We start from the raw sequence: 144,179 nt of genomic DNA on the forward strand, positions 1-144,179 counted from the left end.
AACTTCTGTGTTGTTGAGACTTCATGTGAAACGTTGCTATTATATTTTCCCTGTGAATAAAACCTATTTACTTTTATTCTGTACTACTGAGATTTCATGAAAAGGTCATTCCTAAAACCACCCCAGTTAATAGTGCCCAGTAGGCCTGCCTCCTTCCAGGAGTCTCAAGTGTCGGCAGCTGTGACAGTGGGTAGTAACAGCTCATATATTCAAGATAACTATTGCTATCAACACTCTTAAAATGTGTATCAGTCTGTATTTTTGTATTCTGATTAAAAATTGTATTATTTATCACAAGATCAAGGAATTCTATCTTGTTCGTTCTAAAGGTATGTTTAGAATTTTAGATTATAAGTGTTAATGTTTAAAAATTCCATGAACATATCACATTGTCTCTCATATCCACTCCATTTTATCAATATATCATCAATATATTGTTTGAATAATAGTATATTTTCTCTATTATTACCTATTATAGTGTTACTCTTCCATTCACCCATATAAATATTAGCTAAACTAGAGGCACAAAAAGTGCCCATAACATTCTTACAAGTTTGGATAATCCAATTATCTAGAAATATGAAATAGTTATATTTTAATACAAATTGTAGACAGTCACAAATAAACTGTGTTATATTAATGGTCATATTAGGAACCTTCTGTAATTGTATGACCTCTATGCCTCTGTCATTGGGGATCAATGTTTATAAAGACTGCACATCAACAGTGCACCAGCAATAATTCTCCTGCCACTGTATTTCATTAATAATTTGTAGTATGTGCGTGGAATCTTGGACATTAACATCCAGCTTTAATACATATTTCTTGATCAATTTATACACATACTCCTACATTTTAGATGTCAATGAACCTATTGCAGCTATAATGGTCCTCCCAGCAGGATTGGTGAAATTTTTATGAATCTTGGATATGTAGAATGTTGCGATATTAGAATGTTTATTATATAGATAGTTGTATTCCTCTTTTGTATTGGTTTTTTTCATAACATTTCAACCACAGTTCATTTAATTACCTTTGAAAAACAGGTGTAGGATTTTTGTCTATTTTTTTATAGGAGCTGGCATCATTCAATAATTTCCAGGCTTCCTGTATATACTGTAGTATTCCCTGTTCATTACAACAATGCTGCCACCTTTGTCTGCATTTTTAATTATTATTTCCTTGTTGACTGCTAAGTTTTTTAATGCCTCCGGTCCTTTTTTATTTTTTATTTTATATATATTTTTAGAGTAGTATCCAAAGCATCAATGTTTGTTTTGACCATTTGTGAGAATAAATCTATGTAAAGGACTTTAGATGCTAAAAGATAGAATGTACTTGTTGGTTTTAGGCCTGAAGCCGTACATTATTACATCATGATTTCATAAACAATCCAGTTTCAGGGTTAATATTCTTACATACAAATTGAAATTAATACATAAATTGAATTTGTTCACATTACATGAAGGAGCATATGAAAGTCCTTTTTCATTATTCATTGTTCTATGGATGTAAGCTCAACTTTAGATATATTAAAAATACCAGCATTATCTTCAACTACTGAAGGCTCTTAATTTTTGGAGCTCTTCTTAGCAGCTCTATTGCCTTGTGGTTGCCCCTTCTTCTTTTTATTCCTGTTGGGGTGGGATTGGAATTCCCTTTGTATCAAAAACTGTTGTGAAGTCTTTGGCCTAAAAAAACATTTGGCAAGATAGACTCATCAGTGATCGAATTCAGTTTCTTAAATCTATTGGTATGGATAAAGCTCTTTGGTTTCTGTTTATTAGGGTATATACTCCTTTTTTGGTGGATTTCCCATTTTTGAGAGTCATTATTTTTTCTTCCAACTGGGTTAACCACCTTCTCATACCAAGTATGATTTATTTTTTCACATGGAGCTACCTGTCTCTGAATATCACTTTTTACTCTCCTGTAAATATTAGCATGTTTATGCTTGGTCCCCAATCTTATCTTGATTTGGTGCTTGGTGCCAGAACCTAACCTGATCTTTTTGATAATCCATTTTATGTCTATTACATTCCACAGTTTTGTGTCTATGACTTTTTTTTCTATACTTGTAACCTCTTTTTTCTAGCTCAGTGGTACCTAAGGCAAAATGATCTGTATTTTTGACCATTTCTAGTTGACTGTCTAAAATGTGTAATTTTTTTCCCTACTGCTTTTAGGACTTCTTTTTTTAAAATTATAATAATTTCATAATATCCATAGAGCACTCATCTAAAATTCTATACTACACTTTCATGGTTTATCATTCTCATGACCCAGTGTTTCCCAGCCTCGGTCCTCAAGGCACACTAACAGTCCTGGTTTTAACGATATCCATGGTTGAGCACAGATGGTTAAATCAAAATAACTGAGGTACTAATTAAGTCACCTGTGCTTAAGTATGGTTATCCTTCAAACCTGGACTGTTAGTGTGCCTTGAGGACCATGGTTGGGAACCCCTGTCATGACCCATAGTAGGATTTTTATTAAATCTGAGGCCCCGTGGTATTCTCGACTTTTGAGATAGTTTTCTAGCCCCATTATGTCCCACCATGTTTTAGTTTCCTTAATAAGTAGTCTTTTTAGGAGATTGAACTGATCAGTGTTAATCCCATTAATTGGTGAGTTATTAGGTATGGTATCATTATTCTCATCAAACATTCTAGCACATTGTTGTGCCCTCTTATACTTAAGGTCACTATGACCGAACATTTTAACCACATAGTACAAACAATGTATTACTATATATCAATATAAGCAATAAAAATAATAAAATTACAGCCAATAATCAATAGTAGCAACTGTTATTTGGAATCCTTAGATAGATAACAGTATATAAGTAATAAATACTAGTGTGCTTATGTAACAGGCTTATCCACTAATATTTTAACAACCGGCTTTTTCCAAAGTCCAAACAGCAATTCCCAGTCTCACTACTGTAAGAATATGTGCACTCAGGTCCAAGGGATAATTATGTACCACAGGGCTGTAGAAATCTATTTAAAAAAAAGCACAAATGGGGGTGCTCTATCCTACATGAATCATTTTATTAATTTAAATATTAGATAAAATCATCCAGGACCTTCAGGACATTACTTCTACCATATTAAAAAGCAATATGGACTGAATAGCACATGGCTAAATACTGCACCACATAGGCAACATTGCAACCTCTCCAGCTGTCTCCATAAAGATCTTCATACTGGACACCCGACTTACACTGACAAAGGCGGTGCGCTGGTGCTGGAGCCATGAGCTGGTGGACCTAACAGCATTATGAGCATCTAACAAACCATGCCCTACTGCATTTTGTAATCAACTTAATCAGAGGGCTGGCTTGAGGGACGTTCAGAGCTCACTATTACTGCACCAGCAACCAATCCCTGCATGGCTCCACATTATCAATTGTATGTACAGTATATACACACACATTTACAGTGGATATAAATATATTACAGATGTGCACATACCCCTGTGTTTTGTTTCTAAATCTTGGTTGTGTCTTGGTTTTGGTAACACCAAAACATGGTGTGGCGTATTGAGAATAGATGTAGGAGGACACAAGCAACATCATCCTCCTGAATTTGATCAACTTCTTCTTGTGCAACATATTAAACATGCAATAGTGTCAGACAAATATCCCCCTCATTCTATAGCACTTCAACAGTAGGATTCTTAATTTCTATGTTGTCATCATTACTTTTACTGCAACTCATCGTTACATTTTCAGAGGGTTCAGAAATGGTGGAAGGAGGATTCTCTAGGATTACAGAATCAGAGAAGTCACACTTACATAAAGCACTTGTGGACACCCTTAGACTCTCCTCAGGGATGTGTGAAATTTGTGAACACACAGTTTGTTCTTCAACATTAATGTTCTTTTTGTGCACTAAACAAAAAATATATTATGTCATGTTATTTCAAACGTAGGTGCAACTGTATATACTGGTGGCTATCACCAACCACTATAAAGAACATACACAATCAAAATTAAATAGGTCTACTCTCAATTAGGGTCAAATCAATTGATTTCAGGTTTATTAAAGACACAAGCTCCAGGTTTCCAATACTTTCATGCATCCATTATATCTTCTTGTACGTAGACCTCTAAAAGTGGGTAACAGGATATTCTTGCTTGCACTTACTCCTCCAAACATATACACATAAAATAAAAAAGAGCTCCTGATAGAGTAAAACTGTTTTAATAACTATAAAACTGATAAAATCAACTGTTAAGTGATTCAGGGGTCTATTTACTAAGCTGTGTTAGGAGATAAAGTGAATGGTGATACTGTACTAGCCAATCAGCTCCTAACTGCCATTTTTCAAACACAGCATGTGACATAGCAGTCAGGAGCTGATTGGCTGGTACTTTATCACCATTCACTTTATCTCCTAACACAGCTTAGTAAATAGACCCTTAAGAATGCATACCAAATATAAAGAGTAAAAAGTTCGTCTCAGATGTACAGATACAAGCTCTCCCCAGTAATACAGGGTCCAGCCATGTATTTCTTGGAACTTCCAGATGATAAGTCCTGGTAATACAGTATGCTGCTACTTTACCATCTCACCAATGTGTTTAATCTTAGATCAGTCTTTATCAAGTTATAATGGATGGTGGTCATACTCCATATTTAACCCTCCTTTTGGCCAATCAAACCATTTTGGAGATGGTGTTTATAAAAACCATGTTCCATTTTTTTCCATTTATCCACAGAAAACAATCCATATATATTCTAAATACCGACTATAAAAAATCAGTATCTCCCTACTGAAATATCACCTACTGAAACCTTGTACAATGATTGCAAAGCCTCCTAATGTACATATCACACTCACTTTGTATAAACAGTTTGAACATTATTAAACTCCATTTTCTCATTACCAAATTATTATTAAATCACCATTGTCCCTGCTCCTAGAACTCATTCACTGGTGTTAGGAAATCCTTCCATTAGCAGATTCCTCATAGTTTCCTACCACCACTCTGGTGTGCATTCCACGCTGAAACGCACATACCCAGACCTGGAAGTGGCCGTTGTGTTGTGTAGTGCTCATCCACAGTGCAACGCACAGCTATTTTGGTAGAGGTGGGCGTTACACTCTGGAATACAGAGCTGACCTACATTTAGAAGGGGAAAACAGGGTCCTCTGTCTTATTATCACCTGCTTCATCATTTTGGGATACAGGGACAAATGTAATTATTGATGCATTCTTTTTTTTTACCCTAATGGGAGTATGCATAAAAATGTGGATGTTACTGAACTAGTGGATGAAGATTTTGAAAGTGAGATGAACAAACTAGAAAAAGTATTTCTGAAAGAATGTAAAATATGGTGGGAAACTATAACTCTTGAAAGATATATAGCAGACCAAATGATCTATAGAAGTTTAAAAGTTAAGAGACAATCAACCTCTAACACGGAAATGAATTTAAAAAGGGAGTGGAAAGAAATATTAGATGTATGTTCATTATCCCTTATAATTCTGATTGGAAAAGAAATAAGGAGGAGATATTCAGAACTCACCACACAAATTCAACTTTTCATAGAGTTAGAAGAATGTTGTGTATTAGAAAAGTAATTAGAATGAAACATTGTACATAAAGTGAAAGTGCTCATTCTTAGAAAACAAAAAAAATATGACAGATAAGAGAGAATTAAATGAAATAGATGATTCTCATACAGAAAAAGATTATATAAATAGCATATTAGAAAGTGAAGGTGGTGCCATTACAACCCCATAGATAAAAGTCACCCCATCCTATCAACACTCCGTAGGCAAAATAACTATGGATTTTGGAAAGTTGGAACCAGAAAGATTTCAATAAAGATAGAAGGGAATATATTTCCATTGCTTTTGAAATTTGATTAGGACTTCATAATCATACCCCACATAAATACAGTTTTGAACCTCAAGGTACTCGTGCCCAATATGAGAATAGATACGGTATACTCAATATAGATATAAATTGGAACCCCATGGTATTTCCACTCAAAATAGATTTGAAGTATTACAAGGAGAGGAATATATTTGAGGTATTACAAAGAAAGAATTTTTTAGGAAAGAACTGGCAAAAAAAGAATGATGGAAGTAAGTATAATGACATGTAACATCAAGAAAAAAGAGGAGGGATAGAAATCAAGGAAATGGAAATTATATAGAAACTAGTAGCATTATAAAAAGCCAAATCAAAGAAATTTAATCTTAGCTCGCATATATAGAATAAAGAAGAGACTTTGGTTCTAAAAAAAGGATTAAAATTGGTTCCAAAATACAAATTAATTAAGTAAATGTATTCTGAGAGACAGATTAATTGTTACTTTTGATATATATATATATATATATATATATATATATATATTTTATTTTATTTTATTTTTATTTTTTTTAATTTGTGAGTAGGTATCTTTTTTTTTAATCTGAGTGTCCTTTGACTTTCAATAGATTCTTATTTTCTACAAATATAATTTTGCTGTCTTTCAAGTATCACATATTGTCAGATTGCTCTGGCATTTATAGAATCTTTTTGATTTTACCAGTAGGTCAAGTTACACTGAGAGTATTGTCAATATCTGGATTAATTTCTCTCACTCAGTGTGATAACAATATAGGACTTTGTTTGTCCTTTCTCCTCTATGTTTTTCTGGTAGAAGTGTTCTGTAGGTCTAAACAATTACTTAATAAATTGTAATGTAATAGACCTTGTAATATGCTGTGATGTTTTGTGTGCCCCACTTTAGTAGCACTTGTCACACCTATCTGTGGGTTTCTGTGTATGTATCTGTTTGTTCTCTGGGAGCACCACGACTATTTATATACTCTCTGGTATCTTCATAAGGTGATAGATATAATACCCTTTACCAGTGCTAGGACCACACCCCCCCCCTTGTACATAATTTTTTTTTACACCAGAAAAAAAAACCTTTTTTTTACTTATTATTTTTGGGGTGCAGCTGACAGGGACACGACCACACCAAGTAAGTACAGAAATATACGCTGCCTCTCAGAAACACACTCTAGTAGAAAGAATACTGTATAATTTAAATTGAATTATAAAGCACTGCAGATTTGTGTTGACAAATTTTTTTACGGTGCTGCTGATGGGGCACAACCACACAGGGAAGTAAAGTAATATACACTTCCTTTCAGAATCACACACTCTACTAGAAAGAATATTATTTAAATTGAGTTATAAAACATTGCAGATTTTTTTACACCAGAAAAAAAAAGTATTTTTTTGCACTTATTATATTTTGGGGTGCATTTGACGGGGACACAACCGCCCCTGTAAGTACAGCAATGTATGCATACTTTGATTTAAATTGAGTTATAAATTACTGCAAATATTTATAAAATAATGCAGATCTGTAGATTTTTCTTAGACAGTTTACTTAGACACAACTCGGTTCTATTTTTTACACATATAATATTGAAATCAAACTGTCTCTTCCCTCATTTACAAGTGACAACATAACTATATATCATATCTAATATACAATAGAGAGACAGGCATCAGGCACATATACCTATAGATATCATTATATACTTGTATATGTATATACCTATACATCTAGACAGGGCCACCATCAGAGGAGGACAGCCAGGCCCTAAAGTCCAAGGCTCAGTAGAAAGGGGGCCCGGGTGGCAGCAGATTGGATAAGCACCGTCCGCATTTTGAAAGTGGCGCCAGCCATGAGCCAAGCTTAGCTTGCGGACCGGCAGCCAGTCAGGAGCTCCTGATTGGCTGCTGGTCCACGAGCTAAATTGCGGTGGCATCAAATTGGAAATGTCACTCACTGTTACCCAGGCCTCTCTCTCTGTACGTGTGAGTGCAAGTGTCAGAGGCGTGATCAACATTGACAGTCGCCCCGTTTGTAGCGAGCCCCGGAACGAGTGATTTTCTCACTAAGAGATTCTGCTAAGTTTGTTACACTTGTAAATCAAGTTCTTTGTTCACTTCACCTGGACCAAAGGGTTGTCAACATCCTGCAATTGGATCACTACATCTTGGTAACCATACTTGATCCTATGTTTAAGTTATATGTAATATCTTTCTTTCCAACTGATACAGATCTTAAGAGCTGCAAAGCATTCCTTGCAAGCAAGATATCAGCTCAAGTGGCACATGACATGACAACATTTCCTGCTTGTTTCTCCTGCAAGTGCTGCTGCCAGGAAAAAACTGACCTTTTCCAAGAGACCCACTAGGGATGATGATGAGTCAACTCAGCGCACCAGAATGAAGCACCATTATGACATCTTGTCAGGCTTAAAAGAATTGCACACAATTATTGACACCTCTACTGTGACTCAATCTTTTACAGTAAGCATCAAAAGAATGGTGGAGGATTATTTTAATAACAATGTACAAATTGGCATGTGACACTGTCCCATTGATTATTGGGAAGAAAAAAAGCAATTTGGAGTCACCTGTACAAACTATCTTTGCTTTAAGTAAGATGCCCACCCTCCAGTATGTTCTCGGAAAGAGTGTTTAGCACATCTAGAAATCTTTCAAGCCACTGGCGTAGGAGGCTACTTCCTAAATATGTTGAAAAGCTGAAATTCATAAAAATTAACTAAAAAATACTATGAGAAAGTACAAAGTACAGAAACTCCTGTAATGGTGGATTCTAGTGGAGATGAACTAATATTGTGTTATGATATTAACACTGATAAAGGTGAGGATGAACCATTATCATTGGTTTGATAAACTATGCATTTCCTTTTTAATATATAACATAAGGGTGGGTGGTGCTGAATTCCATTGTGCACCACTTTTCACTATGGGCTTTGCCCACCTTTTGATTCTACATAACATTTAACTAGCACCTTCTAGAAGATAATAGCTAGAATCTGATTGGTTGCTATGGGCAACATCTCTTTTAAAACTCACTTTTAAAAACTCTCACTTTAGTAAATTTACCCCTAATAGCCAGTTACTCCATCTTCAGTTACCTGTACTGGCCTCTGAGAAGTGTTTTGGTAACATATATTTTTTTCCACTAGGCTTTTGCTTTTAGACTTTTAGCTCTTGATTAACATTCTAAAGGGTCATATAGTTTATTAAATTGCCAACCTGTCTGCCACTGCTGTGATTTTATATTTCATCGATGTGCCTATTTTTTTTAAACTGGCATGTGTTTGTGCCACTGCTCTATCGCTTACTTTAGCCAGCCAGCTAGCTGCAGTCTTTGGTCAGTATTGGTGAAAACAATGTTATGAGTTCTGTAGTAATCAGAATTCACTGGACATGAATGTTGTTGATGTTAATAATACTGTGGTAACAAAAACAGGCACATATTACATGATTTTCACTGTTTTAATCAATTTGAAAGAAATTCATATAAAAGACCGTAGCACTTGAGGGTAGTTTTGCCCAAACCAAAACCTTTAAGGGTGGTTTTGGCAAAATAAAACAAAAACTTGGGGTCCACACACATCTCTGCTATATGTACAGGATGCACACAGTCCCTCATAACACCTGGGGTCCAGGATCACTAGTTTATCAGATTCTATTTGCTTCACATGAGAGTTACTGTTACTGAGCTTTTTTGTTCCACAACCCAAACTATGTGTTTTAAAATTCAGCTCACACAGCAGTCATTCTGCAAGAGCACACACAACACAACAGGTATGACAGTACAGTACGTATATGTATTCATATTGTGTTTAAATTATAGGTACAGTTCACAGAGGGGGAACTTTATTCCCATGTCCACTCTTTAAATTATATATCCAGGGGGAGGAAGAGGGAAATATTATAGGTAGATGGGAGGATGAACATATGGGTATAAGAAGGACAGGGAGGAGGAATATTGGAAATGGGAGGAACATGGGGATATAGGATGAACATAGAGAAGAACATGGTGAGATGGGAGGAACAGGGGGAGAACATGAGGAGATGGGAGGATTATGGTGAAGGACTGGGGGAGATGGAAGAAACAGATGTAAGAACTTTTGAGAGACAGGAGGAACAAGAACGGGGAGATTGAAGGGAAGGGGAAGAACAGTAGGAGATCGGAGGAAAAGGTGAAGAATAAGGGGGAAATGGAGAAACAGGGGTAATAATAACAGGGGGGAGACATGATGAACAGGGAGAGAAAGTACAGAAAGAAAGGAAGAACTTCTCCACACAACACCTAGTAACCCAATGAATGACAGGTCCAAAATTATTATAACAATTTATATCATAAACTGTGTGTGTGTATTTCCTTATTATCTTAACAAACCTGATAATTAATTTGTATCCAACTTCTACTCCCCATAACTCTACATCATTAGAAGGAAAAATTGGCAATTAGAGCAGGGGGACACATGTGTAATGCAATATGCATGACCAGAGACAGAGAGGAGAAAGGGACCTTCTGTGGCATATTTATGAACTGATAGTGTAGAGATCAGAGAAAGTTGCTACAGTGGGCCGTACACAGGGAATTAATGAAATTTATCATACCAAAAGCATGAAGAGTAAGCCTTAGGGTCTATGCATTGGATATTTAATAAACAGTTGATTTTTATAGAGAGCATCAGGCTCCCATAATTATACCAGCAATATGAAACTGTGTTGATGCAGTCATGACAGACATTACCCTCATTTTCCGTTAACTTGCATGTGAAAGAGCCCCAATATTATGTTTAACTCAGAGTCCAGGAAAGTGAAGAGTCTAAGATATCCCTATGTGCACTGCGCAGAAGGTAGGTGCACTGTATCAAACTGAACCTGAAGACTGATTCACTTAAAAGACACTGAAAAACTCATTTAATAACATTTAATTTAGGTTCAAAATATGTACTGAAGTCCCCACTAGAATAAATTGCCTAACTTTGAGACAACTATGCTTCATTATATGATAGGTGATATGTTTTTGCATTATGTGGACTGTTTTCCCTCCCCCTTCCTTTCTCATCTGCATCCCCTCCTGCCCTTAGGGCAAAACATGCAGACATGACCGTGATTGCATCCATCTCTAAATCAGACACTTATTTTGTTATTGTTAAAAAAAAAAAATACAAAATGAAATATAAATTGCATAACTTTAACTAGACTGATAAAAGCCAATAGCCCAAAGCTTGTTGTGGCTCACCTAGATACAGAATGCTAGTTATACAATTCTTCTGAGTTAAACAAAAATAGTGATTCCCCCTCGCGCTGTAACGAAGCTGCTACTATTTCAAATAGGTGTTATCAGTACCTATTATAGTCACAATACAATACAAGCAAATAGAAACGAGCTCTTCAATATTGGATTATTATATATACTTATGATTGGTATTGTCCGTAATTCTTCTTAATTCTTATCTCTTTCTCTGATGTTCTCAAATAGATTTTTTCTCCATATATGAAAAGAAGAAATAATAGAGAACAGGAAAAGCTAATAGTGTAGTATTTCTGTGATCTTAAAAGTCCATATATAAAGTCACAAAAATGATCCCTTCCACATATAGAGAATGGGGTTTAGTGTTGATCTATTGATAGCAGGTCACCCACAAGTGCAAATTCAGCATAGGACGCTCACAATAAAGCTTACATCCACTGGTGTCTACTATACATATAAAGGTTTCTTTATACTTATTTCCTTTGTGTACCCATTTATGGTAATCAATAGCGTTATCACACCACGTATAAATCCAAACAATCAAACGTGCTTACATGTATGCTTACACGTATACTGTAGTGGGTCCTCATATAACGGTTTCTTTTGTGAAGGAGATACTTTCCAATCCAAAAAATTATAATGGCAACTTCTTATAAAAAGTATCGTTTTATTAGTATATCCAAAATAAAATCTTCTTAGTATTTTTTATCCACATATATGGGCAACATGCACATTCCTGATGTTAATACCACTAGGGAAGTAAACACATAAAATATATATATATATATAAATATATATATAAAACAAAATAAACCCGGGTATTCTTACCCAAGTGATGAGGTGATGGCTGAATGCTCCAATGGTGGATAGATAAGATAGCACCACACCAAAGCGTTTCGACTAACAAGTCTTTTTCAAGGCAGTGGTGTTCATTCCAAATAAGCTGATATTTATCCTAAGTTAGATCCCGCCCCTCTCTCCTGGGCAGATTTGATTAAAAATCCTAGTTCTAACATCAAAAGCTTCATCCCTATTATGTAAACTTCTAATTTGTATACAATCATAAAAATGTCTATGAAATTCATAAACGAATGGTATAAAATGTAAAATTTTGACATTGTTATAATTTATGTCCACTTCCGGTTTCGAGTGACGGATTTATTGTCCAATCACGCTCCCCCATCCCCAATCAGCAATAGGGAACAGCACTTTTGTCCTCTAGTGTCTAGACTGGAGTGTCCTGCCTGCGTGTCATCACCAAGGCGTCACTAGGGTGCGACTTCCGGAAATCTGTATGCGTGTCACCACTTTCAGATATTAATATGCATGTCAGCGCTATATTTTTACATGGAATGTGGGTTCCGGGTTGCGTCACCAGTGAGAATCTGGGACAGGGAATATTCCCCCTCGCATTATTTAACCCGGAATTTTCTGTATAACACTACATCTGCTTTTTATAAGCAAACTCAGTGATGTGTGAAACATATATTTAAATAAGTAAAATACCCCTGGTATAATGGGTATATAGGGGCAATGGTCTCCCAATATTATTGCACATAAAAATAAATATATAAAACAAAATTCATTATTCACAAAAACCACTTAATTTCAAACTCTGCATTTAAACCATATGGGACTAGCGTTTTCACATCATGTATATATTTCATTTCACATTGAGCTAAAGCAACACTGGAAATTTTCTTACGCCAATTCCCCACCACTCTCTTAATACCAATAACTTGTTTGATGGAATCTACAGAACATGCATGTATTTCTTTAAAATGGTTCGACAGATAGTGTTTGTCATATCCATTTTTAATGTTTCTGGCATGTTCAGCCCATCTCTCTCGGAGGGTCCTTGATATTTTACCTATATACTGGAGGTTGCAACTGCATTCTATTAAATAAATGCAGTTTTTACTGTTGCAAGTCATAAAATCTGTGACTTTAAATTTAGAACCATTTGAGTTTGAGGTAAATTCATCAACCTTTCTAGGGGTATTCTTATGTGCTTTGCACATTGGGCAATCCCCACATCTTTGAAAACCTGTGGTTTTAATGCGGTTTATTCTTCTCTCGGGAATGGAACTTTTCACCAGACGATTCTTTAAATTGTCCGCACGCCTATAGACGAAACTTGGTTTGTCAGGAATTGTTGTCTTTAAAATAGGATCCTTTGTGAGGATATGCCAATATTTATTAAAAACTTTTTTAATTTCCCTAAATTGTCCACTAAATTTAGTAATGAACGGAATTTTTTGTTTAGTATCTACATTTTTCTTCTCCTTATATACTAGAAGGTCTTTTCTGTTTACATCCTTCATTTCTTCAATTTTCTTATCAATAATATTGATATCATATCCCTTTTCTAAGAAATTAACTTTCATATCCTTCGCCTGTTTTTCAAAGACTTCCAATTTGGAGCAGTTCCGTCTTATTCTTTGGATTTGGCTTTTTGGGACACTTTTTAACCATACTGGATGGTGATTGCTGGAAACCGGTATATAATTATTATTATCAGTGGGTTTAATATAATTTTTAGTTTCTATTTGATCTTTACTGATATATATACTTAAGTCTAGAAAATGGACCTCCATCTGACTAATTTCATAGGTGAGGATAATATTATATGTGTTCATATTCATGATTTCACAAAATTGATGTAATTCCAACTCATTTCCATGCCAAATAAATAATACATCGTCTATGTAGCACATCCATTTTTTTATGTATTTCAGATAGATGTTGTTATTCCAAATGTGTCTTTCCTCCCACAGACCCATGAACATGTTGGCATATGCTGGAGCAAATCTCGTGCCCATTGCTGTTTCTTTGATTTGTTGGTAAAATCTATCTTTATACCAAAAAAAGTTATTCTTTAATATAAAATGAATTGCCTCCTCTAGGAACTTTATTTTATTTTCTTCCATCCCTCCTTGTTCTAAATAATATTTAACAGCTTCCAAACCTATTTCATGTTCAATTATGGAATATAGGGACCCAACATCTGCTGTAACTAGGAAATCCCCTTCTTCCCAATTGATATCTTTAAGGTTGCTGATCACATTGATAGTATCCTTTAAGTAGGATTTAATTTTTATCACTTCTGGTTGCAGATGAAAATCTACATATTCTGATAAGTTTGCTGTTATTGATTCCGTGCCTGCCACAATTGGACGACCCGGTGGATTTTTTATGTCTTTATGTATTTTCGGCAGGATGTAAAATACTGGAATGGAGGGATTAGTATATATAATAAATTTAGCTTCTTTTTCATTTAAAATTTCTAAATCCAAATATTTCTTTATCATTTGGTTAAGTTCTTTTTCTATACGTGCACTCGGATCTCCTCTTAATAGTTGGTACGTATTTCTATCGTTTAATTGTTTGAGTACTTCTTTCTCATAACTGCTGTTATCCATAACTACCACGCCTCCTCCCTTATCCGCGGGTTTAATGATGATGTTCTCATTATCCTCCAAAGTTTTAAGTGCTTCCCTTTCATTTTTCACAAGTTGGATTTGTTGTCCCATACCGGTTTGATTTTATCTAAATCTGTACAAACCAATTTATTAAAAGTCTCTATAAAACAACCTTTTGCATATACAGGATTGAAGGTAGATTTTGGTTTAAAGGTGCAGCGAATATCTGAGCTTCCTTCTCTCTGAGTGAGGAAGTATCTTTTTAATGTGAGGTTTCTTATATATTTTTGAACATCCACATAAGTGCCAAATTTGTTGATTCTACTGTTTGGTGTGTATTTTAATCCTTTATTTAATATACACATCTCTTCCTTTGTTAATACATGTGAACTCAAATTGAATACTCTATTGTCTTGTTTGGGTATAGTAGTAGGAGGGTTAGGATTTACATGTTTTTTCTTATTTTTGCCTTTCCCTCTCTTTCCTCTTTGTTTTCTCTTATAATGGATTACCTTCTGTAGCTCTTCCTTCGACTCCATCCTAAAAAATGTTCTTTTGATAAAACATCAAATATATTTTTATGTGAGAATGGCGTAATTGGATTTGAATTTTCTCTTGTCCATTCGTCTTTTATAGATAATAATCTCTTGACGTACCAAATTTGCTTCTTTTTTGTCTCTTCTCATCATTTCTGCTATTATGATATGTATTATTTCTATAGGGAGTCCGATTATATTGTTTTCTATTCTATTTCTATTCTATTGTATGCTCTACCTTCTTGTCTATTAGTTTGAAATCCCCAGATTTAATTTTGTCCTCTAATTTTGCATAAATTCGATGATTTATGTGGAGTTCGTCTTAATCTTTGAGTTTTCTTATTATCCATGGGAGTTTCTACCCTGATTGGGCTGCTTTAAAAATCCGTGCAGCTACAACTTTCCTGATCAAAAGAAGTGTTTTCATTCCATTTTTCATTATTTAATAAATTTGCCCTATCTCTAACATATTTCTTCTGTTTTTTACTTATAATATCCTTTTCCTTTAATTTAATCCTATATTCCATATCTTTTTCCAAGGCTAACCAATCCTCTCTTTTCCTCAATGGTTCTATTTCATTGGTTAGTTGATTTATTTCTTCTTCTATTTCTTTAAGACTTCTTCTACGTTCTTTCACTATAAGATTAATTAATGAAAGCTAACAACTATCTAGGATTTGTTGCCACTCTAAATGAAATTCTTCTGACTCAAATTTATTCGACGGTTCTTTTTTAATGATTAAGCCTTTGGGTATTAGTTGGTCTGCAATATACCTTTCCAGAGTGGCTATTTCCCACCATAATCGACTCTCTTGTGATTATACTCTCTCTAGATTAAATGCTATTTCTTTTAAACTTTTCTCTATTACAACAGACTGTGTTTCATTGTCTGTAAATTTAAAAAGATTTTCTAATATGTCTTTTCTCTTCTCTCTATAACCCAACATACTGCTGCAATGGGGAATACAGATAACTTATATGCAATAGGTCAAACAAAAATAGTGATTCCCCCTCGCACTGTATCAAAGCTGCTGCTATTTCAAATAGGTGTTATCAGTACCTATTATAGTCACAATACAAAACAAGCAAATAGAAACGAGCGCTTCAATATTGGATTAATATATATACTTATGATTGGTATTGTCCGTAATTCTTCTTAATTCTTATCTCTTTCTCTGATGTTCTCAAATAGATTTTTTCTCCATATATGAAAAGAAGAAATAATAGAGAACAGGAAAAGCTAATAGTGTAGTATTTCTGTGATCTTAAAAGTCCATATATAAAGTCACAAAAATGATCCCTTCCACATATAGAGAATGGGGTTTAGTGTTGATCTATTGATAGCAGGTCACCCACAAGTGCAAATTCAGCATAGGACGCTCACAATAAAGCTTACATCCACTGGTGTCTACTATACATATAAAGGTTTCTTTATACTTCTTTCCTTTGTGTACCCATTTATGGTAATCAATAGCGTTATCACACCACGTATAAATCCAAACAATCAAACGTGCTTACACGTATGCTTACACGTATACTGTAGAGGGTCCTCATATAACGGTTTCTTTTGTGAAGGAGATACTTTCCAATCCAAAAAATTATAATGGCAACTTCTTATAAAAAGTATCTTTTTATTAGTATATCCAAAATAAAATCTTCTTAGTATTTTTTATCCACATATATGGGCAACATGCACATTCCTGATGTTAATACCACTAGGGAAGTAAACACATAAAAAAAATATATATATATATAAAACAAAATAAACCCAGGTATTCTTACCCAAGTGATGAGGTAATGGCTGAATGCTCCAATGGTGGATAGATAAGATAGCACCACACCAACGCGTTTCAACTAACAAGTCTTTTTCAAGGCAGTGGTGTTCATTCCAAATAAGCTGATATTTATCCTAAGTTAGATCCCGCCCCTCTCTCCTGGGCAGATTTGATTAAAAATCCTAGTTCTAACATCAAAAGCTTCATCCCTATTATGTCAACTTCTAATGTGTATACAATCATAAAAATGTCTATGAAATTCATAAACGAATAGTTTAAAATTTAAAATTTTGACATTGTTATAATTTATGTCCACTTACGGTTTCGAGTGATGGATTTATTGTCCAATCACGCTCCCCCATCCCCAATCGGCGCTAGGGAACAGCACTTTTGTCCTCTAGTGTCTAGACTGGAGAGTCCTGCCTGCGTGTCATCACCAAGGCGTCACTAGGGTGCGACTTCCGGAAATCTGTATGCGTGTCACCACTAAATCTATATGCGTGTCACCACTAAGCCATCATTAATGCGCCACTTTCAGATATTAATATGCGTGTCAGCGCTATATTTTAAATGGAATGTGGGTTCCGGGTTGCGTCACCAGAGAGAATCTGGGACAGGGAATATTCCCCCCCACATTATTTAACCCGGAATTTTCTGTATAACACTACATCTGCTTTTTATAAGCAAACTCAGTGATGTGTGGAACATTTATTTAAATAAGTAAATTACCCCTGGTATAATGGGTATATAGGGGCAATGGTCTCCCAATATTATTGCACATAAAAATAAATATATAAAACAAAATTCATTATTCACAAAAACCACTTAATTTCAAACTCTGCATTTAAACCATATGGGACTAGCGTTTTCACATCATGTATATATTTCATTTCACATTGAGCTAAAGCAACACTGGAATTTTTCTTACGCCAATTCCCCACCACTCTCTTAATACCAATAACTTGTTTGATGGAATCTACAGAACATGCATGTATTTCTTTAAAATGGTTCGACAGATAGTGTTTGTCATATCCATTTTTAATGTTTCTGGCATGTTCAGCCCATCTCTCTCGGAGGGTCCTTGATGTTTTACCTATATACTGGAGGTTACAACTGCATTCTATTAAATAAATGCAGTTTTTACTGTTGCAAGTCATAAAATCTGTGACTTTAAATTTAGAACCATTTGAGTTTGAGGTAAATTCATCAACCTTTCTAGGGGTATTCTTATGTGCTTTGCACGTTGGGCAATCCCCACATCTTTGAAAACCTGTGGTTTTAATGCGGTTTATTCTTCTCTCGGGAATGGAACTTTTCACCAAACGATTCTTTAAATTGTCCGCACGCCTATAGACGAAACTTGGTTTGTCAGGAATTATTGTCTTTAAAACAGGATCCTTTGTGAGGATATGCCAATATTTATTAAAAACTTTTTCAATTTCCCTAAATTGTCCACTAAATTTAGTAATGAACGGAATTTTTTGTTTAGTATCTACATTTTTCTTCTCCTTATATACTAGAAGGTCTTTTCTGTTTACATCCTTCATTTCTTCAATTTTCTTATCAATAATATTGATATCATATCCCTTTTCTAAGAAATTAACTTTCATATCCTTCGCCTGTTTTTCAAAGACTTCCAATTTGGAGCAGTTCCGTCTTATTCTTTGGATTTGGCTTTTTGGGACACTTTTTAACCATACTGGATGGTGATTGCTGGAAACCGGTATATAATTATTATTATCAGTGGGTTTAATATAATTTTTAGTTTCTATTTGATCTTTACTGATATATATACTTAAGTCTAGAAAATGGACCTCCATCTGACTAATTTCATAGGTGAGGATAATATTATATGTGCTCATATTCATGATTTCTCAAAATTGATGTAATTCCAACTCATTTCCATGCCAAATAAATAATACATCGTCTATGTAGCACATCCATTTTTTTATGTATTTCAGATAGATGTTGTTATTCCAAATGTGTCTTTCCTCCCACAGACCCATGAACATGTTGGCATATGCTGGAGCAAATCTCGTGCCCATTGCTGTTCCTTTGATTTGTTGGTAAAATCTATCTTTATACCAAAAAAAGTTATTCTTTAATATAAAATGAATTGCCTCCTCTAGGAACTTTATTTTATTTTCTTCCATCCCTCCTTGTTCTAAATAATATTTAACAGCTTCCAAACCTATTTCATGTTCAATTATGGAATATAGGGACCCAACATCTGCCATAACTAGGAAATCCCCTTCTTCCCAATTTATATCTTTAAGGTTGCTGATCACATTGATAGTATCCTTTAAGTAGGATTTAATTTTTATCACTTCTGGTTGCAGATGAAAATCTACATATTCTGATAAGTTTGCTGTTATTGATTCCGTGCCTGCCACAATTGGACGACCCGGTGGATTTTTTATGTCTTTATGTATTTTCATCAGGATGTAAAATACTGGAATGGAGGGATTAGTAGGTATAATAAATATAGCTTCTTTTTTATTTAAAATTTCTAAATCTAAAGCTTTTGATGTTAGAACTAGGATTTTTAATCAAATCTTCCCAAGAGAGAGGGGCGGGATCTAACTTAGGATAAATATCACTGCCTTGAAAAAGACTTGCTAGTCGAAACGCGTTGGTGTGGTGCTATCTTATCTATCCACCATTGGAGCATTCAGCCATTACCTCATCACTTGGGTAAGAATACCCGGGTTTATTTTGTTTTATATATATATATATATTTTTTTTTTTATGTGTTTACTTCCCTAGTGGTATTAACATCAGGAATGTGCACGTTGCCCATATATGTGGATAAAAAATACTAAGAAGATTTTATTTTGGATATACTAATAAAACAACACTTTTTATAAGAAGTTGCCATTATCATTTTTTGGATTGGAAAGTATCTACTTCACAAAAGAAAGCGTTATATGAGGACCCACTACAGTATACGTGTAAGCATATGTGTAAGCACGTTTGATTGTTTGGATTTATACGTGGTGTGATAACGCTATTGATTACCATAAATGGGTACACAAAGGAAAGAAGTATAAAGAAACCTTTATATGTATAGTAGACACCAGTGGATATAAGCTTTATTGTGAGTGTCCTATGCTGAATTTGCACTTGTGGGTGACCTGCTATCAATAGATCAACACTAAACCCCATTCTCTATATGTGGAAGGGATAATTTTTGTGACTTTATATAAGGACTTTTAAGATCACAGAAATACTACACTATTAGCTTTTCCTGCTCTCTATTATTTCTTGTTTTCATATATGGAGAAAAAATCTATTTGAGAACATCAGAGAAAGAGATAAGAATTAAGAAGAATTACGGACAATACCAATCATAAGTATATATATTAATCCAATATTGAAGCGCTCATTTCTATTTGCTTGTATTGTCTTCTTCTGAGTTGTTGGATTACTCCTTAATAATAAGACACCTATTTCTAGATATTTATTTTTATTAAAAATTGTGGTTAAATAAATAGTTCAAAGTTTTATATTTAAGCTTAGTGTATAAAAACACTTCCTAATCATATTTAGTCAGTTTTAAGAATTCTCTCTAATACAATGGAATCACTCTCACCTGTGCACGCAGGGGGGGGGTTTCTGAGGCCCAGAGATCGCACCCTCCATTTGCCAGGCACCCGAGAGTGTGTTACCAGCAGGCACCCGGCTCCTTCTCTCCTTTCTCCCCCTAGCGCCAGCAATACTCCTGAGCTCTGGCTTCCAGGTCCCGCAGTGCACTATGGGAGTGATGTCATGACATCACTCCCATAGTTCTGAGGAGTGGGCGCCGGGGACGGACAGCAGCAGGCACTGGAGCGGGGTTTAAGGTAAGTATTGGGATTTTTTGTGTGTATGTGTGCGCGGGGAGTGCTTACTACTGGTGGCCTCTTATGGGGCCACTACAGCGGCCTTACTACTGAGAGCATCATATGGGGGCACTACAGGGTCCTTATTACTGGGGGCTCTATTAGGAGCACTACAACTGGGGGCACTACAGGTGCCTTTACTACTGGGGGCACTTCAAGGGGCATTTCTACTGGGGCACTGCAGGGAGCATTACTTGTAGGGGCACTGTAAGGGCATTACTACTGGGGGCACTGCAGGGGGCATTACTACTGGGGGCATAACTTTTAGGGGCATTATTACAAGGGGGCTTTGTTACGAGGGGCATTACTGTAGGGTGCATAATTACTACTTGGGGCACTGCATAAGGGGCACCATTACAGTGGGCATTGCATAAGGGGCACAATTACAGTTGGAATCTGACCTCATTCAGAGCCGCTCACAAAATGCGAGCACTTGCTCTGAATGAGGGTGGCCACATCCATTTTGGAGCCAGCCTCCTGGCCGCTCGCTAGGCTGTGGGTTACCACCCACAGCTTTAGCGAGTGGCCAGGATGATGGTTGCGATGGTCGAGACCATCGTGACCATCGGGGCTTGCGAGGTGACCCTTGCGGTAGGGTCTCCTCTACCACAAGCCCCAGAGAGCTTCCGGCTCTAACAGAGCTGGAAGCTCTCCCACTGACATCACTGGTGATGACAGTGGGGCAGCCCACAAATGGCAGGCATTTACATGGGAACACCTCCGTTTGTGAATCCACCCCCCCACCACTCCTACAAAATGGAGCAAGCTGTCAATCACCATCGACAGCCGCCCCTTTTTTAGTGAGCTCCGGAATGAGAGAATTTCTCTCTCGCTCTGGGGCTTGCAGTGTGGCTGCTGCGCATGCGCAGAGGCCAACATCGAGCTGCTTGCGAGTGCTAAGGCACTTGCGAGCGGGTCTGAATGAGACCCTTAGTGTTTTAGGGAAGGGGGCTGTGTGTACAGGTTCATTCTGGTTTGTCATTGGTTCTTTAACCAATTATTTGAAAACCCCCCTTTCAAAATCCTGCGTTTGCCACTGACTCTGCTAGTATATTAGCTATCCAACTGTTAAGACAACAGTTGGATGAAAATATAATTGAATTAATGTCTTTATAATTATCTAATGATATCTTAGTATAAAAATGTATCTTCTGTATCATGCAGTTTGTAAGCCTTAAAGAATATACAGTAAATAAATAATATATGAAGGTATAAAAATGAAATCTTTTGAATTATTATTCTATGAAAAATATTACATATATTTTTAATCAGGTTAAAAACCATCTAATTAATAAATCATCTGCAAATTTTAATTTAGGACCGATAGTATTATATTCCCAGAAACCTGTTTACATAACTTGCTGAAAACTTGGTGTCCATGACTGTAAGTAATACTGAAATGAATAAACTGAATGACTGAAATTGAATGACCGAAATTCTTAGAACTCTTAAGATCTGGCAGATTAATCAAAGATTTTAGAAAAAGTTGGGTCAGTAAAAGCAGACTTGTATATAACAACAAGTACGACAATGTAAAATGAGTTGAATTTTGACTAAATTTAACAACAAAACACTGATGATTTATATTCAACTGTATGTAAGAATTAAGCCATGTAACTTTATGGACAAAATACCTAGTAGGGATGTTTCAACTAGGGATGAGCTGTTCAGTTCTACCCGGCTATGTTCGGATCTGAAAAATGGCATCTTATTAACTATTCGGCTCTCACGTGTTTTGCATAGCCAATACAATAAATCTGAAATTGCACTAATGTGGAGAAAAGAACCGAGTAGAACCGAAATGCACATCTCTAGTATCAAGCACTAAAATAAAGTAAGTGGCAATATCACCCAGAATTCTCATTAATCTGATATTTCATAAGTGGGGGATGTACAGTTTATTGTAGAGAGCAGGCTTTTACACTTAGATGTGTATAATATGCAGTAATTATGTTTTTCTTTTTAATTTTATAGCAATAAACATCAACTGTCATATATTTATCTACAGTTCAATGATTTACAAATAGATACTAACAGTGTCAGATCTTCACAGCTTTCCTTTGACATATACATTTATAAGTATGAGTACAGTTCCTAGCATAATAATAACCGTTATTCACCAATGCACAGTGTCCTGACATCACCTTCAGCTGGATCCTGTGTAGAAGATATAAGATGAAAGTTGATATCACATTACAATGATTTGGAGGATTCAGCAATCAGTGGGTATGGTATGACTAGTCGATATTCAGAATGTCGACACCACAATGTCAACCGGTTCTCAATGTTGACAGTTAGAATGTTGACATTGGATTTTAGGTTGTCAATCAATATGTCAACATTCAAAGAGTTTGGCATGGTTAAAATGTCTATATATTCATGTAGACATTTAACATGTCGACATCAGAAAGTCAAGAGATTGTATAATTTTTATGCTTATTTTAGCCTAAGGGGCATATTCAATCAGCCGTGAAAAGTACAGAACTTTTAGCATGGTGAGGTTTTTGCCATCATTGCTGGTTTTACCAGCGGAAAAGTATCGCGTGCGTCCCCGCTTTTCGCCCTATTCAATTCCAAAGGATGCAAAAACAGGACCCAGTGAAACTCAAAGCGAAAGTGCTGTCAGATTTGGGGAAATAAGCCTGACACCCCCCAAAAGATGCACTAACATTGGGAATCACTATAGATAACTCCGAATAGCCCTAATGAAGGTATTTGGGGTACTTAAATGCTCTCAATAGCTACTAATTAGCATCTTTGAACAAGTGGTGAAGAATAGCTGTTAGCAGTTTTTTTGGTGAAAATAAGAAGTCCCAGCAAATTTTGGGTACAAGAAAATGGGTGCTAGCATATTTCAAAGTTGCTAAAGTGAAGTTTTAAAAAACGTAAAAAATACACCTTCTGCAAGCACCTGCAATTTTAAAAACACCTGGGGTAAACTTGGGGACCCCCCTGGAGTCGATTTCGCCAGTTTTTAAGGTTGTCCCCCAACTTTGTACTTTCTCAAATTCATTTTTTGGGGTGTTCTTAAGTTTTTTTAAAACTTTTTTTGACAGTTTACCTTTTGGGGGGCTGTCCCAAGGCTGCAGGGGGGTTCCCGCAAGTTTGCACCCCTAAACACCATTTTTGCACTTTTTGTTGCATGTTTTAATAGGCAAACCTTTTCCGCTGATTCCATGGGGAGACTTTCCACAATGGCGAAAAGTCTCCAAAATTGAATACGGGAATACGTTTTTGCCTGGCGAAATGACGTCACTGGTGAAAAGTTTTCAGCGAAAACGGCTTTTCGTGGCTAATTGAATATGCCCCTAAATCTAACCTCTAACCCTAACCCTAAAAATCAGCAAAAACGTTCAATGTCAACATTATGAACAAGTCAACATTATACCAATGTCAACCTTATTGAATGCTGTCATGTTGGTTGCTGACTATGGCCCGTATTCAATTAGAGACGAAAAGCCGAGATCTGCGAAAAGTTCTTGGCTTTTCGCATGGAGAAAACTTTTCACCTTCTTCAATACCTATCCTTGTGTATCAATGCCTATTTCCCTATAGATTGTAAGCTTGTGAGCAGGTCCTTCCTACCTATATATCTGTCTGTTATTACCCAGTTTTGTTCTATTAATGTTTACAAATGTAAAGCGCAACAGAATATGCTGAGCTATATAAGAAACTGTAAATAAATAAATAATAAATTCCAGCCGCTTTTCGCCTAGGCGGAAAGTCAATGTACTGTATTAGGCGAAAAAGATTTGCCTCTGAATAGCAGGAGAAAAGAAGTGCAAACTCATAAGGTGAAAGCGTGGGGAAACCACTCAGAACCCTTGTGAGAGCCCCCAAAAGGATAACTGTTGAAAAAATCATGAAAAAAAACTTAAGAACACCCCAAAAAAGTACTTTTATTTTGGGGGTGAAAAAATGCAAAGTGGGGGTACAAGCATATAAAGTAGCGAAGTAGCCTTCTTTGGAGTCTGCAAGTATGGCACTGGTATTTTTAGGATTGCAGGAGCATGCAACAGGTGCATTTTTCAAGGTTTTTAAAACTTCACTTTAGAGACTTCAAAACATACTTGTACTCATTTTTATGTACCCCAAATTTGGAAGGACTACTTATTTTCACAAAAAAAATAATGCTAAATACCGTTCTTCACCTCTTTTGCGAAGACGCTAATAGCAGCCAATTTGCACAACTGAAGTACCGTAAATAGCTTTATTAGGGCTATTTGTATACATCTATATTGCTCAGATTGGTTTCCACACTTCTGACAGCACTTTCTGCCTGTTTCACATTCGCTGGGTGCCGTTTTCGCCTGGTTTGGAATTGAATAAGGTAATAAGTGGGGGCACGCACGAAAAGTTTTCACATGTAAAACACGCGATGTTGGCGGAAAGTATAACAGAAAAAACTTTTTAGCAGAGGCGAAACTAATTGAATACCCCCCTTAAAGTCCATGATGTAATTCTGTCGACTTTTGACATTCCGGTATTGACATTCTGAATGTTGACCCTCTGAATGTCAACATTTGGACCAGATACTGCAATCAGTAACTATAAGACAATAACATACTGGCTTTACACTCATAGATGTTCTGATTAGAGATGAACGAATGGTTTTGGCACAGATATCAATGAAATATGATGTTTTGCCATGTTCTGAGAACCAAACTTTGTGGGAAGATCCGGCCCAAAACTGAACCGATCATCTCTAGTTCTGCTACGTGAACTGGACAAAAGGTCAACATTATAACAAGATTATGTACAACATCAGGGCCACTTACAGGCTGGTGTTATAGCGCTGGTCATTCACCCATCTCCATCCATCTCCTTCAGGGTAAAGCCCGATCCAAAACATGTCGTCTGTGTGTTGTGTGACGATTCTGTGTATAAATCCCTGTAACAAAGAGTCAGCCATGAGTATTATTACAAATGTTCACTATTGCACTGAAATGTAACTAAAAATAATATGAGCTAAAACAGTTTAAAAAATAAAAAATAAAAGTACAGTCTGTACCTGCTGCCCCATGCCCTCTATGACTAGTAGGTGTCCTCCCATCATCTCACACTGCTCCTGGCTCTCACTCCATGTCCTACGTGTAGCATGTGAGTAGTAATAACAGTTGTCTATGTACCTCACCCAGTTATCAGGACACAGCGCACACCCTGTAATACAATTTTAAAAACAATACAACTCAACCAGTATAATATACCTACAGCTTTACCAGTAAAACATACTCTCTCAGTAATCATTTTGCACTGTAAATTACCTTCAAGTGCTTCCACACATTAACCAAGATATCCCGGAAGATCTGTATGATATTATCACATAGCACTAACGGAACTTGCCATATGGATCACTAAACAACGAAGGGCCTGATTCAGTGTTGGATGCTATTGCACTCATCTGCATTCACACAAGTAAAATGTATTTGTGAAAATATGCTAATACCTGTTAACAGACTCCACGCATGAAATAGGTTGCTCACCCACCTTCCCTACAGAATCTGTATTGTGTGCAGCAGGGCCGTAACTAGGGTAGTGTGACCTGTTCACAGGGCACCGCAGGTCAGGGGGCGCTGTTTGGGTATGTCAATTTTTCTGTTTACCATCATTCTCACTTGTAGCTTCCTCTTCTTTTATCCCCAGCATCTCCTGGCCTCCCCTATCTCTTCCCTGGCCCTTCCACATGAGGTCATTGTCCTGTTTCAGGTGCACTCTCTTATATACCTATTTAAAAAATGGAGGGGGGCACCAATGCTCTCTCTGTCACAGGGCACCAAAAAGTCTAGTTACAGCTCTGGTGTGCAGATCCTCCGGGGGTTGAGAACACACCACCATTGATGCAACATCAGATGCACATCGACTACTCAAGTAGGTCCTGGGCTGCACAGATTCTGGATCAATTATTTCACTGAAGCTATCCTCTGAGACTGTGGTTCTGTAATTAGGACACAGCTGCGAGCACAAACACACCCCAGGAACTCCCATAACACGCCCACTGACCAGCCTCTTTTTGTGAACACTTTTGGCCAACCCCTGACTCCACCCAGGAAAGCCCCTGGATTGCAGTCGTCTGTTCAGACCCTATTGACAGTGCAAATGCAATCTCAAACTTTAGTGTGCATGTGCACAGTAGCAAAAAAAATCTCAACAGTGTGAATATTGGCATATGGTACCTCTCCGAATTCATACCCTATGTAGACACTTCGGTGGGATGTAGTAGGGTCTGAGAATTTTTGCGAGTACAAACTAATGCTTTCTCACACATTTTGAAGGTGCGAGTTTGTCCCTAAACTTGCAAATGTAATAGGGTGCGAGTTTGACTAGCAGGCAAGTGTGTGTTATCTCGCACCTTGTAAAGTGTTTTTCATTATAAGCTGCAAGTTACACAGAATCCTTTACAGATCATTGAGATTCGTGAAGGCTCCTGTCTGCAAAAAGCTGGTGAAATGTTAAAGTAAAATAAAAAAATTATGGGACCCTCCCCCCCTTAAAGCACAACCAGCACCAGGCTTTTTTTAGTCATTCCTGTAAGTGAGTTCCACCATATTTTCAGTAGCGTAAGGCTCAGTGAGCCAGTACTGTTTGTGGAAATTGGGGGGACAAAATGAGGAGTGGTCCCCTGTAATGGCACCAACCCCAGAGTCTTTCTAGTGGGGGTGTAATGCCACAGCAGTGGGACCCACTTCACAGGCCAAAGCATTAGCAACCCACGCTGCTCAGTCCAGGCTGAGGATCAATGAGGAGGGGGGACCCACCCAATAAAGGGATTCCTCCTCTCCAGGGCACCCCAGGCTTGGGCTTATACAGTAGCCTGGGGCTATCCGTGGCAGCCCTGTACAGTGGGTGCCAGATTGATTGTGTACAAAATAGAATAAATAATATTATCCTTTACAGGAGAACTAGAGGTCTCAGCAAGAATCCCCCACATGCAGGTACTTGAAGAACCACAAGTAACAGCATGCGGGGCATTATGGTCCAGCTGTTACCTCTAGTTCACCTGAAAAATACATTTTAATAAAAGACAGGACACACACCAAAGGTTTTATTATTTTATTACACATACACTCACTTATTCACTCACTCGCACTACATACTTCCCTTGTCCATACAGCCAGTCAGTCCCCTTGTCCAGTAGAATCCCGATGGGGACATGTGAAAAAAAACATACTCACCTACCCCTTGTATTATGTTCTCTTTTTTCCATGTAGCCACGGTCTTCTGAAAATAAATAATTGAAAAAACATGGACCCAAGCACAGAGTACCATCCTTCACGAATGCCGGTTCAGCCATGGCATTTCACATAGAAATGCATTGACTGAACATGCATTGGGTGAGAGAGGTTAGCCTCTGCCTCTCTCAGTCAATGAGCAGTTCCCATCTTTGACTTCAATGGTGGGAATGCACTTTAGTAACCTAGCGGTTCCCACATAATTTTTTTCCCTATTTTTAACATTTTAGAAGCTTTTTTTAACATAGAAGCATACATGGATCTCACTGATCTGTGCATGACTCTGTGTAACTCGCACCTGCTAAAGCTATGGGCCTGATTCAGCAAGGATCATTAATGCGATCATGGCTGTGATTCCGCATACTGGGCGGCTGCGAAAGTATGCTAATGTTTGCATTCGCAAAGCTGTTGCGCAGGCAGCATAAAGACACCCATTTCCCTTAGTTCACATCCGTAATACCTTGCAATCCAGCCAAAACATCGGTAACATCAAAGTACATTGCACAATTATAGCAGGTCTGACTGTACTTATAAATTGCTAACTTCTCGGCACGCAGTGAGTACTCAAGCTACATATGCCATTGTAGTGGCTAATTTATACACTCCTATGGAAAGGCATTCAAACGGAGAGGCCTGCGTTTCTCCAACCACCTCCACCCGTCACCACCCCCAAATACTCACTGTCTGTCACTCACTCTGCGATGGCTTTCCGTGCTCAGCTTAATTGCAGTGCTATCGCAGTTCACTGTTCGCACACGCACACTGCGATGCATACACATGCGCAGTAGGCAACAATCAGTTGACTGCTTTCGCTTTTGCATTAGCGATCTTTGCTGAATAAGGCCCTATACTCGCTAGCATGAACCAGGTCTATTTTTTTTTAGTTTTATGTAAGTAATATTATGCAAGTTAAAAACTTGCACTTTATTACATTGGCCGAGCTTTATGTTTTACATGGGAAAACAACTGGATGTGAGTTTCGGTATTATGAGTTGCTGGAGTGGGAGAAACCTGCAAAATTGTATGTTCTCGCACCTTATTACATAGGGTGATTTCTAAAAATGTGTGAACATAAGAATATACTCGCACATTTCCAATACTTGGATCCTCTTACATTTAGCTGCATATCCCTGTTATCTCACACCTTTGTCCTGTTATCATCCTATCTTGAAATTGTACTAGGATCTGCACCTTTTGATTATCTGTATATATATATATATATATTATATATATACATATACATATATACAGATGTGTCCCTGCTCATGTAGCCGTAATACACCATGCAGCGCAATATGCCTGTCATGAGTGAGTCATCAGGTTCCATGCAGCTTTGCTAGTGTCGGGAATCTTTTTGTGCTAAAAAACAGCCATGAGGCGCTGTTTGACGCAACTGAAGCAAAGATGAGTGAGGGCACATCTCTGTATATTAGAGATATGAGAGGTTTTAGTTTTGGATCTGAGTTATTTTAAAAAAATTATAAAACTGATAAAATCACATAATTTGGGCCTGTTTTTGTTCCTACAGTAATATCAACCTCAATAACATTAATTTCCAGTCATTTCCAGTCAATTTTGACCACCTTACATCTATTGTTTTCACCGATATTGGCCAAAGGCTGCAGCAAGCTGGCTAGCTAAACTAAGCAATAGAGCAGCTGCACAAATGCCCAGCAGTTTAAAAAAATATAGGACATCAATCACCAATGCCCCAAACAGCACATAATGGAAAGGAAAGGGTGGAAGATTGTCCTTGGGCCCTCCCACTCATCCTTATGTTGTATATTAAAAAGGACATGCACAGTTTAACAAACCAATCACTTTAGCGACATGGACTGCCACTTTTGTGAATAAAGTGGTTGGATTGGTTGGCACCCACAAAACAAGCTACCAAATGGGCTTAAGGCATCTAACAGTATTGTTAATGATTTCTAGAGTGGCAAGATTACATCTTTATCATCCTCACACTCATCAGTGTTAACATCATCATCGCACAATATTAACTCATCCCCGTTGACTTCCACCATTACAGAAGTATATGTACTTTTACGTAAATGTCAGGAAAGGTCTTCCTCATGGAATTTGAAGACAATTTTTATGAACATCATCTTTTCCACATTTTGAGGAAGTAGCCTCCTACGTTGATCGCTCACAAAGTTCATGGCTGTGCTGAAAACTCTTTCCGCGTACATACTAGAGGGTGGGCAGTTTACGTACACCAAAGCAACTTTGTACAAGGCTCTCCAGATTGCCTTTTTTTCCTCCCAGTAGTGAAAAGGACTGTATGACATGCTTAATTGTACACTATCATTAAAATAATCCTCCACCATTCTGTGGATGGTTACCATATCAGATTGAGTCACGGTAGAGGTGTCACTAATTATGGGCAATTCTTTTAGACCTTTCCATGTGCCAAAATGTATTGTCACTCTGGTGAGCTTAGTTCACTCATCCTCATCATCAGTGGGAAAGCTCAGTTTGTTTCCTGGCAGCAGCAGTTGCAGGAGAAACTGAAGATGGAAACATTGTTGTGTCATGTGCCACTTGACCAGACAACTTGCTTACAAGGAGCTCTTTGCATCTCTTAAGATCTGTGTCATTTGGAGAGAAAGACATAGCGTATGACCAGGATGGTTGCCAAAATTAAGTGATCCAATTGCAAGATGTTGACAATCCTTTGATTCTGGTGAAGTGAATAAAGAACTTGATCTACAAGTCCACCTTACTTCGCTGAATAGTTTTGTTTCATCTCCTCCTTTAATTGCTCGAGATGCTATTGAAGTAGTTTAATTAAAGGAATCAACTGAGTCAAGCTGGCAGTGTCTAAACACACTTCAGAGTTTATTCTAATGGTTTTGAGCACCTTGCATAACATAGAAAGTATTCTACACTGTGCTGGACTAAGGTACATTCCCCTCCTCTTCCTATGTAATGGCTTGTTGTGCAGGTTTGGATGGCTTGTTGCTGTTCCTTCATTAGCTGAAGCATATAAAGGGTGGAATTCCATCTTGTTACTACCTCTTGCTTCAGTTGGTGGCATGGCAGAAATGATCTCACATTTTTTGGGCCTATGTTGGACCGGGCATAGATACCGCGGGCAGTCCACGGATATGTAAATCGTTTGTGCCTTACACTCTGTTACCTTGAAAAAGACCCTCACTGAGGTATAAACTCTTTGGTCAGTGAGTGTAAGTGTTTGATCATTCTTTCCCCAGTTAGCCGCAGTATACTAGTGATCATGTCAGTGCCTTGCCGGCAGCAATCTTTGCAGATCACTTCATTTTGTGATTCCATCTACCACTGTACCACTTACTGGTTGGATATTGATAACATTGCACAACAATGAAAATGTTTCCGATGTGAAAATAGTTACTTCTAATTGATTTCAGCATGCAAAGAATGAATACGACATATAAAACTCTCAGTTAGCTCTGAGTTCTGAGATATAGCCCATTTATGACGATGTAGGGGTATTCCTAGTGACGTGGGCAGAATGGAGAGAATCTTACCAGCAATCTGCATTCCGCGCAGAGGGGACGGGGCCTAATGACCCAATTAAATTAATCAGTTATTTGTCCCCTCCCCTATTCAAATATATGTGATTCACGGGATTATCCACACAAGATACCTGTGGTGCACTGAGTGACAAGCATAGGGAGCGATTCCACCAAGACATTTCAGCAATGGAACAAAGATATCAGGGTAGGTGAATCACTACTGTTGGGCAGTGACAAGAGAGGCCCCAGAAGAGGAGTACAAGCGACAAGCAAAGAGAAAGCACCCCCATGAATAGGCCACTATATTACATAGTACTTTCCTATGCTGTATGTTTGTTTCCTATGCTGTTTGTTTGTTTCCTATGATGTATGTTTGTTTCCTATGCTTTATGTTTGTTTCATATACTGTATGTTTGTTTCATATGCTGTATGTTTGTTTCCTATGCTGTATGTTTGTTTCATATGCTGTATGTTTGTTTCATATACTGTATGTTTGTTTTGTATGCTGTATGTTTGTTTCGTTTTGTATTCTTATTTGTGATTGATTGAATTAAAACAACTTATTTATTTCTATCAAGAAAATATCAGATTTTAAAATAGCTTTTCACTATGACTAAATTACTAATGTACATACAGTATAGTGCAAGTAGTATAACTCAAAAATACAGTTAGTAAAAACATTCTGACATCATTTTAGTTTTTCTTAACTTCAACTTAGTAATGTATGACTATTTTTAGAAAGGAAACAAATGAAAAGTATTAATTTGTTGTACAGTGTTATGTATACCCCTTGTTTTTTAATACATTTATTCTTTGAGTGTACTATATTGACTAAGAGGACCATGTTTATGGGCGGCTGCTCTTGTGACTGTTTCAACTTGGATCCTGGGGGCTGTGTGCACTAATAAAATCAGCATATAATGTAGCCCTGTATATTAGGCAGAGCTCTGTGGGCTTTGTGTGTACACCATGAAAAAAATATATAATGCTGCCTTTATGGAGGAGCCATGGGATAAGTGCATGCACTGCAAAACAAGAATGTAATGCTGCCCTGGAAGTACTGTGCTCTCCATCTGGCATCCGCTCTAAACTGGCGCCCAAATGAACATGGGAAGGATGTATTGAATCCAAAACCTGTGAGATCTGATGCCGGGAAGATGACATTTTGCCTCATTTTGGAATCCGAGCCTGGTGGGAAAACCAGAGTCACAGATTGGATTCAGCATAATTGGTAAATTCGGGTGGGTGGGTTTTCTAGGAAACCAAACCCACTCATTTCATATATGAGGTGAGTAGTTGGTCACTCAGGTTAGTAGTTACATCAATTTAGGGTACCAGAGAAATTAGTAGTATATGGAAAAAAGATGAATGGCTATCCAACATTTGTAGAAAAGCATTAATGTGTTTAGTAACCTTAAGTAATCCACAGATATAACGTTAGAGTGCCGTATAAATAATTCAAAATTAAGGTGAATCAGTGATTACTATTCACTTATAGCAAACTGTCGCCAAAGAAAAAGACAAAAATATTTTTATGGGAAAAACACAGGTTTGTGGAGAAAAATGGGCACTGACCCCCATGTTTTGGTTTTGTTTCTAAATCTTCGTCATGATTTGGTTTTGGCAAATATTTTGGTTTTGGATTTTTTTTTTAAATTGATAAAAACAATTAAAATCATGTAATTTGGATCGGTTTTTGTTCCTACAGTAATATCAACCTCAATAACATTAATTTCCAATCATTTCCAGTCAATTTTGACCACCTTACACCTATTGTTTTCACCAATATTGGCCAAAGGCTGCAGCAAGCTGGCTAGCTAAACTAAGCAATAGAGCAGCTGCACAAATGCACAGCAGTTTAAAAAAATATAGGACATCAATCACCAATGCCCCAAACAGCACATAATGGAAAGGAAAGGGTGCAAGATTGTCCTTGGGCCCTCCCACTCATCCTTATGTTGTATATTAAAAAGGACATGCACAGTTTAACAAACCAATCACTTTAGCGACATGGACTGCCACTTTTGTGAATAAAGTGGTTGGATTGGTTGGCACCCACAAAACAAGCTACCAAATGGGCTTAAGGCAGCTAACAGTATTGTTAATGATTTCTAGAGTGGCAAGATTACATCTTTATCATCCTCACACTCATCAGTGTTAACATCATCATCACACAATATTAACTCATCCTCGTTGGATTCCACCATTACAGAAGTATATGTACTTTTACGTAAATGTCAGGAAAGGTCTTCCTCATGGAATTTGAAGACAATTTTTATGAACATCATCTTTTCCACATTTTGAGGAAGTATCCTCCTACGTTGATCGCTCACAAAGTTCTTGGCTGTGCTGAAAACTCTTTCCGAGTACATACTAGAGGGTGGGCAGTTTATGTACACCAAAGCAACTTTGTACAAGGCTCTCCAGATTGCCTTTTTTTTCCTCCCAGTAGTCAAAAGAACTGTATGACATGCTTAATTGTACACTATCATTAAAATAATCCTCCACCATTCTGTGGATGGTTACCATATCATCAGATTGAGTCACGGTAGAGGTGTCACTAATTATGGGCAATTCTTTTAGACCTTTCCATGTGCCAAAATGTAGTGTCACTCTGGTGAGCTTAGTTCACTCATCCTCATTATCAGTGGGAAAGCTCAGTTTGTTTCCTTGCAGCAGCAGTTACAGGAGAAACTGAAGATGGAAACATTGTTGTGTCATGTGCCACTTGACCAGACAACTTGCTTACAAGGAGCTCTTTGCATCTCTTAAGATCTGTGTCATTTGGAAAGAAAGACATAGCGTATGACCAGGATGGTTGCCAAAATTAAGTGATCCAATTGCAAGATGTTGACAATCCTTTGATTCAAAACAATTAAAATCATGTAATTTGGACCTGTTTTTGCTCCTACAGTATTATTAACCTCAATAACATTAATTCCCAGTAATTTCCTGTCAAGCTGGACCTCACAGCTCACAATAATATTTTTACCTATATTGGCCAAAGGCTGCAGCGAACTGACTGGCTAAACTAAGTCAGACCAGCAGGGGTGTATATAATCCTTGGCCAGGGTGGCACTCGCCAGGGGCGCCGTCTGAGGAGGGGCGCCTCCCGGTGATGCCACCCATGGCCAGGGGCTAGAAATCAGGGCCTCCGATCATGACTTTGGAGTGTGGTCTTGGCCTGAGCAGCCGCTGACGCTTGCTGGTGGCTAGGGACCTATTTAGTGAGGGACAGGTGGAGGCACTGGTAGTGGTAGCAGGCAGTACAGAGCACCGGTCCCCAGACCACAAACACTGACTGTGTGAAAGATCACCTGACTCCTCGGATCATTGGCTGAATGATCCAAGGAGTCAGGCAGCCCAGCCCCTACCTATCCAGGCCCACCAACTTGCCACAGCAGCGTCTTCAACACAGCAGGCAGCCACCCTCTGCTGTGTACCCGGCTCTCTGCACTGTAGCATTTTACCACTGCCAAGCAATGTCTGGCAGTGTGCTGGCCTGTCACTGACAGTCAGAGGAACCAGTGAGCAGCACTCAGATAAGAAGACAGACACCGGCAGGGAGCACCTTCCCAGCATTGTCAGTAAGTTACTTAAAGTAACTACTGCTGGGGGGCATATTGTCCTATGGAGCACAACATGTGGGATCAATGTGGAGGGGGAACACAGAATATTTTGTGGGAGGGGAAACAAGGGAGCACAAACAGTGGGATAGGGGAAGGTGAGCTTAGTGTGGATGCTGGATGGAGAAGAGGAGCACAGTGTGGGATGTGGAGGGGGAAGTGGAGCACAGAGTGGGGGCTGGATGGAGAAGGGGAGCATAGTGTGAGATGTGTAGGCGGAAGGGGAGCACAAAGTGGGGGCTGGATGGAAAAGGGGAGCGCAGTATGTGTATATGGAGGGGGAAGGAGAGCACAGTGTGGGATGTGTAGGGGGAAGGGGAGCACAGTGTGGGGTCTTGATGGAGAAGGGGAGCACAGTGTGGGATGTGGAGTGGAAAGGGGAGCACATTATAGAGATGGGGAAGGGGAGCACAGTGTGTGATGAGAATGGAGGAAGAAAAGCACAGTATGGGATGTGGATGGGAGAAGGAGAGCACAGTATGGGATCGCGAGCCCTCAGTGTGTATTACTCAAAAGTTGCGCACCTCAAACCGCAGTGATTCTGGCAAAAGCTGTTACAGTCTCTGATGCTGTCCACCAGGATCACAACTGTGAGTGACACACACTAACAGTGAGACAGAGGTTTGGCAGCTAAATGTGCTGTTTGTGACAACTGGGGTGTGGCTTTCAGGCACAGTGCATCTCAGCAGGCAGGGGCACCCTGGGGCAGGGCAGCTACATTACTGATGTCGGTCAGTGTGCCCTTCCCCGGCCTAGGCAAAAACTAGTGTCTGAAGGTGGATATTTTTATTAAATGAATCTAATTTTTTATTTTTTTTAGTTTTTAACTATAAGAACAGTGTGCAATTATTCTGAAAATATGGGGGGGGAAGGGTGCCAGTCCATTACTTTGCCTGGGTCATTCGGACCCCTAGATACACCCCTGCAGACTAGCAGCACAAACACATGGCAGTATAAAAGAATGTAGCACATCTAGGAAACATAGAGGCACTGCAGTGGCAGACAGGATGGCAGTTTATCAAACTATACAATGTTATAGAATATTTTTGTTAATCACTAGAGCAGAGGATCGAGGCCAGCACAGGTAAATGAGGGCGGAGTATTTGTTGAAGCTAGTTAAAGCATTGATTGAAAGATTGATTGATTTTCTCATTTGATTGATTATTAACAGTACTAATAACTATAAAGAATAACAAGTCGATATTTATTAATTATATGATTTGATGATACTACTCTGTATATGAGGAGAATATGCTGGAAATAGAGCCTATATGCTTGAATTAGAAGTTGGTGATGGATGGAACTGCAAAGCAAAAAAATGAGCCCTAGTAAATTATGACAAGTTTCACCTGTAGAATTTTTTTTTACAATATACTGTTTATTAACTCTTTTGTATATGTGTGGTTAGTACCGGGTAAAGTGTGTTTTGCCAAATCACTCCAGTGGTGACAGGAAGCACCAGGTGAGTGGTGACTTTCCCTACAAGTCCCTATCTTACTGTCAGCTGGTGGTGCTTTATCTTCAGTTCCAAGCTCCGGAGCAGGTGTGGATGCATCTGGCCACAAACGTCGTTGTTGCTGGTGCTTTTCACATGGTATAGCCAGTAGTCAAGTGGTCTCCAACGTGTTTCGTACCATGAGGTACTTTTTCAAAAATAGTGAATGACCAGGAAGTGAATCCTTTATACAATAAAGGAGTTTGAACAAACTTTATTGTTTCATATAAGAAACCTGAAACGTAATTGGATATAGCTAAAAAAAAAAAAGGCGGCCAGCTTGTGCCAATAAATTCTTAATTAAAAAAGTTGTTTTTTTAATAAAATCCCTTTAAAACAATAAAAATTGCTGTAATTTCTTTTTAGTTTTCTCTTTTGGTGCAACCTGTACAGTGTATGTGAGATATTAAAAAGAAATGTTATATTAAAAAAAACGTGAAAATGTAGTAACTTTTTTTTTAATAAAAAGCCATTATCTATATTTAGTCCAAATAGTCTAAGGGTCTTTAAGTTGTATATCCACGTAGTCGCACATCTTTTCAGGAATGTGATAAAATCTCTTCCTCTCCAGTTTGGGATATTTGTTTGCATAGCCATTAACTTGAGTCCTGTTGGGTTTTTGTTGTGGACTTCAGAGAAGTGTTTTGAAACACTGTGAGTACTGAGGCCTTTCTTTATATTGTAAATGTGTTCTGCCACCTGTGATGAATTGGGGTAATTATCTGGTAGATGGGTGTCAGTGGTGTAGTGTCTAAGGTGCTCAATCAGGGTCCACACATATTTTCAGGTATAAATAAATTATAAGTGATTTACTGTCAGCATACTGTAAAAATAAATCTACAAATGCCTAGCCCCCATTAAGGGCACTGACTCACTTCTTCACCCCTGACTAACCTTGGGCAGTTTGCAGTCTGCAAATAAAGTCCAAAGTCTCTCTCTGCTTCCTGCAGAGTCTACTGTATCTCAAGCTCTGGACTGGGTTGCCCACAAAGTTTCTCTTGTATTCCTCCTTCCCTCCTGCAAGTATGGACACCAGCTTCTTTAGCCTGCAGCTTAGCTGCTTTTACATCACACAGTCTGAGATGTTTGTGGTCCTTGCTGCCTCCTGCAGGTCTGGACTCAGGCCCCCTGCCTCCCTGGCCCTGAATGACTTGGCTTGGCTTCACTGGGCCATCTGGCTGCCACAATCCCACTTAGACTGTCTCCAGTGGCAGCCTGTATGGTCTGCCTACTCATCAGCCCACACCTAGACTCTCTCCACAAGGCAGCAATCAGGTGAGCTAACACCTGGCTTCGCTTCCCTGTGTTGGCAGATCTCTACTGCCCCACACAGAATCTGCTGTTCATTAGCGCCCTCTCTGGTGATCCTGTCACACATCTCCTCCCCAGCTCCAAAATCCCTGGATTGAGTGACATGGGACAAGGCATTTTCATGATGAAGTCCCTCTTCACTCTCCTCATGAGGGCCATCCATTTCATCCACTGTCATAGAGACTCTTGTGATCTCATGGGGTCTCATGCTACTGTTTCCAGAGTTTATTTTCCTCTTAACTTTTTTTCTCACTAAATGGTACTGCTTCCCAAAGTGACATACTTTATCATCATACTTTTCAACTCCTTCAAAATCTAGCAAGATATTCTCAGAATCTTTTGGTTCATACAATGAATGGCTTTTCCTTTGTTTATTTTTAACCAGATAAAGGATTATCTTGCTTAAACCTCTTAAAGGCACACCTTTTGGCAAACTTCTGCTTGTCACATCTTTAACCTTCAGCCTTGAAGCACAATATTGGCTATTGGCATACTTCACTGGTAAATTATTTTCTTTCAAAGTGCCTCCCTCATCCTGAGAGTCACTAGCATCACAGTTTCCAAGCTCTATGTCATCAGAGCATGTACTAGCACTGCCACCCTCAGATTCCCGAATCTCATGTCCACGTAAAAATACTTGAATCTTTGATCCATTGATTCACAAACTTTATCTCACGGCTTTGATGGCTATCTGCCACTTCAATAAGGCATATATCACTTGCATTTTCTTGTGCATCCACTTTTTGGGACCTGAAAATATGATGAACATCTTACAAATGTTCAACTAGCACAGGTTGAAGTTCACTCTCCACAGAGGTCTTTATTTTCAAATTCTGTTTAGCTGGATTACTTGCTTCAAGCTTTATAGTGTGAGACCACTCCACTTCCCCACAGACAAATTTAGCAGCATTGCAAGTTCCATCCTGCTTTCATGAAGGCATTGTTTTATATACATGAGTATTACTCTTCACAAGACTGTCTGTATTAACTTTCTTTAAGGTTCTGCTTTCCAAAGCAAAATGGTGCAATTGGGTTAAGTTCACATCAATCTGATCACACGGCAACAACTGAGTCTCATATGTGGAAGCAATCAGCATCTCTGTAGACTTCTGTACATCTTGTACCTTTGCTCATGGGATTTGCGATCATCATCTGTATATGTCACTTCTTTATCATCAACTTCAGACACAGTTTTGCAATCTGGACCTGTTCCCCTTTGGGAGGACTTCACACCCTCAGCTATCACTGTAAGCTGAAAGACACTACAAGATACTTCACTCCCTTTTGCAAGACAGTTTTTCAGAAAATTTCCCAACTTTGATACTTCTGTCCCTTCTTGGACACTGACATGTAAGTAGGACATCTTCATTGTCAAATTGCTGCTGACAAACATCACTCTACTGGAACATCTTGCTTTGTTCAAGCATCTCACTAATCGTCCGCTCATCACACAAGACACTCTGAACCGATAGCATATTACTCTGTATGCCATCCTTTTTAGGATCAAGCTGTAGCAATCATCGCCTGTGTTTATACACTTCTATCACCATAGGCTCTGTGGAGACATTAGATGCCATTTTGGGTGCTGAATTCAATCTTAGAGGGCCATTCAGCTTCCCCCAATTTTCTGCTTTTCCCACTACCATGTGGATTTTGTCTGAGCCCCAGACAGCTGCTCTTCCAGCTGGGAAATTTTCACCATGGCGCCTTCCAACTTGTTCTCTGACTGCAGAAGATTGCGCTCCACAACTTCAAATTTAGCAAGTCTAAACTTTTGTACAGCTATTTGAGACTCTGCCACATTTAATTCACATTGCAACTGGCTCTGTGTACTTAGCAGACATTTATCTAGGTTTTTTTTTTACTTGCACTTGCAATTTCCAACCCACACCATGTGCCTGGTTAAGTTTTTCCTCCAAAGATTCACTTTGGTCTGCTGTTTTATGCAGACTTTCCTCCAGCAACAAATATATTTCTATCAGATACAGTATTTTGAAACTGATTTGGCTGCAGCCAAGTTGGATTGGAGTGTCTGTACTTGTTCCTCAAGGCTTGTTTCAAGATGGACAACCTCCATGTCCTTGCATCACACTCTTTCTGCAGCATCTGGAAACATGTCTCCCTTTCTTCCAAACATTCACGGAGCTTCTCAGGCAGAGAATTTCTTTCTAACTCACACTCTGTAAGTCTTGATTTTGTGAAGATCACTAGAAAGTCTTTTTATTCTAACAACAAAGCTAGATCCGCCACTTTTCCTTGTGTGTGAGCTGTGTCACTCTGGTGTCCCTTGAAACATTATTTTAATTCTTCTACTTTCTGCTGAAGTGCCACACACTTTTGATGCAATTCAACCATGTCTTTCTATAATACATCATTCTTTGCTAGCAACACATTATTCTCATACAGTACTTTATCATAGACTTTAATGCTTCAGCCTCCTCAAAACATTCAGACATAACCACTAATATGAGGTCTGTCTCTTTAAGAGTTTTAAGTCTTTTTATTACCTCCTGCTCAAATGCTATTTTCAAAGAGGACAACTCACTCTATAACTTCTTTCCAATTTGCGCATGCAAAAGCTTCTCTTTTTAATTGACTTTTCCTCTAAGTCACTTATCTGGTCACAATAGCGTAAAAGTGTTTCCCGTCAAACTTCACACAGAGAGTCAAATTTTTCTATGCTGATATAGTCCTCTCCCGGTAGACCTTATTACACACACTGACAGTTTTACTCTGTTTTGGCAATTTAATTGTATGTTTCTCTGGAACATTACTTGGAGACCCAGTATTTTAAAAAGAATCACCACAGAGTATTTCAAACAACTTTAAATCACTTCCTTGTAACATACTTTTACCTTCACTCCAGTCCTGGATTTGCATCTCTCCAGCCTGAGACCGAACCTTTGTAGTAGGCCCTTTGCCTTTAACATATCTCTTTTTATTTCCCATAATTCTTGACACACAACACACAGGAATAACTTGCTTTTGGTTTCATTATATCACACTTTGCCTTCAAAAGCATTTTCAATACAGCAAAACATTTTTCTTCATGTGGCACTACAATTACCAGCATGTATCAAACACTGTCTCTTTAACAGCCTTTCAAAAGGAATCTGTTTTTTCAGTACCACACCCTGACTTAATGAGGTCATAGGCAACAGAGTAAACCACAAATTTTCCTTTAACCCTTCCAATACTGAAGCAGGAAAGTACTCATTTATCTTCACAGACAGTATGTACTGTATTTCATAGTTTTTAATTCACATACATTTGCCCTAATGGTTTTCCACACATACACAGACAATTTGGTTTTCCACACATACAATTTGGAGATAGACAATATTCCCAACAACTTTTGCTTTTTGCAAACTCTGCATCTCCCATATGCAGACAATTCTCTTTAAACAGTTCAACATACTTTGCTTCCACTCACCACCTTGACAAGCATTCATCCATGCAAGTGCAGAGAGTGTTTCATTTAACTGCAGTAATCCACTTGGTAGAAAGTTCAATATAAAATAACTGTATACAATAAAAACTATTACAATTGAAGATGGAATAGATTTAATAAGACTTATAATCAACTGAGGAAATGGTGGAACAGAGAGAAACAGTATGATTTTAGAAATTATAATATTCCATATGATCATAACCATTTCCAAGTGTTATAGAGAGAAAGTGAGGAAAGATCAACTTTTTTAGAATGGGCCCTAAAGATAAAAATGAGTAATGAAAAAATGGAAAAGAAAAATAAAACAAAGAAAAGCAAACAGGGTGGTCAAAATAAGTAGAAGAAATCAAATTCTATTAAAAAGAAAAACTTACAAATTAAAGAGATGGAAACAACTCATTTTTTTGATTTGAGTAAGAGGAAACTCACTTTAGATGAGGAAAAAGTACTCAAAAGAGGTTTTAAGTTTGCCCCTACTGGTCAGGTCGATGAATTCAACTTCTATGTTGAGGTTCGGGAAATATGTACGTAAGCGCACAGTTAGAAGGTTTTAATTAATAGGGATGGAGTAAAACAAGGGGATACTAGAGGTCCCTCTGGATCCCAATTCAAACCTAAATCCCTATTTTATCCCACAAAGCAGAAGGGGAGTTTCATAGATTGTTTTGGTAAAATGGTCTTAGAAGTCAAACAAGCACTTAAAAAGAGATGCAAGAAATATAACCTAACACGGAAAGAATGGTTAGCATTAAAATTGCTCAAAGAGAATAAAGACCTAATAATAAAACCTGCAGATAAGGATGGAGGGGTGGTCCTTATGGATAATAGGGATTAAAAGGCACAGATTGATAAACAACTCAATGATGGAAAAACATATACAGTAGTAAATTAAAAATGGACGCTACAATAAGAATAACAACAGCTTTAATCAATATAACCGATAAGGCTTTGGAAAAAGGAATAATTACCAAAGCAGAATATGAGTATATTAATTTAAAACATCCATCAACCCCTACAATTAATGTTTTATCCAAGATCCATAAGGACCCCCTGCTGGCACACCAATTGTATCGAGCACTAATAGTATCACGTCCAATCTATCTGCAGTTGTGGATTATTGTCTACATCCATTAGTGAACTAAATCTTATTTAAAAGATACAGGTGATCTGTTAAACAAATTGGAAAATATCAATTGGAGTGATTAATATATTCTTGTAAGTGCAGATGTTTTGACATTATATACTATTATAGAAGAAAATAAAGGGAAATGGGATTGAAGCCGTCTCATATCATTTAGAAGCTTCTGATTATTCTATGGATTTAAAATAATTCATTTTAGATAGTATTAAAGTCATTTTAACCAACAATTATTTTTATTTTATTGGTTCCTATTATATACAGTGGATTGGTATGGAAATGAGCACCAGGTTTGCATTTAGTTATGCCAACATCTTCATATCCTACTGGGAAGATCATAGGTATGGAGCTGGGATGGGCCTGGTGCTTTGGCATCATTTTATTGATGATGTTTTCTTTGTGTGGGAAAATACTATGGAAGAATTAATATATTTCTATGAATTCTTAAACAGTAATAATTTTAATATTAATTTGTCCTATTCTACTAGTAATGAAGAAATTGTCTTTTAAGATCTATGTCTATAAATTAAAGATTGAAAACCTTGTTCATTTATCAGAGAGTGCCTTCATTAAAGGATAAACTTGTTCGCAGTGCAATAGAAGCTCCTAAGAGGAGTAGTATACATAGCCAAGGGTTCCATTGGAGTGGGATATGTGCAATATGTAGAACAATAAAGGGAAAGAGCATAATTAAAGCATTCACAGTACAGAATAATAGGTATCCAATAAAATATTTTATTACGTGTAATTTGAAAATATTATATATGCCTTGGAATGCCAATGTGGATTGGTATACATTGGCAAGACAAGTAGATGTCTAAAAATCAGATTGGCAGAACATCTGTAAAATATTAATAAAGGCTTTGAAATGCACACATTATTTACACATTTCAAAAATATGCAAAATTCTGATCCATGTTGTATAAGGGCTTTTTGGGGTATCCAGCAAATAAATTCAACTTAGCGATGTAGAGATATAGAAACAAGACTTGACAAATTTTAAATGGAATGGATATATCGATTAAAGACCCTTGTTCCTCATGGATTAAATGCAGATTTTGAATTAAAATGGTTTTTATAGTATATTGAATTTTTATATTGTAGGAGCCTCTCCTCTATTTCAACCTCTCATTCTGCCTTTTATGTGTTTTTTATGCTTTTATTGTATTTTATTTAGTTATATGTATAATTGTGGTTTTATATATGTTTTTTATGGGCTAAATTTTTAGTTGGATCAACTAAGTTATTGAGAACCAAAGAATATCATCCTTTGGACTTCCAAATATTACCCCGATATGTATGGAATGCAAGTGTGTTCAGTTCTGCGTTCCAGGAAGGAGTGTGGAACACTATTGGAATGCTGATGTCATTTCTGGTGACACACATCCGAATTGTATTCCGCATCAGGAAGTAATGGCAGTGGCAGCTGTCAATGGAATGCACAAAGTCACATCTTGTGAAGTACTTCCGGAAGACGGACAGGAGTGCATTGTCACAGTTGTGCAGTATGATCAATGATTAGTGGGGGTATTTATAGGAGCCCTGGGAGATAGTGTCCTTATGCTTCTAACGAAGGACATAATTCTTAAACATGTTAGGACCTGCAGTGTCCGGGACTGGAAGGTTGTTGCTGTGCCATTTACATACAAGAAAGGTGGTCTGTTGCACTTTGGAGGGCGGATGATCCTGGGAGATTTTACCAACTTGATGGTGATACATGCTAATTGAAATTTTACTATGTGAGTGCGATGTGTTAAATAAATATTCTATTTGAGTATAGACAATATTACACTATATTTGCTTTTCTGTATCCATTGAGGTCATAATCAGTCCAGCAGGGAGAATTATTCTGTTATTTCTCTGGAAGATCATTGACTCTACGAGAATACTATACTGGGATGCTGAAATATGCTGAATATTTTTAATCCTATGTGAGTGTGGTGTGTTAAATAAACACTATTTTCAATTATAGACTATATTGCACTATGTTTGTTCCTTTATTATTTGAGGTCGAATAAGGGAAGAATTAGACACAATATTTGTACAAGTATCATTTCCATCATTGTGTATAAAAGTGCAAGAAATATTTACAGTTTTTACAATTTTTTATGGTTACTCTGATATCTGATAACCTTGGGCAGCGCCATTGTGGAACACTATTTATATTAAGCCAAATATATAATTCATAGCTGGCAATTCATATACGGTACATTTGCCCTAATTGTTTTCCACACATGTGCATACAATTTGCAGATAGACAATACTCCAACAACTTTTGCTTTTAGAAAACTTTGCATCTCCCATATGCAGACAATTCTCTTTAAACAGTTCAACATATGTCGCTTCCACTCACCATCTTGACGAGCATTCCGCCATGCATATGCAGTGAATGCTCCCAATATTCAAAGGGACTGTGTAAGATGTTAATTTGTAAAGTACATTATCATTAAAATAATCTTCCACTATTTTATTGATGCTTACTGTATCAGATTGAGTCACCATAGAGGTGACAATAATTGTGGGCAATTCTTTTAAGCCTGATCAGATGTTACAATGTTTCATGCTGGTGCGCTGAGTTGAATCATGACCATCTCTATATCAACTTGGTTCATGCAACCACTGTCATCCCAGTGAGACGCAGGCTTCATTGTTTCCAGCCTGCTAGGCCGCAGCTCACATCCAGCCAGCCCCGAATACTGCTGTCCTGATCATGTGACCGATCCAGTCAATCGTTATACAGTCTGAACCAGCCAGGACCATCTGACGCTGCTCACCCAATCCTGGCTAACCCCGGGTTATACTGTATATTCCCATTGCTGGCTCTCAGTCATTTCCAGTACAATGTCTAGCTCAGTCCCTACTGAGTGAACCTCAACTGTGCTACATTTACAGTCATATTGTTATCCTGCTGGTGCAGTTCTGTTGTTGTTTGCTGCACTAACTCCCTATGCTATTCTACTCCTGTATAATCAGCATCTCAAGATGCACAGGTAATCCCAGCTTGTTCCAGTGTGCTGAATCTGTGCTACTCCTGTGCAAAGCATCAACCTGTGTGCTCAGCTATATTTTTGTTCCTGCTTCCCTGGTTCCGTTCCAGATTATTCCACAGCTACCATCCATTCCGGTGTTTGGCCTGTATCTGGTCCTGTCATCTATAGAGTGCTTCCAGGCTACAGAGAAAACCTAGTCCAAGCCTGGTAAATTCTTTTGCCAAGATCTACCACTTAAGTGTCCTGGATACAGAACCAAGTAAGAAGAGTGCTTTATTATTATCATGTAACAACCCAGTTCAGCCTGGCTAATCTACTGCTACACTCTTCTTTGCTACATATATCATACCATCAACAACACGGACGGCCCTGGTGGTGTAGTTGGTATGACCTGGCATCTCTCTACTGAGACCTGGGTTCATTTCCCGGTCAGGGAGGCATCTAACTACATGTCAAGAGGTCTCCTCAGGCCTGCCAGTTTTGCATATACACCACCCACTTCTAAAACATGCATCTACCTGACCCTGGTTCTACAAACAAATACAAGCATGACACTCTAGTGTTTCTCTTAGTATAGGTTAGTTTTTTCCTGGCAGCAGCATTGGCAGAAGAAACAATGCAAGTGATGTCATCATGTCATGTGCCACTTGAGCTGACAACTTGCCTGTCAAGAGCTCTTTGCATCACATAAGAGCTGTGTCAGTTGGAAAGAAAGGCATTACATATGACAATCCTAGGATCAAGCATGACTGCCAAAATGTAGTGATACAATATGAATAATGAGTTAGGGAAAGGAGGGATTGTTACCTTTGCCATGCAGTTTTATTAAAGACTGTAGACTTTTGTTGTCACCAAAAAAAAAAAAAATACCTTGTTTTCACTTATTTATTTTTGAGGTGAAGCTGTCATGGATACGTCTAGTCTGCACAAACCCACTAAGCACATTAATATACGCTGCCTTTATGAAACATACACTCTTGAAAAAAAATATATATATTTAACTAATTGATTTAATAAAAGCCTTCAACTGTTTTTTTATAAACACCATTAAAATGTTTTATTTATTTTGGGGGTGCAGCTGTCATGGACATGTCTAGTCTACACTAAGCACAGTTATATACGTTGCCTTTTAAGGAAACACAAACTTCTATTACACACCATTAAAAAAAATTTTTTTTGCAATTATTACAAGGTGCACACAGGGTTAAGGCTCCTGCAGTCTCCTACAGGAAATGTTTTACACACAGGTACAGTACTTGGGTGTGATTGCTCTGGAGTGTGTGATGGATAAATGGATTGAGGGATCCGGTGGATGGGGCTTCCATCACTGACTAGCAGCTGGATGATAGCTACGGCTGGTGGGTCATAGCTTGTGTCAGGTAGTAATCTCATGTATACAAGTGTGCTGTAACATTTGTGAAGAGTAAAGAAGCCATCTGACACACACATATACATATACACAGCAGGTAAAATAAGTATTGAACACATAAACATTTTTCTCAGTAAATATATTTGTAATGGGGCTATTGTAATGAAATTTTCACCAAATGTCAGCAACAACCCATGCAATCGACATATGCACAGAGATCAAACCATTATCTGGTTCCATCCCAGAGCCCCTATACCATCAGTTCCAGTTCATCGGTTGAAGTCCGATATCATATACCATCAGTTACAGTTCTATATCCTATACCATCGGTTCCAGTCCAATATTCTATACCATCAGTTCCAGTCCAATATCGTCAAGTCCGGTTCCTTTCTGGATATTCAGTCATCAGCTGCCAGTAGAGGGAAGCCCAAGCAGAGGAACATGACCTGCACATCAGGGGCAGCTAAGCCCAAACTCCCTTGCAGGGGTTCTTGGTGAAAACCACCAGTTTGTGTTACAAGTCACGATCATGACTTATCTCCATCGAGCAGAGTACCCAGTCAGGACAGGGTTACTCCAGTTTCTCCTGTCACTAGGCAATAGGCACGCCTCAGGAAGTGACATGTCATCCACAGTACAGCGTGATTGGTGCTTCTTTCTATTTGTTCTCACTGGACTTTTTCTGCCTCGCCGACTATAGCATATCTGTGAGTCCCATCGGCTTGGCTGAATGGTCAGCGTTCTGTGCCTCCTCGTGGTACAGATTTGGACCTTCCCAAAGTGGCTTCCGTGCTACCTCCGGTTCTCCAAGTTTTCTTCTATGGCTTCCAAGCTGCATCTACACTGCCATGCTGTCATCAGCTCTCCAAGCTGCAGCACCGACTACTCACTCCTCTATCATCGGGTCTTGCAACACCTTTGACACATTTGCCGCATCAACAGCTTCCATGCTGTCACCAGGTTCCCAGCTACTTCTATTGCTTCCGAGGCGCACCTACACCTCTGTGCTGCCATCGGCTTTCCAAGCCACAGCATTTACTTCAAACTACCTACTAACAGCTAATGCCACACCATTGGTACATTTGCCGCATCATCGGCTCCCAAAGGCATAACATACCACTTGATTGTCTACTAATGGCAATTGTCACACAATCTGCACACAAGATGCACCATCAGCACATTTTCCGCATCATCGGCACATTTTCCACACCATCGGCTCTTAAAGCCATAACATACCACTTGACTGTCTACTAACGGCTATTGCTGCACCATAGGCACACAAGCCACACCATAGGCATAATTGCTGCATCACTGGCATATTGCCACACCATCGGCTCTCAAAGCCATAATATACTATTTGACTGTCTAATAACGGCTATTGCCGCACCATCATTTGACAGAGGAGACTCCTCTCTTTGAAACAAGTTTGCCCCATGTATGTTTGGGCCAGTATGATAAAGTGAGTGTACAGTGTGCCTTTCCCCCATCTATGGAAAATTTAAATTTTCCTTAGCGCTGGACGATATTGTCAGGTGATCACCAGTGATCACTAGACAATAGCTGCTAAGGATCCACCTAATTTAAAAGAGAAGACTCCTCTCTTTCAAGTGTGGTATCAGTCAGTAGGCCCTAACCCCCAAACTCTTAATACTAAACAATAAATATAAATAAACACATAAACATAAACACAGGTACAGTAAAGGCGGGTATCCACTTATAGATATACAAACGAGAGCAAGATTACGACATTGCTGTCGTGCTCTCGTTTGTATATCTAGTGATGTGCCTAGACTGAATGTTCACTCGTTCAGTCCAGGCACATCCCTCATCCCCGCACATGCTGAACCTGACGAGATCGTCAGGTTGACCAGCATGTATGGACGATGCTGGATGTCGGAAGCGACCTTTGGTCCCGCCACTTCACCAGGAGAAAGAGCTCGCCAGGAGAGAACCTCCTTGCCCTTATTGTAGCCATTTTCAATAGCCAATGATGCACGACGCATGACACGCGCTAATTCACTCGTTATGGCAGGCGTCTGTGGTGCACTGTAGTGGCAAGGTTGATGCTAGATCCTACAGTATGGCAAACCACATGACCGATGTGGCGAGCATAGCGAGACCACAAGGGAATACTTTTGGTCCACCGTTAGAATCCCCGCCTCTCACCTTTTCATGCCGGGTCACGTGGGTGTGACATCACAGGCCCCCTGAGTATCCTAGTCATAACCATAGTAGCCATTTTTAACAACCACAGTGACGCACAATGCAAATTCTCCACCTCTCCCCCTTTCATGGCGGGTCACGTGGGTGTGACATCACAGATCCCCTGACTATTCTAGTCATAACCATAGTGACAAAGTAGTGTGGGCATCACGGGATTGAAAAGTTTTTGAAGTCATGAAAGCACAATTGTGTAACATTCATAGCGGCACACTACAGTAGTTGTCCTAGCAGATGGGGGATGGTGTCCTTGGCAATGGTCACTATTCGTAGCCTTTTTCAGAACTCAAGGGCAGAGCTGACTGCTTACAGTAAATGGATTAACAAAGTGTCTTTTATTATGGTAATGAGAGGCTCTTACTTGCTTTGGGGGAAGGGGCCTGATGCACTGTGTATGACTCCCGACCCACTGAGCATGCGCCAGAAATCCCATCGCAACCCTCCTACACATTTCTAACCCCTCAGAGATGGCTGAAAGCCACCACAGCGCCGTGCTGGCATTGACACAAGTTTGCGATTTAAATGCACAGGCATGCGCCACAAATCCCATCGCAACCCTCCTACTGGGCATGCACCAGAGATGCCATTTCTAACCCCTCGGAGATGGCTGACAGCCACCACAGATTTGGGGGAAGGGGCCTGATGCACTGTGTATGACTCCCGACGCACTGGGCATGCACCAGAAATCTCATTGCAACCCTCCTACACATTTCTAACCCCTCTGAGATGGCTGACAGCCACCACAGCGATGTGCTGGCATTGACGCAAGTCTGCGATTTAAACGCACAACCAGTTTGCAATACAGAGACTTCTCTCTCATACAGAGTTCACTATCAGTTTCTGAACTCATGAAATCACTATAGTGTCCAAGTCTAGGACAGCATCAAAATAGATGCTATTTTGCGCAGTTTGTAATAGAGAGACCTCTTACAGAGCACATTCACTACCAGTTTCTGAAGTCATGAAATCACTATTGTGTCCAAGCCTGGGACAGCATAGCGAGACGCAAGTTTGCGATTTAAATGCACAGTCAGTTTGCAAAACACAGACATCTCTCTCATACAGAGCTCACTATCAGTTTCTGAACTCTTGAATTCACTATAGTGTCCAAGTTAGGACAGCATCGAAACTGACGCTATTTTGCACTTTAAACGCACAGTCAGTTTGTAATACAGAGGCTTCCCTCTCAAACAGATCCCACTACTGTAGCAGTGTCTGAAGTCATGAAAAGACTATTGTGTACAAGTCTTGGACAGCACAGAGTGGCGCAAGGGTGCAAATTCAACAGCATACAGTTCAGTACTGTTGTAATACAGACAACTGGGTATGCGCAGTGATGATCTTCCATACGCCATGGCATAGCGCTACATGGCGTATGGCTTGGCACCATAGATCCCATTGTAACCCCTCCACTGGGCATGCGCAAGAAATCCCATTGCAACCTCTCAGAGCTGACAGCCACCACAGCGCAGACATTGACGCTTGCACTCACAATCAGTTTGTAATGACTTACTTTTAAGCAGCCTTTTAAACAACAACACTACAGTATTACAGTACAACACTACTACAGTAGTTTCACTATAGTGTCCAGAGCCGACAGTGGCAAAAAAAAATATTCTTTTCCAGGGCTCGAACCCGGGACCATCATTGTTGCAATGCGATCACCTAACCACTAGCCCACACTCCAGCTACAGTATGTTGAGAACCGCACAGAGCGGACTCATCCTTATGCACTCCACCCACCCGCTGCTGTTTTTAATCATTTTAACAGTATGGCATTCAGTACAAATTACAACAGTGGAGCAATCGCCACCCAGTTGTTAAGCGCTGTATTACATGCCGTAGCGTATCACACCACAAGTCCAGCCATCATGTAATGTTCCATGTCACGAATCAGAGGGCTGAACGCCACGCCATGAACAACAAACTAGCTGGGCACATCTGTAAGTGACAGAGAAGTAGCACAGACACATGGCAGTTTAAAAAGGAATATACAGTAGCACATTTAGGTACTGCTATGGCAGACATCATTGGAGGTTAATATAAATACGATACTATAGAATGTTTTCATTAATCAAGAACTACTGTAGATCAGAGGTCTGTGGTCAGCACAAGTAAATGGAGGTGGAGTATTTGTGGCCAGAGACTGGCCACATGTGGGTAAAATATTCGCTGTGGACTTGTACTGCAGAGTGCTGGAGAACTGGAAGAGCAGAGCCCAGTATCACCAGCACTGAAAGAGTTAAAGTCCCAGTGTGGACACAGTTTAAAAGCACAAATACTTTACATGGTTTATAATAAACTGTATTAATATACATATATTGCGGTAGAGCATTGCATCTGATAGCAATGCATTGGTGTATAAAGCACAGTATATTTAATAGTCTATGACATGTTTGAATGGATTCAGTATGATTTACCACTGGCCGCATTGCCGACGGTTCAAATCCCGACAGCGGCATCCCGGCATCACTGAAAATCATCATCGTCCCCAGGTAAGTATTCTCTAACCTATTCTACCCCCTAACCCTCCCTTAGGGGTGCCTAACCCTAACCTCCCCCCTTTAATATGTGTTTAATGCACTTTTTGGATATGCCTGTATAAGACATGACCAGCTTCTGTGACTGCAGGAAATTAGATGATGATTGTCATTTGCTAGCAGGAAGTCTGATGTATGGAAAGACCTGTTGTGGTCAGTGAACTCCAGGTGAGAGCTGGATAGAAGCTTTCTGTGTGAAGGTGTGAAGAGAGTCAAATGGCCAAATCTTCCTTTGTGTGTCTGCACTTCTGGGGAAAAAAGTGTTTGTTTTTCATGATTTCCTGAATATTGCAGCGAAAGCGAGTACTATTGCTGGTTATTCTACATAGATATTTTGTCACTGTGTGATAAATGTATCAAAGGATGAAAGTAAATTACCAGTTCCTGTGGGATCTGAGTTGTAATTACATTTGGGATAGATGGTCTGATTGGTTTACAAGACTGATGGTGGGAGGATTTCACCATGCTGTATTATGTTTTCTGACTATATATACAGGGCCTGTGAGCCTGTGTATGTGTCCATCTTTGTATATCCTTTGTGGAGAAGAACTGCTGTAACATCTTTTGTATGCTGATATTCCCCTTCAGTCTGAAGGATGAGTCTTTTTTAAGTTTTTGAGCAATAAATATCTTGTCTTACTACAATTGCATCTGAATCCTGCAACCAACAGAATTGCGCCAAACGCTATTCCGTTCTCCTACTGTTCTAGGATGAGCCAAGTGTCTCCAAAGCCCAAGACCTCTGCCAGCTACTGTGCAGAGCCTGGTCCATTGCGAGAGATCAGGAGGAAACAGCCGACACCTATCAGGAGGTGTGGCCGCAGCTAGTCGCATGCATATGCAGCAGAAGCGGTTCCAGGCACCGGAGGTAGGAGCCTGAGTGTACCTAAGAAGCAGTTCCAAATGCTGATAGTAGAGTTTGGTGGTGGCAGCATTGTTACATGCTCACAGTGAGTGGGCGGAGTTTGTGACAAGCGGTCCTGGTACTATGGCAAAATCTGGCACATAAGTACCTCGACAATGATTACGGCCTATTCCTTCATATCATATCTTAATGGAGACCCATACAGTAGGGTGGTGTCGATGACCCCGGGAAGGGTGATATTAGCTAATGCCCTTCTGAGAAGGGGAATTTACCATTATCCAAATAGTTACATTATTTATAAAATACAACTATTATTGGAGTTGGTGTTTGCATACAGTCAGGTGCATAAATATTGGGACATTGACAGAATTTTCATATTTTGGCCTCTATTCACCACAACAATGGCTTTGAAATGAAACAAACAAGATGTGCTATAACTGCAGACTTTCAGATTTAATTTGAGGGTAATTACATCCAAATCAGGTGAACGGTGTAGGAATTACAATGGTTTCTATATGTGCCTCCCACTTTTTAAGGGGCCAAAAGTAATGGGACTATCAACTCAAAAGCTATTTCATGGACAGGTGTGGGCTATTCCCTCATTATTTCATTATCAATTAAGCAGGTAAAAGGTCTGGAGTTGATTCTAGGTGTGACATTTGCATTTGGAATCAGTTGCTGAGATCCAAAGAGCTGTCACTATCAGTGAAGCAAGCCATCATTAGGCTGAAAAATCAAAACAAACCCATCAGAGAGATAGCAAAAACATTAAGTGTGACCAAATCAACTGTTTGGAACATTCTTAAAAAGAAAGAACGCACCAGAGAGCTCAGCAACACCAAAAGACCCGGAAGACAATGGAAAACAACTGTGGTGGATGACAGAAGAATTATTTCCCTGGTGAAGAAAAACCCCTTCACAACAGTTGGCCAAATCAAGAACACTCTCCAGGAGGTAGGTGTATATGTGTCAAAGTCAACAATCAAGAGAAGACTTCACAAGAGTGAATATAGAGGGTTCACCACAAGATGTAAACCATTGGTGAGCCACAAAAATAGGAAGACCAGATTAGAGTTTGACAAACAACATCTAAAAAAGCCATTACAGTTCTGGAACAACATCCTATGGACAGATGAGACAAAGATCAACTTGTACCAGAGTGATGGGAAGAGAAGAGTATGGAGAAGGAAAGGAACTGCTCATGATCCAAAACATACCACCTCATCAGTGAAGCATGGTGGTGGTAGTGTCATGGTGTGGGCATGTATGGCTGCCAAGGGAACTGGTCCACTTGTATTTATTGATCATGTGACTGCTGACAAAAGCAGCAGAATGAATTCTGAAGTGTTTCAGGCAATATTATATGCTCATATTCAGTCAAAAGCTTCAGAACTCATTGGACGGCGCTTCACAGTGCAGATGGACAATGACCCGAAGCATACTGCAAAAGCAACCAAAGAGTTTTTTAAGGCTAAAAAGTGGAATGTTATGCAATGGCCAAGTCAATCCCCTGACCTGAATCCGATTGAGCATGCATTTCACTTGATGAGGACAAAACTGAATGGAAAATGCCCCAACAACAAGCAGGAACTGAAGACATTTGCAGTAGAGGCCTGGCAGAGCATCACCAGGGATGAAACCCAGCGTCTGGTGATGTCTATGCATTCCAGACTTCAGGCTGTAATTGCCTGCAAAGGGTTTGCAACAAAGTATTAAAAAGTGAAATTTAGATTTAGGATTGTTTAGTTTGTCCCATTACTTTTGGCCCCTTAAAAAATGGGAGGCACATATAGAAACCGTTGTAATTCCTACACCGTTCACCTGATTTGGATGGAATTACCCTCAAATTAAATCTGAAAGTCTGCAGTTAAAGCACATCTTGTTTGTTTCATTTCAAAGCCATTGTGGTGGTGAATAGAGGCCAAAATATAAAAATTCTGTCAATGTCCCAATATTTATGCACCTGACTGTATATGTGTGTATGTAAATGTATATACACTGTATGTGTGTATATATATATATATATATATATATATATAATTTTATACATATATAATATTAAAGATAAAATATAATAATATATATGTTAAATACATATATGTAAGGCCAATGCCACATATTCTGAGTCTTCCTCTGCCATGAAGAGTTGGGTGCTGCCATGAGATTGAAGTACTTAAAGTCCTTTATGTAGAAAGACTACTCAGTATAGTTGTTGTATGTGTACCCTAAAGGGGTCTAGATAATTAGCACTTTTAATTTCAAGACTTTTGAATTTGCTGGGTACATTCTAAGCCATAGGAAGGTCAGTGCTGAATAATTTAATGGGCACAGAAGACATTTTTGCATTTAGAGAGAATTTTCAAAGCATCCAATTTGGTGATCCCCTGAAGGTGGCATTTTTGCATTTAGGCCACCTGTATATGCAATATCATTGCATAATAATAATAATAATAATAATAATAATAATATTCAGCTCTGCAGAAGAGGCATTGCAAACAAATGTGGATGTGGCCATGGTCAGCAGCGTATCACTGGGATCTACAGTAGCAGATTTATAAGAACAGAGAGAGGGATTTTTGGAGCATTGATATTTTTCCTGATTTAAGGCATAGTAAATGTGTCCATAAAAGGAAACAGTCAGGGATATAAAGAACCAACGAATGTTGTCATGTTCTTTTGTAGTGTAGTGCAGGCATGCTAAAGATTCCATAACACAAGCAGGGGCTACATCTCCAAGATACTTACAAAAAATAAAACAAACATGGGCCACCCCAAAGCACTTTGTAGAATAGACAATTACTAGGAGAATACAATCCTGTAATCCTGAAACTGTGACATGTAAACAGCAGGTTTGACTACATGCAGATGCATAATGTGCTGTAACCAAAATGATGGCGCTGCTAGAAACAGGATCCCAGCCATTGGTAGCAGGATATGAGGTAGAGCAGCTTGCCCCATGGTCCAAGAAAGCAGCCATCCCAAAGACTCCAGGCTATGGCTCTGAAAAGTTGCAGTTTTAACTAGAGATGAGCAGTTCTGTTTTACGTAAATCCGAACATTTGTGAACTTGGGGTTTCCGAGTGGAAGCAAGTCTTGTCTCGGGTCTTCTCATTAAGTTCGGGTCTCAGAATGAGGCAAAACATAATTGTCCCAGAAATGTTAGGTCTTGCATGTTTCGGATTGCATTAGATTTTAGGTAGGCAGGTGAGAAGAGGTAGATTTTATGGTTGTAAATGAGGATTGAATAGGGTTACCGTCAATTTTTTTAAAACTCCTTGATCAGCAACTTTGATAACCTGACGACTAGTATATTACATACAGTATTTCACACTACACTACTCTAATCTGGTTAAAAATTAACCTAGAGAAAATGTTTAAATTGAATTTATTCATTGATAAATGAAATTACATATTGTTTCTTTACAGAACTTGAAAATGCAAAGTTTTTATTGATCTGAAAATCCATTTTATCATATTTTAGAAAGTGCCCATGTATCTAGCATATCATCTGGATTGATTGCCTTAATTTTAGGCATTATCTCTCAGATGATGATGTACCTACCTTGAGATGTCTTGTTTGAGGCTATACAGAGCTGCTCCATCTTCTCCACCAGCCTTGTACAGTTATCACCATTTAAAGACTGAGATTTTGAACCTGAATGAGACATATAACAGAACTGGGTACAATAGATAATATGGAAGATGACCAGACACTGGCACCTCATAACTGTGACGTCACTTACCAAGCACTGCAAATGAAGATGATATTGGCTCCATTTTATCACATTTTAGAAGGTGCCCATACATCTACCATATCAGGTGGATTGATTGCCTTAATTTCAGGTGTTATCTTTCAGATGATGATGTACCTACCTTTAGATTTCTTGTTTAAGGCTACACAGAGCTGCTCCATCTTCTCCACCATCTTTGTACAGTTATCACCATTTAAAAATAGAGATTTTGAACCTGAATGAGACATATAACAGAAATGGGTACAGCAGAGAATACGGAAGATGACCAGACACTGGCACCTCATAACTGTGACGTCACTTACCAAGCACTGCAAATGAAGATGATATTGGCTCCAATGAGGATAGTAATAATGACCCCTTCCAAAAAGGGACCCAGGGTTTTGTCTGGATTGTAATGTAATCCCCCTCTTCTTGCTCCTCCTCCTTTTATATTGTTTTATACTTTTTATATATTTTTTTTTAGATCTGATTTGTAAAATCATATCCAGATGGATAAATATAGGATAAGTCCTTTAAACTCCCTTGAAAGTTATACTATAAACCACAGGTTCTCAAACTCGGTCCTCAGGACCCCAAACAGAGCATGTTTTCCAGGTCTCCTCACAGAATCGCAAGTGAAATAATTTGCTCCATCTGTGGATCTTTTAAAATGTGTCAGTGAGTAATGAATACACATGTGCACCTGCTGGGTGACCTGGAAAAATGTGAACTGTGTGGGGTCCTGAGGACCGAGTTTGAGAACCACTGCTATAAACCAATGCACTTTAGAGAATGATGAATGATCTTATATCTCTTTATTGAACCAATATGACTATTTTTAAAGTATTTTATGAAGATTTTTTTAATCTAATTTTTTTTGTATTTTTTATAACTTTTTGCATATTTATTTTTCAATATTAATATGTACTCATCATGTTTATTCAATATTTATTAGATATCTATATGTATCTATTATGTTTGGTATACAACAATCTGCAGTGTAATTTCTTATTTGTGTATCATATATTTTAGGAGATCTCCCTTTAATATGAGGTCTCAAAGAAAGTAGCCATGACAACAGGTTAACCAAAGAATTTAGACTTCACCCAATATCGTAAGTACTTCATTATATGAAAGATGAAAGGCGTCACCCCCGGAGGTTAAGAACTATGGGGGAGTGAAATTCTCGTACTCCCCTTCCACCCGATACCAGAAGTACGTCAGTCACATCCAGACTTCAACGTGATCCGATTTTTGTTTGCACTAAAATCACTGTCTCCGGTGCTAACCATCTATATATCATAATTGGGTCTCTAATTCCCTGCAGGCGATCCCCTTTTATGAGAGGAGACTGAACTAGCTGTGTTCCTTTGGGAATTTCATTTACTTCTTAAATTCAATTTAATTTTTCATCAGTAGAGATCCTGTGCATAAGGACTGAGACCTGTTAAAAATCCCTCTATTACTGGCTGCGACTACAGTTGCACAATTTAACCAGTTCAGCTGCTGATGTTCATTATTTAAATGCAAGACTGGAGGATTTCCATTTTCTTATTATACCTATTACAGTACAATATTGACATGAACTGGCAACATACATAGTTGCACATTCCTACAGAACTGGCAACATAGCCGCACATTACTGCAGATCTAACAATAAGGGTATACAGGTTAATCTTTTTTGATAATGTATCAAGTGCTTTGTTATTTCTAATTACACAACATTCCATATAAATTATCTTTTTTTGTATGTAAATGTCATTGCTTTTTATGTTTCATTTTTTATGTAAATCTGATTCTTTTAGTTTTTTAATTTAATTTTCTAGCATTTCTGGGTCCCTTTATATGTCTATAAAGATTTTTATCTGATTTATTATTTGTAAGTTTCTCATTATTTTTAATTGTATTCTGTGTCAGTTTGATCCTTTGGTGTAATATTAATCATTTAGTCCATGACACCTTATTATAGTATAAATATCAGGCCTTTAGAGATAGTGCTCCTATTTGTGTTGTATTGCTTAAACACTATTTCAACATATGAACAATCACCATTCATCATCATCATCATCATTCTTGTTTTTATGTGTTTATTTTTTATATACACCATGGAGGATTTCAGGATGGTTTGAATCTTAGACAAGGGATCCAACAGCTACAACAAACTTCATGAATGAGTATACACTCTGAAGCATTACAAATGACTGAGTATTATTATATTTTTTTTATTTTGTATATATCCAGTGCCATCTCATGTTCAGAGATTTCTTTTTGTGCATAATTTTGAAGTGGAAACTCCTAAAAATAACCTGCGCTTTATTTCATTTCGATCCATCAAGTTAAAAATGAGCAATAACAAACAAAATGTATTGACATAAAATGTAAGAGATAGGTGTGGCACCCTACACGCAGCCAGTAAGGGGCGAGGGAAGTGGTGTATTGGGCCCATGTTCACTTGAATAGGATAGGCTACATAGCAGCAAGTGCACAAGGCACACAGTGACATTGGTGTGAGTGGTGGGTGAAGGTTTTTCTGTCACTGGTCTGTATAGCACTGCTAATCACATGGGCCACTCCCTCGACAAGGCACCTATGCAAAGCAGTACAGCTAGAACACTTAAAAAAAATGTTTTATTTATATATATATATATATATATATATATACCCACACAAAACAGTCCGTCACTCTGCTGGTCCCTCAAGACCTCTACCTTGCTCCGTTGCCCTCCTTCGGGAGAGTGTGTCCCCAATGCGGAGATATCAAGAAACGGCGGCACTCCGGAGACTTTAAAAAATTAGTGGAACAACATTGTGTTTAATATTGATATTTTGGGGTGCGACAACCCCTTCCTCAGAATACACAATCAATCAATAATTGATTGTGTATTCTGAGGAAGGGGTTGTCGCACCCTGAAACATCAATATTAAACACAATGTTGTTCCACTAATTTTTTTAAAGTCTCCGGAGTGCCAACATTTCTTGATATATATATATATATATATATATATATATATATGTATATATATATATATCGTAAATACTGTACATAATAATTCATTAATTCTCCCACTACTTATTGTGAAGAAACAAAAACATGATAAGATATTGCAACAATACCAAAAATTATTATTGCATTCAAAATGTAATTAATACAAAATATATTTAATAAAATTAGAATTTTAAAATGAATAAAAATAATTACAGAATTCATAAGGCAATAAGGCAAAAAAATCAGACTTAAAGTTTTGATACATTCAAAAATTAATTAAATTCAATGAATCTATATGATTCCGGAACTGTTCTGCATTATTACTAATGCAAACAAATAACGCAACAAATTGTTGCGATAAAAATGCGATAACACATATAATACATTTGCTGAAAAAATGCCATAAATACATGAAAATGCCTTTAAGTGGAATTTTATTGCCAAAACATCTTTGTTACTTATGCCCCTTTGCCTCAAATCCAAATCAGAGTGAGTCAACAAATGATTAACATGCAAGTGAATTACTAAAATAGATGGAGAACCAAAAGTCTACAGATTGAAAAAGACAATCGAACAAGAAATACCAAAGAATACCCCTGAAACTTAACCAATGCATAAATTTAAATTCAGGAAACAGATTAAAATCTTTCACAGAGGATGACTTAGCCACCCAAAAAACCCAGAAAGAATGACCAATAACCCAAAAATACTTACAATCAATTCAACCACCTGCTAAGCAATCAAGAAAACATAAGCAAAAAGTTGTAATGACCAAAATTTAACTAATGCATACGCCTCGAAAATAACCCCACAATTGGCTAGTGTTAGGGAGGTGGTAAAAGGAAGTGAGGGAAAACACAAAAAAATCTACCAGCTGCTTATACAGTATTTATTTTTATTTAATAATTATATTATGGAAAGGAAAACAAAATTAGTCATGGACCTCCACCAAAGGTGATGAGTAGCTAGTCCTCAAGTTAAGATACAAATTAAACTTGCTAAATTTAATGTAATGCTTATAAGCATTAGATTTTATGACTGAGTGCTTGCAATTGAGGAATGGACAGACCCACCACCACTGTCAATGTATCTGCACTAATGCAGATTAAGTGGGTACCAAGCTCCATAGGGGACAGACGGAGAGCTAGGATGCTGCATTTCAAGATCCAGCCAAATACAAATATATGGATTGATTTACTAAGCCTTGGATGCAGATAAAGTGATAGAAGATACTGTCCCAACCAATCAATGGCTAACTGCCATGTCACAGGCATTGTTTAAAAAATTACAGTTGGTTGGGACTTTATCTCCATTCACTTTATCTCCATCTAAGGCTTTGTAAATAGAAAACATAGTCACTGGCAAACTGTCTCGATGAATCAACATTGCTTCAGCAACTCTGGGCTGCTGGACTATATAAGACAAATCCGACAATCACCCCATGACCTCTTCCCAATTGGTCTGTCTTAGAACACTGAATCAGAGCCAGCTCCAGGGTGAACATGATGTCCCTTAGTCACATGAAAATGGGTGTGTGGCCTAATTACCATAGGCTACACCCCCTAACTTACGTTATTTGGGGGCATGTCCATATGGCGCACCTCCCATTAACGTCAGGCTGGGAGTAAGCCCAGCACTATGTCAGTAGCTGGGCTGCCCCCAGCCTTCTTCCTACACTGAATGGATGCCGTGCACATGAGCACAGCATCCATTCCTCTTCCCCAGGGCCCAACCTCCCGACCAACCACAGGACACTTTGCCCCATGGGTAGAACAGTGGGGCAGTGCCCAAAAAAACAGGACTGTCCCACTGAAATCGGGAATGGTTGGGAGGGGTGTGCCCTCTATGGGGTGGCGCCCCAGTTCGACCGCACTGGTCGAACATGCCTCAAGCCAGCCCTGCATTGAATTATGCATAAAACTGAAAAATTGCTCGCAAAAACATTGGAAAAAGCCAAAGGAGCTACCTGCTTTGCCAGAGCCGCTGACTCACAAACTCCTTAATTCTCCACAAAATGCCATAGCAAAGGCCAAATGGAATTGTAGAATTTTGTAAGGAGAACTACAAACCTCATCACTATAGTTAACAATCGAGGGGGAAAGTGCACATCAATGTGAAAATATATTGTGGATCCATTAATACCTGTGTGAGTTTCGGTGTAGAATGAAAGCTGCTGTTTCTCTAATAAAAATACAGTGGGATTCATGTGTGTGTGTAAATTTAGTGTGGATCCTGCCTTTTCTGTATATCTACAGTAATATGGATCCAGATTTCAGTCTTTACTGCTAAACAAGGACTGCCTAGAGTCAGTCTGCTGTGTAATCCCAATAAGAGAAGTGTTTCCCTCTTAAAATAAAAATCTGCTGCTGTGGAGTGAAAGAGAAAGAGCATGATTTACATAATTAGATATTTACGTTTAAACAGTCAGCATATTTCATTATAATATGAAGGTCAATAACACACAGACTTTCATATTTATTAATTTCAAATAATTGTGACTTTTCTTGCTCATTAAGGGGATGTCCTCATATAAATAACTCCTTTGTGATCTATCCTTAAATATGTATGGCAATTTAAGACAGACCTCCACCAGAAACATGCTTACCGACTGTCCCGGAAGGTCCGGGAGACTCCCAATATTTCAGGTAGAGTGGATCTCCTGCATCCTGCCCACTTCCTAATGAGATGGACAGGATAGGAAGAGTAATACAAAGAATTGTGGGTCCGTTGTGAGGGTTCAAGGCCAATATGATGTGAACCATGACATTTTGCCCAGTCTCCTCTTCTCAAACCCGTGATTATGACTTGATGAGTGCAAGGTTTAATGACAAAAAGTTCCCGTCAACTCAGTGACCAACTGCAACTCCTCTCCAGGTTTCTCCTGGAGCAGAGTTAAAAAAAATTAGGCATGTATCACCTGGAACCATCATCGTACAGGTGGCTGAACTGCAAAGCATTGACTAAGTAACTAGTGGTCAGGGAGTGTGCTTGATCTCTATGGAGCAGGGGGTTTCAACTCCAAGCCTTAAGTATCACCAACAGATCATGTTTTGTGGATTTTTTTAAATCATGCACAGATAAGTTAATTTATTTTGCTCGGTCAGTAATTATCCCTTGTGCTTCCACAGACAGAAATCCTGAAAACATGACCAGTTGGGGAAACTTAGGGGTTGAGTTTGTGAACCACAGCCATTGAGAACAAGATGAACATGATTTCAGCAGCACATAACACTTCTCAATCACCTCCCAGACATAGACTGTGCTTGGTGCATAAATGCGTAACAAGCACTGAGGGAAAAGAGCTAAGTGGTCCAGGGAAAGTTTCAGTAGCAACTTTCCAACATGTAGTGTTACACAATTAGATGCTACTGTAGGTGTCACAATATAATGTATAAAGAAGGTACAAATAAAATGAAAAACTTATAACAATTTGTATTATGGGAATTATGGGGTGTATTGTAGACAATAAAACAGAAAGGCCATATAATAAAATCAAGGGACAGTGCACACTACCGAAACAAATTGAGAATTTGATACACCAGAATCAGAGCATATAGCATATAATAACAATATTCAGTAGCTCCGGGAGGGCAGACAGACAGGGTCAGAGCTGCAGAAAGGGGGAGGGGGTAGCACACTGGAGTGAAGAAATATGCTGCTGCCATATAAGTAAATGATATTTAATAAATAATAACATGTCATCTGCACACAACGGCTGTTATATGAAAACACAAAATGACCACGGGCCTCATAAATTTAACTCATGAAGTCCCTCATTGCTGTCATGTTGTGCATGACTCCTAGTGAATTACTTCTGTAAACAACTTCCAAAGAGGTAAAAGACCCTTCCAACCAGAAAATCACTATTATAAACCAGCAACTCAGCCCTAACACTCCACCCTTTAACTTTAATAGGACTACAAAAATCAGATCATAAAAAGGGCACACCCAGGGGCGCCTAGAGGGGGGGCACGTACTGTTTACCTGGGCTTGCTAGAGGGGCCTGGTGGGGAACCAGGTCCGGCGCTGCCCCCCCCTCCTCCCTCCCTCACAGCTGACGCAGCAGTCTCCTATTCCTGTGTGGGGGAGCGATCACGTTGACCGCGCCCCCTGGTTTTGCGCTGGGCTGAGGACTCACAGCGCCCCCCTCCCTAGCGTGCAGCACCGCATAGCAGCTCTGAATTTTTTTTATTTTAGTTAGCTCAAGAGGGGCATGGCCATGCCTCCCGTGATTGGGTCACGCCCCTTCCCCTGGGCCCGGCCGGGCCATCTACACCCCTGGGCACACCACTTTACATTTTGAACCCTTGCTCCTAAGTGTATTGTGACACAGCCTAGTACTTTAAGTTGCATCAGGCATATAAAATGCCTTCTGTCTTCCTAACATTTTTAAATATGCTAAAAACAGTGGAACAGGCAAAGGATCATCTCACAGAAGAAAGTTAAATATTTTTAACTGAACTCACAACTGTAAAATTAATGGAGAAACAAAAGCATAAAATTAATACAGGTTCACCTACCCATAAATCCAAGGGCAGAACAAAGAATGACGATGACGATGACTAGGATTGTGATGACAATGATATAGTGTGACTTCCGCACTGGGTTTTTTGTAACTTCTGTAAACATAAAATCAGAAACATTACACATGCAAATAAATGAGAAAGATAGGCAGACTTAATTTTCCTTTGAAGGTACACTTCCGAAATTATCTTAATACAATGTCAATATTGGACATGTTGCTTATTTTACACAAAATTATATTTTACAATTCATGATCAGTGATATTATATATTGCTATGTCTACTGAGTTTTATATAAAACTTTTCGATCCTATAAATATCCTAAAACAATATACATACTGTACCTGGTGTTGAATCTACTGCTGGCAGGTGAGTCTGAGACCGACTATTCGCTATTTCAGCATAGAGAACTGTGGATGTGCCTGGTCAAAATGACATTATATCAATACAATTGAATATCGATTCACAACCAACCTCAGAGTATTGTGACAGCATTGTTTTACTAATAGGTTAAATTATTAGTTGCCTTCTGCCCTGCCCATAAACTATGGGTATTCTCTAGTGATACTATCATTGTGATATTACTCACTGATTAATCTAGACAGACATTTAAGCTTCCTATTCATTGACATTCAAATGTATGCTTTTATGTATTTAAATGCTAGTACAGGTGTGTAGGTGGGCATTGGGATGGAAACTATTAGTCCCAATGACCCCATATCCAATTACACTGGTGCTTGCTGAGGGATTGTGGTTTAATGACCCCATCCCTTGACTGCATTGTGCATTGTGCATTGTAGTGAGCCTTGCAGTAGCCGTATGTACAGTATGTCTGTGTTATCACTCTGGTAGTGACACCACTGAAGGTCAACTCTTGTTTTTGTTTTCATATAGGATTGTTATATTATTTCAAGCGCTTATTTAAATTTATGGCAGGGGTGGAAGCATTTATTTTTGCTATATGTTAACAGCAAGTGTTTTCTATTTTGTGTGTCTTACTAAACTCACTAATGGTTGATATAATCTTGATTATACCCCTCAACAATATACAATATTCTTATCTAATAAATAGAAGATATGACAACAGCAGTTTTCTAAAACATTGATTCTTAGGGCAGTGGCGGACATAAAGAATGGTAGTAAGTTCAAACATTGGTGTACAACTCTCCAAGATTAGACACACTAGGACAGGCAGTGTCAAATGCCCTATTGGAAATATGAACCTATATCATTGGCTGATAGCGCACCCAAGTAAGGAGTAAGGACAACTCAACTAACCAGCTGTTATTGTTATTATCACCACTTCAACAGAAACAGAGAGAAGATAAATAAATTGGGAGTGGGGGATGGTTTCTAGCAGGCAAGAGGAATATGTCACAGTCAGTCCTCACTAATGTAATTCCCCAAACATGCCCCTTATCATGATAGGCTGACAGATTATCACCTCATCAACCAATTAACATATAAAAGGAAAACCACTAACATTTTTAAGGGACCCTGCTCTAACAACTTCTTGGTTTGATTTTGCGCTGTCTTATTCAGTACTATGTATCAATGCTGGATGAATCAGCAGTGTCGGAATCAGTATGATTTACTGCCGGCGGTTCAAATCCCGACAGCGGCAGCCCGGCAAGGGTGAAAATCCTGATCGTCAATAAAGGTAAGTATCGCTAATCTTTCTCCCCCCTCCCTAACCCTAATCCTCCCTTAGGGGTGCCTAACCCTAACCTTCCCCCTAAGTGCCTAACCCTAATCCCCCCCTAAGTGCCTAAACCTAACCCACCCTTCCCTGCAGCCTAACCCAAGTCTCCCATGGGGGTGCCTAACACTAACTTCCCCCCAGGGGTGCCTAACCCTAGCCCCCCTTCCTCTAGCCTAACCCTAACCTCCCAGGGGGATGCCTAACCCTAAGTCCCCCGCAGGAGCCCTAAACCTAACCCTCCCCCCTGCAGCTGTCCGCACCCGGCGCCCGGCTTACCTTCGATCGTTAAGTCAAGTGTCGGGCTCCCGGCGAAGGTCTAATGACAGGTGTTGGGATTTTAACGCCTGTCATTAGTCACTTGCTGGGATTAGACAGTCGGGAAGCCAGCGGTTGAGATTTCGTCTGTTGGCTTCACGACTGCTTCCTGCAGTATCACAGACCAATATGCAACAGATGATGGTGATCACCTGAAAAATAATTATGGCCTCACAGCATTGGATTGGATGATGGGACAATGTCCAAAAAGCGAGACTTCCTTGTCTTGATGGAGAAGGTTGGGGAGTATGGATCCTGTATGATACCTGCTGTAATCTTGTGCCCTACATACATATGGGCCCAGCTAGTTTGTTGTTCCATACACCATGTAGTGCGCCCTGCATCTCACGCCATGAGTATCGCTTTTCAGTATTGATTGCTACGGAATGTATCGTGGTGCTAGAAAAAGTCTTAGCATGTTATACAACTTTTTTGTCCACCAGGTTTCGCTTTTCCTAAACTACACTGCGCATGTATCAGATATCCAATGCACTTTCTGTATCAATGCTCGATGATTGGCTTGCAGAACCTTTGATTCGGTACACTATAGTACAGCATTTTCATCATGGAATAAGAGCTGTAGAAGAATATGTAATAGTTTTAAATCATTAAAGTACAGTATGTGTGTCACTCCTGTACTTTTTTTGAAAAATATGTTTTTATATTTTTGTCTCAGGGGCTCAGACAGGGGTCACACGCACACACTATTTACATGTACTAATGATATATTTTGAAAGAAAGACACATTTTTATTATTATTATCATTATTATTATGCTTCCCACACTGCACCCTCCCTAATGGCAGCGGGTGGGTGGAGTGCACAAGGATTTAGTAGGTGGATGTGACAGCCTTCTTGGCCTGGTGGTTAGAGCAGTTGTTTTGGTCCAGGGTTCCCACCACAGTTCAATATTATTTTGTAATCATGATTACTTCAGATTAATTCCCTATTATATATATATTTTTTCTAAAGTACAATGGTGGAGTGGGTCCATCTGCACCAATCGAGATTCAGATGCACCCACAGGTGTTGGGTTTAAGGGACTCAAATGGAACCTCAGTTTTATATAAGACCACATGATTTCCTGTTTAAGTAATGTTGCAGTAGTATATTGAAGGCACTACGTTGCTCCACGACTCCACCGCACCCTGCAATGATACCCCTAAAGTTATGGGGTGCAGGGGATCGAGTGTCAGGCTTAAGACGCACCCTCGGTGGCAGGGGCGAAGACGGGTCAGATGCACTCAAAGCATGTTGAGGTTCAGGGGCTTAAAGAGGTCTCAGACGCACTTACTGTACAGTGTGTTGGCTTTGAGGTGCTTAGACATGGGTCACACGCACGCACAGCTTTCAATGAAGTGCATTATCCATAAAGCTAACCAAAGCTCTAAGGAAAATTTAAAAATTATCCTTTGCCAACCATTTTAGTGTCGACTTTTTGACCAAACACTAACTGTGAAACATACTAATAAAAGAATAATCATGTGTCGACTATTTATGTCGCCAAACCCTAACCCTAAAAATTTATATATTTTTTTAATGCGTTAACCAGTTTTCTGTGGACCTTTTGTCCAAACCCTAACCCTAAATAGAATAATAATAAAAAAACATGTCGACCATTTTTGTGTCGACATTTTGATCAATGCTTAACTGAATTTTTTTTTTTTAAATGTATCATTACTCGACCATTTTTTCACTAATGGTGGGGTACTCTGATTGTGACAGTATCACCAGAGGTGGTGCTGGTGAGCAGCAGATTCTGTGTGGGGTAGGACAGATCCGACCACACAGAGTAGAAAAGCATTGTGGGAAGATGCCTAATGGCTGCCATATGACCAGAGCCCAAGTGAGACTGCTGGTGGACACAAACAGTCCAGATGAAGCTGCAGCATGAGTGAAGCAGACCAGGTGGTCAGGATCATACCTGCAAGGAGGCAGGGAGATCTCTATACCTCTGACACTGTAGTTGTGAGAGGCGGCAGCCAACAAGCTAAGAAAGCTATACCAGGCCAGGAGGCCAGTGTCCAGTCCTGCATGTGGCAGGAAGGACCACCAATCTCAGAGACTGTGAGAGACTCTCATGCAGATTAACTGCTTCTATATAGAGGGTTCAAGAAGTGAGCTAGTGTCCTAAGAGAGGGCTAGGTTGTTTATTATTTAATATTTCTGTTTCCTGGTTTCCATGCTGGCAGTAAAGCACCACTTTAATTTATTTTTACTGGAACGCAATGTGTGGACTCTAATTCTGCACCTAATCACAGCACCACTGACCCTAATCTACCGAGCTAATTATCCCACAACATCACAACATGTACTAGTATAATATTTTGAAAGGAAGACACATTTTTATTATTAGTATCATTATTATGCTTCCTTCACTGCGCATAATGACAGCGGGTGGGTGGAGTACACAAGCATTCAGTAGATGGGAGTGACATCCTTCTTGGCCTAGTGGTTAGAGCAGTCATTTTACAAGGCCATGGTCCAGGGTTCAAATCCCATCACAGCGCAATATTAATTCGTAATCATGATTACTTTAGATTCATTCCTCCATATATTTTTTTCCATCCACACTAATCTAAGTTTAAGACACACCCACAGATGTTGGAAATAAGGGACTCAAACGCACCCACAACTTTCAATGAGGATGGATGATTTAATGTTCACTAATGATGGGGTACTGTGTTGAAGACACTACTTTGCTCCACAACTCCCCCACACTCCGCAATGACACACCCATACAGTTATGAGGTGCAGGGGCTCGAATGTCGGGCTTAAGATGCACCCTGGCTCGAATGTCGGGCTTAAGATGCACCCTCAGCAGCAGGGTCTCATACGGGTCAGATGCACCCACAGGTGTTGGGCTTCAGGGATTCAAATGCAACCTCAGTTTTAAATAAGACCACATGATGTCCTGTTCAATAAAGTTGCAGTAGTGTATTGAAAGCACTATATTAAGCTCAACAACTTCCTCACAACCTGCAATGACACCCATACAGTTATGGGGTGCAGGGGATTTAGTGTCAGGCTTAAGACGCACCCTCTGCGGCAGGGGCTCAGATGGGTCAGATGCACCAACAGCATGTTGACATTCAGGGGCTCAAAAAGGTCTCAGACGGTTAATGATAATAATAATAAAAATGTGTCTTCCTTTCAAAATATTATACTAGTACATGTAAACATAGTACCCCACTATTAGTGAATAATAATTCATCCCATCTCATTGAAAGCTGTGTGTGCATCTCGTTAATGTGTTGGTTATACCATTATAACAACATGGCAATTACACTACTGTACAGTACTGTATGTGTACTGATTTGCGTCCCGTTAAATGAGCTTCTGTGATATTATCAAAAGATTGGTTGATCGAACATGCAACATGCAAATACACTTCTGAAGTGTCCCGAATGTGATTGGCTCGCTTGTCAGGGATATCCATCTACAGTATGGTATTCAGTAGTATAGATTTCAGCAGTGGAGTAATCGCCACTCAGCGGTTAAGCTGTATATTACATGCCGTGGATTCTCCTACGTTGTAGAACTCCACGGTGGGCCACAGTAGAGCCATCACACAACGTTCCAAGGCACGAATCAGAAGCCTGAATGTCACGCTATGAGCAACAAACTAGCTGGGCCCATCTGTAAGAGCTAAACTATAATCGGTTTCCTGACTGTCCTGCTTTCATCTCCATGTCTCAAGTAAGAGTTCTGCGTACTACCCTTCTTCTCTGCTCCAAATCAAGCCTTAAGAACGAACCAACCACAACTCACCAGCAAAAAGTTTCCGCTGAAGCTATACAAATCACAAAGTAAGTGGTTCCAGATGCCAGTGAAAGAGCCTGATGGTGGCATCGACTACTCTCCTAAAACTTGTGCACAGTTGGCAAGCCTTGGATGGAGATAAAGTGAAAAGAGATAAAGTACTAGCTAATCAGCTCCTAATTGCCATGTCACAGGCTGTGTTTGAAAAATTACAGTTAGGAGCTGGTTCACTGGTACTTTAGATCCGTTCACTTTATCTCCATCCAATTCTTAGTAAATAGACCCCTTAGTTGGGAAGTGTCTGAGGGTCAGGCAACACCATTAAGAGGAGTCAGTCACGCAGGTTATTGGAAGTAAAATGAACTCCAGGACAAAAGAATGGGTTCAAATCCTGACACTGGAAGACCGGTAGTGAAGATCCCGACAGGTAAGTATTTTTTCTATTTACTAACCTAACCCTCCCTTAGGGGTGCCTAACCGTAACCTCCCCCCTAAGTGCCTAACCCTAACCCCCCTCTAAGTGCCTAAACTTAACCCCCCCTTCCCGTCAGCCTAACCCTAAGTCTCCCAGGGGGGTGCCTAACCCTAACTTCCAACCAGTGGGGGCCTAACCCTAATCCCCCCTTCCCCTAGTCTAACCCTATCCTCACGAGGGGTGCCTAACCCTAAGTCCCCCCTGGGAACCCCCTAACCTAACACTCCCTCCCCGCGGCTGTCCGGCCCGGCGCCTGGCTTACCTTCAATCTGTAAGCCGGGTGTTGTGCTCCCGGCGTAGGTCTAATGACAGGTGTCGGGATTAGACAGTCAGGATGCTGACGGTCTGCATTTAGACCATCGGAATCCCGACTGCATCCCAAAAGAATACACAGGAAGATATTGGCCCTCATTCAGAGCCGCTCGTTAACAGCAGTACGCTCGTTGCGTTCCGATGTTGACTAACCGCGCATGCGTCGGTGTAACACTGCGCATGTGCGTACGGCAGATTGCGAGCTTTTTTTGACTCGTTCCTAAAATAGCGTACAGGAAGTGACATGTCAAATGTGATTGACAGAACAGGGCGTTTTAGGGTGTTGACGGGGGTGGAGATGGAAAAACGCAGGCGTGGCGAGGCGTTTTTGGGGCGTACATACATTAGCAGATGCGAGCGTAAAATGTGTTCGGACCGACTCATACGTCACTGGATGATCCTCTTTCACTTCAAAATGCTCGCACAGCTTAGGGTCTGGATTACTCGACCACATTGGCGATGGCCTTCTCCTCCGTCCCGGGACTCAACGATGTTGTTGCAATTAATCGCGGGAGGGCTGAAAAGCAATTAGTGTTGGATTGAAAACCGGCTTGGTATGTGTTTTGAAATCAGTTTTTGGGGATAGCACAAAACCGTACGCAGGTGGAACTCAGAGCTGCTAATGTCAGGATAACACAATCAATTTGCGTACATTTGTGGGGGTTTATTTTGCCCTCAATTTGGTGGTTAGGGCCTATTGTAACAATAATGTCATCATGTTTTAATTTTCGCACCATTTTTTTTGTGCCTCTTGAATTTGCCTCGTTATATGAATTTTTAAACGTTCCTTAAAGAGCCCATTTTTTTTTTTTTTTTGGGCCAGTTTTTGCCTTTTGGTCCAGGATTAAATGTAACCCATTTGTACAATAATTTCACAATCCAATGTCAGATTTTTTTGTTTCAATTTATTGCTCAAACAAAAAAAAAAAATATTGGGGACATCTTTTTTGGTCAAAGATATGTTCCAAAATCAAAGAAATTGGCCCAACATAACTGTTGACATAAACATACAACAAAAAAATAAAAACATTTCACAAGAAAGGAGAGGGAAGTTTTGACCAGAAAGGAATATGAGCCAAGCACAGAAGGATTGTGGTAAAAGTCACCATTGCTGTCACCGTTTTTTCACCCGTTTGGATGGGGGAGGGAGGGCGCCTGACTGGGTCCGGGATGTCATCGGGCTGGCCTGTCCAGAGGCAGATGTTGTGGCCTCTGGACTAGGCACAGGGCTAGGCACATTTGGAGGATTGGCTGATGTTGTGCCAGAGGTGGAGGATCCTGATGTTCCGGCAGGAAGGGAGGTCGGCTCCACCATGTGCTGGCGAACGAGCTGCTCCAGGGCATTGGCGATGCGGATGTTGGCCCTGGTATTTTCCGCCAGGGCCTGACCAATGGTCACGTTGGCCGCAGCATTTTGCTCCAGGGCCTCAGCCACCCGTACCAGACTGGCGTCCATCCTCTGCAGAATCTCCATATGGAAATCCGATTTGAAATTGAGTTCTGTGAGGAGGGACACTGCCTGCGAGGGGGATTGCCCTGGACTGGCTTCTGCAGGGTCCTCAGCCGGATGTACTGGTTCCTCCCCTGCCGAGCCAGCAGAAATTCGGCGGCCAAGGCTCCCCTCTGGAGCAGACTCATCCGCCTGTGTCTCTGTTAGGAAAAAAGAGAAAAGCCTCACATTAGAATCTACATATTGGCACAATAACATTTCAGAGTTGATGACATCAAAAGATTTACCTGGGACAACATGAGGAGCCGCAAAGTCTGGCATGTCCGTATCCATGTTGGACACACCAAACACCTCCACAGGCTGCACACACCCCTGTGCCAGCTCTTCTAAATCAGTCAACTCCAATGACACAGGGGTGGGACCCCCACCTGTCCCCCTTGCATGCCTAGCCCTGTCCGCGAGTTTTTGCTTTAGGCGATATTTGAAGTCGCCCCATCTGTGGGAAAAAATGGAAGCCATTATCCTTTGGTTTAAAATGGTGTTTGTTTTTAGGAGGGGCAAGGGTTTACTTACCGCCGTTTGACATCCCGGGCTAGACGGACATAATCACCCACCCTATTGACAGCAACGGCTACCTCTTCCCACATTCTCCACTTCTGGCTTAGACTCATATTCCTGTCTGCCTGTAGCAGGATGTCCACACACTTCTGGATCAAAACCTCCATCTCCTTTCTTGTGAAATGTGGCTGCCTTTTTTTTTTGGCCGCTTTGGCCGGAATACTGGGCCCAGCAGCCTCTTCCATGTCATCCTCCTCACCTATTTGTGTAAATTTTCAGAATTCACAAAATCACAACTTGCCCAATCTTATGTTTCAAATTAATCATTGATACAAAATGCATGAAAGACTTACCGCCTGACTCTTGGGCATTGTTTCCCTGGTCTGTCGCCATGTCTGAGGTCCAAACAAGAAATACACCAGAATTTTAATGTGTTTTCGTGACGTATTTATACATGCATCCGTATTTTGCCCCTATGATCCCTCCTTAATTTGTGCTGGAAACGAAACACTATTTATGGCTTGGTGTGTCTCAAGTCGAGGTGGCGTTTTGGGATTGTTGGAGGTTACCTTGGCTGGAGTTTATTGATTGCGTATAAAGGAGTTGGCGGTTGGAGATTCTTTTGTTGGTTAGATTTGCATTTTGATTTTCCGTTCGCTTTGTTGGTTTATATTTTTGGGACCTCGTTTCTTGATTTGGTAAGTTTTGTGAAGTCTAACTTTTGATCAATTGTTGTTTCATTGTGTTTCTTCTATTTTTTAAATTTTGGATCCATAATTTCTTCTATTTTAGTTTTTGATTATTTTCGACCCAAAAGACCTTTTGATTTGGACTCATATATATGCTCTTGGTAAGTCCATTTTTTATCTTGTATTTGCGAACTAATTAGCGCATTTTTACTACTTACTCTTGTGACTTGTATTTGCGAACTAATTAGCGCATTTTTACTACTTACTCTTGTGACTTGTATTTGCGAACTAATTAGCGCATTTTTACTACTTACTCTTGTGACTTGTATTTGCGAACTAATTAGCGCATTTTTACTACTTACTCTTGTGACTTGTATTTGCAAACTAATTAGCGCATTTTTACTACTTACTCTTGTGACTTGTATTTGCGAACTAATTAGCGCATTTTTACTACTTACTCTTGTGACTTGTATTTGCGAACTAATTAGCGCATTTTTAATACTTACTCTTGTGACTTGTATTTGCGAACTAATTAGCGCATTTTAAAATGCTTAATAATCATTTTAACTTTTTTGAGGTTTCCCTTTCGCTTTTTGTGCAAACATTTCAACCCATTTTGATGTACTGTGTGAAATGTCGTTTTGCTGTTTTGCCAAATGTGTGTTTCGCATATTTTAAGTTTGGTCTAGCACAAAATTTATAAACAAAAATGCACAGAGTGAAATGTGTCAAATAATTTTTGTGTTTAATTCCAGTTTGGACGTATCATGACAATACCCCGGCATGTAAGCAGCAATGGATGGTATCATCAAGCTAAGTTGTTTTAATTTACTTTTGGGGTGGGTCAAAAGCCTTACATTGAAATCTTTGAATTTCAGGTAGATCTGGGGCGGATTGTTCTGGCCATGCTCCCGGAAGCCGACCAACCTCAATCTCGTCCCAGGCGTAGGCATCGTAGGCATGCAAGGCCCCAGATATTTCGAACACGTGTCACCCTTTTTGGAATGCCCGATGATGAGGTTTTAAGACGCTACCGTCTACCTCCCAAAATCATCATAGACACTCTCTCATTAATAGAAAGTGATCTTGAGCGGCAAATTGACAGTCCAACAGCAATACCACCACTTACGCAATTTATGGCAGTGTTACATTTCTGTGCCTCAGGATCGTTTCAAACAACGGTGGGAATAGTGGCGGGCATCTCTCAATCCTCCTTTTCCCGGATCCTGAGGGCAGTGATGGAGGCACTTTTCAAGCACCTCCATCATTTTATTCAAATGCCTTTGGATATGGGTGCCCTTAGTGTGGCCAAGGCCAATTTTTACCAAATAGCTGGCTTCCCACACATCATAGGGGTTGTGGATGGTACTCACATACCACTTCAGCCTCCAGCATGGCTGGAGGCCATATTTCGAAACAGGAAACACTATCACTCCCTGAATGTAATGGTGGTATGTGATGCCTCCCTCCAGATCCTGTCCCTGAATGCTAAATTACCCGGAAGTGCACATGACTCCTTCGTCATCCGGCAATCAGAGATATGGCACAAATTAAACAACCTACAAGCTGGTGATGCATGGCTTCTGGGTAAGTGGAGACCTTAAGTACCTAACAATGTTAAGCTTGATACACAGTGTTCCTGATGTTGTCTATTCTTTTTCACAGGAGACAGTGGATATCCTTGCATGTCCTGGCTGCTCACTCCTTATTTGGCTCCCACACCAGGCCCACAAAGTGCGTATAATTCCGCACTTACAGCCACCAGGCAAGTGGTGGAGCGCTGTATCGGCCTTTTAAAAGGCCGATTCCGATGCCTCCACCGCTCTGGTGGCGAGCTCATGTATTTGCCGGATATGGTGTCGAAAATTGTGGTCCTGTGTGGGATATTTCACAACATCGCCATAAGGAGTAGTGTCCCAATGCAGCCAGAGGATGCCTTACCTGAGGATGGCCCCCCCGAGGTTGGTCGGAGGTCAGTATGTGGGGGGGCCATACGCGATGATGTGGTGGCCAGATTTTTTAGGTAAGTTTTTACAAAACAACAGTGTTTATACCTAATGTGTTTGGGTTTGTTTGTGAACTTCTAATTTTTTGTTGTTTTTTTCACCATCTTCTGTTTTATCACATAATCTTTGGCACTCCAACACTCACTACTTCCTGCTACCCTTACCAAACCTGGATCTGGACATTTTGGGAATATATTATGGAACCCATATCGCAACGCCATGTTTGTGGAATCATGTTGGCATGGTCCTTCGTCAACCAGTTCTTGATTTGTTGTTTTTGGTTTGTTTTTGTTTGGTATGTGTTGTATTTGAGATTATCACTGTGTGTTTTTTTTGTGAGTGACCACTTTGATTTATCAGTTATGTTGTGAATAAATGTTTTTAGAGTGAAATGTTCTTCCTTTTTTTGGACGTTACCAGCAAGTGTAACCAGGTTCACACACGGTACATTTGACTAAGGGGTAATCCAGTACTGTCGCCAGTTGAGCTAAAATGAAAACTGTTTTCATGTTCAAAACCCACACCAAAAGGAAGCCTGTACAATTATTTGGCTTTGTAAGATTGGCCTAAGCAGCTTGCACACCAACTAGGAACCTGTAAAATGTAGAAATATCTAATTGACACTACACCCAAAAAGGGAAATGACATTGTGACTGTTATGTCTTTCTTGTGGCTGTTTTACATACAAATACAAAACACAATCTTACTTTAAAAAAATGGAAATCCTTGCAGGAACAGTCTACTTATGTCAGGGTAAACAATCTTTGGGTTTCAAAAAACGAATTAGCCGGAACGTATGTTTGAAAAATACAATTTAATTGGAAAAAAACCAACCAAAAAAATAACTTTTGGCGAAGGATGCCAGACAGACGGTCAAGGGCCACGAGCACCCCAATTATATGTTGGCGCATCTGGGCCACACAGTCTTGGACTTCTTGACGACGCCTCTGTTCCTCTGTGGGTGAGAAAAGTGTGTGGATTAATACAACAATAGGGAAACCACATTAGAAATTTTAAAATACAACGAAATCACTCCCAAAAAAAAAAAATACCCAAAAGCCAAAAATTTGGGGGCTGCAAAAAAAACAAGGCCTATGTACAAATTCCCCCAGGTGTGATATGTGTATGTTGAAATCAGCAGTAACAGGTAAAGGCAATCTGCTAAATCCACAAAAGTCGACCCAAAAACCCTGAATAAAGGAACAACACATGATTACATACAAACAGTTTGTGCTTTAAAAAAAGGCGAAAGAAAAACATACCGGTTGACAAAACGGCAGCTCCGGAAGTCCCACCATCTTCCTCCTCGGAGGACCATCCATTCCCCAAAGATCGGGGCGGGGTTATTACGGACTCCGGGGAGGGGGTAATTGGAAGAGGGGTGGTTGGAGGAGAGGGGGAAGTTGGACGGAGGGGAAGGAGGCCCGACATTTCCGGGCGAGGGTCTTGGAAGGCTGGGGAGGAGTGGGGAATAGGGGAATTATTGGGTGTGGAGTGTTGGCTGGGGGTTGGGGAGAGTGGGTGTGACCGCCGTCTGGCCGGACGGTGACGGCGTAGTCTTGGCTGTCCCCCTAAAAGATGTCAAACAAATTGTGGTTAGTTTCAACACAAATCCTGGCCAAAAAACAATTTAAAATCACCCCCCAACAACAAAAAACATGCAAATATGAATATATAATATATAATATAATGAATGAATAATTATGAAATAGAGGGAAAACATGGCCATGCAAATATGAGGAGAATGAATAACTATGAAATAGTGGGAAAACATGGCCATGCAAATATGAGGTGAATGAATAAGTATGAAATAGAGGGAAAACATGGCCATGCAAATATGAGGAGAATGAATAATTATGAAATAGAGGGAAAACATGGCCATGCAAATATGAGGAGAATGAATAATTCTGAAATAGAGGGAAAACATGGCCATGCAAATATGAGGAGAATGAATAATTATGAAATAGAGGGAAAACATGGCCATGCAAATATGAGGAGAATGAATAAATAGGACAGACATGAAAACATGCACACGCAGTTTGGGCCACAAAGACAAACATGAAAAACAAAATACATAAAACTTACTTTCTGAAATCTGCATGCGAAAGCATGCCAGCAAGCGGGGCGTTCGCCGTTGCAGGTCCGACCACCTGCGCTCCAGCCGGCCGATGTTGCGGCGTGAGCCGAAGGAGCGCAAGCGGGCCCGTGCCTCCGCATATGCGGAACGCTTCTGCCGGTTGCTGATGGGTGGAGGCTGGTTGGTGATACGCCTATCTATCACCTCCGTTAGCACCAGCAGCTCGCGCTTGGTGAATGCGGAGGCTCTCATGATGGCAATGGTGTTTTTCCTAAAATACATTTTTGATAAAGTGTCCAAAAAATTTCTGATTGGCTAATGTATTTGGGAAATTAACAGGAGCAATTCTATTGGTTAGTGTATGAGTCATGTGTTTGACAGGGCCAGAAATCTCTGGAGAGTTATGATAGGCTTGATGCAGTGACATGCGTAAGCAAATTTAAATAAAGAAATGAACCCCGGGAAATATGCGGGGATCCAAAGCAATAGAACAATTGTTTAATTGTGGGTAACATGTTTATTGAGCAATAAAAGCAAATGTTTAAGCCGTACGTATTCTGCGGGAAAACACAAACACGGACAAGAGTAAAGTTTCTTGCATTTTGTTGAAAAAAAAAAACAATTAAGCTAAATGATACATTGATTGGCATGATACGATTGATGGAGGTAGGCAGAATAAAGGAGCTGGTAATCGACATCTGACAAGGTCACTTCCGGTTTATACTTGTGCGTGCGTTCCCTTCAAGCCATTTTGGGGATGTACGCTCGCTATTTCGCACGCTCGTTAGTTTGAGGAGGGGTCGTCTGAGTTTGGGGAGGATTTTTAGATTCGTTCGAAAATACGAGCGAGCCCTTGAATTTAAATATTTTTGTACGTACGCCTAACGTACGTTCGCCCGCTTGCGAGTGGGTCTGAATCAGGCCCCTAGTAAGCTTAACCTATCATGTTTAAGTTTTTTATATACAAGTGACAGATTTATGAGGGGACATTGTGAATACTGAAGTAATATAACATTACAAGACATCAATGTTACCATGAGTTTATACATAAATTAGCATCAGTTATGTATTATATGATGTTTGTTGCCACTCACCATCTAAATGAGATCGTGTTGCTGGTGGACATCCAGGTGTGCTCTTCATGTTTAGCTTGGAATACACAACATCCTCCATCTTTTACTGAAGTATCTGTGTAATGCACACTTTGTATATACCAATAATCTCTCTGGGTGTACACCTGTAACAGTTCAGGAGCATTTGAGGGTACAATTTTCACACACCCAAATGTAGCAAACTGCAGTTATGCTGAATAAACATAAATATATATTGCTTTCTTTTGGTTTTAAATACTTGCTGACAGTATTCTGCTTTACTATTCCTAATGGAGAATGATTCACACTGTTATTCTAAAACAATCTTGGTATAAATTTACTAAAGGTTGGTTTGTGGTTGTTTCCGAGGCCGACCGCTTTCAACGGCGTGTTTGTGCCTAAAGACCAGCTATTTATCAACCATCGGGTCCAGCTTCAATTGAAACCCGATATCGATACCAGTTGGTTTTTGAAGCTTTAAATGCTGTTGGTTTTGATCTTTCAGTTTAAAACCATCGGTATATATACAAGTTCAAAAATGATGGCAAACCTGTCTAAACAGAAGCACTGCACAGATCACTATGATCTGTGCTGGCTTCTTAGGTGTAAAAGGCTAGCAATAGTTAAAAGTTAGAAAAATGTGTGGGATCCCACTGTAAATCCATAACCAGCCCCAGACTTTTCAATCTGGTCTTGTACTGGAAAATTGGGAGGAAAAACGGTGTGGGGTCTCCTCAATTTTCAGATAACTAGCACTGGGCTGAACCAGGCAGGGGTACTCTTACCATATCATAAATCAGCCCTAAACTGGAATTTCTGAGGAAGTTTGGACCCCATTAATAAAATGGGGTGCACCCTCCCACGGAATCCCAAGGCCTGGGATGAAAGCCAGGGACTATACCAGCACCGATGCTGGTGGTGGGTACAGGGTTAAATGTGTAAAAATAAAATAATACTGTACTTTATAGGTCTACTACAAGTCCCAGCAATGCTATCCCTTCATTTCGGCACTTGTGGAACAACAAGTGCATGCATGCCTGGACATTAAGGCACAGGACGCACACCCAATTTTATTTGAAACTAAGAAGAGAATAAAGTCATACTTACCAAATACTTGGATAGGCTCTTCTTCGGTCCAAGTAGAAATCCACTGGACTTCAGAAAAGAATAAACTAAAAAAGACACCACGGACACACAGTGTACAGTGCTTCTCATAATGATAGGTTACTGTTGGTCACTCCCATAGGACTGAATGCAGCGCTGATTGGCTGAGACAGTGTGGGAGCGCCACCCTCATCCAATCAGCGGCTCCGTATTCAGCCCTATTTTCCAGTACCAGCCAAAGGTGAAAAGTTCCAAAGGATGGTTATGGATTTGGGGAGAATCCCACACATTTTTTTAAAATTTAGGCCCTGATTCAGAGCCGGATGCTCTGACCAGAGCGCTCGCTCTGAATCAGGGGTGTCCTCCATAAATATGGAGCGTCCTCCTGGACGCTCGTATAGCTGTGGGTCACCACCCACAGCATATATGAGCGTGCAGGATGATGGTCGCGATGGTCTTGACCATCGCGACCATCGCCACTGCGAGCAGAAGCCTGCGGTTGAGTTTCTCAACCGCAAGGCCAGGAGTGATTTTGGCTCTATCAGAGCCAAAATCACTCCCACTTACATCACTAGTGATGTCAGTGGGGCCGGCTTCTGACGGTAGGCGTTCCCTTGGGAACGCCTCCGTCTGGGAGGCACGCCCCCGGCACGCCCTCCAAAGGGGGCGTGCTGTCAATCAACATCGACAGCACGCCCCCTTTGATCAGACACTACGAGTGAAGGAAAGTCCTTCGCTCGTCACGTCTCGCGCATGCGCACGACGGAGCTCTCTCCGTCGTGCGCATGCGCAGTGCAGACCATCGACCAACTTGCGAGCGGACAGCCGCTCGCGAGTGGGTCTGAATGAGGCCCTTAATCCTTTAATTACATTTTATCTTAACGAAGCCTGCACAGATCATAGTGATTTGTGCATTTCTTCTCCCAAACTGGCCTGCCTCAGATAGGTCTATTATTTGGCAGGTTTGCTATGATTTTGCCATTGGGTTTTGGTCGGTTTTAAAAGTCTCTGGTTTCTAAAGTTGTCTATGGCTTAGAATTGATTGTGGGTCTGATGTTCTAAAGAGTTCTAAAGGGGGTTTTTTGGTAATTTTTCCATCAATTTTGCCTTTATAAATATACGGTTTTTGGTCGGTTTGCAAAATCGATGGAACATCGTCCAAAACCCCAAAACCGACCTTTAGTAAATTCCCAACTGAGCTGTAGGGGAGTGGGCTTTATAGATGTCTAAAAAAGTTTGGTCAGGCCTTCTGAATTAGGCAAATATACAACACAGACCAGTACTTCCATAATGCATGTTTATGAAATGGTTTAAAAGTATGACTAATTGTTTCCTTAATTCTTTAGATGTAGGTACGTTTGCAGCCACATACAGCAGCCATATAAATATAGTTCCTCTTATACTATCTGTGCCCATTTTATTAAGGAATTAATTTTTAGAAATGAGAAAAATATTCAGAAATTCAGTGTTTTCTGGCCAGCAATTCTTTTTGGAAAATTACTCTGTAAAAATGGCATTTGAAATAATATTATTTTTTAAAAATGTAATTTTGGACTCAGAGCATCTTACTGTATTCGATCATCATCTCATAATTTCCCTCATTTTTGCTTATGTGTTTGAAAGAAGAATGTGTTGATCTTGTGAGCGGTAGTGACCTACAGTATACACTTGTGTATTTATATTAGTGATGACAAAGCTGTATGTAATAGGGGCAAAGTCACAATATGAGGAGGGGAACAGAGGCAAGCCGGAAGCAACAGACTTAAGCTGGGTACACACTAAGTGATATATCGGACAATAAATCGTTTCAACGCGGATCGGAATGATGTATATCGGGATTCGGCCACATCACTCAGTGTGTACGCACATCATGAGCGTTGTTTGTTGCATCCTCTCTGCTGTGCATGCACGTCAGATCAAAGATTCGGCGGCTGACAACAAACCTCTGGATGCGGCTGGGGAATGATATATGGGGCGGTTGTACACCAGATCGTGCAGTGTGTACAGACCGCCTGATATATTGTGCTGTTGCATCTGCCATCGCTGGGTACACACATCGTCTAGTGTGTACCCTACATAAGGATTAAACTGGCTTCCTTCTGTAAAATCTTACTACTCTGGCTGTGCACTGACATAGACAGATGTGGCCCAATTGGATGAAATCTGGCTATTATGGTGTTGACATGAAAGTGGTCTGCCCGCTGTCTCCTGCTTGTTCTGGTTCAGAATTCCACTGAGTAAGAGGCATGATAATGTCACTGTGACCTCCAACTCCCCAGCATACTGTAAATGTGCTACTGCACAGCTTCTCCGCCCAGCATTCCCTGATAACCTCTGGATTGTACGGAGGTGCCCAGCAGATAACAGAGACTGCATAATAACAAAATAGCTGGTTAGCTACTGAGAAAAGGTTGGATAGCCGCACCAAGAGTTGATATATTTACATTATGTCTACCACATTATAAAGATACCAAAGGGTATATAAACAGGCGGGGTGCTCCCAGAAGCCAAACAAGACAACATATCGTATTCACAAACCTGGGATATACTGATTACATGCTCAATTGACATTTAGATAATCTCTTTGATTTTACCAATAGGGCATCTGAAGATGGAGTAAACTACCAGTGCTGAAGTTCGAAAAACTTAGCTTTTAGGAGTTTAGTGCATAGAGGACTGATTGTAGTCCCCTTTGATAATAGTGGGGACTGCGATCTGAAGTGCTAATTAGCACTTTGCCAATGATTTCTGTGAAATCTCCTGCATTGTGCTATTAGTACATAGTCACAGTACATAAAATGATACAGAAATTGCAGTTTCTTGCATACTTTTATGTAAAAATCAGCTTGATACATACTGTAGGTCCCTGAACCTTAGATTCATGTGGGTGTTAAATTATATTGACTAGTGTCTTTTGAAATTGCCAGCAGTCTTAAGCTGGGTACACACTACTAGACAATATGTCACCAGATCCAACGGAAATCTTTTTTGTTTTCTCTAGCGTATGGATCTGAAAGAATCAACAATAGGATGTCCCTCGCTGTAATTAGCAGAGATAGATTGCCATCCCAATCACTTCTTTATAATATATAGACCTTATTGTCTTTATTTGAATATTTGATATTGTGAATTAGTTTGATAAGGAGCCAATAGTGGTGACACCCCCAAAAAAATTCTAACTTACTTTCATGCAAGTTTAGACATAAATTGCATTGCCACTTATATAATCAGATGTATGACTGTAGTTTAGCTTATAAAAAGTCAATGTTCTAAGTTGTTATGCTGGTGCCTTTAGACCCTGGACTACAACCCTTTGCCTTGGTGTGGGTAATTGAGTTGTACAGTGTGACCGGACACCTTTTGTATAGGCCGGCCCTGGTGACAGGTTAGTGCTTTCGGAATCCAAATCACCTTCAGTGACCGCCTGTCACTGACTCTGCCCCCTGCGCCGTGGACGAGTAAAGATGCTGTCACCACCAAACTCTACCATTGGAATTTGGAACCACTTTTTATGTTACCCTCAGGCTCCTACCTCGGCACCTGGAACCACTTCTGCTGCGTATGCGTTTGACTAGCTGCAGCCACAGCCCCTGATTGGTGTCAGCTGATTCCTCCTGATCCCTCGCAATGGACCAGGTCTGCACGGAAGCTTGGCAGAGGGCTTGAACTTGGAAACATGGAGCTCTTACCCAGAACAGCCGGAGAACGGAATAGCGTTTGGTGCAATTCTGTTGGTCGCAGGATTGAGATACAATTGAAGTCAGGCAAGATGTTTATTGCTCAAAGTCTTGAAGAAGACTCGTCCTTCCGGATGAAGGGGTACATTGCATACAAGAAATCTTATCAAGCAGTTCTTCTCCTCAAAGAAGTTACAGGGCTGTACACATACAGGGCTCACAGTTCCTCTTTTTATATCATTCTTACACACAACATCACAGGGGTCAAATCAGCCCTGTGTTCCTCTCAACCAATCATGATTCCTCAGAAAATATAATTTAACCACATATTACATTTCAAAGGAGTCACCCAATTTCCTCCTTTCTAATCTTCCATCCAAACCTAAGCATAAACTATTTATCATTCATTATAACTGTCTCATAAAATGTTGATTTTACATTTCACAGGAAATAGTAAATAACATTCTTCCTTCCCAATGGAAGTATCTATCAGTTTGGCATTTCCAACCTTAACACATTCAGTGACCTACAAAAGGGGTTTCTTAAAACAAGCAAATTGTCTTTTCAAAGAAAGTGCTGTATGACACTATTCACAAAGAAAACTTCCAGCCAAGCCTTTCTATTCATCACACCTCCTGCTAGGGAATGACAATTAGCATCTAGTTTCCTGCAGACACAGAGGCTGGTCATGTCATATACAAAAAGTGCATTTAAACCCATTTTACATTTAAAATCATACATTTTAAATACATTCCCATTAAATGCCTATGCACATACCATTATAAATACGTTTTTATGTTTAAACACTCGGCGCCTAGCGCAGAGCACACATTACAATAGGCGCCTAGCGTCTTTTGTCCGTTTCAAAATGGCACCACAGCACGGGGGTTAACCCCTTCAGTGCCGCGGCAGCCATTATTCATGTGGGGCCGGCCTCCGGCCACACACAGTATAATATATATTTTTTCACAAATTATAACCACAATTTCTTTTCTCATCTCTATTAGGTATCAATGTGATCATAATAAATCCCTTAAGGGTAGATTTTCTAAACTATCTAAAAATGACAAGTGAAAGTGATGCCCATAGCAACCAATCAGATGCTAGCTATCATTTCTCTATTGCATTCTAGAAATGGATAGACAGAATCTGATTGGTCGCTATGGGTATCACCTCCAGTTATCTGTGTTAGAAGCTTTAGTAAACTGACCGCTTGGTGCAGTATCTGTTGATTTAAGTGTGATTTCCAGCTAACATCTCTGGTGCAGCGAGTATGAATTATATTCTAGATTAGCATTTTTCCTAACCCACACATTTTTAAAAGTAAGTATTTACTAAAGTCAGACACTAATGACATTGCGGAACTGTGGAATTACAGATTATTATTCTGATTCATCTAGAAATATAAATTCAGAGATTATAAATCACATACATAAGGTTGTAACACAAGCTTAAGTTTTGCCTTTTTATGTCTATATATCAATGTCACAGGATTGGTATCACTCTAGATACAATAACTACTTGAACTGTCCAATATCTGCATATACAAATTCCAATGTGCATTCTTTTATAGCCCAGATAACCCAGGATATGCAATATACACCTCATACCTCTATATCCAGCACAGGCTTCTCTGCTTGTAGATGCAAATGTCAACATTTCTGGACCCTGCACCTTTACGAGATGTATAAGGAAAGAAGCCTCGCCTGTGTGCGTATGTATTACGCTATTTATTCTGATTTTCCAGCCCTGCTTCCTGTGTGGTTTTAACAAATTAGTGAGGAGGGCACTATTTGTGACCCATTCACAAGTTCCAAGAACATCAGATATATAAGGTTTAGCTATCTCTAATGTTGTTATTTTGTTCTAGAGAAAAATATTCTGCTCATCCACGGTCACTCTTGAGACAACTTACAATTAATGTTTCATATCTCTTAGAACAATGGTGAATTAATATACTGCATTGTCAGTGCAGGTTGCTGCTTTAGCAAATTATCCCCATCTCCCAGTATGACTCATAATTCTTTCATTTCTCCCATATCACCTCTGGAGTCTGGGACATTTTAATTTATGTTTTCGTTAGAAGATGTAGGGGTCTATTTACTAAGCCTTGCAGAGAGACAAAGTGGATGGATATAAAGTACCAACCAATCAGCTCCTAACTGTCATTTTTTAAACACAGACTGTAAAATGACAGTTAGGAGCTGACTGGTTGGTACTTTATATCTCCACTGTATCTCTTTCCAAGGCTTACAAAGGAATCTCTTTACTTAGAGCGTATTAATCTGCAAATAGTAAGAGTTACACACAAGGAGTTAATTTATAGATGGATGCATTTGCGTCCAAAACATTTAAATAAAATGCACACTGCAAAAACAGCGCACTAATGTGATTGTTTTTTATTTTCACATATCTTATAGATACACACTAAGCATTTCATGATGTGTTTACATACTAGAGATGCAAATCATCATAATCAATAAATCAATCAATCAATCAATCAATCACAACAGTTGGTTAAGTTAGATGGCTTCTTTACTCTTCACAAATGTTATAACAGCACACTTGCACAAATGAGATGGCTTCCTGGCACTAGTTACACCCCACCAGCCCTATCTATCCTCCGGCTGCTAGTAAGTGAAAGAAACCCCGCCCACCAGATCCCACAATCCTTTTATCCTTCACACACTCCAGAGCAATCACAGACATGTACAGTAGTTCAGCTGTGTATGAATTTTTTTCCTATAGGAGACAGCAGGATCCTTAACCCTGTCTGCCCGCCATGTGTATGCCCGGCCAGTAAAACTTCTGGAGTACCCAATTGAGAGTTTTCTCCTCTCCCAAATGCCTACCTTATGGGCAGCTGCAAATATCAAAATAATGTGTACCTATGGCACCAAGATCTGATTAACTATTTTCTCTTGTAATAACACTACCCTATATAATAGGTCCCTTTCTATTATAAAGTATGGTTCTCTCTCAGCCTTCCATAATCCATTCATTTTCACAATATATCTGTAGGCATCTCCAATGCACAATCAATCCAATGCACAATCAATGAATTGGTCTGGAGCAAAGTATTGAAGTGATACAGTCCTGGACACATGAGACAAATCTTCTCCACCAGCTGGCAAGATTTCTGTTTTCTCCCATCCTTCTCTGACCAGGCCTTCTACCTCACATCGTTTGGAACTCAACTCTGGTCTGATTGCAGCCAAAGCCTGGTACCCAGGCTCCAGATATTGCTGCTTCCTGATTTCTCCCTCCGGTTCCAGGATGTGGGTAAAGGGATCATGTACATAGGGTCAGATGTCCAGCCGGTGACTCAGTTGCTGGCATGTCAGAACCAAACCAGTAATGTAGTTCCAGGAACAGGGGAATAAGGGGGTATGGCAACCATGATGCTATTGCCGCAACCACTTGCACCATTTTTCCCCTCATGGTACTGTGAAGACAGACACGGTCATTTCCTTGGTGGCCCCATGGATGCATAGGACTGTTATTGGCAGTAGCTGGACCATCAGGCCTTCTAGAACTAGAGTGCTGGACACTAAGGTGACTTCACTGCCCACATTCATTAACGCCAACACCACCTGTTTCTGTATTTGGAATGGCACCCGTATCAGCAATGGGCTACCCATGGATGAGGTCATGGTCAAACAAACAGGGAACGCAAGGCTTAATTTCCCTATTTAACATTTTTGATATTACTGGGGGGTAGGTGGGTGCAGAGGGTGCTGACTGCTTGTGTTGCAGTGCTGGCTCCCTCACAGCATCAGGAGCCGGGTGCTACACTTAATAATACAGTGCAGCACCTGGCTCCTGCCACTGTGGGGGAGTGTCAGTATGCACCTTGGTATCACCCCTCCGCGGGTGACACCCAGGTGTGGCCTGCACCCCCTGCACCCCCCTTGTGATGCCACTGGATATATAGGCCCCATAGTTACTGAACCTCTCTTGAAAAGATGAAAATCTCCAGGATGTCACTGCACTCTTCAGAGTGGGAGCTTTTAGCAGACTGTCTGGATCAAGGTGTTCTGTAAACAGTTGACCATCATCATCGAACTGGTGTCTCTGCAGTATTACCTTCTTCAGGGATATGGTGAGCATGGGATCTGGGTGCTTTTAGTAAGGCATGGGCTTCAATCAGTCAGTCAGGAATCGATGCATCACACATTAGATGAGGTCTCCTTTTTCTTACTGGTGTATATGTGAAAAATGTCTCCTCCAAAATGGAGGCTGTATGTTTTTAATACTCTTATATTCTTCCAATATACAAGTAATTTGTATTTTTTGTACTGTATGTGTTTCTACTAGGGATGTGCAGGCTTGGATAGGTTCGAATTTGCACGCCGAGATTGGATTTTTCCCTCCAAAAATTGGGTCTCAGAAAGAGGCAAAATGTCATCTTTCATGGACAAACATCATCATTCCTTGACAAAAGTCCATGGAAGATGATGTTTGTCCATGAAAGATGACGTTTTGCCTCTTTCTGAGACCCAATTTTTGGAAGGTAAAAATCTGAACTCAGCGTGCAAATTCGAACCTATCCAAGCCTGCACATCCCTAGTTTCTACCTTTGTAATAAACATTCATTTCTCTATCTAATATTGGATAAATATTTCTTATGTTTTAAACAATTAATTTGTGTTTGGTATAACCCAAAATGACTTCTATTATATTAATTTTATTTTACCAACATTTTCTGCTTCAATGTATCACTTTTATGACCTATTACTGTTTTATATTGTATCCACCAATCATATAAACTAGTGTTTTCCCATCTGGTCAGATCATTGGATAAAAGCAATCCACCTTATTAGCAATAGTGGGAGTAGCTTGATCCAGGGGTGTATTAAAAGAGGAGTGGACCCATCTGTAGTGCCCAGGCCCCCTCGTGTCTAATCAGCAGCGCAAGTGAGTAAACTATGGTGCTGTGCCAGTGTCTACTGCAAATGTGCAGGTCTCCTGGAAAATAGTATGGTAGACATTGTCCCTTCAATGTTTCTACTGTGCAGATCACCATTTTCCCAGTGATTTGTGCAGCACTGACGTTGCCAATGTGGGACTCATGTAAGGTAAATATTGAAGAACATGGGTGTAGGGTGTATACTGTGGGATTCCTGGATCCAGGGTCCTGTGTGCTTGGCATGCTCTACACCCATTATAGATATGGCACTGACTTGATCCCATATTTCCCCTTGGCTTTATTTTAATAGCACCAGCATAGTGTTATCTTCACAAATATGGTACTGACACAATGTTTGCTTTGACATCATATGGGCTTTCATTACAGATGTAGTGCTGAGGCCATGTCTGCAAATATACATTTATTTATTTGGCTATAAAATAACGGGATGTAGTTATGACTGCTGGTCTCAATTCCAACACTACAATCCCGCAGGGGATTTAACATAGGCACCTATGTTAATCCCGTCACCGGGACCCCGTCAGGACACCGGACCGATCGTCCAGTGCCGTAGGTAAGTAGCGATGTAGCCGGGGATGGGGGGGTTAGGTTTAGGAACCCCCCAGGGGGGTGGTAATGGTTAGGCACCCCCTCTAGGGAGGGTCAGGGTTAGGCTAGGGGAAGGGTTGGTTAGGTTTAGGCACTAAGGGGGAGGTTAGGGTTAGGGACTCCCCCTGGGAGGGTTGTGTTTAGGGTGAGGGGAGGGGGGGGTTAGGTTTAGGCAATAATGGGGGGAGGTTAGAGTTAGGCACAAGGGGGGAGGTTAGGGTTAGGCACCCCTAAAAGAGGGTTAGTGGGGGAGAGGGGAGGGTTAGATTACTTACCTCCGCTGTCGGGATTTCCTCCGCATCGGGCTAGCGCTGTTGGGATTTGAACCAGCGGCTACACAGCCACCATCATTTCAATCCCATTCCATACAAACATGGTGATGACACCATATTGCTTAGTTTTTTTTGTCATTGTGTTGTGGTGACTCTCTGTCTTCACATAGATGGCACTGACATCTTATTTGCTAATGGTAGTTAACATAAATTAAGACATTCTGGGGTCTTTCTTCTAAACAGTGTTAGGAGACAAAGTGAAATGAGATAAGGTACCAGCCAATCAGCTCCTAACTGCCATGTCACAGGCTGTGTTTGAAAAATGGGAGCTGATTGGCTGGTACCTAATCTCCTTTCACTTTGTCTCCTTACCGTGCTTAGTAAATACACCTCTCTATCTGCTATACAGTATATATATACTAGAGATATGCACTGTGTTTTGATTTTGGAACCTGATTCATCTTTGTGTTTTGGTTTTGCAAAACCACCCTCATGTGATTTGGATTTGGATCTGTATTTTTTAAGAAAATAAAAATAACTGCTAAAATGATGTCATTTTTACCTGCAATCCAAAACCCGAGTTCGGTTTTTAAATCTGAGTTCCTAACTATGGTAAGATTCAAACCGGGACTTGGATCGACTCGGTACCCCTAAGTGATTCTGAACTCAAACTTGGGTCATCTCGGAGCTCCTAAATTTGGTTGCTGTCGGTTCTTTGAGAACTGGACCCTCATATCTTTAATATATACACAATATTAATGTCATGTAAAAAAATCCTTTTCCCATTTAATTTTCATTACTTCTCCCTTCTCCTTTTCTCTTCCTCTCCATACTTACAGACACAATATTAAAACCGTAATAGTTTACATTAATTCATTTACAGATTGTATGTGTCATGGTCATCTTTGTTATTTCATTCTGTTAGGATCTGTAGATAGCGGATCATCTTGGTGGCAGTTTCAAGTCTTGGTCACTACTGGAGACTGCATCTAATCTTGTTTGGTCTGTGTTCAAGTTGATAGCCTGACTGTGTATTTTTCTCAGGTGTTACTAATCATCTGCCTCTCTGCAGATCTCAGGTGCACACCAGCCTGTGATTAGGAATTACTCTCTGCAGGAGATGGCTCTGATTGGGTCCTGCTTCTCTTAAGTTACAGCCAGCCCTGCAATCTGTGCCAGTTATACTGTCTAAACATCAGTGCACAGACTGTTTCCCAGCTTCCAAGCCACAGCATTGCACTGCCTGTCTCCTGGCTTCCAAGCTGCACCAGTGCACAGACTGTTTCCCAGCTTCCAAGCCGTACCAGTGCACAGAGTGTCTCCTGGATTCCAAGCCGCACCAGTGCACAGACTGTTTCCCTGCTTCCAAGCTGCACCATTGCACTGCCTGTCTCCTGGCTTCCAAGCTGCACCAGTGCACAGACTGTTTCCAAGCTTCCAACCCGCACCAGTGCACAGACTGGTTCTCGGCTCCCAAGCTGCAATATCGGCCTCTGGCCACTCTACTGGCTCTCCAGCCACATCATCGTCACCTATCCGCACCAACGGCTCCTAAGCTGCAACATCGGCTCCCAAGCCGCAACATCAGCCTCCAGCAACTTTACTGGCTTTCCAGCCACATCATCAGCACCTAGCTGCACCTACAGCTCATAAGCCACATCATCAGCTCCCAAACCACAAAATCAGCCTCCGGCCACTCTACTGGCTCTCCAGTCACATCATCGGCACCTAGCTGCAACAATGGCTCCTAAGCCGTATCATTGGCTCACAAGCTGCAACAACAACCTCCAACCACTCTACTGGCTCTTCAGCCACATTATCGGCACCTTGCCGCCCCAACGGCTCCTTAGCCACACCATCAGCTCCCTAGCCATACCATAGGCGGTCAGCTACACCATCGGCGTTCAGCCACACCGTTCGTACTTTGGACTATTCTTTTATACGTTCTTGCCTGTTTTTTGTGACAATAAATTCAGTCACTTGGATTTCACCATACGTCTCCTTGTGTCTCTCTCCTTAAGGTATTCTGGTCGTCTGGACCCCCAGACAACCGTAAGACAATAATTTTGTTGCTGCTACTAGTATTACTACAGCAGACCTCATTTAGGGATCTATGCACTAAGGGGACGGAGATAAATTGCCAACCAACCAGCTCCTAACTGTAATTTTTCAAACACAGCCTGTGACATGGCAGTTAGGAGTTGACTGGCTGGAACTTTATCTCCATTCACTTTATCTCCATCTAAGGCTTAGAAAATAGAACCCTAAGCCTTGTAGAGAGATAAAATGGACAGAGATAAAGTACCAACCTATCAGCTCCTAATTATCACTTTACAGGCTGTGATCCTCATTAATCAATGAGTTTTATCATATGCAACAATTGTGTATGATAAATGGTGCTTCAGCCAATCAGCTCCCAACTGTCATTTTTCAAACAGATGACAGTTAGGAGCTGATTGGCTGGAGAACCATTATCATAGAATGTAAGCTCTCATGAGCAGGGATCTCTTTCCTCATGTGCTTCTCTTTACATTTTCTTCTACTCTTTACTCCCCATAAGGGCAGCTAACACGTGACTGCCAACTTCTGGCACATGATATACAGTTTTAACATATTAGATATATTGATTAATACAGTTTGCTTCAAGTAAATATTGTTACATCTGTTATTTTTTTTACATAGATCACAATGCAATAATGTTACAATCATAATTCAAATGACAGAATATAAAACAATAGAAATAAACATACTAACAAGGAAATGGGTCAATCTGAATGCCCACCTCTCTTCTTGTATGTTTTATTTTGTTTTTATTTGATTTTTCTCTTTTTATTTTATTTTTGCAAAAATATACAATATCTATACATTCATTTAAATAATTTGGTGTAAGTGAATTCAAGGTGTAGGCTCACTTATCCACAGTGACAAATCTCTTTTATGTATTTCTTCCAATATTGTGAATTTAAGTGTATGAACATCCAAATTTTATACTTTAGGAAAGTGTCTGGATAATCTGTGGGCAATAAATTATTTTTTATACTTCTTAAATGTTCTTTTATACATATTTTTATTTCTCTTTTTTGTTTTTATTACGTAATGTTATCTGCACTGGATGTGGTATATTACATATGTATTATTACATGAGAGTTTAATTTATACACAATCTTTTTTTTCTGTGTTTACAAACATTACAATTTAAACAAGGGAAACAGCTCCTGCTATTCAGGGTTAACTATTTTTTTATTTAATGGATCTTCAGTTTTGAGTATACTGGGAACTAGCATTGATTTAAACGTCCTTGCTTTTCTGTATAAAATACATGTTTTTCTAGGCAGGTGAGTGCTTAACAGAGGACCATGTAGAAATAAATTCCAAAGTCTGTCAAGGATTTTCCCTATCTGTTTATTTTCTACATTCTACATTATATTGGTTTATAAAAGGTCAAATGTTTTTAGTTTATCCTTAGTATTTACTTCCTTTATTTTTAATAAATTATCTGTTTCTTCAGAGTCCTAGTTGTAGCTGCCACTAAAGCATCCTCCTTGTATCCCCTTTCTATAAAGTGTTTTTAATGAATTCAGATTGTTCGTTAAATTTGTTATTATCACTACAATTTTTATGAATTCTTAGGAACTTTGTACATTCTTTTTCCAAAGTAGGAAGATGACAGCTCATCAATTGAATATAGCTGTTATCATCTGTTTCCTCAAATAAGGTGTTCATAAGTATATCATTCCTGAATCTACCTCCAATATTGAATCTAAATAATCTTTTTTTTTATCATTGCTACTGTATGTAAACAATACATTATAGTCATTTGTATTTACATCTTGCATTAGCTTAATTACACTGTCATCATTCCCTTGCCAAACTACAACAAATCATCAATATATCTTCTATATATTCAAATCTTGTCACATAAGTCTTCACTGTGGTTTTTCTTTCCCATTTACCAATATACAGGTTTGCATATCAGGGGCAAATTTAGTGACCAGCACTGTTACTTGGAAATAAATAAGGAATTCATCCCAAAATGTAAACAATTATGGGGAGGATTTAAGAAGCAGCTGCTTCTGCAAGCCGCTGCTTCTCGGCGGGTTGAAGCTCCTTATTTAAAATGGCACCCGGAGTCAGTATAAAGCACCGCCTCTGGGTGCCATTTTAAAAAAGGAGCTTCAACCCGCAAGGAAGCAGCGGCTTGCAGAAGCCGCTGCTTCATATATCCTCCCCTATGGCTCAATATATAGTCTACACTGTTTATAATAATGCCTTTTGTTTAATTTACAAATTTGTATCCTCATCCAATCTCTTTTTAATAATTGAAAGAGCATTATCATGTAGGAAGGATGAGTAAAGTGCCTGTGTCTCAATTGTTATCCACTTTGGATCTTATTCCCGCTTATAGTCTTACAATATTCTAAGCACATCTGTAAAATCGTTCAAATATGAATCCAGAAATTTTACATAAGACTGCTGTTTTAAATTTATGAATTGTGATAGGTGTGCTATTACACTACCCCGGAGATGATGGGTCTCACCGGGGACTGATCTCTATTTTTATATTTCTTAGGGGCATGGTAGATTAAGGCCATCCTCATATATAAATAATTAAACTTTTCCTGACCAATTTTATGTTGGCCATATTAAATAATTTATACAGTTCATTTTTAAAAGGGGATGGGGGTCCTCCTTTTGTTTTTCTATAGGTATTTTCATCATCCAATATGTTTCATGCCTCCTCTAAATATTTGTCTTTATCTTGTGCAACCACAAAATGAACTAGCAAGATGGGATATAGATACAAATATCTTATTATCTCTAAAAACAGGGTCCTAAGCATCAACAGGGAATCTCTCCTACAACCAAAGGGCAGATCGGAAAATAACGAGAAAACCTTCCCTTGGATTACATTTTATGACACCAGCAGTCTTGTCATCCTCAAAGCCAGCAGAGCATTATTGCCAATTATCTGAAGTGATAAGGACTTATTTACTTTCCATGGACAAAGACCAATGGCATGCTATAGGAGAGAGCGTAACTTAAGGGACCTTTGAGTTTGGACAGTTATCATGAATCATAACCAAAAAGACTCTGGTTTGTGCATGGTCAAGAAACCAGGATGTAGTTATCTGCAAACAGGATCCACATTTCAACACCCACACATGGGTAAGAGCTACAACATCAAACATGTCCTTTCGTGTAATTCATCTTTTGCAATATACATGATAACTTGCCCATGCGGACTGGCCTATGTCAGTATGACATCACGCAAATTCAAAGAAAGTATGGATTTACACAGATCAGCTATCAAAGTGGCCTTAAACAACAAACCCATGGACCAGCCGGTGGCAGCACACTTCAAGGACAAGCAACACCAATTGACCACTCTCAGATATAAGATAATTGATCATGTTCCCGTCAATGCCAGAGGAGAAGATCACTTAAAAGCTCTCATTAAATTAGAAGCCTCATGGATCTTTAGACTTAACACTGTAGCCCCTTGTGGGCTTAACGAACGTATCTCATGGAATAGCCTAATATAAGTGATTCATGTCTTTGTCTGCACTGTCCCTTACCATCTTATTTCATGTGTTCTAAGGCTTCTGCGACAACTGTAGATCATTCATCAGTCTCCCTGTTCGTATATAACATCATGTTTAATCTTTGTCAATAGTTATATTTTGCTTAGATGTGTCATGCTGCTTCTCTTGTTTTACACCAGTTTTGCTCTTATTACACTATTCTTTCATCTTTCTCATTTTTACACTGTTCCACAGCCCTGAGCGGGAGTAGCGTCCAAGTGTTTCTATAACAACCGCCGGGCACAGGAGCTGTGCTTCATCACGTCCCGGTCTCGTGCACCCGGCTCGGATGCTGACTGTACTATCTGTGTTAGCGGTGGGGATATAAGGTTAGTTTGTACATGTTCTCCGTTTATTCACATCTGCCTAACGAATGGGAATGTTAGCCATGAATCGTTGAAGTAAAAATTGTTGTTTTGAAAAACCTGCAGTGCTGTGTGGTGATTTGCCAGCTTGGCATCTCATGTTCATTATATATATATATATATATATATATATATATATATATACAGTACTGTGCAAAAGTTTTAGGCAGGTGTGTAAAAAATTTTGCTAAATAAGAATGTTTTCAAAGTACTAGTGTCAATAGTTTATTTTTATTAATTAACTATATGCAAAGTGAATGAACAGAAGAGAAATCTAATTCGAATCAATATTTGGTGTGATCACCCTTTGCCTTCAAAACAGCATACATTCTTCTAGGTACACTTGCACACAGTTTTTGAAGGAACTTTGCAGGGAGGTTGTTCTAAGCATCTTGGAGAACTAACCACATATCATCTGTGGATGTAGGCTTGCTCACATCCTTCTGTCTCCTCATGTAATCCCAGACAGACTTGTTGATGTTGAGTAATTTCTGTGGGGACTATATCATTACGTCCAAAAATCCTTGTTCTTTTTATGCTGAAGATAGTTCTTAATGATATTGGCTGTACTGTATGTTGGGGGTCGTTGTCCTGCTTCAGAATAAATTTGGAGCCAATCAGACGCCTCCCTGATGGTATTGCATGATGGATAAGTACCTGCCTGTATTTCTCAGCATCGACGACACCATTAATCCCCAACTCTATTTGCCGAAATGCAGCCCCAAACTTGCAAGGAACCTCCACCCTGCTTCACTGTTGCCTGCATACAGTCATTATTGTACCGCTCTCCAGCCCTTCAGTGAACAAACTGCCTTCTGTTACAGCCAAATATTTCAAATTTTGACTCATCAGTCTGCCATTTTTCTGCACCCCAGTTCCTATGTTTTCGTGCATAGTTGAGTCACTTGGCTTTTTTTCCACTTATATACCTGATAAAGGGATGTTCCCGAAATGTTGCAGATATATTTGGCTATTGTTTAAGCCTATTAAACAGTGTTTTCTGCAAATCTTAGACATTTAGTTTGGCAATCAAATTTATTGGCCAGAAATATCGATGGCAACAGATTATTTTCGATACATTCATGGAAAAGCCTTTAAGTGCGGTGACAGATGTCTTTTGTTTACATAAACCACATCTTTATTATACATTTACTGTATGTTTATATATATATATATATATATATTATGTGTGTATATATCCTATATGTACGTGATATATTGGTGTAGTCTAAGAAGTAGACTGAAAGTAACTATAGTCTAAGAATTGGAAGTTTCAATTCTTCTGAAAAGGGAAGTGGGGAAGTGACTACTGTGGATAGGAAAACATGTAACGGAAGCAAAATGAAAAACAAAATTGTTTAAGCTCCTGTGTTGTAACACTACACTTACCCACAATCATGACAGGAAGGGTCATTATCAGATACTACATAGCTAGTGATACTACTCACAGTGAGGTCTAATAATGTTATATATCCCTTCTCTAGATTTGTAAAGTAACAAAAAAACAGGCAGTGTTAAATTCACCAAAGTGATCCAGAAATTAATGAATTTATTAGGTAGGTCATTTAAATGTTACTGACACTGGATGTAGTTTAGAGAACAACCTACATCTTACATCAGTGGCATATCTATACCAGCCTCACCCATTCAATACTTAGCTCTCTAGAGTCCTGCGTCAGCAGTAGCAGCGCTGTACAAATCACAGGCAAAATGGCATGGTGGGCCAATGTTTTGTGCATGCGCAGAATGTTTATTACCAGGAAAATGGCTGATAGGATCCATGGCCGCATCCATAATCCATAATCATAATCATGATCAGTGTGTTGTATTTGTGTTGTACTGATGTTGCATCTACTGTACATGAAAATCGGTTTAACTTAATTAAATATTGATATTTTCCAATATGTGTGTTTATGTGAGTGTGTTTTTCAGCCATAATGCACTGTTGTTAATGCTGGGCCCAGGGGACCTTCATGCACCACTACCCCAGTGTTGTTTACTGTGCACAAGTGAGCTTTCCCCCTCGTTACCCAGGGATTGAGTCCCAATGTCCTGACGACTGTCATCTATATAGGTGGATAATTGGAGACTGTTAAAAGTAAAGTCAGACATAGAGGCATATTTGTCATCAACCACATTTCTGAAAAAGCCCTGTCCTGGCAAATGGCTATAAGCAAAGTGATATGAAGATGGAGTTAGTAGCAAGGGCCAACTTCGCATTCTGTAGCTTCATAAATTTGACAGGGGCTACTTTTGCAGTTGAAAATAGAGGGTTATTGGCTGATATTGTATTTAGCTTTTGCCATATTTTAAGCTATTTTGGTTGCTAAGATTAAAGGGGAAATAGTATTAAATATTAATCCATGTGTTATTATTGACCATTTAAATCTAGCAACAGAAACCGCTGAACACTCGGTGGCTTTGAAAAGCACTGTACAGCAAAATGTACCCTTGGTACAGTATGACCGGCTTGATACTGTAACCACCCTTGTGTATGTATAATACAATTAAATGAAAAAATGTTTTTATTTAAAAAAAAATAAAGGAAAACTATCACTCCTAGTTGTACATAGACAGACTTGTGGCCGTGTACAACTAGGAGGCCAAGTCAGGGACAGAAGTGGGTTTGTACTGTATGTGACGGGTTGGGTGGACCCTGCTTACAATAACACTTTGATGTGGCCTCCAAGGTCTCTGGGTCTCAATCAGACCTGCTCACGAGCACTGTATGCTCGCAAGCGGGTCGATGTTACCCAAATGCGCATGCGCACGACGGAGGCTGCTCCGTCGTGCGCATGCGCGAGACCCGGCGAGCGATGGGGAAGCCGTTGCTCGGGGTCTCGCACCAAAGGGGGCATGCTGTTTGACAGCATGCCCCCTTTGGTGGGCATGCCAGGGGCGTGGCTGGCCAGACGGAGGCGTTCCCATGGGAACACCTACCGTCTGGGTCCGGCCCCACTGACATCACTAGTGATGTCAGTGGGAGTGTTTTTGGCTCTGATAGAGCCAAAGCACTCCAGGCTTGCGGCAGACGAGACCCTACCACAAGGGTCTCGTCGCAAGCACGATGGTCGCGATGGTCTTGACCATCGCGACCATCTTTTTGGCCACTCGCATAAGCTGTGGGTGGTCACCCACAGCTATGCGAGCGTCCAGGAGGCGGCTCCAATTTGAGGTAGGACGGGCCAGATTCAGAACGAGCACTCTTGTCAGAGCGTCCGGCTCTGAATCAGGCCCACTGTTCCTAAGATTTCATCGTCTATTATAGGTGCTTTTCTAGTGTGCAGGCAAGAAAGCGATTGCAGAAGTATTAAACCAGAGAAGCAGAACAAGGTGGTAAGGATGGCCATCAAACATTGATCCGATGCATTATTCGCAGATATTGGACACAGATGTACTGCTAGTATATTCATAATGGCTTTAGTGATCTATTGTGCAAATGGATGTTTGCTTTCATATTTGCTTCACCTTGCATTTTATTGTTTCACAGTCAATTGTTGTTTTAAACTACTAGTATTCTTGGTCCCCTTCTATGATGATGATTCACCCCAACAGCAGCCCTAGTGCACAAGTATTCTTCTGGGGAATCCTGGATAGGGGAGGAATAAGTTAGTCTTCACAAATTGGATGCAGGAGGCGATTGATAAAGAAGGTGTTGGTGGTGAAGATTGTATGTGCTGGGAGCTGATGCTGGACTTCTTTCGCACCTGTACTTACTCTGGCCACACAAATGGTAAGGATATCATGACAAATTATGTCAGGATCTGTGTAAAAATAATTCCACATGAAAGAGGTGGCTTTTTTGTTCTTATGCCCAGACATGACAATGGGCATCTTCTTATCACGGGTAAGAATTGCTGACACTGGTGGCAGACTTACTTTGATAAAAACAACATCCTCCTTCTGAATTTTATCAACTTTTTGTCCAACACATTCATAATCAACCTCCTCATTAGTGTCAGATACACAAATATCCCTGCATCATGTTGCACTTCTACAGTCACATCCTCAATTTCTATGTCACCATCTTGCAGAGGGGTCAGAAATGGTATAAGCAGGGTTCTGCACAATTACAGTTTCAGAAATATTAGACTCACACACAACAATTGTGAACACCCTTAGACTCTCCTCAGAGATTTGTGAAGTCTGTGAACACAGATTGTTCTTCAGCCTGAGGGGCAAATTCAATTAGCCGCGAAAGGTCAGCTAAGTTTCACCTCCAAAACTTTCCGCCTACATCGCATGTTTTTGGAGATATGTTTTTTGTGCACGTGACCGCCTTTCGACCAATTCATTTCCAAAGGATGCGAAAACGGGACCCGTCAAAACTCAAACAGGCAAAAAGTGCTGTCAGTTTTGAGGAATTCAGCCTGACACCCCCCAAAAGATGCACTGACTATGGGGATCAATATAGATACCCCCGAATAGCCCTGCTGAAGGTATTTGGGGTACTTAAATGTTCTCAATAGCTGCTTTTTTAGCGTCTTTGCATAAGTGGTGAAGAATAGCATTTTGCATTTTTTTGGGTGAAAATAAGTAGACCCAGCAAACTTGGGGTACATGAAAATGGGTGCTAGCATGTTTTAAAGTTGTTAAAGTGAAGTTTTATAAAACATAAAAAATCCACCTTCTGCAAGCACCTGCAATCAAAAAAAAACACCTGTGGTGTACTTGGGGACCCCCCTGGAGTCTATTTCGCTAGTTTTTATCTTTGTCCCCCAACTTTTGTTTTCTTTTTGCCCCAAAAATGAAAGTACTTTTTTTGGGTGTTCTAAAGTATATATATATATATTTTTTTACGCAGTTTACATTTTGGGGGACTGTCCCAAGGGTGCTGGGGAAGTTTCAGAAGTGTGCACCCCAAAACCACATTTCTGCACTTTTTTTCAAACCCTATTTATAGACGAATTTTTTTCGCCGGGTTCATACCAATGACTTTCCGCGTAGGTGAAAGTCTTTGGAATTGAGTTATTGCCTGGCAAAATTACATCTCTGGTGAGAACTTTTCACCGCTTAGTGCGGATAATTGAATACGGCCCCTAGTGTTTGTTGTGCACTGATTTGCCTATTTTAAAAATGACACAGCTTGGCCCTGGTTCTGCAATAGGCATTCTATTGCATGAAACATCAGTAGCAGGACCATCACTCACAAAGAATGCCATGGTCTGAGCCTTTTCTTGCTACTGCATGTGTTGTATTGCATGCTGACAATGTTAAATTTTTCAGCAGTAAATGTTCCTGTTATTATATTATTATGTTTTTTTTCTTTATCATTGTGAAATAATGTTTATATTTAAGGTACCCATTCATAAACCTTCTTTAGTAGATATTTAAATACTGTCATGACTGGCAGCAACTGCAGCACTAGTACTGAGTTTCTGCTCCTGGTCTTCTATTGACTAATCTATGATTGGTTTTATTTTTGATACAAGCTAAGAATTTATTGAAATACTCTTAAGAATTGTTTTGGGGTGCAAATTAAGGGTGGAAAACTGTCACACATATCGTTGCTTACACTGGAAGGATAACACACAATTTTTTTTGCACTAATGTCTGATTTTAGACACAGACAACACTGGCCATTGTTTTTATGCACTTGGAGACACAGGTCTCTGTGAGAATTATTTTGGGGTGTAGATTAAGGGTGGGGCACCACCTCAAACACTGTCGCTTACACTGGTAGGATAACACACTATGCAAATTTTTTACACTAATTGCTTTGTTTTTTTAGAAACCTACAAAAATGACAATTGTTTTCACACACTGGGAGAAACAGTTCTTTGTGAGAGTCATTTTGGGGTTCAGATTAAGGGGCATATTCAATTAGATGTGAAAAGTCCCGTACTTTTCGGATGCTGGACTTTTCGCCTACATCACGCGTTTTCAATGCGGAAAAGTATTGCGCATGTGCCCGCTTTTCAAAGTTTTCAATTAGAAATCGTCGAAAACGGGAGCCGGCGAAACTGTAACACGCAAAAAGTACTGTCAGATTTGGGGAAATCAGCCTGACACCCCCCAAAAGATGCACTGACATTGTGGATCACTCTAGATACCCCCAAACAGGCCTACTGAAGGTATTTGGGGTACTTAAATGCTCTCAATAGCTGCTATGTCGCATCTTTGAAGAAATGGTGAAGAATAGCATTTACCAGTTTTTTTGGCTCAAAATAAGTAGTCCCAGCAAATTTGGGGTACCTGAAAATGGGTGCTAGCATATATTTTAGTTGCTAAAGTGTACTTTAAAAATCATTCAAAATCCACCTGCTGCAAGTACCTGCAAACTTAAAAATACCTGGGGCATACTTGGGGACCCCCCTGGAGTCTATTTAGCTAGTTTTTAAGTTTGTCCCCCAACTTTGAACTTTTTCGCCCCCAAAACGAAAGTACTTTTTTTGGAGTGATCTAAAGACTTTTAAAACTTTTTTGATGCAGTTTACCTTTAAGGGAACTGTCCCAAGGGTGCAGGGGGGTTCCCTTAGCTTTGCACCCAAAAGCCCCAATTCTGCACTTTTTTTCTACACCTATTCATAGGCAAATCTTTTTCGCAGCTCCCATTGCATTGAGTTTCCACACCGGAGAAAAGTCTTTGGAATTGAATACGGAGGAAACTCTTTCGTATGGCGAAATGACGTCACTTGGGAAACTTAGCCGCAAAAATTGACTTATCGTGGCTAATTGAATACAGCCCTAAGAGTGGGACAACACCACACACAGAACATATATACGCTGTGTCATTTGTCTGAACAAACAACTTCTTGTTTACACAATATAATTTTAAAACAGGAACAAATATATTTTTTATGCAATTTGTTTTTATATATAACTAAGAAAAAGCTCAAAACAAAAAGGTCTTCTTGTGGTGCAGCAGCCTCAAACCCAGTAAAGTATTTATCCTAGGATAGGCCCCGGAGAGCTTCTGGCTCTGTCAGAGCTGGAAGTTCTCCACTGACATCACTAGTGATATCAGTGTGGCCTCCCCCAAATGGCAGGCATTCCCATGGGAACGCCTCCGTTTGGGCTGCCACCCCCCCGGCCCGCCTTTCAAACGGGGCGAGCTGTCAATCAACATCGACAGCTCGCCCCCTTTGGAAAGAGACCTGCTACGACCGGTGCTGTCGGTCGTAGCGGGTCTCACACATGCACACAAAGGAGCCGGCTCCCTCGTGCGCATGCGCACTGGACAAACATCGAGGCGGCCGTGCGGTCGTAGACCGTACGGCCGCCTCTGAATGAAGCCCACAGTGTGGGTTAGATGTACAGTGCAGATTGGATACAGTGTGGGTTGTATACAGTGCAGGATACAGTGTGGGTTAGATGTACAGTGCAGGTTGGATATAGTGTGGGATGAACACACCAATAGCGCACTTACTGTGACGGCAGTGATGGCGGTGTCCTCAGTGCAAGGGTGCCGGCGTTGTTCTTAGTGCAGGGTTGCCAGTGGTGTCGGAGGAGTGGGGCTGCCGATGGTGTTGGCAAAGCGGGGGTGACAACACCAGTGCCGGCGGTGTTGGCAGTGCTCTTTGTGGGAATGCTGACGGTGTTGGCAGTACTGGAGTGCTGGTGGTGTCGGCAGTGCAGTGGTGCTGACGGTGTCCTATGTGCAGGGGCAGCAGTGTGGGGGTGCTGGCTATGTTCTCAGTGAAGGGGTGCGGCCAAGTCGGCAGTGGGGGGAGGTTGACGGCGCAGATGAGAGAAATACTGAGAAGAACAGGGGGAAATGGGGAAGAACAAGAACTGGGGGCGACTGGAGGATCAGGGGCATAGAGTAGGAAAAGAAGAAAGAACAAATCTCTGCACAAAAGTTAGCAACCCAACGAATGACTTGTACAATATACCAATTATACCATAATCTGTGTGTGTACCTGGTAATTATTCTTGTATTCAACATCTATACTCTGTAACTCTTCATCATTAGAGGGAATACATGCCAATGAGAGCAGAGAGGAACAAGTTACCTACAGCCATGTATGAAGTGTGGAGGGACCTATAGTCACGTATGAAGTGTGGAGGGACCTATAGTCACGTGTGAAGTGTGGAGGGACCTATAGTCACGTATGAAGTGTGGAAGTAAGAAAAAGCTGTACATAGGGTATGATTGACATTTACATTATAATACCCAAAGTATGAAAAGTAAGCATTTAGGTCTTTGCTGTGGGTATTTAATAAACAGTGTATGTTATAGAGAGAGCATCAGGCTCCCATAATTATACCAACAATATTAAACTGTGCTGATGCACTCATGACAGACATTATCCTCATGTTCTAAAACTTGCATGTAAAAGAGCCCCTATACTATGTTTAACTAGAGTGTGGTATAAGAGATAGATAGAAATTACATAGACAATGTCTAGATCGACCCAGATGTTAGACAGTTAATAGATCGACAGGTACAAAAGGTCGACACACTAAAGGTCAACATGGAAGATGGTCGACGGGTACAAAAGGTCGACAGGTACAAAAGGTCGACATGGAAGAAGGTCAACAGGTACAAATGGTCGACCGGATCAAAAGGTTGACACGAAAATGTTAGACACATTTTTTTTGTGGAAATACCATTCGGCCCCTTACGGACACGGTGGTTTGCTTCGCTCGCCACATGGATTTATTCTCCCTCCATGCCCACTTGGATGGTAGGGAATGATGTTGGATAGTAGGGAATGACATTGGACACTGGTTCATCTTAAGTGCCTAACCCTAAACCTAACTCTTAAAAAAAAAATCATGTCAATCATTTTTGTGTCGACCATTTTCTTGTCGACCTTTTGACCCTGTCAACCATTTGTACCCGTTGACCATCTTCCATGTCGACCTTTTGTACCTGTCGACCATTTGTACCTGTCAATGCTTTGACTGTCTAACATCTGGGGTCGATCTAGACATTGTCTAACTAATTACTGTCTATCTACAGTCAGGCACCCATGTAACTCAGAGCCCAGGAAAGTGAAGAGTCTGAGACATCCCAATATGTATTATGCAGAAGGTAGGTGCCCTGTATCAAACTGGACCTAAAGAATGATTCACTTAAAAGACACTAAAAAATATATTTTAATAACATTTAATTTAGGCTCAAAATATGTACTGTACTCCATACAACTTTGAGACATCTATACTTCATTGTATAACAGGTGAAACAGTGGATTCAGTATGAATTACCGCCGGTCGCATGGCCGGCGGTTCAAATCCCAACAGCGGCAGCCCGACAAGGATGAAATCCCGATTGTAGTGCCTAACCCTAATCCCCCCTCTAAGTGCCTAAACTAACCTCCCCTTCCCCCACCGCCTAAACCTAAGTCCCCCAGGGGGTGCCTAACCTTAATCCCCCTTCCCCTAGCCTAAACCTAACCCCCCGGGGGTGTGCCTAACCCTAAGTCCCCCCGGGAACCCTAAACCTAACCCTCCAAATCAGATCCTGCTATCACTCTGGAAGGATAGTATAATCAAGTACAGTCACCAAAAATGTAAATGGAGATAATCCTGCAACAAGGGTATAGTAAATTGGTGTAGTTTGGGTTGCAAGCTGTGGAGCCGGATTGACTCCTACCAACCGCAATTTAACTCCCTTGTCCCAATTGGAAACGCCGTCTGTCCTCCCAGGCCGGCCCACTCTGCATTGTAGAAGAGACGTCTTGATGTCTCTACCATTACCCACTGCAGGAGCCGAAAGATGGAGCGGCTCTGGCAGTGGGCGCTGTAGCAGTCAGTGAGAGTCTGACAGACTCTCATTGGCTGCTACTTAAAACAAACACACAGCTGCCGGTGCTGGTGCCTGTGTGTTTGTCAGTCACTGCGTAGTGCTGACCGAACTCCGTACGGTCAGCGCTACACGCGCAGTTCAGGCAGCTGTGTCACAGGGACACAGACTGCCCGTGGCCCGCATGGTGCTGCGGTCCGGGGGGCTGGATGCCCCCCGGCCCAGCTCGCCTCTGATACTACTACTATCACAGGCTTAATAGTCTGCACCTACTGCAGCATCAGTCTCTGCTACCAGTTTTTGGAATCAGTAGGAATGACCGCCAACGCCGGAAGACCGGCAGAAGTGAAGATCCAACAGGAAATTAAGGTAAGTAAAACTAACCCTACTCCCCCCGCCTAACCTTAACCCTCCCTTAGGGGTGCCTAATCCTAACCTCCCCCGGGGGTACCTTACCTTAGCCTAACCCTAACCCTTCCGGGGGTGGGGGCTAACCCTAAGTCCCCCCGGGAGCCTCTAACCTAACCTCCCCCCCGCGGCTGTCTGCGCCCACTGCCCGGCTTACCTTCATTCAGTATGCCGGACGTCAGGCTCCCAGCATAGGGATAATGATAGGCATCGGGATTTCAACGCCTATCATTAGACCCCTGCCGGGATTTGACAGTCGGGAAGCCGGCGGTCGGCATTTCGACCGTCGGCTTCCTGACTGCATCCCCAGTAGTCTGCATGAGTTATAGTACAGTCAGGCCATTTAGCTTTATTTACACTCCAGCACATACAGCTACTGTAGCCCAATGTAGCCCAATGGGTCCCAACCTGAATCAACAAACTCCTAGTGACGTGATATAGATGGTTTTAGCCTGACTAAAAATAATATAATTGATAAATACCAAAATACCAAAAAAGAAGCACTATCAAAAAATGCAAGCATTTGTAGATAAACTAATACATTCAATTTAAATCACAATGCAGGTGAATTATTATTACTTCAACATATATTGTATCAATCTCATACACAAAACTTACTGTTGTTAATGAATGGTTCGATGAGAAATGTAAAATCTTTGTTACCATCAAGTAAGTCAAGTTCCAACAATGTCACCTTGTCATAAGCAATCCATGTTAAGCAGGTCTTATAGAGAGTATGCAAAACTGGTAGGTACTAAACATGGTACTAAAAGATGCCGCACAGTTGTTTGCTATTTAATACAGTATCCAAGCAACCAGTATGGTAATTGGTGGTTAGTAGCAATTATTGGATTATAGTGTCCAGCAATTTGAAAACTAGCAATGCTGCCTCAGGAAGTCACTGTTCAGATAAGAGGCACAATATTAAAGGAAAGTTAGCATGCAAATCCACTCAGTCCAACACAATAGAAGTAACATTTTGTGTATGAGATTGATACAGTACATGTTGAAGTATATATTGAACATGTTATTATTTTATATGTAATTTTATAAGAGATGTGCGCGGACCCCAGTGCTTTTATGTAATTCTAATTCATTATCGTGTTTTTGTTATGGCACAAACGTCCTCAAGTGTTTTGGTTCGGATTTGGTTTTGGAATTTAAAAAAATGATTTACATTTTTTTTTATAAAAATCCATTAAACAGCTAAAATCATGCAATTTGGACCTATTTACATGCAACCCAAAACCCAATCAAACCGGGACTCAGTTCTACTCGAAAATCCAAAACGATTCCGAACTGGGACTTGATTAGAATTCCAAAAACCGGGTGTGTTGTTTGCATTTCCAAACTGCATATTTCCAAATTTTATGCTATTCACCGGCCGTGTGATTTAAATTGAGTGTATTATTTTATCACTACATAAATACTTGTTTTGAATAAATACCTGTATTTTCTTACAAATGTCGCTTCCTTTTAGGTGTTTTTTATTGTTATATTATACATTGTTGGAGTGTTACAGACATTCCCTAGTTGGAAGCAGCAATTTGTCATATTTCAAGCTCTAAGTTTGTGCATCCATTTCTTCTGTGTGTTTCAATTGATAAATAATCTGCAAATTTTAATTTAGGACTGACAGTATTATATTACCAGAAATCTATACTAAGGAGTTTGCATAAATTGCTGAAAACTTGCCCATCACTGTAAATAATGCTGAAATGAATAAAATGAATGACTTAAATTCTTACTTTGTTAAGATCTGTCAGATTAACCAAAGTTTTCAGAAAAAGTTGGGATCAGTAAAAGCCGACTTGAATATAACAATAAATAATGTAAAGTGAGCTGAATTTGGCTAAAACACAAAAAAATACCTAATGACTTTTATTCAACTGTATATAAGAATTTATATATCTGGTTTGTGAGCAAAAGTCATTTAACTTCATGGACAAAATACCTAGTAAGCAGGGGCGGAACTATGGGAGACAATGGATTCGCCTGCGGCCGGGCTTCAGCACTGAAGGGGCACTTACTTCATTGCCCACAATATATTCATCCCACTTAGGGCTGTAACTATGTACCTGGAGTGTACCGTCACAGCCGCCCAATACATGACACCTCTGCCCGGCACCTGAGAAGCCACCATACATTAGTGGAGAGCTCCATGTCAGACAATTAGCTGCCACCTCCCTCTATCTATAGCCTGTCCCTACTCATTGGTGTCACTGCTCCTCTGCAGCTTCTTATGTCAGTGTAACACATCCGGCACCCCCTCACCTACAACTCTCTGTCTCATTCTTCCCTGGCAGCAGCCCTAGCCTCTGAATCCCATGCAGCAGTCCCGGCGTATCCCCTAACCAACAACTCCCTGTCCCACTACTCCCTGGGGACAGCCCTAGCCGTGGACCCATTCATCAGTCCCGGCGCCCACTACAACCACAACTTTCTGTTCTACTCCTCCCTGGCATCATCCCTAGCCGAGGACTTGCACAGAAAGTCCTGAGTAGCTGTCCTGAGGATATGTGCACCTGCAGATCTTCTTCCAGGAGCTGGATGTCAACACAGATGCATTGAACAGAGCTGCGGGTAAGAGGGTATGGAAGGCGGGGGGCCTGGGGCACCAGTGACTGAATCTGGATGGGCAGATCTTTGGTGAAGCAACTTCCCAGCATGTGATCCAGTCGGCAGTAGAGAGTCCTCCACATCAGGTGGTTTTCCCCACCCAGGGATATCAGGAGGGCTCCCAACCCCACATCAGGTGGCTTTTGTCTCCACCAGGACATTGAGTCTCATGTTAATTGCACCATACAGGTCACTATCTTGTGACTAATGCATACAGATGTGTCACATGCATCTATCCACCGTGCGACACATAACGCATGAGCGCAGAGTGACTCTGTAGCCTTTTCGTGCAAATGTATCCCTTCAAATGCGTCTTATTTGCACAGTGATGTGTATAGGATGCACAAGCAGCTTCTGATGATTAAAATGATCTGTGGCATGCCTAGATTCTGTGAGTGAGTGTGGGTTTATCTGCATGCGAAACGCTACGTTAAGCGGCTGTAACGGGGGGGCACCAAATTATAACTTATAACTTGCTTCCGGGCATCTGGGATGAATTTATTCCACTGCTAGTAGGGATTAGTAGGGATGTTTCAACCATTAATATACAGTAAATGGCAATATCGCCCAGATTCTCAAAGATTATCCATGTGATGTCATAATATCCACAGGTCCATCCTTGGACAAATAATTAACTATATTTAAGTTTTGGTTTTCAGTTCTTTAATATGACATTTCATATGTGGGGGATGTGTAGTATACTGTAGAGAGCAGGCTATCAGACTTAGGGCTCTATTCAAACTGGCTAGATGCGTTCACTCGCTCAATGTGTATGCAAATTCGGCAAGGCAGCCGATCGCACAGTAAGGCATTAGCATGCCCACTATGTCTTGACCTGCGATCACTTTGTGTATGCAGATGCCCACCTGCCAGTCTTAAGATGCTCACTTGCGCACGTCATCTCCAGGAAGTGTATGCAACCATCGGTACCATTGAACCCATATGCAGCACTTGTGGCTGACCATACCCTACCGCAAGCACTGCAAGCACTTCAGTGCAATATTCAACCAAGTGGCGTGTAGTATGATGCTGCCTCTTAATTATGCACGCCTCTGAAACGGCGTTGAGACACTCAGGGATGCCTGGGTTCGCACCTCCACTCCCCCATTTTTAATAGCCAGCCCCTGTCACCACCCACAAACGGCTTCTCCTGTCACTCATTCAGCCAGGCTATCTATGCGCGGTGAGTGAACGCTTCCCTATCACTTACACTGGTTCGCGTACACGCCCTGCGATGTATACACATGCTCAGAATGCAAAAATTGTCTTGCTGCATGCGAACGCTTCCTAGCGAGCGGGTCTGATTCAGGTCCTTAGATCAGTATAATATGCAGTGATTATGTTTTACTTTTTAATCGCATAGAAACAAACAATTTATCTTCAGTCTTTAATGATTCACCAATAGATTATTAAAATGACAGTGTCAGAACTTCACAGCTTTCCTTTGACATATAAATTTATAAGCATGAGTACAGTTCCTAGCATAATAATAACCGTTATTCACCAACGCACAGTGCCCTGACATCACCTTCAGCTGGATCCTTTGTAGAAAATAGAAGATGACAAAATATCACATTACAATGGTTTGGAGGATTAAGCAATCAGTGGGTGTGGTGGTATGACATTCAGAAGGTCGACATTCAAAATGTCGACACCAACATGTTGGCAGGTTCTAAGTGTCTACAGTTAGAATGTTAACATGAACATTAGGGTGACAACCAAAAAGGTCAACATGGTTAAAATGTCAGCATGTTCATAATGTTGACATGTAACATGTTGATACCAAAATGTCAACAGGTTTTTTGCTTATTTTATCTTAATCCTTACGAGTTACCATAACCCTAACCATTACTCTAACACTAACCCTAACCATAACCCAGGGCCGTAACTAGGATAGTGTGGCCGGTGCCATGGCACAGGGCAGGGGGCGCTGTTTGGGCCTATCAAATTTCTGTTTATTATCATTCTCATTTGTAGCTTCCTCTTATTTCATTCCCAGCATCTCCTGGCCTCTCCTATCTCTTCCCTGACCCTTCCCCATGAGGGCATTCCACTTTTTTGGCTGCGTTATGTCCCTTTGAAAAATGTCACAGGGCATCAAAAAGTCTAGTTACGGCTCTGCCAAAACGCTAACACTAATTATAACTCTAACACTAACCATAACCCTAACCATAACTCTAAAACCGCCTACACACTGGGCGATAAAGTGAACGATAAGGACGATAATGATATCATTATCAATATCGTCCAGTGTGTATGCATGACACTGTTAACGATGTGCGCTCCCGTGAATCGTTACTGATGTCTTTCATTGCCTGAACATGCAGGGCACCCTGATGATATCGTCAGGCCCTTCGTGTTCGGGGATGAGGAAGGGTGCCGGCACTGAACGATATCTTTCAGTGTATATACTCAATGTCATTGATGATATTGAGCTGAGCAGTTCAGTGGAAACACTAGACCATATCGCTCATAGAGTATATCGTCTAGTGTGTATGAGCCTTAACACTAAAAATCAGCAAAAAAAAAACTTCAAAAAAACTTTCTGGTGTTGACCTGTTAAATGGTGACATTATGAACATGTTGACCTTTTAATTATTTCCAACTTATTGAATGTGGACATATTGGTTGTCGATCTAAAGTCCATGGCGACATTCTGACTGTTGAAATTCAGATCATGTCAACATTCTAACTAAATACCGTAATCAGTAGTTATAAGACAAGCTCTACTGGCTGAACACTCTTAGATGCTCTGATTAGAGATTAGGGACTCGGGTTTGGCCCAGATCTTCCCGCTAAGTTCAGGTTTCAGAATGAGGCAAAAATTATTTATTCATGGTCATTTTGTAGCAGATGTCTGTGAATGAGGACATTTTGTCTCATTCTGAGATCTGAACTTGGCAGAAGATCTGAGCCAAAACCAAACTGCTCATTTCTAGTTCTGATACATGAACTGCAGTAGGGTGGGGGCTCTGAGTACCTACACCCCCCCCCTTGCTAGGATTATCAATGCAGCACCATTTTTTGTATTTATTGTTACTGAGACGGAGAACTTTGTCTCCATCTCGTCTAGCTGCGCTACCCTCAGGGCTCCAAACAGCCTTGATCAGTAGACACGGGTATGTCCGAGTATCCAGGGTGCTGGTACATCACATAGCTCCTCCCAGCATCTCCCAAGAGATGCATCTCACAAGAGCCTTTGAGTGACAGTGACTCACCACTCCTTCTGCAGTTGAGGGGATGCCTGCTGTGCTCAACTCAGCCAAGTTATATTACAAATCTATACTGTACGAATGTTCAACATTATAACAAGATCATGTACAACATCAAAGCCTCTTACAGGCTGGTGTTATAGCACCGGCCATTCACCCATCTCCATCCATCTCCTTCGGGGTAAAGCCCGATCCAAAACATGTCGTCTGTCTGTTGTGTGACAATTCTGTGTATAAATCACTGTAACAAAGAGTCAGCCATGAGTATTATTACAAATGATCACTATTATTCAGAATGTAACTAAAAATAATATGAATGAAACTTGTTTTAAAAAAAAAGTACAGTCTGTACCTGCTGCCTCTGGTCCTCTACGACTAGTAGGTGTCCTCCCATCATCTCACACTGCTCCTGGCTCTGATTCCATGTCCTACGTGTAGCATGTGAGTAGTAATAACAGTTGTCTATGTACCTCACCCAGTTTTCAGGACACAGCGCACACCCTGTAATACATGTTTAAAACAATACAGCTCAACCAGTATAATATACCTACAGCTTTACCAGTAAAACATATTTCTCTCAGTAATCATTTTGCACTGTAAATAATCTTCAAGTTTTTCCTCACATGAGCCAAGATATCCAGGAAGAGCTGTATGATATTATCACACAGCACTAACGGAACTTGACTAATGGATTACTGAAAAAATGAAGGGCCTGATTCAGATTTGGGAATAGGCTGCGTACATACACAGAGATAGATTTGTACAGTCCGTCTGGTGGAAGGAAAATCTGGTAATGTATGGGAGCAAATAACAATAGAAATTTGCTCCCAAACACTGGAAAATGGACCAGACTTTGTATAAGTGTGTTCACAGAGAGAGCCAGTAACTGTGCACCTTGGTGATACCATGCTGCACTACAGGTGGGGCAGATGGTAACGTGCAGAGAGATTTTGATTTGGGAGGGCTGAGTCCAAATTGCCATCTACTGTAAATCATACATGCCTACCCTCCTGGAATTTGCGGGAGGCTCCCGATTTTCTGGGTAACCCCCTGCACCCCCGGAAGGGTAGGCACTTCTCCCGCATTCTGCCCACTTCCTAGTGAAGTAGGCAGAATGGGAAGACTATTAGCTGCAATCGATGGGTCCAGGCATTGGGCGCGGGGCCTAATGATACGATTCTATGAGAATTTTGCCATTTAGCCCCGCCCCCTAATTAAAATATGCGTTGTCCCGCCGAATTCAAGTGAGGGAGCGGTGCAAAATGACACCATTTAAGATGCCCCCCCCCCCTGCCCACCTGCTTCTCCTCCCCGGGCTTCCCCTGGGGATGAGAAATATGAACTCGGCAAGTATGCTGTAAATTGCAGTGTAAAAATTGTGGATTACGGACAGTACATACAAAAGCAGCCAGTATTTACCCCACATGCAAGAGAAATGTATATATCTGCACACCTTCCATTGCAGCATGGTTTGTCCAGGTGCACAGTTACTGGCTATTTCTTACTCTATTCCCAACTATGAATCAGGCCCTAAGTAGACACTGCATCCGTATTGTCTGCACGGCTGTCCTGTTCTCCTACCACCTTCCAGATTGTTCCACATGTATCGGTACAAGGTCTCAAGTAGTAGCACAGATGGTGTAATGGTTAGCATTACTGCCTCACAGCACTGAGGCCATGGGTTCGATTCCCACTATGGCCCTAACTGTGTGGAGTTTGTATATTCTCCCTGTGCTTGTGTGGGTTTCCTCCGGGTACTCCGGTTTCCTCCCACACTCCAAGAATATACTGGTAGGTTAATTGGCTCCCAACACAAATTAACCCTAGTATGTATGTGTGTGAGCATGTGGTAGGGAATATAGATTGTAAGCTCCACTGGGGCAGGGACAGATGAGAATGGCAAGATATTCTCTGTACAGAGCTGCGGAATATGTGTGCACTATATAAATAACTGATAATAATAATAATAATAATAATAATAATAATAATAATAATAATAATAATAATAATAGATGTTATAATATATATTAATATTTGTGTGTTTATTTTAGAGATAAGCATTTCGGTTTCCCTGGTAACCCTCCACATCCAAACTTAGGAGGGATGAGTGGATACAAATCCTGGCTCGGTTCTTCCCGCTAAGATCGGATCCTAAAATTAGGCAAAATGTAATCTTCTCAGCGTTGGATGGAGATAAAATCAATGGAGATAAAGTAACAACCAACCAAGTGAAATCCTTGGCTGCAGTCCCGGTGATTAAAGTACTGGTTTTTCAAAACTCAGATAGTGGCCCAGATAAGATGGGGAAGCTTCCCATAAAGTAATCCAGTGTCCAGGTGTAGCCACTAACGTGTTTTGCTGCCGCTCTGCAGCTTTGTCAAAGAACTACGGCCAAGGATTTCACTTTTTGCATTGGATCTTCTGAGGTGTCCCCCATCATCTGCACCCCAAAACAATTCTCACAAAGACCTGTTCTTCCAAGTGGATGAAAGCAATTGCCAGTTGTCTGTATCTAAAACAACAAAGCCATTAGTGCACAAAATTTTCATAGTGTGTTATCCTTTTAGTGTAAGGAACGGTGTGTGCGGTGTTGTCCCCCGTCCTCTGCACCGCAAAACATTTCTCACAGAGACCTGTTCCTCCAAGTGCATGCAAACAAATACCAGTGTTGTCTGAGTCTAAAAAACACAAAGACTGGGCAAGATGTAATAGGATCCCAGTTATATAAATGTGCGATTATAGAGCTATAATCTCCCCTCTTCCCCTCTTTGCTATTTTGATTTACTTGTGCCCCATCCACCCTCACTGGTTTTGTAATTACTCCTTTAATTTATCATTGTTCATTTGGATGCTGTTTGATGTTATTAAGTTCTATTGTTACTTTATACAGTTGTGTCTATTATATCCATATCTTGTCAGCCAATTGGTTATTCAGCATTAGTTGAAATTGTTTCCTTGTAAGAGGGATAATACATGTGTTTCTATTTAATTATCATTATTAATCTGGGTTACTGTCTTTAATAAAGATGAAGTTTAATAGCTTCCCACACAGACCTTTCTCAGTTCATTATATGGTGCGACTATTAATGACTTGTGCATGCAGTCTGTCCAGCACAATGCACAGTACAGTAGGTATCTTACAGATGATAATACACCTACCTGCAGCTGTCTCAGTGGCGCCCCCACAGAGCTGCTTCTTTATCTCTCTCATATATCGTTCAGCATTAACATATTGAGGCACTGAAAGTCACATACGGGAAACTTTACCAAGTTTGCATCTAGTTGAAAAATCTACAGTAATACACAGCAACCATACACTTACTTTCCTTGTATAACCTCTAATAGACACATACAAGCTAGAAGATGTGTCCTCCCTCAACTATAATTCTGACCAATCATAGAGAAGCGTGGAGTGGGCCTGATTCAGAGTTGGGCATAGAGAGAGATATCTCCCTCAACTGATCATCTTGGTGACACCATGCTGCACTGCAGGGGGGGCAGATATAAAATGTGCAGAGAGATTTAGATTTGGGAGGAGTGTTTCCAAACTGACATCTAAATTGTAGAGTAATAATAAAGCTGTGCAGTGTTTGTGGGCTACATGTAAAAGCAGCCAGTAATTTCCAGCAAAACACACAGTCTAGTGAATTTAATGTGTCTAGTATTGGAAGTTCAATTTATACTTGCCACCGGAATATACAGAGCTCTGTAGGAATATGTTCCTTTGTGAATAAAGGCTTCAGAGGCTTCAGAGTGTTGTTATTAGATCCAGGGAGCTGGCAATGGGAGTGTATGGCCAGGTACATGGGGGTTGCGATGTAATAGCTCTACCCATTATGTGGGGAGCTTGGATCTCCGTATAGTGGCTTCTTCTGACGGCAACAGAATACGCACAAATCCAAGCGGTAGTCTCCCTTGTTACTTTGGATCTTTTAGCTCCACGATGGTTGCGCTCAGGTAGCGGGCAGTGGGGATGGATATCAGGCAGCACAAAAATGTGTGATGGCTCTACCCATCACGAGGGGAGCCTTGTGCTTTCTTTTGTGGTTTAGCCCAATGATTGATGTCCACTTAGTCAGGGACTGTATCCAAATGGAGCAAAAAATACATTATTTTAGTTTAGGCTGTGTTCGTTAGAGCCAGTTGGTACAGCAGGTGTCCGGTCAAATAAGGAGTAGTGTAAAGAGAGTTCACCTACGCATTTCAACGCCTTCCTGGTGTCTTTGTCAAGGACCTAAACCACAAAAGCCTTGACAAACATTTCTTTACAGGTGAACTACACATACCAGTGGGCCCTTAATGCCCCGCATTCTGGTACTTCAGGTTCATCAAGTACCAGCATGCGGGGGAGGCTTGCTGGGACCTGTAGTTCCACTGTAACAACAATGTTGTTAATTCTAATTTTACACTACACCTACACTCTCAACCCGCCACCCACTACCCAGGGGTGGCGGGGATAGCCCCGGGCTATCAGCCTAGGCCAGGTGTGCCCTGGAGAGGGTGACCCCTTTATTGGAGTGATCCTCAACTCCCCAGGGATCCCTTGCTTGGGCTGACTAGCTGTCAGGACTGATGCTGCGGCTGGGGGCCCCCCTGGCTGTGGCATCAGCCCCCCTCTAGAAATGGTCCAGGGCTGGTTTTAAATATACGGTGGAACCTCAAGCCAAATTTTTTCTATGTATAGTTAAAACCAGCTCTGTCCCTGCTGCCTGGTGCTGGTTCTTAATTTACAGTGGAACCCTACACATTTTTTTTCCTGTAAATTTAAGAACCAGGACAGGCTGGTAAGTCCAGGGCTGGTTAGTCTTTTGGGGGGGACCTCACATCATTTTTTTCACAAAATTAAAAAACAATTAATAAGAAAAAAAAGAAGAAGGAAAAAAAAATGATTTGTGTATGTTTCAGCCAAACTCGCAGATCTGGAGGTGAGTGTTTAAAACATCAATTTGGCAGAGAGTTTGCAGGCATCTCACCTGAGATTCTAATCTCGATTCTTGGTAACTTTGTGAGACGTATGTCTTAGGTAAAAAGTTATTCAGATTTTGGCCGATGGTGATAAGATTCGAGTTTGCTAACTCACCCGAGTTTTACGAGTGAGATTAGAGAAATCTCTCTGTAACTCACCCGACTTTGCTTTTAGTAAATTTGCGAGATGAAAAACATGCCTAAACTCACCCGAGATTGTCATCTCGACCAAACTCGATTCTTAGTAAATTTACCCCTAATTGTCAATGATCACTTGCAACTTTATTTTATCTTTTTAGTAAATAAATAACTTGTTTTTGATACAAATCAGAGTATCTATTGTATATGTCAATTGTGTCCACCCCCTGATTCACAAGCTGCTGTTATATATGTTGTTGCTTCTTTATCTAGTGGGACTGACTATCCCATTCAGCTTTACTAAACCAGGGTGTGGTATTTAACTCACAAAGCACCTGGGTTTTCTCTTTTTTCTAATACAGTATAATGTATATTGAATACAATTATCACATGACTATCATAAATAATTAAGTCCTGATAGTCGCTGTTTAAGAGATTTAATAATTGATACGTTGAAAGCTCGGTCTGTGTGCACAATGTGATGCATTCGAAATCCCGACGGACGGGATGCTGACGCTTACATTACCAGCTCCGGAATACCAACGCCAGTCAGAATTCCGGCTCCAGCATCCCGACCGCTGGGATGCCGAAGTTAAGAAGCGGGGTTGGGGGGAAGGTTATGGTTAGATTTATGGGTTAGGGTTAGGCACTAGGGGGAGGGTTAGGGTTAGGCACTAAGGGTGGAGAATTAGGTTTAGGGTGTGGCGAGGGGTAGGTTAGGTTCAGGCACGAGGGTGAGAAGATTAGGGTTAGGTACCAAAGAGGGAGGGTTAGCATACTGACCAACAAGTGTAGATCTGTTAACCCTGTCGGGATCCCGGTCTCGGGATTCTGACCGCCAGGATCCCGTCTGTCGGTATTTCATACCTATCCCGTGCAAAATAATTGCTGCCCATATAATAGTAGTCACCTTGAATATATACTTTTATTGAGCATTCTTAGGACACAATTATTGTGCAAACAGACAGAGCTTTCACCTTTTCATATATTAGTCCTATTAAATAGAGGTCATTAGGACTTTTTAATTCTTTATAATATTTATCCTCCTATTGTATTTTTACTTTTGGCCCTGCTCACTGTGCTTCATTTATTAACACTTATCTTCAAACATTTTTTTGAAAGTTTCCATTTATGTAAAAATTTGTCTATCAAAACATTTAGGAATGATATTTTCCTGTACATCTGGGAAGTCATCAATTATTTAGCCAAAAAGATAACTGGAGTGTACTGTAGAAGTACAGTAAATGCACTGATTATGTGAGCAGCAGTGACCTGTGATTATAGTTGTGATGGCAGTACTGCTCTTCTCCCAAGCATATCAGTGAGCGATATAGTGTATATCATTATCAATTAAAATTTAATAGCATCGTTTTTAATCGAATATACAGTATAGTTCATACTTTTGCCTAAGGAATCTTTGTCTGTAAAATATACAGTATGTTGTTTACGTGGAGGAATAAACATGATGTAAACCACTATTGCGAGACACTAAGTTTCAGTTCTTTGGAAAGCGCGAGTAACTGAATGAAAAAACACAGTAAAGAGGAAATAAGTTTAAAATAAACCCTGCAGAACACCATATATTGTAATACCACACCGGCCACAGGTCTCTTAGAACATAATAGGAAGAGACAGAATCGGATACCACACAGAGACTACATACAGTGAGGTGTGAATATGTTGTTATAGGATCCTTGAGCTAAATATCTGTAACTCCTCACTGACTGGAATACCCCACCAGTAGCAGTGTAGGGGCTAGTTCTAGTGTATGAGGCCAGTGTGGGGCAGGTTGTCTGCCAGCTAAATGGCTCACACTACTAGAAAATACATTTTCTAGCTGCTTAAACCTCAAAAGGATCTGTAGAGAGGTCTCAAGGGATGAGCGTGAAGTGGACCAAGCTCACAATCAGAGTGCAGCAGTTAAAAGCGGAGCGATTTAATGAGTGGAGTTGCAACTGTGATTATCGGACGCAGGGCCTGATTCAGAGATGGACATAATTGCAGAGCCACACACAAGTAGCTGTGCAAACAGGCACCTCCTTGCTGCATCTGCGATCCCAGGGCTGCGACCAAGGTTGCGGCCAACGATCACCATCGCAACCATCAGTCGGGATGGTTGCATCTTTTGGCCAGGCTGCGGAAGCTGAAGCTTACTGCAGCCTGACCAGATCCTGGTCACTTGCGAAGCCAGGAAATCTGTGTCCAAAGTCGCAGACACTGGCATCGTCCCTCCTGGAAAATGGGGGTGGCACGCCACTCCCCCACTCTGCCCTACAAACACAGCAGCATGTCAATCATGCTGTGGCTTGGGGGGATCTGCGAGCAAGATAGCAAAATCTGATCTGCACATTGGAGATGTGCGCTAACCATCAGATCAGCATACTGTACATCTCTGAATCAGGCCCACAGATTGGCTAATTCAGGGGTAGTACAGAACAACGTTTGCCCTACAGTTTGGCCTTAGAGTAGCAGAAGTCAGAGGTCTGCACTAATCACAGCAGAAAAAAGGAAGGGAAGCACTCTTGAATTTATTAAGTTTACTAAAAGTAACATATCAAGAACAATAAACACATGCAGTATATTAAATTACTAAAGCATATATACATAAAATACACAGATGCGCATATGAAAATTACTTGAAAGAAAATATTCTAAAAATTATAATTTCTAAGTAATTGGTTTATGCCTACGAAAATAATCTCACTGTGTAAAACACTTCTGTGATTGGATTTCGGGTCAGGTCGCCTTGGGCTAGTAGTGAATCTGGATGGCCTAATAATACTACTCCTAATGCAGACCAGTATCAGTAGCTAGTATATCATGGCTGATTGGGGATGGCAGTAACAGCCTATTGCTGCCCAGATGTAGACTGCAAGAGTTTGCAGATATGCCAGACACAAGGTCCAGTATACATAATAATTGCCCAGTATAGGTTTAGCAGGATTTCTCAAAGCAGGATATCAGGATTGCACAGAGCAGGATATTAGGATTGCACAAGCAGGGTATCAGGATACATTAGAATACACAATGCAGAACACTGGAACCTGGAGACCTCACTGAAATATTGAGGCCTCTAAGGAGAGAAGTTTTACTGACAATTCTTTGCTAGTTCATGTGAGTTTAAAAAGGGCACCTTTGCCGGTGATTGGCCCAGCTGATCATATGACCTTGACTTTCCTTCCTGGGATTGGCTGGATGTGTGGGTGACATCATTCTGAAATACTGCAGCCGATGGGTGTCCAACAGATACATTAAACAGGGACCATAAGGGCAGTAAAATTTACCCTGCCAGACTCAGTAAGGGGGCCCCTGATCCAGCAGGTGATAGTGCCCCCTCTCTCGAGAAGTGGCCCCAGATACTTGGCTTCTGGCCTAGTAGTGAACTGGAGGTAGAACTTCTTCAACAAAGAAGGTGAGTGTATATTGGATGCATTGACCTAAGCCCTCTCCTTGGGACCATATCCCTTTTATTTGATCAGATACTGGAGATGACAATGAAGATACTGGGAATCATGGATGCTTTTGACTTCATATTCCTCTCCATGTTGGGCCTAGAATTTGGGAGAACCTTGACTTGTAGAGTAGAACCAGTTTAATAATGAATGTTTTGAGAAGGGATACGTGGAACAAGTTGTGAAACTGAAGATAAGATGGTAGATTAAGTTTGTAAGAGATAGGATTGATGATTTAAGATTATGCTGAAGGGTCTAATGTCATGTTGAGCAAACTCATGGAAGGGACTCAGAGATGCAAATTTCGAGTGGACAACCAAGCCTTATCCCCTGGTTCAAGGTTTGGTATTGCTTTTCTTTTCCCAAAAGAAGATAGAGCAAAACTGCAAATCAATTGCTGTGCAGTGGGGCTTTTACGCCTGTGAAAAGGCAGACAATCGCTCAATCTGCATAAAACATCAGCTTTGTATCTAGATCGGGATCAGGCCCTGTGGGTGATAGGCAGAGGAAATGTTGAACTGGATAAATAAATCTTTGCTCAAAGAGCTCCAGAATTTGGCCACAAACTGGACACCCCAGTCGGAGACAATTTCAATTGGACAACTGAGAAGACATAAAATCTCCTTGATGAAGAGCTAATACAGAACTGGAGCTGAAAGTATATTTTAGAGAGCTACAAAGTGTGCCATCTTGGAGAATTGATCTACCACTACCAAGATAGTAGTGTAATTGTTGGGAGGTGAAAAATTGGTGATAAAGTACATGTTAATGAGGGGCCAGGGAATGGGGAAATGGTAGTGTTGAGCACACTTAAACCAAGCAGAAATTAATTGTTTTACATCTTGATGGAGTGTAGACCACCAATATACCCATATTTTGAATTCCTTTGTTCTTTGGACCCAAGCATGTCTGGCAAATTGAGAACAGTGTGCCCATTAAAGGTGTTTTCTCCAGAGGTTTGAAGGAGTTAAAGTCTTACCCTGAGGAGGAATGGAAATCTTGGTGGCAGCTGCTTCACTTCTGAATTGACAATGGCTCATTTCTCTACCATTGATGTCTCTTCATCCCTCTTCATGTATCTTGTAATTCTTATGTTCCGGATGGGAGCAGATATGGAGGTCAAAGCATGGGAAGAGTAATGACCATCTGGCATAGTAAGGAATAATACTGTACACTGGGCTAACTTAAGTCACAGGTGGTACTGTACTTGTGGTCTCTTTAGATGGTTAAGAGTAACTGAGCTTCCTCTAAAATATGTCTCCACTCCTCTAAGGCTAGTTTTATAGTCAGCAGCTACTTGTCTCTGATGGAATAGTTTTTTTTTAGCTGGCAAGAATGTTTTAGAGAAGAACCCATAGAGATGAACCTTGCCATCTGATATCCTTTGAGAGAGAATGTGTCCAACTGTTTTACTGATGTACATGAGTCAGCATCTCTGTTATTTTTCTATGATGAGAGTCAAGGTCTCTGGAAAAGATAAGTATGTTGTCCAGATACACCACCACTGTGTTTTATAGCATGTACTGAAAAATATTGTTAACAAAGTTCTGAAAAACTACAGGAGAATAATAATGAACAGAAGGCATTACTAGGTACTCATAATACTGTCCAAGTCATTGAAAGCAGTTTTCCACTTTAGTCCCTGCCGGATACGAATTAGGTTGTCAGACCCTCAATTATCAAGTTTAATAGTGGCTCCTTTAAATCGATCATATAGTTATTATATTAGAGGAAGAGGATACTGGTTCTTGACTGTGATGTCATTCAGCCATGGTAGTCTCGACATGGGCGGAGACCCCCTTCTTTTTTCTTGAGAAATAAGAACCCAACTCCTGCTGGGAAGGTGGAAGCGTGAAATAACCATCTTTCCAGATTCTCTCTGATGTAATCTGGGGCTGATTTATCCCCAGAAGCAGTTCCAATTTGGTCGCAATTAACCAATGGTTTCGGGACTGAGCATTGTGCAGGGCTGCAGGGCCCATGTGCTGCAATATTGCTGTGGCCCCAGATGCAGTGCGCTGTTCGCCGCAGCTTGATTGACAAGCTGTAGGTGTTTGTAGGTGGAGCAGGGGGGTGTCCCATAAAGTGGAGGCATGGGTTATGAGAATAATTCTCAAATTTGCTGAAAGCATTTAATACTCACTGTATTTCCCCTGAGATATAAAAACTTAGGCCCTCATTCAGAGCCACTCGCTAGCGGCAGTACGCTCGTTCTGAGCGATGTTCGCACATCTGCGCTTGCGTACGGTTTTTAGTACGCATGCGCGAACCAGTCAGTGCGGCTGAAAATCGTTGGTACGCAATATAGCGAGGGCCTGCTATTTTGAGTGACAGAATGAGGCGTATGTGGGTGGTAACAGGGGAAGGTGCTTGAAAACAGGGAGTGGAGATCCGAACGCAGGCGTGCTTAAAGGTCAAAACAGGCGTTTTAAGGGAGTGCATAATTAATCCAGCAGCGTCATTGACCACGTCACTTGGTTTTTTTTAACTCAGAACTGCTCGCAAAATAGCGGTTGAAAAAACCAACCACAAGAATAGCGAGCAGTTCATATCCTGTTCGATGTACTCGATTAATCTAATAAATAGCGGACATGACGTATGGTGCGAGCGGCCAGGGGGCGTTTTTAACAAATAAACGAGCATATGTTTTGCTCGCTCGTTCAGACTTAGAGGTGTGAACAGACTGCAATGTGCGATCATTTGAATAGCCACCCCTTGTTTTTGAACGAACGAACGCAAATAGCGAACGGCTCTGAATGAGGGCCTTAATTTATGGCTACTATGCCTTTAGCCTTTCACATGGAAAAAAACTGCATTATTTAATTTCTTTAGACCTGATTTTTGTTTCTACAGTATTATTAACATCAAAACATTCATTGCAATTATTATCCAGTCACAGTCTTTATCAATATTGGCCACAGGATGCAGTGAGCTGGCTGGCTAGACTAAACGACAGAGCAGAAACACATGGCAATTTAAAGGAATATAGCACATCTATAAAACATAATGGTACAGAAGTGGCAGACAGGATGACAGTTTAATAAACTATACCACTTTATTGAATGTTTTCATTATTCAAGAACTAATAGCCTAAAAGTAAAAACCTAGTACAAAAATACTTGTATAATAATTTTCAAACACTAGTAGCAGCAAAATAGTTAAAAAAACTATTAAAAAAAAACCCAAAACAAATATGCTCCCCATCCCCCCAAAAATAAAAAATCAATGGCCATCCCTGAACTTCTGAGCCTGGACTGGTACTGGAAAATATAGGTAAATGGTTTGGGGTTCCCCCTATTTTCCAATAGCCAGCATCAGGCTGAACCAGCCAGTGGGTTATGCAATAACAGGGAGACACACAGCATGGAGTCACCCTCCCATAATGTTAGGAACAATAGTAACTCTTTATTTACTATTAATCCCGCATCCCCTGCCATCATGGATGTGGGGAATATCCCTTTCAGACAAGTGCTGGTTGTCCCTTGGGACAATATACATAAATACATTTGTATGTACCAATAAAGACAATTACTGACGTTATAGTTAAAAAGTTATACTTTACTAAGGTATATTGATAACATGTAAATATTAAAGTAGATTTGTTTTATTACAAGAGTAGATTCTGAGGAAAGGGAAATATAAAAATTAGATATCTCATTACGTTCTAGAAATTAATTTAAAGTAGGTTCTATGACATTTCCTAAGTTATAAGTTAAAGTGGCCACTAATAAGGTCTCTTGGGTAAAAATGGACATAAACCAAGTGAGGAAAGACACATGTATAGGCCAAGTTGGGAAGACACCTGCATAGGCCTTCACGTGTTATATCAAGGTTACTTACCCATGAATTCATGTTGAACCCTCCCCCTAGTGCCTAACCCTAACTTACCCCCTAACCTGGCTACTTTCCTTCGAAATGCCAGCGGTTGGGAAACCGGCTCCTGAATTATAAGAGCAGGCATCCCATGATGGTATCCCAACAATAGTCTTAAGTGTAAATTACATGTATTCTACTTATTTTTATAAAAGTTTCAGATAAGTTAGCCTTTGTTACAAATATGTACTCTTAATTGACACAAATTTATGTAACAAAAATATATTTCTTGCATGTTATAGACTTAGGGCCTGATTCAGAGCCGTTCGCTATTTGTGGTCGTTCGTTCAAAAACAAGGGGTGGCTATTCAAATGATCCGTTCGCAAATTGCAGTCTGTTCCCACCTCTAAGTCTGAACGAGCGAGCAAAACATACGCTCGTTTTTTTGATAAAAACGCCCCCTGGCCGCACGCACCATACGTCATGTCCGCTATTTATTAGATTAATCGAGTACATCGTACAGCGTATGAACTGCTCGCTATTCTTGTGGTTGGTGTTTTCAACCGCTATTTTGCGAGCAGTTCAGAGTTAAAAAAAACCAAGTGACGTGGTCAATGACGCTGCTGTATTAATTATGCACTCCCTTAAAACGCCCGTTTTGACCTTTAAGCACGCCTGCGTTTGGATCTCCACTCCCCGTTTTCAAGCACCTTCCCCTGTTACCACCCACATATGCCTCATTCTGTCACTCAAAATAGCAGGCCCTCGCTATATTGCGTACCAACGATTTTCGGCCGCACTGACTGGTTCGCGCATGCGTACTAAAAACTGGACGCATGGGCAGATGTGCGAACATCGCTCGGAACGAGCGTACTGCCGCTAGCGAGTGGCTCTGAATGAGGGCCTTAGGCCCTCATTCAGAGCCGCTCGCTATTTGCGGTCGTTCGTTTTCTAAAAAGGGGTGGCTATTCAAATGAACCGTTCGCACTTTGCGGTCTGTTCACGCCTCTAAGTCTGAACGAGCGAGCAAAACATGCGAACGTAAATTTGAAAAATACGCCCCCTGGCCGCTCGCACCATACGTCATGTCCGCTATTTATTAGATTAATCGAGTACATCGACCAGCGTATGAACTGCTCGCTATTCTTGTGGTTGGTTTTTTCAACCACTATTTTGCGAGCAGTTCTGAGTTAAAAAAAAACAAGTGACGTGGTCAATGACGCTGCTGGATTAATTATGCACTCACTTAAAATGCCCGTTTTGACCTTTAAGCACGCCTGCGATCGGATTTCCACTCCCCGTTTTCAAGCACCTTCCCCTGTTACCACCCACATACGCCTCTTTCTGTCACTCAAATTATCAGGCATTCGCTATTTTGCGAGCACATGAATTTCGACCGCACTGACTGGTTCGTGCATGCGTATAACGATCCGTACGCATGCGCAGTTGGGCAAACATCGCTCGGAGCGAACGAGCTGCCGCTTACGAGTGGCTCTGAATCAGGCCCTTAGTTAGCATCTGCGTAAATATCAAAGTTTTAATTTCCTGTTTGTTCTTCCTATCTGTGGTTTATGATACATTAGCTGCACTTTGTACTTACTTTCTGAGAATTATGTAGATATTACGGTCAGGGTATACAAACATTATATTTTAGCAGGGAAAGAGCAACAGGAGCTGCATTTCCAAAATGAAGGCAGCCTGGACATGTGTCCCACATCGGTGAGATGAAGAGCGGCTTGTGCTGGATGATGAAGATTTCATCACAAAGAACATTGGAAATGTTACCGAGGAGATGGGGGCAGGAGACGTAACCATGTGACTGATGTCTATTGATTGATTGACTAAGCTATGTAAGTAGGGCTTAAAGTGGTCCTGGAGAGGTGGAACTCATCTCTCCCACCGCCTACTCCCCACCCCCTCCCGCCACCTACTCCCGACCCACCCCCCCGCCACGCTGACAGGCCAAAATAAGTGTTAAAACTGTTCTTTGCACAAACACACACACTGTTGTGTATAGGAAATGGTAAAGTGAATGGCTGGAGGCCACCTAGGCACTATATGATCATTGATATTTTTCTGCCGTGCCTCTGACTTTTTTTATGGGGTATGTGTACATTATTAACCGGAAGGAGAGAAGTAAGAGATGCTTTCCAAGCCTCTCCTCTGTCACCGGAAGTGCGTGGAGGCGACTTCCAGTTGCGAGTATACCGTTTTTTGGCGACTGTCTCCAATATAGCCCTTTTTGACCACAGTGGGCGAAAAGAGACCACCTATGTAAGTAAAGGCCCCCATACTTCAGAGATTGATTGCAGCAATCGTGCAATTTGCAATCGATTGTGTATAAAAATCTTTCCCTTTTTCAATCGATTGTGGCATCTCTGCAATCTGCAATCGATTAAAAAAGGGAAAGATTTGTATACACAATCGATTGCAAATTGCGCGATTGCTGCAATCAATCTCTGATGTATGGGGGCCTTTAGGGATCGGTGCTCAATAGAGGCGATCTCCTTAGAATCATTCTGAGAGATTTTTTTGCCAAAACGGATGTTCACGATCGCGACTTCCGGTTTCAGGATAAGTAGGAAGCAAAGCAAAACAGAGGTTTGCATTCTAAGGGTGGAATGCAATATGATATATGTAACACCAACATCATTTCGATTGTACTGCAGGAGGTCCCTTCTGGGTACAATAGGATAGTTTTTTTAGGATACAAACATATATCAAGGATATGTTTTATTTGTGATTGTAGTTGTACTTGTATGTTAATTAGAGATGAGCGGTTCGGATTCTGTGGAATCGGAACCGCTCCGAACATTGGGGATCCGAGTCCACCCGAACCCTGTTCGGGTGTTCACCGCCTAACTCGGATCCCCGTTCGGGGCCGAACGGCGGCCGCCTGATATCGGATTCTCACTAGAGAATCCGACATCAGGGCTCCTATTGTGTAGGGCAGAGCGCTGTGATAGCGCTCTGCCCTACACAGACACAAACACACAGCCGCCAGCGGCAGCTGTGTGTTTGTTACAGCAGCCAATGAGAGTCACACAGACTCTCATTGGTTGCTGCACGGAGGGAGCCGGCTGGAGCTCACACATGAGCTCCGTCTTCCGGCTCCCTCCTCAGCGTGTGACAGAGCGGACGGCGCGGGAGCGGGGATACAGGTAAGTTTTTATTTTTTTATTTTTTATTTGTGCAAGGGCCGGGGGCGCTACTGGGGGGGGTCTGCTACTGGGGGGGTCTGCTACTGGGGGTGCGGGGAGGCCATACTACTGGGGGGGTCTGCACTACTGGGGGGGTCTGCTACTGGGGGGGCTATACTACTGGGGGGGCCATACTACTGAGGGGCCTGCTACTGGGGGGGGCTATACTACTGGGGGGGTCTGCTACTGGGGGGGCCATACTACTGAGGGGCCTGCTTCTGGGGGGGCCATACTACTGGAGGGGGCATACTACAGGGGGGCCATACTACAGGGGGGGCTACTACTGGGGCAGCCTACTACTGGGGGGGCCTGCTACTGGGGGGGCCATACTACTGGGGGACATACTACTGGGTGGCATGCTAATGGGGGGCATACTACTGAGGGGGCCTGCTAATGGGGGGCATACTACTGGGGGGGCCTGCTAATGGGGGGCATACTACTGGATGGCATGCTAATGGGGGGCATACTACTGGGGGGGCCTGCTAATGGGGGGCATTCTACTGGGGGAACTGCATAGTGGACCCTACTACTAAGGGAACTGCATAGGGGGCACCACTGCTGGGGGCATTGTGTAAGGGACACCGCTACTGTGGACATTGTGTAAAAGGGTCACTACTGTGGGCATTGTGTAAAAGGGTCACTACTGTGGGCATTGTGTAAAAGGGGCACTACTGTGTGTCGTAACATAAATAAGAGACACTACTTTATGGTGTAATGTGAATCAGGGGCACTATGTGTGGTGTAATGTGAATAAGATTGTGCACTGTGACTCCTAGGGCCGTAGCCCACTATGTAAACAAGTACTGTGATTCTGCTGGCCGTACCCCACTGGGTGGGTGCACTACTTTTCATTTCTGCCACTGCTGTGTGGCAATGTGTCATAGATGTGCTTTATACTGTGGTGTCTGTGTCGTTGTGCCGCTGCTTTGTCGCTTAGTAACCAGTCAGCTCACTGCAACCTTTGGCCAATAATGTTGAAAACAATATTATAAGCTGTGATATGGTCTAAATTGACTGGAAATTAATGTTATTGAGGTTAATAATACTCTAGGAAGAAAAAAAAGACCAATTTATGTGATTTTAGCTTTTTTTGTAAATTTTTGTAAAAAAATCCAAATCCAAATCCAAAGCCAGTAACTGCAGTTTGGCAAATCCAAATCCAAATCCAAAGCCGGACGACGAATTAGAACCAAATCCAAATCCGGCAAAAATGGTCCGGCGCACATCCCTAATGTTAATAAGTTGTAACCCCACCCCCTGGATTTGCCAATCAAACTAAGATAAGGGGATATAAGGACGTTTTCATTACTAACCCAGCACACCTTGAAAAAGACTCTATTTGAGTAGAAACGCATTGGTGGAGGTCTGCAGGACCTATGTGGAGTTACCTACTCATGTGAGACTTGGTGTGCATGAAACACCGCCTATCCGGTACACAGCTTGATTTTGCTGGTTATGGATTGTTATTTATTGTGATTATTTTATACACTTTATTCATCTGTTATACCATTAAAAGGCAATATTACCCTATTTCACAGTTTCTGTTTTCTCCTATATATGGTCTAATATGTTGAGAACACCGGTTGGAAAATTACACAAACTTATCTGATTTTAAGGAGTTTGGAACTTTTTACCTGTGAAAGTGGAAACAAACAAGTACTTTTTTTCTTACATTATGTCTTTTTGGAACTTTTAATCACAAGTGGATTGTATTATTTCATTGAAACTTTAACTGTTTCCCTAGAAAGGTGCGCAAAAATATCTTTATTCTTCCCTTCCCATTGTATGTCACTTGGATGTCCAATGCTTTTTTTGCAACCCCTATTTATTGCCTTCGCTTGATTCTTTCCTTACCTACAGTATATGCTGGTTTCTCTGAAATAAGGGACCTCTGAAGAAATTGAGCCTCCCTAGGCAGACAGTGAGTGACTTTCTGTCTGTGGGACTTCTGTGCAGGGACTTGGTGGAGATGGAACTAGTTCCACCTACCATTAGAGGTGAGGGTACTCAGTTCCAGCCCATTCCTGCCCACTTTAACCCCTGTATGTAAGGTACAGTAATATCAGTCAAAATTTAAAAGCCGTCGATAAGTCTACCCCTGGAAGTCAAAAACATAGACAAGTGCTCTTGCATTATTCCAGATTCTAAATTAGTAATTAAAAGTTAATGCAAGTCTAGAAGATCAGTGTGACTCATTGTGGTTAGCAGGAAATGTATATACTGTAGTGGTGGAATTTTTTTTTATGGCTTCAGCCTACAATACAAATGAGTGATGAGTCAGAATATTCTCTGTCTGGGAGATATACTGAGGGACACATACTGTATGTATTTCAAAGATTGTGCCAGTACACGTATGTAGGTTCACACTCTAAAGGGCAACACTGTTGGTGTAATAGTTATCATTACTGCCTCGCAGCACTGGGGTCTGGGGTTCAATTCCCACCATGGTCCAAAACGGTGTGGAGTTTGTATATTCTCCCCATCATTGCGTGGGGTTCCTCCTGGTGTTCCACTTTCTACCCACAATCCAAAAAATATACTGGTAGTCTAACTGGCTCCCGACAAAACTGAACCCTAGTCTGTGTGCATGTGTTAAGGAGTATAGATTGTAGGCTAAATTAATTAAGGTTACAATTACTTTAACAGGTATTTTGACATTTGGTGGTTACTTCACAGCGGCCAAGCGGCAAACAAGATAACGCTCTACAAAAGAGTACATAGTTCTCAGGTCGGTTCTAAGATCTTGACATCCAGAAAGGTAAAATCATCATTCATTCTGATGAAGCAGCATTAATGGTGTCATGGTTAGCGTTACTGCCTCACAACACTGAGGTCATAGGTTCAATTCCCACCAAGGCCCTAACTGTGTGAAGTTTGTATGTTCTCCTCCTTCTTCTGTGGGTTTCCTCTGAGTGCTCCAGTTTCCTACCACACTCCAAAAATATAGTGGTACAGTAGGTCAATTGTCTACTGACAAAAAAATACCCTGTGTGTGTACATGCATATGGAATATACTGTAGATTGTAAGCTTCACTGGGACACTGATATGAATGGTAGAATAGTGCTACAAAATATGTGTGCACTATATAAATAACTTAATAAATAACAAATAAATGAAGTGGACAGATGTGCCATGAAATGCTTAGTTTTCCACCAATTTTCGAATACCTGAATTGTGTACAATATTGTACTATAGAGAATTAGTAACTCATTATTGGATAACAAATAAAAATACTTTTTATCCCATTATTTGTTGTCCATGTATCTAGCATTATCTCTCAGATGATGATGTACTTACCTTCAGATGTCTTGTTTGAGGCTACACAGAGCTGCTCCATCTTTTCCGCCATCCTTGTACAGTTACCACAATTTAAAGAATGAACTTTAAAGCCTGAATGAAACATATAACAGAACTGGGTATAAAATCTCATGCCGGAACTGCAGCACTGTTTGCTGTATTTACTAATCCCTGTTTTGTAAAATGTACTTCCACCCCACTGTATGACATACTGGTGTGCTATACCTCCAATGTATGCTATACTGCTGTGCTATACCTCCACTGTATGCTATACTGGTGTGCTATACCTCCACTGTATGCTATACTGCTGTGCTATACCTCCACTGTATGCTATACTGGTGTGCTATACCTCCACTATATGATATACTGGTGTGCTATACCTCCACTGAATGATATACTGGTGTGCTATACCTCCACTGTATGATATACTGGTGTGCTATACCTCCACTGAAGTGCATCCTCCATGGGCAGGATGTACTTCATGTGGATCTATTCACACAGGGTATATCATACTGCCACACATGTGTCACTTTTCCCATATATTCCTTGGGTCCTTGTATGGTTTATCACCCACAGTGCAACCTTCATAGTGCGCCCACCATGGCTGCCTCACCTGGTACACTCGTAGATGGGATGAAAAATACATGGACCTGACGATTATGGTGGGACCCTACTCCTAGCGTTAGGATGCTGCAACCACTCATTTTGTGTCATCTCTTCTAGGCATAACCTATTCCACCCAGGGTAATCCTACGTAGTGCGCCCAAGACGGCTGCCTCATCTGGTACCTTATTGGGTGGAATATATAACCCATGGAAGTTATTTCCCAAAATGTTTGCACCAACCCCGCAATATGCTTGTTGTGCTCTCTAGGTTTCGGTTGATTTAAATTATCTCGGTGTGGTTTTCTATTTTTTTTTGCAACACCAAATCCATGTACAATGTACCAAGTTTTCTGATGTCTGTAAAGCGACTTTGAGTCCTATGGGAGAAAACGCTATATAAATAAAATTATTATTATTATTATAAAAGAGAATATGGATGGAAGATGACCAGACACTGGCACTTCACAGCTGTGACGTCACTTACCAAGCACAACAATGATGCGTATGATGATGATATTTGCGCCAATGAGAACAGTGATAATGACGTCCTTCCAGGAGGGGACCCAGAGCTTTGGCTGCAGAGTTTTTTCTGGTAGATATAAATGAATAAAACTGTTTAATTACAATGACAGACAGGTATGGTAATGTGGAATTCCATAATTGCATAGTTTACACAAAGGGATGTAGTTTCTTTCCTGACTGTCGGGATCCCGATGTTAAGAATACCAGCACCAGCATCCTGACCAACGGCACCCAGATGATAAGTATTGGGGTTTACGGTTAGGCTGAGGGAAGGGTAGGGTTAGGTTTACACTTTAGGGAGGGAGAATTAGGTTTAAGGGTAGGTTTAGGATACGTACCGACAGGCAGAGGAGTAGCGTGGAACCACGACATTTGGAGAAAGTGCATCATAGCGCCCCCCACCCTGTACTGAACTGTGCCAGTGGGGTATGGCCAGACTGTAGGGGAATACTGAAGTGAAGAGAAAAGCAGCAAACAGTGGCAGTATCACTCTGGGGGTATGGAGACCCCATTGGGGGAATAGAATGCTTTGGTGATCTGACATTAAGGGGTAGCTCCTTTGGCATGCTTTATTTATGTATAGCACCAAGGATCTGACTTTTATCTCCTCTGAATCACTGTTATTAGTCAATAGAGCAGATTGTATTATATATTCTGATCATTTAAACTAAACTGACAGAATAATGTGCTAGAGTGAGATTCCACAGGGTGCACAGCTTATTACTGCACCTACTGCCCCAAGCTGCTGTCACTGGAGTGGGAACACCTATAGGACGCTCCCTTCTTAGCTATGCTTCTACTTCACAAATATACATTGCACCTATATTAATGTGAGTACTACTAACCATGTTCTGTCTACCACCATTATTATTATTTCAGGTCTCCTAATATTTTTTAAAAGACCTTTCAAATAACCCTGTGTGGTCATGCCTGGGATCACCTCCATTACATTAAATAGCAAAGCAGTGACTCTTTTTAATCTCATACCTTATAATTGAAGTTTAGGATTTTACCTCAGATGTGTAACTATTAAATCCAGAATGAATGAATGAAGAGAAGGAGGGGGGGAAATCAAAGAGGAGAGGGGAGAAGAAAGTGATGATAGGAGAGGGGAAGTGTCAGAGGCTACTGCGAAAGGATAGGGGAAGGGCAAAGCCAATCAGAGAGGACCAGTGACGGAAGCCAATAAGAAAAGGAGAGGAGAGGGGCAAAGCCAATTAGAGAGGGCAGGTGACAGAAGCCAATAAAAAAAGGAGAGGAGAGGGGTGGTGACAGAAGCCAATAAGAAAAGGATCGGGGTGGTCACAGAAGCCAATAAGAAAAGGAGAGGAGAGAGGTGGTCACAGAAGCCAATAAGGAGAGAGGTGGTCACAGAAGCCAATAAGGAGAGGGGTGGTGACAGAAGCCAATAAGAAAGGAGAGGGGAGGGGCAAAGAGCCGATCCCATGGTAGAGAGGGGAGGGAATTAAAGAGGTGAGAAGTGACTGTAATCAATTTGACAGGAAAGGGGAGGTGACAGAAGATGATCACAGAGGAGGGAGGACCGGAGGGGAGAAAATCTGGGCAGCTTGAGGGAGCATGAAATGTAGAAATGGATCTCAGATCTATAACTTATTTAGGATATAGAGCAAACAAACCGAGATAAAACTAACAGGCGGCCGTCATACTGTGCAGCGCCCCTTGAATTCCGGAACTCTGGAGGATGGCGCCCTCTGTCCATTTTGGCGCCCGGAGCTCATGCTCCACTGGAACCACCCTCACTACACCCCTGCCGTCGTGTGTCAGTATCCTACCCTGTCAGAATGCTAGGGGTGGGATTCTGACCGCCAGGATCATGAGCACCCAACCCCACACAAGTATACACACTTGCATAGCTGACATAATGTTCTAAAGCATATACAAGTGTTATTGAGTTTAATGCACCTACAACAGGAAGGCTGTTTTGCACACTTCTTTGCCTGCACATATTTGCTTAGAAATGTATTCAGCTCTAAATGAACATTGCAATGTCCTTCAAATTTCACTGTCCAGTCATTATGTTTATACAGCTATGTCTCAATAACACCATAACTCTATTGAAACCCCACTAATTCTGGGTCACCTATTTTGTATGAAAGAGCATTTGTTACCATTGATATTTTTTACTGCAGGCTTCTCCTATTGCTTCTTGTAATCCATCTAACTATTCCTTTAACATTCCCCTAAAGCTGGCAACACACTAGACCAACTTTAATCCAACCATCCAACTAATTGATTGGTTGGAATGAAAATCTGGTAACATATGGGAGTAACTGATGATCAGCAATTTGCTCCTAAATGCCAGAAAACAGATGAAAATGGTCAGTCAGACAAGTTTGTTAAATGTTTGATATAAACAATTTGTTCAAACAACAGTTTTTGTCCATTTTCCAGCGTTTGGGAGCAAATTGCTGATTGTCATTTGCTTTCATCCCTTACCAGATTTTCATTCCAACCAATCAACTAGTTGGCTGGTTGGATGTAAGTTGGTCTAGTGTGTGGCCAGCTTAAGCCAGAGGTTTCCAAATGTGGTCATCAAGGCTCCCCAACAGTTCAGGAGTTAAGGCCCCCATACATCAGAGATTGATTGCAGCAATCGTGCAATTTGCAATCGATTGTGTATAAAAATCGATCCCTTTTTCAATCGATTGTGGCAATTCTGCAATCGATTGAAAAAGGGAAAGATTTTTAAACACACTCGATTGCAAATTGCACTATTGCTGCAATCAATCACTGATGTATGGGGGCCTTTTGAGATATCCATGGTTGAGCACAGGTGGTTAGATCAAATTTACTGAGATACTGATTAAGACACTTGTGCTCAACCATGGCTATCTCTAAAACCTGAACTGTTGGGGAGCCTTGAGGACCGTGTTTGGGAACCTCTGCCCTAAGCCAAGCATGTTTCTTGTCTTCACTATCTGGTACAGGAATAGGCAACTCCAGCTACTGTGGATCAATACACATAAGCATTCTCTTAGCTTTACGGAGCCCTAACAACCAAACTATGGCAGAGCATGCTGAGATGTGTAGTTCCACAGCAGCTGGAATGCAACACGTCATCTACTCCTGATTGGGCACATATTTTTACCCTCTCCCTCAGTTTTAGAGGAATAAAAAGAAATTGTGCACAAACAGTATAATCAAATTGATTGAGGTGCTAATTAATTCACCTGTCCTTAAGCATGGATATCCTTAAAAACTGGACTGTTAGGATGCCTTTAGGACCAAGTTTTGGAACCCCTGATTTAACCTGTAATCCTGACATTGGCACCATGAGCATTACCCAGTCACTCCCAATAATAATTTATCAACTCAATCTATAATGTACCGAACCTGAGCACCTGGGAGATAGCAAAGTGTTTGGCATTCACAGTCTTGGCTAAATATTGGCATATACATAGGATTACCATACTACCGCTTTAAACTGGGACATTAATGAATTACACAGGTTCTGTGACTGGCTGACTTCAAGCCTGGATTTCCCCTGGTGTTAATCAGCGCCATAAACTGTGAAATGCATGAGTGTCCCGGTTTAAAGGGACTTTATGGTAATCCTACATATACCTCCTCCTCCCAACACCTGAGCACCAGCATCACCTGTCTGACATTCTATACAAACCGGTTATCACATTACAGCAGAGGTTCCCAAACGCGGTTCTCAAGGCACTCTAAAGCTGGCCACACACTAGACCAGTGTTGGCTAACCTTGACACTCCACCTGTTGGGGAACTATATATCCCAGCATGCCCTGCCACAGTTTTAGCATGCCCTAATAGCAAAACTGTAGCAATGCATGCTGGGTTATGTAGTTCCATAACAGCTGGAGTGTCAAGGTTAGCCACTAGACCAACTAGACCAACTTACATCCAACCAGCCAACTAGTTGATTGGTTGGAATGAAAATCTGGTAACGGATGGGAGTAACTGATGATCAGCAATTTGCTCCTAAATGCCAGAAAACAGATGAAAATGGTCGTTCAGACAAGTTTGTTAAATGTTTGATGTAAACAATTTGTTCAAACAACAGTTTTTGTCCATTTTCCAGCGTTTGGCAGCAAATTGCTGATTGTCATTTGCTTTCATCCCTTACCAGATTTTCATTCCAACCAATCAACTAGTCGGCTGGTTGGATGTAAGTTGGTCTAGTGTGTGGCCAACTTAACAGTTCAAGTTTTAGAAATATCCATGCTTGACCACAGGTGAATTAATTAGTAACTCCGTCAATTTAATTTAACCACCTGTGCTCAATCATGGATATCTAAAACCTAAAGGCCACCATACATCAGAGATGGATTGCAGCAATCGTGCAATTTGCAATTGATTGTGTATAAAAATCTTTCCCTTTTTCAATCAATGTGGCAATTCTGCAATCTGCAATTGATTGAAAAAGGGAAAGATTTTTATACACAATCGATTGCAAATTGCACGATTGCTGCAATCCATCTCTGTTGTATGGGAGCCTTTAGGACCGTATTTGGTAACCTCTGCTTAAAGGAGCGTACACTCTAGACGATATGCTCCCTGAGCGATATCGTCTAGTGTGTCCCCGGCAGGCTCTGCTCAATGTCGTTCATGACATTGAGCACAGCCGCTGAACGAGATCATTAACGATATCGTTCAGTGCCGGGCTCTCTCCCCCATTCCCCATCATGCAGCAACCTGACGATATCGTCAGGTTGGCCTGCATGTCAGCCCGATGAACGATGATGACGATAGACCCGCGGGAATGCGCATCGTCATTATCGTTCATCGTTTTGGAGTTAAAAATGGATGATAAAGTGGACGACTGAACGATAACGATATTGTTATCGTTCAGTCGTCCACTTTAATCGCCCAGTGTGTACGCACCTTAACAGTCATTCTCCTGGTTGCTAGAGGTAGAATCCTTCTACAGCAATGCTTCAGTAAATAAACTCTATAGGCTGATATCCCCAATATTGGCCTTTAGAGCATATATTTTGTGATGAGAGATCAGAAGAAAACTCCCTGACAGTGACACCTCTTGTGCATTTTATTTACATGTAGAAAGAAAGCTGGTTCACTTACTGGCTTGGTATAGTGTACATGGGGGAACCTTTTCAATGCTTCCCTTTACTTTTTTCTGCCACCCACTTAAGGCACACATGCACTAGACGATTAGATTGAGCGATTGAACGATAACAATATCGTTACCGTTCGATAATCGTTTGAAAATAGTTTAAAAAATGTCTAAAACAACCAGTGATGGGCGCTCCCGCTGGTCGTTTAGACATCTATCATCGTACAATGTTGTACAACCTGATGATATCGTCAGGTTCAACATGTTTGCAGATGATTGATGAGCCTGCACTGAACAACTGCTCGTTCAGTGCAGGCTCATCACAGACTGGCAAACGGCTGCACGATTACAATGTCGTAATCGTGCAGTCTTTTGCCTGTCGTCTAGTGGATGTGTGCCTTAAGCTACCTCTGTATCTTTCTCTCTCATGTCTCCAGCTCTTCTACCCTGGCCCAAATCATTGCTGTACAAGCCATGTAAGGAGAGGGAAAGTAAAGAGAAGTAGCCCACAGCAGCCCTTCAACTTCTACCTATCATCTTATAGAATGTACATGGTAAATGCTACCTTGAATCTGATGGGTTTGCAGTGGCATCACTAATGGGGTGTGGGCAGCATTGGGTGACACCATCCGAGGATGTGACACTAAAATAGCAGAGACGCTCTGTGTTTTGGTGTCACCCCCACAGACAGTGTCACCAAGTAGCGAGCAGTGGTGATGTATGATGCCCGCATGTGAGCATCATTCACTGTGCCAGTGAAGGGGGCTGCCAGCGGCTCTTAAAGTGCTGTGAAAAGGTAATATAGCATACTGGGGTGCAGTGCGCAGAACAGTACAAATACACAAAAAATATATATTTATTTTTTACTTTTTTATAACTTTTATTATTATTTTAAAGTTTTTTTGCTTGACAAATATCGAGTCACACTGTGAACGCAGTGGGCGGGGCCTGCGGAGTCAGTGCAATTTCACTGTGATGGAAATTAATTAAACTAAGGGGACTGGACACAGCTTGACACTTAGGCACGTATTCAATTTGAGCCGAGCCTCGTTAAGTTAACGCGGCCCGGTCTTAACGCCGACTTTGCCTGTTTTGTAGGCTTTAAAGTATTGTGCGCATGCACGCTAAACCCCGTATTCAATTTGAAAGTACACGTTTACGGAACCACCGATACTGAAACAAGCGGAAAGTACTGTCATTTTTGGGGAAATCAGCCTGACACCCCCCAAATGATGCTCTGACATGGGGGTTAGCTATGGTACCCCCCGATTTGGCTTGCTGAAGGTATATGGTGTTTTTAAATGGGCTCAATAGCTGCTAAATAGCGTTTTTTTTATACCTGATGCAGAATAGTATTTAGGAGTATTTTTTCCAGGAAATAACTTATCCCAGCAAATTTGGGGTACTTGATAATGGGGGTCAGCATATTTAAAATTGCTAAAGTGAAGTTGAAAAAATCGTGAAAAATCCATCTGCCGCAAACACCTGCAATCAAAAAAACACTTGGGGCATACTTGGGGACCCCCCCAGAGTCAAGTTCGCTAGTTTTTAAGTTTGTACCCCAACATTTTTTTTTTCGGCCCCTTTTTCAAAGTAAATTTTTGGGGTGTCCTTAAGTTTTTTCAAAATTTTTTTGACACAGATTACCTTTGGGGGACTGTCTGAAGGCTGCACGGTGGTTCCCGCAACGTTGCACCCCAAAACCCCAATTCTGCACTTTTTTCTGCCTGCCATTCATAGGAGATACTTTACCGCCTATTACATTGCATTGACTTTCCGCCTAGGTGGAAAGTCTTTCAAATTGAATACGGAGTAAAACCAAAACAGGCGATAATGACATCATCGGCGGTAACTTAATGCGGATCCGGACTTAACGCTTCAAATTGAATACGTGCCCAAGATGGATATAGGGCCTGATTCATCAAAGAACGCAGTTGCTAATACGCACGCAAACGGACAATTGTTGCATTCTGAGCCTGCATATGCATCGCAGTGCGCATGCGCGCACCGACCACTGCGATCGGGACTGCGATCGCAGTGACTACTCAGACCCAACGATTGATTGACAGGAAGTGCCGTTTGTGGGTGGTGACGGGCGGTGGTTGGCGAAACGCAGGCGTGCCAGTGCATTTGAATGCTGTTACATGGGGCGTGCATAAATTAACCACTGTGATGGCATACGCAGCCTGAGCACTCACTGCGTACAAGAAGATTAGCAATTTCTGAGGACGGTCTGACCTTATGTAGTTGTGCGTGAGACTCCGATGTTACTTGATGGTACCGATGTTTTCGCTGGATTGCAAGGTGTTACAGATATGAGACAGGGAGAGTGGGCATCTTTATATTGGCCTGCGATGGCATTGCGAATGCAGACATCAGCATATTTTTGCAGCAGAACTACGTGTGCGTTTGCTAGCGTGATCGCATTAGCGATCCATAATGACTCAGACCCATTATTCTTAATCAGGTTTTATATCATATGCAATTGCATAAACTTGGCGCAAACCTGGAGTGTTAATAGTGTGACAGATAATGGAAATCGGTATGTAATGCCGGTGGATCAATTACAGACAGCGGCAGCCCGGTGGATCGAAATCCCGAGAGCTTCAGGTAAGTATCCTAACACTCCCCTCTCCCCCCCCCTATCCCTAACCTCCTCCCCTAGTGCCTAACCCTAACCTCCCCCCATTAGTGCCTAAAATTAACCCCCCCTCTCCACACCCTAATCCTAACCCTCCCAGGTGTGTTCCTAAACCTAACCCCCCCCCTTCACTTACCCTAACCCTCCCGGGGGGTGCCTAACCTTCCCCCCCCCCGCTGCTAGAAGCTAAGACACCCGGCATACCTTTCCTCGGTATGCCGTGTGTCGGGATTTAGTATTGGGGCTAATGATAGGCATCTTTCGACGCCTATCTTTAGTCCCATGTCGGTAGGCAAGTGTCGGGATATCGGCGGGCGGGATAGCGCACGCCGGTATCCTGACTGCATCCCCAGATAATGATGTCACCCATTGTTGAGGCTCATGTTGGACAGAGATTGTGCCTAAACTCTTATCATGTCCATTGTCTCCTAAGGAGTCAAATAACAGACAATCTCAGGGGCAAATGCCGAGTTTCCTTGAATGCATATACATATATTTTAGAGCATACTTGCCAACAATCAGCTCCCTCCTTCCGAGAGGGAGCAGATTGATGGCTAGCAGTGGGGGCGTGCCCTGGCAGTTGTGACACATTGGGGGTGGAGCCAGGGGCACCAACCCCCCAGCTGGGGGGATTTCTAGTTTATTCTTGGGGGGGAGGTCGGGACGGTTGGTGGATGCTGGGAGGTTTGCCTGCCATCCCGGGGGGCTGTGAGCGGCACCCGATATTCGGGAGGCTCCCGGCCAAATCAGGAGGGTAGGCAAGCCTGTTTTAGAGATGTGCACGGATCCCCATGTTTTGGTTTTGGTTCTAATTCATCATCGCGTTTTGGTTTTGGCAAAACCACCCTTAGGTGTTTTTCTGGTTCGGATTCGGTTTTGGTGTTGGATTTGGAAATGTATAAAAACATCTCAAATCATGTAATTTGGACATGTTTTTGTTAATTTAGTATTATTAACATCAATAACATTAATGCATACTAATTCATACTGGATAAGCCCTAAATTTATTAACCTTCCGAAAGATTCACAAGTACAAAAAGTTCCTTATGTAACATTTTTACTGCATCATGATAAATGTAACCTACGCTGATCATTTTTCTGAAGAGCAGATGGCGCCTAGTTTTGTAAAGTTGTGCACATATTAAAGATGTATGCACCCCCCATGTCTTGTTTTTGTTTTTAGTTTTGCCATAACCACTCTCAAAGTTTTGGTTTTGGATCTGGAATTGAATTTCTTTAAAAATGATAAAAACAGCTAAAATCATGTAAAATTAACATCAATAACATTAATTTCCAGTCATTTTCAGTCACTCTTGACTACCTCACAGCACCTGAAATCACGAGGGCGGGACTTAAATGCAATCCAAAACATGCAAGATCCGTTTTTTAAATTTGAGTTCCGATTTTCGAGAAGACCCGAGCTGTTACCACATGCATACACAAATACAAACACTTACGCTAACTTTTGGAACCTAAGGTAAGATTCCAGGAGGTCATTGATGGGGGCAGGGCTGACACTTTGCTTTATTAGAATCGCGTCACTTTGTCTCTGCCTCATCCCCACAAGACCCATGAATCACGGCATAGTGCCAAGTGGGGGAAGGGCTCTGAATGCTGTCCGAGTGACTGCAGTCAGCCAAAGAAATATGGTCTGTATGGGGGGTTGCTGGGTACACAGAAACTGCCCCCGTGTGTGCCACTGAATATGTCTTCCCTGAGTATATCAAGAACATTTTCAGAAATAATCACCTTCCTCTCACCCAGACAAGTACCACTAGCCTACTTACTACTGCAAAGAAATCATTTAATAAAACAAAGAAAAACATATAGATGTACAATCACTTGCTCTAATATTTCCTCATATTAAACTAGTGTATTTACCTATAGGCACTTTTCAGATAATTGCCAATAAAATGGAAAAACCCTGGGTTTGTACTTGAGGCATATTTCCAGTTAGATGTCCAAACAGCAGCTTATGAAATGTTTAAAGGTAACTATAGTACACTACACAGTGGCAAATACAGGATTTCTAGAGGGGGGTTTCCAAATGCTTGATTTCAGAGTGTGGCCAGTCCATGAAGTGGACATAATTAGCACTTACCCAACTTTAAAACGCGTCATACAAAGTGTATTGTGTGTCATAATCCCAGCATATACAGGACCAGCGATCACAGTGAGCCATTAGATGTGGCAGTAGGGCCATCCTGCCTGAGCTGAATGATTTTATTTCAGATGTGGGCACAATTCCATAGCATGGGAGCAAGTCCGGGAGTCTGGGGGAGCAGCAGAATAACCTAGCACTGTTCTGGACATATATCTACTGGATTTTTATACAGTATTAATAATTAACCCTATTGATGGCCTATAGCAGTGCACCCATAACAGTGCACAGGGGCGCCGAGAGTGAGGGGGAGCAGGTACTAATTACCCACGCCCGGGCTTGCTGGAGGGGCCAGGCGGAGGCCTGAGTCTGGCATCGCTACCCCCCCTCTTACATCACAGCAGCCCAGCACACTCTGCTGTGTGCTGGGCTGCACTGAGAGACTGCTCGCGGCTGCTAAGAAGCAGCCACAGCAGTCTCCTATGCCTGTAGGGGGAGCAATCAAGCTGATCCCGCCCCTCACTGGTTATGCGCTGGGCTTAGGGGGCTCACTGCACACCCCTAGCCAGCGTGCAACCCCGCTTCACGGCACTGCCAAACTTTTTTTTTTACCTAAGGGGGCGTGGTCATGCCTCCTGCGATTAGGTCATGCCCCCTTTTACCCGGGCCTGGCGCAGCTCTTGGCGGGTCTGACAGTGCATGTTATCCAGATCTCCTAGTTGGTGCACAGGTGTATTTATTACTGGCTGACCCATGTTAAAATATCCACAGGTGGTGCTAATTATTTAATTTGTGATACTGAGAAGTAGGGGTGAGCGGGTTCGGATTTCTGAAATCCCAACCCCCCCGAGCCCCCCCGATCCGAGGCCGATCCGAGTCAGGCTCGAGTTTTCCCGCCTGACTCGGATCTGAAATCGAGACAAAATGTCATCATCCCGCTGTCGGGTCTCGCGGGTTTTGGATTCTATAAAAGGTACCCGCGTCGGCACTATTATCTCACTTGGCTGTGGACAGTGAAGAGGGAGGGTGGGAGTTAGGGCTGGCTGGGCTGTGCATCAGCGTGCGCCTGTCATAAATCAAGGGCCAGCTGGCTCGTCTGTTAAAGGGTGGTGTAACCCCCAAAGTGCGCTCCACAAAAAATAAACAATTTTTTTTCTGTGTTTGTTTGCGAAATGTATGCATGGTAGCCGCACGTGCATCAACAAAGGAGCAGCGCCAAGCATGCGCCTGTGTCCAATAAGTGCTCCAAAAAATAAAAAACTTTTTTTTTTCTGTGTTTGTGACTTTTGTGCGCTGTAGCCGCACGTGCATCAACAAAGTAGCAGCGCCAAGCGTGCGCCCGAGTCATAAGTCAAGGGCCGGTTTGGACATCCGGTCCGGACTGAAGGACGTGCCAACAATTTCTGACATGTCTACTGTCACTGCATATGATACTGTCAACACTGACAGAATGGTGGAGGATTACATTGGTGACAGCATCCAAGTAGGGATGTCAGACAGTCCGTACCTGTACTGGCAGGAAAAAGAGGCAATTTGGAGGCCCCTGCACAAACTGGCTCTATTTTACCTGAGTTGCCCCCCTCCAGTGTGTACTCCGAAAGAGTGTTTAGTGCAACCGGGAACCTTGTCAGCGAAAGGCGTAGGAGGTTGCTTCCACAAAATGTGGAGAAGATGATGTTCATAAAAATGGTTTATCAACTCTTCCAGGGAGACCAGCCTCCAGAACTTACAGAGGGACCTGTGGTGGTGGATTCCAGCGGGGACGAATTAATACTCTGTGAGGATGAGGATGTACACAACACTGAAGAGGGTGAAGAATCGGTGGATGAGGAGGATGAGGACGACATCTTGCCTCCGTAGAGCCAGTTTGTGCAGGTACAGATTAATTGCCAGTTTGTTTTGTGGGGGCCCAAACGAACCAATCATTTCAGCCACAGTCGTTGGGCAGACCCTGGTGCTGAAATGATTGGTTTGTTAAAGTGTTCATGTCCTGTTTGGGAGGGCCCATTGACAATTCCATCTTGCACCTCTTTTTTTTCTTTGCATTATGTACTGTTTGGGGCCTAGTTTTTCAAACTGCCATCCTGTCTGCCACTGCAGTGTGTCACTCCTAGATGGGCCACGTGTTTGTGCCGCCCACTCGTGTCGCTTAGCATAGTCATCCAGCTACCTCGGTGCAACCTTTTGGACTAAAAACAATATTGTGAGGTGTTCAGTGTTCAGAATAGACTGGAAATTAGTGGAAATTAATGTTATTGAGGTTAATAATAGCATAGGAGCAGAAAAACCCACAAATTCTGTGATTTTAGCTGTTTTTATGCTTTTTAAAAAAAAAATACAGATCCAAAACACAAAACCCAGAACCCAAAACACGGAAGGGTGGTTTTGGCAAAACCAATCCAGATCCAAAACACAAAGAAAGATCCAGATCCAAAACCAAAACACGAAACACGAAAAGTGGCCGGTGCACACCCCTACTGGGAAGGACATGCAGCAGTAGTAAAATTCTATTATATTACTATTTCTATTGATGTCATGGTGTGGGCTGGGGAGGGGGGTTTCCAGGCAACTGTAAACCCCCCCCTGCATTTGCCTATGCACTTTTTTTTCACCATCTATAAATTTAACTCACGTCCCTGATGTGTAAACAGATAATGCAAGGAATCCTCAAAAACATAATTATTTTTATTTAAAATCTAAAATATATTGCTAGAAAATTATTATTATTATTATTATTATTATTATTATTATTATTATTATTATTATTATTATTATTATTATTATTATTATTAGTAGTAGTAGTAGTAGTAGTAGTAGTAGTAGTAGCAGTAGTATTGCCACATACTTATATACTATACATATATATTAGATCATTTTAGGTTAATTCTACATTTTTGAAGAATATAAATTATAGTTCTGTTTCAGAAAAAAAATATTTCTCATACTGTAAGACTTTCATTATCAGTAAGTCAGCTACCGGTAACTAGCCTAGTTTTAATTGGTTTTAGGTGGATGATACCAGGTGGTGCAAAGCCCTCCATAGTATCTGTGTTGCCTTCATGAATTATAAAAGAGGTGGAGCTACCAGTGCGTAACTAGGGTATTTGGAGCCCAGGCCAAATTGAAAAAAGGAGCCCGCCCTTCGGCGCGCGCACCGAAATATGGGTGTGGCCACATACCACAAGGTGCATGGCCATTGAAATATGGGGGAAGTCAACATGAAACACACCCCTTTCTCAGCACTCTGGGAACATTCCTTTTCCATTCCATATGCACCTTAATGCAGTGCCCCTTATACAGTCCTCCCTATTCAGTGCCCCCAATAGTGATCCCCCTTATGCAGGTCCCCATTAGTGCCCAGTGGGCCTGATTCAGACCCGGTCGCAAGTGCTGAGCGCTCACAACCGGGTCGATGGTGGCCCACAGCGCATGCGCACGACGGAGCCTGCTCCGTCGTGCTCGTGCGCGAGACCCGGCTAGCGACGGGCAATCCGTTGCTCCGGGTCTCGCACCAAAGGGGCGAGCTGTCGATGTTGAGTGTTCCCATGAGAACGCCTGCCGTTTTGGGTCGGCCCCACTGACATCACAAGTGATGTCAGTGGAGAGCTCCCGGCTCTGTTTAAGCCGAATGCTATCTGGGGCTTGCTGCCATGAGACCCTACCAAAATGGTCTCAACGCAAGCCCGATGGTCGCGATGGTCTTGACCATCGCGACCATCATCATGGCTGTTTGCTATAGCTGTGGGTGGCCACCCACAGCTATGTGAGCGGCCAGGAGGCCGCTCCAAAAAAAAAAAAGCCTG

At 41.0% G+C, this 144,179-nt stretch overlaps 1 protein-coding gene and 1 pseudogene across 1 annotated transcript; both read right to left on the reverse strand.

The window, feature by feature from the left end:
* Positions 1-22,765: 22,765 nt before the first annotated feature.
* On the reverse strand, positions 22,766-82,812 carry LOC148514822 (uncharacterized). Its single transcript, XM_088480954.1, has 9 exons — positions 82,771-82,812; positions 78,138-78,280; positions 64,043-64,120; positions 63,696-63,794; positions 56,331-56,423; positions 56,020-56,112; positions 25,738-25,886; positions 25,505-25,617; positions 22,766-22,883 (listed from the first exon to the last, which is right to left on the reverse strand). Exons 2-9 carry the CDS (start codon positions 78,214-78,216, stop codon positions 22,766-22,768), a joined length of 822 nt encoding a protein of 273 aa, XP_088337080.1. The 5' UTR covers positions 78,217-78,280; positions 82,771-82,812.
* A 25,981-nt stretch (positions 82,813-108,793) lies between these two features.
* LOC148514823 (killer cell lectin-like receptor subfamily G member 1) overlaps positions 108,794-144,179 on the reverse strand; it is a 113,850-nt pseudogene continuing 78,464 nt past the window's right edge.

This window comes from Taudactylus pleione, unplaced genomic scaffold, assembly GCF_031769625.1.
Source record: "Taudactylus pleione unplaced genomic scaffold, aTauple2 ptg000258l, whole genome shotgun sequence".
NCBI lineage: Eukaryota > Metazoa > Chordata > Amphibia > Anura > Myobatrachidae > Taudactylus > Taudactylus pleione.

What these genes read in the sequence shown, in the direction of transcription:
- LOC148514822 (XM_088480954.1), bottom strand. Translation starts at nt 78,216, where the DNA reads ATGGAGGATGTTGTGTATTCCAAGCTAAACATGAAGAGCACACCTGGA. An exon ending in TTCTGCCCTTGGATTTATGG is followed by an intron (nt 56,424 to 63,695) that starts GTAGGTGAACCT and finishes TGTCTCATTCAG; the next exon opens with GTTCAAAATCTCTATTTTTA. An exon ending in CTCAAACAAGACATCTCAAG is followed by an intron (nt 25,887 to 56,019) that starts GTAGGTACATCA and finishes ATTGTATTACAG; the next exon opens with GGTGTGCGCTGTGTCCTGAT.